We start from the raw sequence: 144,179 nt of genomic DNA on the forward strand, positions 1-144,179 counted from the left end.
TAAAGAGACTTGCCGGTAACGAGATTGAACTAGGTATTGAGATACCGACGATTGAATCTCGGGCAAGTAACATACCGATGACAAAGGGAACAACGTATGTTGTTATGTGGTCTGACCGATAAAGGTCTTCGTAGAATATGTGGGAGCCAATATGAGCATCCAGGTTCCGCTATTGGTTATTGACCGGAGACGTGTCTCGGTCATGTCTACATTGTTCTCGAACCCGTAGGGTTCGCACGCTTAAGGTTTTGATGACAGTTATATTATGAGTTTATGCATTTTGATGTACCGAAGTTTGTTCGGAGTCCCGGATGTGATCACGGACATGACGAGGAGTCTCGAAATGGTCGAGACATAAAGATTGATATATTGGAAGCCTATATTTGGATATCGGAAGTGTTCCGGGTGAAATCGGGATTTTACCGGAGTACCGGGAGGTTACCGGAACCCCCCGGGAGGTATATGGGCCTTAGTGGGCTTTAGTGGAAGAGAGGAGAGGTGGCCAGGGCTGGGCCGCGTGCCCCTCCCCCCTAGTCCGAATAGGACAAGGAGAAGGGGGCGGCGCCCCCCTTCCTTCTCTCTCTCCTCTTTCACCCTCCCGAATCCTATTCCAACTAGGAAAGGGGGGGAATCCTACTCCCGGTGGGAGTAGGACTCCTCCTGGCCGGCCGCACCTTCCCCTGCTCCTTTATATACGGGGGCAGGGGGCACCCCTAGACACACAAGTTGATCCACGTGATCATATTATTAGCCGTGTGCGGTGCCCCCTTCCACCATAATCCTCGATAATATTGTAGCGGTGCTTAGGCGAAGCCCTACGACGGTAGTACATCAAGATCGTCACCACGCCGTCGAGCTGACGGAACTCTTCCCCGACACTTTGCTGGACCGGAGTCCGGGGATCGTCATCGAGCTGAACGTGTGCTAGAACTCGGAGGTGCCGTAGTTTCGGTGCTTGATCGGTCGGGCCGTGAAGACGTACGACTACATCAACCGTGTTGTGCTAACGCTTCCGCTGTCGGTCTACAAGGGTACGTAGATCACACTCTCCCCTCTCGTTGCTATGCATCACCATGATCTTGCGTGTGCTTAGGAATTTTTTTTGAAATTACTACGTTCCCCAACAGTTACCGAGCTGAATGTGTGCAGATCGCGGAGGTACCGTACGTTCGGTACTAGGATCGGTGGATCCTGAAGACATACGACTACATCAACCACGTTGTCATAACGCTTCCTCTTATGGTCTACGAGGGTACGTAGACGATACTCTCCCCTCTCGTTGCTATGCATCACCATGATCTTGCGTGTGCATAGGAAAATTTTGAAATTACTGCGTTCCCCAACAGTGGCATCCGAGCCAGGTTTATGCGTAGATGTTATATGCACGAGTGATGTCTACTACACAACCTTCTTATTGTAGACGTTGTCGGGTCTCCAAGTGCAGAGGTTTGTAGGATAGTAGCAAATTTCCCTCAAGTGGATGACCTAAGGTTTATCAATCCATGGGAGGCGTAGGATGAAGACGGTGTGTCTCAAACAACCCTGCAACCAAATAACAAAGAGTCTCTTTGTCCCCAACACACCCAATACAATGTCAAATTGTATAGGTGCACTAGTTCGGCGAAGAATGGTGATAGAAGTGCAATATGGATGGTAGATATGGGTATTTGTAATCTGAAAATATAAAAACAGCAAGGTAACTAATGATAAAAGTGAGCGTAAATGGTATTGCAATGCTAGGAAACAAGGCCTAGGGTTCGTACTTTCACTAGTGCAAGTTCTCTCAACAATAATAACATAATTGGATCATATAACTATCCCTCAACATGCAACAAAGAGTCATTCCAAAGTCACTAATAGCAGAGAACAAACAAAGAGATTATTGTAGGGTACGAAACCACCTCAAAGTTATCCTTTCTGATCTATCTATTCAAGAGTCCGTAGTAAAATAACACGAAGGTATTCTTTCCGTTCAATCTATCATAGAGTTCGTACTAGAATAACACCTTAAGACACAAATCAACCAAAACCCTAATGTCACCTAGATACTCCAATGTCACCTCAAGTATCCGTGGGTATGATTATACGATATGTATCACACAATCTCACATTCATCTATTCAACCAACACAAAGAACTTCAAAGAGTGTCCCAAAGTTTCTACCAGAGAGTCAAGAAGAAAACGTGTGCCAACCCCTATGCATAAGTTCACGAGGTCACGGAACTCACAAGTTGATCACCAAAACATACATCAAGTGGATCACGTGATATCCCATTGTCACCACATATAAGCACATGCAAGACATACATCAAGTGTTCTCAAATCCTTAAAGACTCAATCTGATAAGATAACTTCAAAGGAAAAATTCAATTCATCACAAGAGAGTAGAGGGGGGAGAAACATCATAAGATCCAAAATAATAGCAAAGCTCGCGATAAATCAAGATCGTGCCGACTCAAGAACACGAGAGAGAGAGAGAAAGATCAAACACATAGCTACTGGTACATACCCTCAGCCCCGAGGGAGAACTACCCCCTCCTCATCATGGAGAGCGCCGGGATGATGAAGATGGCCACCGGAGAGGGATTCCCCCCTCCGGCAGGGTGCCGAAACGGGTCTAGATTGGTTTTCGATGGTTCTGGCGGCGGAACTCCCGATCTAGGTTTCTTTCTGGAATTTTTGGGTTATATAAGAGGTGTTGGAGTCGGGAACAAGGCAGGGGGGTCTCCGGGCTGTCCACGAGGCAGGGGGGCGCACCCCCACCCTCGTGGGCAGCTCGAGACTCTTCTGGCCCAGTTCTTTTTCTTCCTGGCCTTCTTATGGTCCAAAAATAAGCTCCGTCAAGTTTCAGGTCAATTGGACTCCGTTTGGTTTTCCTTTTCTGCGATAATCAAAAACAACGAAAAAACAGAAACTGGCACTGGGCTCTAGGTTAATAGGTTAGTCCCAAAAATAATATAAAAGTGTATAATAAAGCCCATTAAACATCCAAAATAGAATATATAATAGCATGGAACAATCAAAAATTATAGATACGGTGGAGACGTATCAAGCATCCCCAAGCTTAATTCCTCTCGTCCTCAAGTAGGTAAATGATAAAAACAGAATTTTTGATGTGGAATGTTTTCTAGCATGTTATTAAATGTATTTTTCTCTATTATGGCATGAATGTTCAGATCCGAAAGATTCAAGATAAAAGTTTATTGTTGACATAAAAATAGTAATACTCCAAGTATGATAACCAAGCAATTGTGTCTTATCAAAATAACATAGCCAAAGAGAACTTATCCCTACAAAATCATATAGTTTGGCCATGCTTCATTTTCGTCACACAAAATGATCTCATCATGCACAACCCCGATGACAAGCCAAGCAATTGTTTCATACTTAGCATTTTCAAAGTCTTTCAACTTTTACGCAATATATGAGCGCGAGCCATGGACATAGCACTATGGGTGGAATATAATATGATGATTGAGGTTGTGTGAGAAGACAAAAAGGGAGAAAGTCTCACATTGACGCGGCCAATAAATGGGTTGTGGAGATGCCCACCGATTGATGTCAATGCAAGGAGTAGGGATTGCCATGCAACAGATGCACTAGAGCTATAAATATATGAAAGCTCGTCAAAGAAACTAAGTGGGTGTGCATCCAACTTGCTTGCTCACGAAGACCTAGGGCATTTGAGGAAGCCCATCATTGGAATATACAAGCCAAGTTCTATAATGAAAAATTCCCACTAGTATATGAAAGTGACAAAATAAGAGACTCTCTATCATGAAGATCATGGTGCTACTTTGAAGCACAAGTGTGGAAAAAGGATAGTAACATTGTCCCTTCTCTCTTTTTCTCTCTCTTTTTTTTGTTTGGGCCTTTTTTTTATGGCCTCCTTTTTTATATTTCGCCTGGAGTCTCATCCCGACTTGTGGGGGAATCATAGTCTCCATCATCCTTTCCTCACATGGGACAATGCTCTAATGATGATCATCACACTTTTATTTACTTACAACTCAAAAATTACAACTCGATACTTAGAACAAAATATGACTCTATGTGAATGCCTCCGGCGGTGTACCGGGATTGCGATGAATCAAGAGTGACAAGTATGAAAAATTAAGCATGGTGGCTTTGCCACAAATACGATGTCATCTACATGATCATGCAAAGCAATATGACAATGATGATGCGTGTCATAATAAATGGAACGGTGGAAAGTTGGATGGCAATATATCTCGGAATGGCTATGGAAATGCCATAATAGGTAGGTATGGTGGTTGTTTTGAGGAACATATAAGGAGGCTTATGTGTGATAGAGCATATCATATCACGGGGTTTGGATGCACCGGCGAAGTTTGCACCAACTCTCAAGGTGAGAAAGGGCAATGCACGGTACCAAAGAGGCTAGCAATGATGGAAGGGTGAGAATGCGTATAATCCATGGACTCAACATTAGTCATAAAGAACTCACATACTTATTGCAAAAATCTACAAGTCATCAAAACCAAGCACTACGCACATGCTCCTAGGGGGATAGATTGGTAGGAAAACACCATCGCTCGTCCCCGACCGCCACTCATAAGGAAAGCAATCAAAGAACACCCCATGCTTTAAATTTGTCACACAACGTTTACCATACGTGCATGCTACAGGACTTGCCAACTTTAACACAAGTATTCATCAATTTCACAATTACTCAACTAGCACACCTCTAATATTACCACCTTTATATCTCAAAACAACTATCAAGCATCCAACTTCTCTTAGCATTTAAAATTTATAACGAAAGTAAATTACCATGCTATTCTAAAGGACTCTCAAAATGATATAAGTGAAGCATGAGAGATCAATTATTTCTATAAAATAGAACCACCGCCGTGCTCTAAAAGATTAAGCGAAGCACTAGAGAAAATGGTAAACTACTCTGAAAGATATAAGTGAGGATCAATGAGTAGTCGAATAATTATGCAACTATGTGAAGACTCTCTAATATTTAAGAAATTCAGATCTTGGTATTTTATTCAAACAGCAAGAAAAACAAAATAAAATAAAATGACGCTCCAAGCAAAACACATATCATGTGGTGAATAAAAATATAGCTCCAAGTAAAGTTACCGATGAACGAAGACAAAAGAGGGGATGCCTTCCAGGGCATCCCCAAGCTTAGGCTCTTAGTTGTTCTTGAATATTACCTTGGGGTGCCTTGGGCATCCCCAAGCTTAGGCTCTTGCCACTCCTTATTCCATAGTCCATCGAATCTTTACCCAAAACTTGAAAACTTCACAACACAAAACTTAACAGAAGACTCGTAAGCTCCGTTAGTATAAGAAAATAAATCACCACTTAGGTACTGTTGTGAACTCATTATAAATTAATATAGGTGTAATATCTACCGTATTCCAACTCATCTATGGTTCATACCCTCCGATACTACTCATAGATTCATCAAAATAAGTAAACAACACATAGAAAACAGAATCTGTGAAAAACAGAACAGTATGTAGTAATCTGGATCAAACGTATACTTCTGGAACCCCAAAAATTCTAAAATAAATTTCTGTACATGAGGAATTTATCTATTAATCATGTGCAAAAAGAATCAACTAAGTAGCACTCCTAGTAAAACATATTAGCAAATCTCGTGAGCGCTAAAGTTTCTATTTTTTTACAGCAAGATCGCAAAAACTTTCCCCAAGTCTTCCCAAAGGTTCTACTTGGCACAAACACTAATTAAAACATAAAACTCAATCATAATAGAGGATAGATAAATTATTTATTACTAAACAGGAACAAAAATCAAGGAACAAAAATAAAAATTGGGTTGCCTCACAACAAGCGCTATCGTTTAACGCCCCTAGCTAGGCATGATGATTTCAATGACACTCACATATAAGGTAAGAATTGCAACATAAAGAGAGCATCATGAAGAATATGACTAGCACATTTAAGCCTAACCCACTTCCTATGCATATGGATTTTGTGAGCAAACAACTTATGGGAACAATAATCAACTAGCATAGGAAGGCAAAACAAGCATAACTTCAAAACTTTAAGCACATAGAGAGGAAACTTGATATTATTGCAATTCCTACAAGCATATGTTCCTCCCTCATAATAATTTTCAGTAGCATCATGAATGAATTCAACAATATAACCATCACAATAAAGCATTCTTTTCATGATCTACAAGCATAGAAAATTTACTACTCTCCACATAAGCAAAGTTCTTCTCATGAATAATAGTGGGAGCAAGCTCAACAAAATAATTATCATGTGAGGTATAATCCAATTGAAAACTAAAATCATGATGACAAGTTTCATGGTTATCATTATTATTAATAGCATACAAGTCATCACAATAATCATCATAGATCGCAACTTTGTTCTCATAATCAATTGGAACCTCTTCCAAAATAGTGGATTCATCACTAAATAAAGTCATGACCTCTCCAAATCCACTTTCATAATTATCACAATAATATTCATCATCCTCCAAAATAGTGGGATCATTACTTCCTAAAATTTACACTCTTCCAAACCCACTTTCATCAATATAATCATCATAAATAGGAGGCATGCTTTTATCATAATAAATTTGCTCATCAAAACTTGGGGGACAAAAAATATCATCTTTGTCAAACATAGCATCCCCAAGCTTGTGGCTTTGCATATCATTAGCATCATGGATATTCAAGGAATTCGTACTAACAACATTGCAATCATGGTCATCATTCAAAGATTTAGTGCCAAACATTCTAATGCATTCTTCCTCTAGCAACTGAGCACAATTATCGGAATCCTTATTTTCACGGAAGACATTAAAAAGATGAAGCATCTAAGGCACCCTTAATTCCATTTTTTGTAGTTTTCTTTTATAGACTAAACTAGTGATAAAACAAGAAACACAAAGATTTGATTGCAAGATCTAAAGATATACCTTCAAGCGCTAGCCTCCTCGGCAACGACGCCAGAAAAGAGCTTGATGTCTACTACACAACCTTATTCTTATAGACGTTGTTGGGCCTCCAAGTGCAGAGGTTTGTAGGATAGTAGCAAATTTCCCTCAAGTGGATGACCTAAGGTTTATTAATTGGTGGGAGGCATCGGATGAAGATGGCCTCTCTCAAACAACCCTGCAACCAAATAACAAAGAGTCTCTTGTGTCCCCAACACATCCAATACAATGGCAAATTTTATAGGTGCACTAGTTCGGGGAAGAGATGGTGATACAAGTGCAATATGGATGGTAGATATGGGTATTTGTAATCTGAAAATATAAAAATAGCAAGGTAACTAATGATAAAAGTGAGCGTAAATGGTATTGCAATGCTAGGAATGTCGGAGTAATCGACCACGGGTACCCCGAGGACGGCAAGACGATATTTCAAGACATCGGGGCTAGCAAAGTCCCTCAGTCCGACTGTCCGGCCGCTCCTGCGGGCTCCCCGTCCGACTGCTCTGCCTGGCCGGCTGCCGACTACCGGCTACCGACTACGCCAACCAGCCGGCTGCCGACTGCACCAACCAGCCGGCTGCCGACTGCAGACCGAAGCGACATCGACAAGACACCGACGAGACGGCCATACCTTGGACGAGACAACCGTACAGCAACGATATCATCTACAGTGTATCTGTCCCTGGGCGCTGTTTTATAAAGTGCACCAGGGACAAAGAGACATGCACATCATGTACATGGGCATGGTGCCCCATGCCCACTTGCCCCCCACGCCACTACCTAGCTTAGGTAGTAAGCTACCACCATGCCTATATAAGGCACGCATCCATCAATCCATCCAGGGACACACACACAAACTCACGGCCACAAGCCATGGCCATACATGGCCGGCCACTAGCATGCCTCGAATAGGCATATACCAGATCAGATGCACTGGTCACTGATCCCAGATACAGCTCCAGGAGCACTTTGTACTGCCCGATGTACACCCCAGATAGATACACTCAGACATGCAGCAGTAGGAGTATTATCTCTACGGAGAGCTCCGAAGCTGGGTAAACCACCGCGTGCTACTCGCATACCCGCTCCCAGGCCTATCAGCAGCAGTCTTACCCACACACTAAGCCCTTGTGGCATCTGTTGACTCGCAAGCCCCCGTGAGAAATACCACGACAAGGAAACAAGGCCTAGGGTTCATACTTTCACTAGTGCAAGTTCTCTCAACAATAATAACATAATTGGATCATATAACTATCCCTCAACATGCAACAAAGAGTCACTCCAAAGTCACTAATTGCGGAGAACAAATGAAGAGATTATTGTAGGGTACGAAACCACCTCAAAGTTATCCTTTCTGATCTATCTATTCAAGAGTCCGTAGTAAAATAACATGAAGCTATTCTTTCCGTTCAATCAATCATAGAGTTCGTACTAGAATAACACCTTAAGACACAAATCAACCAAAACCCTAATGTCACCTAGATACTCCAATGTCACCTCAAGTGTCCGTGGGTATGATTATACGATATGTATCACACAATCTCACATTCATCTATTCAACCAACACAAAGAACTTCAAAGAGTGCCCCAAAGTTTCTACCGGAGAGTCAAGACGAAAACGTGTGCCAACCCCTATGCATAAGTTCACGAGGTCACGAAACTCGCAAGTTGATCACCAAAACATACATCAAGTGGATCACGTGATATCCCATTGTCTCCACAGATAAGCACATGCAAGACATAAATCAAGTGTTCTCAAATCCTTAAAGACTCAATCCGATAAGATAACTTCAAAGGGAAAACTCAATTCATCACAAGAGAGTAGAGGGGGAGAAACATCATCAGATCCAAATATAATAGCAAAGCTCACGATACATCAAGATCGTTCCAACTCAAGAACACGAGAGAGAGAGAGAGAGATCAAACACATAGCTACTGGTACATACCCTTGATACCTCTTGAGCACTGCATTGGATTTCCCCAAAGAGGAAGGGATGATGCAGCAAAGTAGCGTAAGTATTTCCCTTAGTTTTTGAGAACCAAGGTATCAATCCAGCAGGAGGTTGCGCGTGTGTCCCTAGTACCTGCACAAAACAAATAACTCCTCGCAACCAACGCGATAAGGGGTTGTCAATCCCTTCACGGTCACTTACGAGAGTGAGATCTGATAGATATGATAAGATAATATTTTTGGTATTTTTGTGGTAAAGATGCAAAGTAAAATAAAGGCAAAGTAAAAGCAAAGGAAATAACTAAGTATTGGAAGATTAATATGATGAAGATAGACCCGGGGGCCATAGGTTTCACTAGTGGCTTCTCTCAAGAGCATAAGTATTCTACGGTGGGTGAACAAATTACTGTTGAGCAGTTGACAGAATTGAGCATAGTTATGAGAATATCTAGGTATGATCATGTATATAGGCATCACGTCCGAGACAAGTAGACCGACTCATGCCTGCATCTACTACTATTACTCCACTCATCGACCGCTATCTAACATGCATCTAGAGTATTAAGTTCATGAAAAAGAGTAACGCCTTAAGCAAGATGACATGATGTAGAGGGATAAATTCATGCAATATGATAAAAAAACCATCTTGTTATCCTCGATGGCAACAATACAATATGTGCCTTGCTGCCCCTACTGTCACTGGGAAAGGACACCGCAAGATTAAACCCAAAGCTAAGCACTTCTCCCATTGCAAGAAAGATCAATCTAGTAGGCAAAACCAAACTAATAATTCGAAGAGACTTGCAAAGATAACCAATCATACCTAAAAGAATTCAGAGAAGATTCAAATATTGGTCATAGATAATTTTGATCATAAACCCACAATTCATCAGTCTCAACAAACACACCGCAAAAAGAAGATTACATCGAATAGATCTCCACAAGAGAGGGGGAGAACATTGTATTGAGATCCAAAAAGAGAGAAGAAGCCATCTAGCTAATAAATATGGACCCGAAGGTCTGAGGTAAACTACTCACACTTCATCGGAGAGGCTATGGTGTTGATGTAGAAGCCCTCCGTGATGGATGCCCCCTCCGGCGGAGCTCCGGAACAGGCCCCAAGATGAGATCTCGTGGATACAGGAAGTTACGGCGGTGGAATTAGGGTTTTGGCTCTGTATCTGATCGTTTGGGGGTACGTAGGTATATATAGGAGGAAGGAGTACGTCGGTGGAGCAACAGGGGGCCCACGAGGGTGGAGGGCGCACCTGGGGGGAGGGTAGGCGCGCCCCCTACCTCGTGGCCTCCTCCTTTGTTTCTTGATGTAGGGTCCAAGTCTCGTGGATCATGTTCGGCGAAAAAATCACGTTCCCGAAGGTTTCATTCCGTTTGGACTCCGTTTGATATTCCTTTTCTTCGAAACCCTAAAATAGGCAAAAAAACATCAATTCTGGGCTGGTCCTCTAGTTAATAGGTTAGTCCCAAAAATAATATAGAAGTGGATAATAAAGCCCAATAATGTCCAAAACAGTAGATAATATAGCATGGAGCAATCAAAAATTATAGATACGTTGGAGATGTATCAAGCATCCCCAAGCTTAATTCCTACTCGTCCTTGAGTTGGTAAATGATAAAAACAGAATTTTTGATATGGAATGCTACTAGGCATAATTTCATTGTAATTCTTCTTAATTGTGGCATGAATATTCAGATCCGAAAGATTCGAGATAAAAGTTCATATTGACATAAAAATAATAATACTTCAAGCATACTAACTAAGCAATTATGTCTTCTCAAAATAACATGGCCAAAGAAAGTTCATCCCTACAAAATCATATAGTTTAGTCATGCTCCATTTTCGTCACACAAGAATGCTCTCATCATGCACAACCTCGATGACAAGCCAAGCAATTGTTTCATACTTTAGTAATCTCAAACCTATAAACTTTCACGCAATATATGAGCGCGAGCCATGGACATAGCACTATGGGTGGAATAGAATATGATGATGGGGGTTATGTGGAGAAGACAAAAAAGGAGAAAGTCTCACATCAACGAGGCTAATCAATGGGCTATGGAGATGCCCATCGATTGATGTTAATGCAAGGAGTAGGGATTGCCATGCAACGGATGCACTAGAGCTATAAATATATGAAAGCTCGTCAAAGAAACTAAGTGGGTGTGCATCCAACTTGCTTGCTCACGAAGACCTAGGGCACTTGAGGAGGCCCATTGTTTGAATATACAAGCCAAGTTCTATAATGAAAATTCCCACTAGTATATGAAAGTGACAAAACAAAAGACTCTATCATGAAGATTATGGTGCTACTTTGAAGCACAAGTGTGGGAAAGGATAGTAGCATTGCCCCTTCTCTCTTTTTCTCTCATTTTTTGGGCCTTCTCTTTTTTATGGCCTTTCTATTTTTTATATTCCTCAATTGGGACAATGCTCTAGAAAATGATGATCATCACACTTCTATTTATTTACAACTCAATGATTACAACTCGATACTAGAACAAAAGATGACTATATGAATGCCTCCGGCGGTGTACCGGGATATGCAATGAATCAAGAGTGACATCTATGAAAATTATGAACGGTGGCTTTGCCACAAATACTATGTCAACTACATGATCACGCTAAGCAATATGACAATGATGAATGTGTCATGATAAAAGGAATGGTGGAAAGTTGCATGGCAATATATCTCGGAATGGCTATGGAAATGCCATAATAGGTAGGTATGGTGGCTGTTTTGAGAAAGATATAAGGAGGTTTATGTGTGAAAGAGCGTATCATATCACGGGGTTTGGATGCACCGGTGAAGTTTGCACCAAGTCTCAATGTGAGAAAGGGCAATGCACGTCACCGAAGAGGCTAGCAATGATGGAAGGGTGAGAGTGTGTATAATCCATGGACTCAACATTAGTCATAAAGAACTCACAGACTTATTGCAAAAATCTACAAGTCATCAAAAACCAAGCACTACACGCATGCTCCTAGGGGGATAGATTGGTAGGAAAAGACCATCGCTCGTCCCCGACCGCCACTCATAAGGAGGACAATCAAAAAAACACCTCATGTTTCAAATTTGTTACATAACGTTTACCATACGTGCATGCTACGGGACTTGCAAACTTCAACACAAGCACTTCTAAAATTCACAACTACTCAACTAGCACGACTTGGATATTATTACCTCCATATCTCAAAACAATCATCAAGCATCAAACTTCTCTTAGTGTTCAAAACATTCATAGGAATTTTTTTACTAATCTTGAATACCTAGCATATTAGGATTATTTAAGCAAATTACCATGCTATTTAAGACTCTCAAAATAATCTAAGTGAAGCATGAGAGATCAATAGTTTCTATAAAACAAATCCACCACCGTGCTCTAAAAGATATAAGTGAAGTACTAGAGCAAAACTATATAACTCAAAAGATATAAGCGAAGCACATAGAGTATTCTAACAAATTCCAAATCATCTATGGCTATCTCAAAAGGTGTGTACAGTAAGGATTATTGTGGTAAACTAAAAAGCAAAGACTCAAATCATACAAGACGCTCCAAGCAAAACACATATCATGTGGTGAATAAAAATATAGCTCCAAGTAAAGTTACCGATAGAAGTAGACGAAAGAGGGGATGCCTTCCGGGGAATCCCAAAGCTTTGGCTTTTAGGTGTCCTTATATTATCTTGGGGGTGCCATGGGCATCCCCGAGCTTAGGCTCTTGCAACTCCTTGTTCCATAATCCATCAAATCTTTACCCAAAACTTGAAAACTTCACAACACAAAAATTAAAGTAGAAAATCTCGTGAGCTTCGTTAGCGAAAGAAAACAAAATACCACTTCAAGGTACTGTAATGAACTCATTATTTATTTATAGTGGTGTTAAACCTACTGTATTCCAACTTCTCTATGATTTATAAACTATTTTACTAGCCTAGGTTTATAAACCAAAGAGAAGTTGAAATACATTAGGTTTAACACCAGTATAAATAAATAATGAGTTCATTACAGTACCTTGAAGTGGCCTTTTGTTTTCTTTCACTAACGGACCTCACGAGTCTACTTTGAGTTTTGTGTTGTGAAGTTTTCAAGTTTTGGGTAAAGATTTGATGGATTATGGAACAAGGAGTTGCAAGAGCCTAAGCTTGGGGATGCCCATGGAACCCCCAATATAATCTAAGGACACCTAAAATCCAAAGCTTGGGGATGCCCCGGAAGGCATCCCCTCTTTCGTCTACTTCTATCGGTAACTTTACTTGGAGCTATATTTTTATTCACCACATGATATGTGTTTTGCTTGGAGCGTCTTGTATGATTTGAGTCTTTGCTTTTTAGTTTACCACAATAATCCTTACTGTACACACCTTTTGAGATAGCCATAGATGATTTGGAATTTGTTAGAATACTCTATGTGCTTCGCTTATATCTTTTGAGTTATATAGTTTTGCTCTAGTACTTCACTTATATCTTTTAGAGCACGGTGGTGGATTTGTTTTATAGAAACTATTGATCTCTCATGCTTCACTTAGATTATTTTGAGAGTCTTAAATAGCATGGTAATTTGCTTAAATAATCCTAATATGCTAGGTATTCAAGATTAGTAAAAAAATTCCTATGAATGTTTTGAACACTAAGAGAAGTTTGATGCTTGATGATTGTTTTGAGATATGGAGGTAATAATATCCAAGTCGTGCTAGTTGAGTAGTTGTGAATTTTAGAAGTGCTTGTGTTGAAGTTTGCAAGTCCCGTAGCATGCACGTATGGTAAACGTTATGTAACAAATTTGAAACATGAGGTGTTTTTTTGATTGTCCTCCTTATGAGTGGCGGTCGGGGACGAGCGATGGTCTTTTCCTACCAATCTATCCCCCTAGGAGCATGCGTGTAGTGCTTGGTTTTTGATGACTTGTAGATTTTTGCAATAAGTCTGTGAGTTCTTTATGACTAATGTTGAGTCCATGGATTATACACACTCTCACCCTTCCATCATTGCTAGCCTCTTCGGTGACGTGCATTGCCCTTTCTCACATTGAGACTTGGTGCAAACTTCGCCGGTGCATCCAAACCCCGTGATATGATACGCTCTTTCACACATAAACCTCCTTATATCTTTCTCAAAACAGCCACCATACCTACCTATTATGGCATTTCCATAGCCATTCCGAGATATATTGCCATGCAACTTTCCACCATTCCTTTTATCATGACACATTCATCATTGTCATATTGCTTAGCGTGATCATGTAGTTGACATAGTATTTGTGGCAAAGCCACCGTTCATAATTTTCATAGATGTCACTCTTGATTCATTGCATATCCCGGTACACCGCCGGAGGCATTCATATAGTCATCTTTTGTTCTAGTATCGAGTTGTAATCATTGAGTTGTAAATAAATAGAAGTGTGATGATCATCATTTTCTAGAGCATTGTCCCAATTGAGGAATATAAAAAATAGAAAGGCCATAAAAAAGAGAAGGCCCAAAAAATGAGAGAAAAAGAGAGAAGGGGCAATGCTACTATCCTTTCCCACACTTGTGCTTCAAAGTAGCACCATAATCTTCATGATAGAGAGTCTTTTGTTTTGTCACTTTCATATACTAGTGGGAATTTTCATTATAGAACTTGGCTTGTATATTCCAACAATGGGCCTCCTCAAGTGCCCTAGGTCTTCGTGAGCAAGCAAGTTGGATGCACACCCACTTAGTTTCTTTTGTTGAGCTTTCATACATTTATAGCTCTAGTGCATCCGTTCCATGGCAATCCCTACTCCTTGCATTAACATCAATCGATGGGCATCTCCATAGCCCATTGATTAGCCTCATTGATGTGAGACTTTCTCCCTTTTTGTCTTCTCCACATAACCCCCATCATCATATTCTATTCCACCCATAGTGCTATATCCATGGCTCGCGCTCATATATTGCGTGAAAGTTTATAGGTTTGATATTGCTAAAGTATGAAACAATTGCTTGGCTTGTCATCGGGGTTGTGCATGATGAGAGCATTCTTGTGTGACTGAAATGGAGCATAACTAAACTATATGATTTTGTAGGGATGAACTTTCTTTGGCCATGTTATTTTGAGAAGACATAATTGCTTTGTTAGTATGCTTGAAGTATTATTATTTTTATGTCAATATGAACTTTTATCTTGAATCTTTCGGATCTGAATATTCCTGCCACAATTAAGAAGAATTACATTGAAATTATGCCTAGTAGCATTCCACATCAAAAATTATGTTTTTATCATTTACCTACTCGAGGACGAGCAGGAATTAAGCTTGGGGATGCTTGATACGTCTCTAACGTATCTATAATTTTTGATTGCTCCATGCTATATTATCTACTGTTTTGGACATTATTGGGCTTTATTATCCACTTTTATATTATTTTTGGGACTAACCTATTAACCGGAGGCCCAGCCTAGAATTGTTGTTTTTTTTTGCCTATTTTAGGGTTTCGAAGAAAAGGAATATCAAACGGAGTCCAAACAAAATGAAACCTTCGGGAACGTGATTTTCTCGCCGAACATGATCCAGGAGACTTGGACCCTATGTCAAGAAACAAAGGAGGAGGCCACGAGGTAGGGGGCACGCCAACCCCCCCCCCCCCAAGCACGCCCTCCACCCTCGTGGGCCCCCTGTTGCTCCACCAACGTACTCCTTCCTCCTATATATACCTACGTACCCCCAAATGATCAGATACGGAGCCAAAACCCTAATTCCACCACTGGAACTTCCTGTATCCACGAGATCCCATCTTGGGGCCTGTTCCGGAGCTCCGCCGAAGGGGGTATCCATCACGGAGGGCTTCTACATCAACACCATAGCCTCTGCGATGAAGTGTGAGTAGTTTACCTCAAACCTTCGGGACCATAGTTATTAGCTAGATGACTTCTTCTCTATTTTTGGATCTCAATACAATGTTCTCCCCCTCTCTTGTGGAGATCTATTCGATGTAATCTTCTTTTTGCGGTGTGTTTGTTGAGATCGATGAATTGTGGGTTTATGATCAAGATTATCTATGAGCAATATTTGAATCTTCTCTGAATTCTTTTATGTATGATTGGTTATCTTTGCAAGTCTCTTTGAATTATCAGTTTGGTTTGGCCTACTAGATTGATCTTTCTTGCAATGGGAGAAGTTCTTAGCTTTGGGTTCAATCTTGCGGTGTCCTTTCCAAGTGACAGTAGGGGCAGCAAGGCACATATTGTATTGTCGCCATCGAGGATAACAAGATGGTTTTTTTAGCATATTGCATGAATTTATCCCTCTACATCATGTCATCTTGCTTAAGGCGTTACTCTGTTTTCATGAACTTAATACTCTAGATGCATGCTGGATAGCGGTCGATGAGTGGAGTAATAGTAGTAGATGCAGGCAGGAGTCGGTCTACTTGTCTCGGACGTGATGCCTATATACATGATCATACCTAGATATTCTCATAACTATGCTCAATTCTGTCAATTGCTCAATAGTAATTTGTTCACCCACCGTAAAATACTTATGCTCTTGAGATAAGCCACTAGTGAAACCTATGGCCCTCGGGTCTATCCTCATCATATTAACCTTCCAATACTTAGTTATTTCCTTTTCTTTTCACTTTGCCTTTATTTTACTTTGCATCTTTATCACAAAAATACCAAAAATATTATCTTATCATATCTATCAGATCTCACTCTCGTAAGTGACCGTGAAGGGATTGACAACCCCTTATTGTGTTGGTTTCGAGGAGTTATTTGTTTTGTGCGGGTACTAGGGACGTGCGCGCAACCTCCTACTGGATTGATACCTTGGTTCTCAAAAACTGAGGGAAATACTTACGCTACTTTGCTGCATTATCCTTTCCTCTTCGGGGAAATCCAACGCAGTGCTCAAGAGGTAGTAATGATTTGAGCAGATATAGGTATATCTACTTAATGAAACATAAGTCTGAAACATTTGAAAAGTTCAAAGAATTTCAGAGTGAAGTGGAAAATCATCGTAACAAGAAAATCAAGTTTCTAGGATCTGATCGTGGAGGCGAATATTTGAGTTATGAGTTTGGACTTCATTTGAAACAATGCGGAATAGTTTCGCAACTCGTGCCACCTGGAACACCACAGTGTAATGGTGTGTCCGAACATCGTAATCGTACTTTACTAGATATGGTGTGATCTATGATGTCTCTCACTGATTTACCGCTATCATTTTGGGGTTACGCTTTAGAGACAGTTGCATTCACGTTAAATAGGGCACCATCTAAATCCGTTGAGACGACACCTTATGAACTATGGTTTGGCAAGAAACCCAAGTTGTCATTTCTTAAAGTTTGGGGCTGCGATGCTTATGTGAAAAAACTTCAACCTGATAAGCTCGAACCCAAATCGGAGAAATGTGTCTTCATAGGATACACAAAGGAGACTGTTGGGTACACCTTCTATCACAGATCCGAAGGCAAGATATTCGTTGCTAAGAATGGATCCTTTCTAGAGAAAGAGTTTCTCTCGAAAGAAGTGAGTGGGAGGAAAGTAGAACTTGACGAGGTAATTGTACCTTCTCCCGAATTGGAAAGTAGTTCATCAATGAAATCAGTTCCAGTGATTCCTACACCAGTAAGTGAGGAAGCTAATGACAATGATCATGAAACTTCTGATCAAGTTATTACCGAACCTCTTAGCTCAACCAGAGTAAGATCCTCACCAGAGTGGTACGGTAATCTTGTTCTGGAAGTTATGTTACTTGACCATGACGAACCTACGAACTATGAGGAAGCGATGATGAGCCCAGATTCCGCAAAATGGCTTGAAGCCATGAAATCTGAGATGAGATCCATGTATGAGAACAAAGCATGGACTTTGGTTGACTTGCCCGATGATCGGCAGGCCATACAGAATAAATGGATCTTTAAGAAGAAGACTGATGCTGACGGTAATGTTACTGTCTACAAAGCTCGACTTGTTGCGAAAGGTTTTCAACAAGTTCAAGGAGTTGACTACGATGAGACCTTCTCACCCGTAGCGATGCTTAAGTCCGTCTGAATCATGTTAGCAATTGCCGCAATTTATGATTATGAAATCTGGAAAATGGATGTCAGAACTGCATTCCTTAATGGATATCTTAAAGAAGAGTTGTATATGATGCAACCAGAAGGTTTTGTCGATCCAAAAGGTGCTAACAAACTGTGCAAGCTCCAGCGATCCATTTATGCACTGATGCAAGCCTCTCGGAGTTGGAATATACGCTTTGATAGGGTGATCAAAGCATATGGTTTTATGCAGACTTTTGGAGAAGCCTATATTTACAAGAAAGTGAGTGTGAGCTCCGTAGCATTTCTGATATTATATGTAGATGGCATATTGTTAATGGGAAATGATACTGAAATTCTGAATATCATAAAAGGATACTTGAATAAGAATTTTTCAATGAAAGACCTCGGTGAAGCTGCTTATATATTGGGCATCAAGATCTATAGAGATAGATCAAGACGCTTAATTGGACTTTTACAAAGCACATACCTTGATAAAGTTTTGAAGAAGTTCAAAATGGATCAAGCAAAGAAAGGGTTCTTGCCTGTATTACAAGGTGTAAAGTTGAGTCAGACTCAATACCTGACCACTACAGAAGATAGAGAGAAAATGAAAGGTGTTCCCTTTGCTTCAGCCATAGGCTCTATCATGTATGCAATGTTGTGTACCAGACCTGATGTGTGCCTTGCTATAAGTTTAGCGGGGAGGTACCAAAGTAATCCAGGAGTGGATCACTGGACAGCGGTCAAGAACATCCTGAAATACCTAAAAAGGAATAAGGATATGTTTCTCGTATATGGAGGTGACAAAGAGCTCGTCGTAAACGGTTACGTCGATGCAAACTTTGACACTAATCCGGATGACTCTAAGTCACAGACCGGATACGTGTTTTTACTAAATGGAGGAGCTGTCAATTGGTGCAGTTCCAAGCAGAGCGTCGTGGCGGGATCTACGTGTGAAGCGGAATACATAGCTGCTTCGAAAGCAGCAAATGAAGGAGTCTGGATGAAGGAGTTCATATCCGATCTAGGTGTCATACCTAGTGCATCGAGTCCAATGAAAATCTTTTGTGACAATATTGGAGCAATTGCCTTGGCAAAGGAATCCAGATTTCACAAGAGAACTAAGCACATCAAGAGACACTTCAATTCCATCCGCGATCGAGTCAAGGAGGGAGACATAGAGATTTGCAAGATACATACGGATCTGAATGTTGTAGACCCGTTGACTAAGCCTCTCTCACGAGAAAAACATGGTCAGCACCAAGACTCCATGGGTGTTAGAATCATTACAATGTAATCTAGATTATTGACTCTAGTGCAAGTGGGAGACTGAAGGAAATATGCCCTAGAGGCAATAATAAAATTGTTATTTATATTTCCTTATATCATGATGAATGTTTATTATTCATGCTAGAATTATATTACCGAAAACTTAGTACATGTGTGAATACATAGACAAACAGAGTGTCACTAGTTTGCCTCTACTTGACTAGCTCGTTGAATAAATGATGGTTATGTTTCCTAACCATAGACATGAGTTTTCATTTGATTAACGGGGTCACATCATTAGAGAATGATGTGATTGACTTGACTCATCCATTAGCTTAGCTCGATGATCGTTTAGTTTGTTGCTATTGCTTTCTCCATAACTATACATGTTCCTATGACTATGAGATCATGCAACTCCCGAATACCGAAGGAACACTTTGTGTGCTACCAAACGTCACAACGTAACTGGGTGATTATAAAGGTGCTCTACAGGTGTCTCCAATGGTGTTTGTTGAGTTGGCATGGATCAAGATTAGGATTTGTCACTCCGATTGTCGGAGAGGTATCTCTGGGCCCTCTCGGTAATGTACATCACAATAAGCCTTGCAAGCAATGTAGCTAATGAGTTAGTTACAGGATGTAGCATTACGGAACGAGTAAAGAGACTTGCCGGTAACGAGATTGAACTAGGTATTGAGATACCGATGATCGAATCTCGGGCAAGTAACATACCAATTACAAAGGGAACAACATATACAGTTATGCGGTTTGACTGATAAAGATCTTCGTAGAATATGTACGAGCCAATATGAGCATCTAGGTTCCGCTATTGGTTATTGACCGGAGATGAGTCTTGGTCATGTCTACAAAGTTCTCGAACCCGTAGGGTCCGCACGCTTAACGTTCGGTGACAATTGATACGTCCTTTTTGCGTCATGCTTTTATATCGATATTTATTGCATGATGGGCTGTTATTACACATTATATCACAATACTTATGCCTATTCTCTCTTATTTTACAAGGTTTACATAAAGAGGGAGAATGCCGGCAGCTGGGATTCTGGGCTGGAAAAGGAGCAAATATTAGAGACCTATTCTGCACAGCTCCAAAAGTCCTGAAACTCCACGGAAGACGTTTCCAAATATATAAAAAATACTGAGAGCAAGAACTTCACCAGGGGGGCCACACCCTGCCCACGAGGGTGGGGGCGCGCCCTACCCCCCTAGGCACGCCCCTACCTCATGGGCCCCCTTGTGGCCCTCCAGTGACCATCTTCTGCTATATGAAGTCTTTCGATGGAAAAAAAATGAGAAGCCATCTTCTCGGACGAAACTCCGCCGCCACGAGGCGGAACCTTGGTGAAACCAATCTAGGGCTCTGGCGGAGCTGTTCTGCCGGGGAAACTTCCCTTCGGGAGGGGGAAATCATCGCCATCGTCATCACCAACGCTCATCTCATCGGGAGAGGGCAATCTCCATCAACATCTCCATCAGCACCATCTCCTCTCAAAACCCTTGTTCATCTCTTGTATCCAATTCTTGTCTCCTAGTCCGGGATTGGTGCTAGTAGGTTGCTAGTAGTGTTAATTACTCCTTGTAGTTGATGCTAGTTGGTTTAATTGGTGGAAGATCATATGTTCAGATCCTATATGCATATTAATACCCCTCTGATTATGAACATGTTTATGCTTTGTGAGTAGTTACGTTTGTTCCCGAGGACATGGGAGAAGTCTTGCTATGAGTAGTCATGTGAATTTGGTATTCGTTTGATATTTTGATGAGATGTATGTTGTCTCTCCTCTAGTGGTGTTATGTGAACGTCAACTACATGACACTTCACCATTGTTTGGGCCTAGAGGAAGGCATTGGGGAGTAATAAGTAGATGATGGGTTGCTAGAGTGACAGAAGCTTAAACCCTAGTTTATGCGTTGCTTCGTAAGGGGCTGATTTGGATCCATATGTTTCATGCTATGGTTAGGTTTACCTTAATACTTTTGTTGTAGTTGCGGATGCTTGCAATAGAGGTTAATCATAAGTGGGATGCTTGTCCAAGTAAGGGCAGTACCCAAGCACCGGTCCACCCACATACCAAATTATCAAAGTACCGAACGCGAATCATATGAGCGTGATGAAAACTAGCTTGACGATATTCCTATGTGTCCTCGGGAGCGCTTTTCTCTATATAAGAGTTTGTCCAGGCTTGTCCTTTGCTACAAAAAGGATTGGGCCACCTTGCTGCACTTTATTTACTTTTGTTACTTGTTGCTCGGTACAAATTATCCTATCACAAAACTATCTGTTACCACATATTTCAGTACTTGCAGAGAATACCTTGCTAGAAACCGCTTATCATTTCCTTTTGCTCCTTGTTGGGTTCGACACTCTTACTTATCGAAAGGACTACGATAGATCCCCTATACTTGTGGGTCATCAACGATCGGTAATATGAGTTTATGTGTTTTGATGCACCGAAGGTAGTTCTGAGTCCCGGATATGATCACGGACATGACGAGGAGTCTCGAAATGGTCGAGACATAAAGATCGATATATTGGATGACTATGTTTGGACTTTGGAAGGGTTCGGCGCAAGTTCGGATGAATACCGGAGTACCGGGGGGTTAGCGGAACCCCCCGAGGAGTGTAATGGGCCTCATGGGCCTTAGTGGAGAAGAGGAGGGGCGGACAGGGCAGGCCACGCGCCCCTCCCCCTCTACTCCGAATTGGACAAGGAAGGGGGGCGGCGCCCCCCTTTTTCCTTCCCCTTCTCTCCTCCTTCCTTCCCTCCCACTCCTACTCTTGGAAGGGTTGGAGTTCTACTCCTGGTGGGAGTAGGACTCCCCTTGGGGCGTGCCTAGGCGGCCGGCCTCCTCCCCCTCCTCCACTCCTTTATATACGGAGGAGGGGGCACCCCATAGACACACAAGTTGATCATGATCTTTTAGCCGTGTGCGGTGCCCCCCTCCACCATAATCCACCTCGGTCATATCATAGCGGTGCTTAGGTGAAGCCCTGCGTCGGTAGCTTCATCAACACCGTCATCACGCCGTCGTGCTGACGGAACTCTTCCTCGAAGCTCTACTGGATCGTGAGTTCGTGGGACGTTACCGATCTGAACGTGTGCAGATCGCGGAGGTGTCGTACGTTCGGTACTAGGATCAGTCGATCGTGAAGACGTACGACTACATCAACTGCGTTGTCATAACGCTTCCGCTTACGGCCTACGAGGGTACGTAGACGATACTCTCCCCTCTCGTTGCTATGCATCACCATGATCTTGCGTATGTGTAGGAAAATTTTGAAATTACTGCGTTCCCCTACATAGACATGCCCGAGACACGTCTCCGGTCAATAACCCATAGCGGAACATGGATGTTCATATTGGCTCCCACATATTCTATGAAGATCTTTATTGGTCAAACCGCATAACGATATACGTTGTTCCCTTTGTCCTCGGTATGTTACTTGCCCGAGATTCGATCATCGGTATCTCAAATACCTAGTTCAATCTCGTTACCGGCAAGTCTCTTTACTCGTTCCGTAATGCTACATCCCGTAACTAACTCATTAGCTACATTGCTTGCAAGGCTTATATTGATGTGCATTACCGAGAGGGCCCAGAGATACCTCTCCGATAGACGGAGTGACAAATCCTAATCTCGATCTATGCCAACTCAACAAACACCATTGGAGACACCTGTAGAGCATCTTTATAATCACCCAGTTACGTTGTGATGTTTGATAGCACACAAGGTGTTCCTCCGGTATTCGGGAGTTGCATAATCTCATAGTCAGAGGAACATGTATAAGTCATGATGAAAGCAATAGCAATAAAACTAAATGATCATTTATGCTAAGCTAACGGATGGGTCTTGTCCATCACATCATTCTCTAATGATGTGATCCCGTTCATCAAATTACAATACATGTCTATGGACAGGAAACTTAACCATCTTTGATTAACGAGCTAGTCAAGTAGAGGCATACTAGGGACACTCTGTTTTGTCTATGTATTCACACATGTACTAAGTTTCCGGTTAATACAATTCTTGCATGAATAATAAACATTTATCATGATATAAGAAAATATAAATAACAACTTTATTATTGCCACTAGGGCATATTTCCTTCACCCCGATCACCGACCCTTAGTGCTAAGTCCGCCCCATTCCAGCAACACTCGGGGACCCCGTTTTCCATATAGTTGACAACGTGGATCCTGTGGCTGCCAAGTGGTGTGGGGTGTCCGGTGCTACTAGCTAGCGATGCCAACGATGGAGGGTGAAGGTGGTCCCTATGTAGCGGTGAAACACCATTGCACCCGGAAGGTGCCTCGCAGGCCATACGAGTGCGGTGTATCTCTTGCGATGCAACTTATGCAACAACGATGGTGGTAGCAATAGGAGCAGGGCCGCGGCATGTCTTCGCCGTCGCCTATTCGGCATGCCCCTGAGCGTGATGACGCAGCGACAACGATGCCATGTGATGGGAAGTTTGGGCTATGTTGGTGCAAGACATGCTTCTTTCTCTTGTTGTCTAGTCCTTGACGCGTTTGGACAACTATTCAACATAGTATGACATGGTTCCTGTGCATCGTTTGTTCGAAGTGGTATGTGTGAAGTTAAAGCCGCTTGGCCAGAAAGAAGTGATGACGATAACATTGTCAACAACCTCAATGACATCCTCTCCTTGATGATGTGTGTGGATCTTGTGAGTAGCCAGATCAGCTGGTGTGCCATTTTTATGAGCGTGTTATGACGGTTTTTGTCTGGGTTTTTGTAAAACTATGTAAAAAATTAAAATATACCATCAGGTGGCTGATGTAGCACAACAATGACATTAGTAGTGGATGCCGACGTCGTTTACACCTCGGCTCGCCGGGGCTGCGACAGGCCGATAGATGGCGCTCCATTGTTCGGCAAAGAAGTGGCGGTTTAATCAGCACTTCTTCCGTAAGGAAATATAAGAGCAACAAATGAATGGATATTGATTCTGAGATAGCTTGATTGACCGACGGCTGGGTCTGCTGCTTCCTTTTCTTGCCCTTAAAAAGGGAAGCTTCGACTTTGTGCATCTATATTGTCACAAAGGGTGTAAAACAAAAAAAAAAGGGTGTCAAACAAAAAGGGTGGGTCGAACACGCGAGTGAAGGGTGTCAAAATCAAAACGATGACAAGTGAAGGAAAGAAAAAGTTGAATTTGCGATGAGCATGGATCGAACACGCGACCTTCAAATCTTTAGTCTGATGCTCTCCCAACTGAGCTATCCACCACCCGGAGGGATGTTTTCCCCGGTAGAACAGCTCCGCCGGAGTCCTAAATTGGTTCTGCCCAGGTTCCGTCTCGAGATGGCAGCGCTTCGTCCCGAAAGCTTCCTTCTGATTTTTTTTCCAGGTCAAAAACACACTATATAGCTAAAGATGGGCACCAGAGGCCTGCCAGGGGGCCCACAAGAATGGGGGCGTGCCTAAGGGGGTAGTGCGCGCCCTCCACCCTTGTGGCTGGCTGGTGGCCCCCCTCTGGTACTTTCTTCGCCCAGTATTTTTTATATATTTCAAAAATATGCTCCGTGAAGTTTCAGGACTTTTGGAGTTGTGCAGAATAGGTGTCTAATATTTGCTCTTTTTCTAGTCCAGAATTCTAGCTGCCGGAATTCTCCCTGTTCGTGTAATATAAAATAAGAGAGAAAAGGCATAAATATTGTGATATAATGTGTAAGAACAGTCAATAATACAATAAATATCAATATAAAAGCATGCTGCAAAATGATGTATCAGTGCATCACCCCAGCGTCGAGGATACACGTGACGTGTTCGTGTGCGAACAGCAGGTACAACTAGCGGCTGGTGCATCGGTTTGAGGGATTTCTATATGGGTGGCGCTTTCTTCCGCCAGCGGCTTGGTTTTTTTTCTTATTTCCCATACCAGCTTGGGGACAATGATGGGTAGGAGCTCTGTGGGATTCAATATCGGCATGGTGTTTGGTGAAGTAAATAGAAAAAAAAAACTATCTCAATTCACGTTAAGATTCTAAAAAATTACCACTTAAAATGATCGCTGATACATATCGTTTTAAAAAAAATATTAAACACTGATGACCGATTAGATAATTTTTTTTTTGATATGGTACCCACTTAAAAAAATCGCTGATACATTCCGGTTTTTTCTGATTTTGTTTAAAAAAAACTACACTGATGACCGACCAAAAAAAGGGTAGGATTGCGGTGAGCGTGGATCGAACACGCGACCTTCAGATCTTCAGTCTGACGCTCTCCCAACTGAGCTATCCCCGCTTTATGTTTTAAAACTGATTATTAGACTAAAAGGTATAACTACGGATCAGCGTAGGCGTTGTCTTGCTCGGAACGTTTGCGCTCAAATTCTGTTAAACGTCCTTTGTCTTCAATGGTTTGGGCTCACATGGATGTCCTCATCGTATAAGAGGCCCATGATCATACCACTACTTTGCCTTTCAGTCCACCGAGTGTCCGTCACTCTTCTCAAGTCTCAAAAAAGGGGTTAGGAGAACTCCAACACGGATCACCTAAAGCTAGCCATAGTGGAGTAACTTAAGTAGTAACTTAAAACATCCTAAGACAATTTTATTTATGTGACAAGTATTTAATGAGGAAAGAGGTGTTTGTGGTAACATAATATGTTACTGTAACATAGTGCTTCCCGAGGCAAAATGAATCTATGAGCTAATAAATGAAATCATCTATGACACTACTACTTAGTTACTTTGCACTATGAAGATAGTAATTTAGACTAGTGTCATATGCATGACACTAGTATAAGTTACTCCCCACTATGACCAGCCTAATGGACGTCCATCCAATAGAAGTCATTATATATAAACGGACATCAATTTTTCGTTAATTTTTGGATTACTTACTACTCCCTCCGTTCTAAAACAAATGACTCCCAACTTTGTATTAACTTTAGTAAGAAGTTAGTATAAAGTTGGGTCATCTATTTTGAAATGGAGGAAGTACATAGCAACGGATCAATTCCTAAAACAACTGCTCTAATCTACTAATCCCCTTTCGAGGTGAGGTCGAGGAACCCCGTCCTAGACGGTTCGGCCTCGTCGTCTTTGGCAGTCGGCACGATCAAGGTAGAGCTGACGACGGATGCCTCTCCGGCATAATCTCCATGCTGCTTCGGCGCATCGTCGTCTTCCGCCTCTAGCTCCTAAAAGAGGCGGTCACACTTTGCCTCGTTGACGCGGAGGTGCCACCTCTCACGGCGGACCATGCATGCACTGTGCTAGGACGCGAATACCGCTTTGTTTATGTCCATGATGCCCGGGTTCGCCGCAACCATTGTCACGATGGTAGCGTCGGACGAGCGTTGCGCCACTAGCTAATCCTCCTCCAACCGATGCTCTTCCAGGAGTGCCAGGTTCTATTGTTGCTCCGCCCGCAACAGTCTGAACCCTAGGTATCAACGTGGCGCCACCGCCACTTACGTAGGCGCCTCCTTGTATTCAACCTTCGTCATCGCCGTGGGGTCGCCCACCTCCTAGCTACGAGCTCGGAGATTGGCGCACCTTAGTGCGGCGTGGCGTCAGATGTTGTTAACTGGAGCTCAACCCCGATTTTGGCGCAGTGCGCCTGCAACAACTGCCTCCACCACGAACAAATAGTGCCAACCATTGCGACAGCGGACGACTCACGATGATGCAAACTACGTACGGCAGCTCAAACCGTGGGAGAAAGAGCTCGGAGGGGTAGGGTTTTGGGGGCGTGCTCGGTCTACTTTAAATAGCTGGGCTAGGCAGAGCCGCGATGGTTAACAAGGCAGCCAGAGCTATGTGAGTAGATGGAAAAGATTACGCCTAGGCCCGCCTTATATAGGTGACCAGGGCTAGGGTTTACATGACCCTATCCAATCCCACACCTCCATCATCTTGCCTTGCGCGCCAAGATGGTCCGAGCCCTCGGGCTGCCTCCTGATGCCGGACTTCCACCAGGCCTCGTGGGTCCCTAGGCCGGCCCACTACCATACTTCCTAGCCGATGGGCCGCCCTTGATGTAGTGCATCGTCGGTAGTCTCCGAGCATGTCTGGAGTGTGTGATGGATGTGCATTGATTTGTATGCAATTGAGAATCTAAATTTGAGATATGTGATTGCCGTGCAGGACATACGAGGGACAGTCCAGCTGCGTCCGCGGCTATGCTCGGGCATGTCCGCAAATGTATAGGCCTCAGATTTGCCAAGTCGGGTTGTAGATACTCTTAGCTACCCACTCCACGCCAACACAGGGGGGTACAGTAACATGCCCAGATGCTCCAACTCGTTCTTCACGTTTAAGCACCTCCCCCTCCTGGCCGGTACATTTTCCTTTTTCTTCTCCGTTCAATCACTACTATGATTGACTGAATGCATTGGTGGGTGGGGCGCCGGTGGCCAGAACAACTCGAGAACCACTGATTAACTGAAGGCGTGCAGTTGCAGTGCAGCACCGATCATGAGAACTGAAGGCAGGTGATATGCTGTCCTTTTTTCCGCGATTCCGCAAGGAAATTGCTGGTAGAAAAGAAAGAAGGAACCGAGGACTATAGTGTGTACTCCTATATTACGACTTAGTAGAATAGAAAGGGACGGTAGCCGGTAGGGAACCTATCCAGGAATTAATATTGTTATGATGGAACCAAGACGCGCATGTATTCCCGGCCGGCAACTGGACGCAATTAACTACTGGTAGGATCGACGAGGGCGAGGGAGGACCATCAGCATCAGTTCGCCGATCTAGCTAGCACAGCAGTAGTGCAGTGGACGCCGACGTTTTACACCTCGGCTCGCCGGGACTGCGACCGGCCAGTACTCCATTATTCGGCGAAGAACATGCGTTTTAATCAATACTGTGGTACGTACGCGTACGGCTCACAGGACAGAAGGACAAACATGAGTGAGTGGACGCGTATTATTGTCTCTGATGAGTTTGCTTGACCGACTGCTGCTGGGTCTACCCCTTCCGTTTCCCCCCTTCAAAACCAAGGCTTCGACTCTTCACTGTCACCGTTTTATGGCAGAGTGATCAGCAGTATCGCAAGTCAAATACTGAGATGGTACGTAGACAAACAAAAAATTGATGGATTCAAATACTGAGATGCTACGTAGACAAACAAAAAATTGATGGATGTGCGGTGAGCGTGGATCGAACACGCGACCTTCAGATCTTCAGTCTGACGCTCTCCCAACTGAGCTATCCCCGCTTCATGTTTCAAATTAGATTATTTCTTTAATAACTTATAATCACAGATCAGCATGAGCGTTGTCTTTCTTTTTTTGAGTAAAAGCATGGGCGTAGCGAGCAGTACAGTTCGCGTCGCCTGCCCAACATGGGCCTCGCCCAGCCAGCGCAAGCAGAGCTAGGAAGAGAGGGCACGACTTTTTTTCATTTCTTTTTAAAGTTTTAATTTGAGAAAAAAAAATCATGAATACACAAAAATATATGTGAATTCAAAAAACGTTCAAACAATGTTATTGAATTAGCAATATGTTCGTGAGTTAAAAGAATGTTCTTAAATTCAAAATTTTACATGAATTCTAAAATTGTTTGGGAATTCTATTTTTTGCAAATTCAAAATATATTCATGAATCTGAAAACGTACATGATTTTTTTAAAAAATCATGAATTCAGAAATTTTGCAAATTTTAAAAAATGTTACGAATTAAAATATTTGCAAAATTGTAAAAGTTCGTGAATTTGAAAAAAAAATAAAGAGGAAAATGAAATAAAATATTGAAAGAAACCCGGAACTAGAAAATAGAAAACAGAAATGAGATTAAAACCGGACGTAAGGTTCGAGAACCTTCCCAAAAATAGATGGAAGGTTCATGAACAAATGTCTTAGTGTGTATGCATTTTCATTGTAGATAAGTGACACCCAATCCCACCTTCACATTGGCACTGTTACTTCATAAAGAGGGGGGAAAATGCAACTGTCAGCAACTTTACGGATTGGCACCATAATGTGACGGTTTGTTCTGAAAAGTGCTAAAAAGAATATTTTCTTGAGAAAACTCTCGGTGGTCCTCCACCGGATAACTCCGCTCAGGATGATATAAAATGCATAATATCAGACAAGGAGTGATGATTCTTTAGTAGTACAACGTATCATGCTTGCATCTATGGAGCCAGAACTTCAAAAACGTTCTAAATTTTATGGTGTTCGTGAGATAATCGCGGAGATGACAACTTTGTGTTCAACTACAAGCAAGAGCTGGAAAATATGAGATGAAAGATGGAACTTCAGTGAGCCAACACTTACTCAAGTTAGTTGGGTATTGGCTGGAGGCTTTAGGCCTAAATTTCCACCTGAGTTGGGCACTGATCTTGTCCTCGCATCTCTCCCTCAGAGCTACGATGGCTTTACCATGAATTATTACATGAATGGGATGAACAAGAGTCTGAATGAATATTTCAACATGCTCAAGACCGCAAAAGTTGAAACACAGAAGGACGTTAATCATGTGATGATGGTGACTTGGTGAGCAAAACAACCAACTTCAAGAAGAGGGTAAGGCCAAGAAGGGTGTCCGTAAGAACAACACAAATGGAAGGCTTAAAGGTGGTGCGTCCTCTGATGCAGCTGAGGGTCGACCTCCCAATCCAAATACCATGCAGTCACGCACCCACGACCACAGATAGATGGAGGGGGAGGAAGGCCCCCCCCCCCCCCCCCCCCCCCCCCGCGCACCTGAGGCGGGGAGGGAGGGGAGGGCCAACGATGAGGGTGGGAAGGACGGGTAGGAGGGGGGTGGCCGACGGCATCTGAGCGGCCGACGCCGATGGAAGCCGGTGGACTATCACAAGAGCAATCGGGCATGACTACTTTTTTTCATGTCAGCTCGAGGATCCACTAGTATGAGATCCCACCGTAATTTTAGCTTGTACTAATAACAAATATCAAGTCAATACCATGTCAACCCACTAATATCAACTATTGTCAAAAACACTCTTATATTATAGGACGAAGGGAGTGCCTATCTATGTGGGCAAGTGTTTGTCTTCGGTATTTTTATAATCATACTTGCTACCATTGATGGATATCTTGAAATTTCAAGGTGCAACAATCAACAGGTTTCTCAGGCGTCAGATTTTTTTTAAAAAAAACTTTTATTTTTTTATTTTACTGTTCTAACGGGTGCACTTGAAACCATGTTCCAAAAATTCCTGTACAGCAACAAATAAACAAATTTACTACGTATATGTTATGCAGCAACAACAAAACAACCAATACAGCAGAGAATAAATACCCGACCTCTCACCCCCAAAAAGTTTATATTGAAATCTCAAATAAGAAGTTTATATTGACTTGTGTAAAAGCAAACAAGATCAGCTGCTATGAAATTTAGCAAGATAGATGACTATATACTTGCAAGGAAATCCATTTTGTGGGGCGACTATAACAAGCCATACATTACATATTGGGTGTAAGACGCGACACACATAAATCCCATTTGATCAGCATCTTCACTAAAATAGCATTGTGAACTCCAACCAGGTAACCAAACTAATCTAACGAGAACCAGTGCTAGAACTTGATGAGCGGAAAGGCCATAGGAACGAGAACGGATTCCTTCTCCTCTGACGCCCACTGGTTCTTCCACTGCTACTTGAGCTGCTTGAACTGTCATTTTGGTTGGTTGATCTTGAGCGTGAGCAGCTAGCACCACTAGAGCTCTGTGTTGGCAGCTCATATCGGCACACAGGGCAGGAATTGTGTTGTTCTAGCCAAGGAAGTATGCAATCAGAGTGGTATAAATGCTTGCATGGCATCTCTCTTGCTTCTGATCCCAGTTCAAACTTGTCCTTGCAGACAGGGCAATGCGAGTCTCCAGTGAGATGCCTGGCAGTGATCCTAACACTAGGCATGGCATCAATAGATGACTGAGAGGCAGGTGGTGGCCCTCGACGATCATTATGAGTCAACTGCTCAATCAGATCTTCTAATCCAGGCCCAACAAAGTAATCTGCAACATCTGCCCTCCGCATGCCAACACCACGGCGTCCATTGACGAAAACGTCGAAACCATTATTGGCCTCTGAGAGATGACCGGGGAGCTGGCCACGGAAGAGCAACCATGGCCCCGAACCAAATTCCATTTCCAGTTCAGATAATATGCTTGGCCTTCCTCTTACATCAGCCTCTCGATTCATGCTCCCCATTCCATGTCGCATCACGGTAGACATTGCCTCCATGATCCCGAACCTTGGGTCACGATGAAAATCACTATACATCCCAACAAATTGGCTCATGAGAGCATCGACATCATCCATTTCAGCCACAAAGCCAGCATCACAGTAAGGGCACTCCATCTCCCGTCCACGCGGCCTAACCCGCTGTCTACACTGGAAGCACCAATATGTCTGCCGACCTCCTGACATTTCTTCAGGTGTACTGCTTCACAAATAGACCAAAAGGAAGCGGATCTCCTCAGATCTGCAAAATAGACATAATAGCCAAGAGCTCAGCAACAAATTTCAAACGTGACTTGCACAATCACACTAGACTGCATACACAACCTTCCACACGATTATCCCAACATGGATAAGTGAAAAGATGAAAACAGTAGGGGCATGTACATGGTCCAAGATCAGTCCAAACAAGCGAACTGCGTACTCGAGGACTTCTTAACATTGTGCAGCAGTTTATAATACTACACTATGTCTAGATCATTTTACCTTGCTTAAAAAGTTGTTCCAACAAAGATAAGACAAAACTCGGAAGACAAAAACCATAGGGACCTTCACAGTCGAAGATCAGTCCAACCAACTGAAAGGGATACATAGGATCCAAAAAAAATCATCAGCACACAATACTACACTAAGGCCCTGCTTGGACACCATGTAAATATATGCAGCTGTATTAAAGATACAGGGGTATTTTACTGGCCACAGATGAAACCATTTCCCGTGTAAAGAAAAAGAAAAACTTTCGGGACTTGTTTGGATAGCACACAAGTATATTCCACAAACACGCATCTGCAACTACGTACATGCAGCAGCAACTCCAGAATCAATTCTTACAACTTGTAAACAGTCACACCACAGATGTAAATTACACACAAGCCCACATGTCTTGCACATAAACATCAATTTGGGACGCATAAACTAGAAATCATTTGATCAAAATACCAATTTTGACATGGAAGAAACAAAGTTTCCAGTGTGCCAGATCAACTACAAGACGAAGCTGAGACCCAGCTGATGCAAGAAGGGTTTGTTTGTGGGCGCTCACGCCAAGCACCTTTGCCACATACTACAAGAATTAAACAGGACACGGAGATCCACGGACAATACGATTGGACTTTTACCTTGGGGCCTTGGGTGTCCTGATCGGCGGCGGCAAGGCTGAAACCTAGGTGGCCCGTGGGAGAGGAGAGGACACGGGGTGCGCAGCGCCGGGGAGATCCCGCGAGTTCGGCCGCCGCACTCGTCGCGCTCCTGTCACTCCTGGAGCTGGATCTGAGAAGGATGGGGGGAGGAGGATCCCCGCGAAAAAGAAAGAAAGAAAGAAAGAAAGAAAAACAGGGGAGGAGGAGGGAGAAAGGCGGGCGTGGTAGATGCAGAGGTTCTCAATCTGTGCCGTTCGGGTGTGGATAGTGGTCGATACTCAAGGGCCAGGGCATCGATCCTGGGTTCGCCGGGAGTACAATGATGGCCGGCATGTGTGGGTCCGTGGCTTGGGTGTCAGGGTGGAGGAATGGCATCTTGCGCTTTTTTAATCGTGGGTTGGGAGGGTGCGGATGCTGCGTGTCGGGACGCTGGGTTGATAGGGCATCTCGCCCCCCAACGTTTAGATCGAGGTGTTTGAACTTTTTTTTCCATCCAACACGGTGTTGTACACGTCTGTGAACGCGCCCGTGCATTTGAATTCTCGCAAACCGGCCATAATCTGGAGGAGGCACGCGGGCGTCTGGATCTTCGTCACGTAAAACTCCGACACTCTGACCCGTTTAAATCTCTTTTTTTATATCATTCTTTTTTTGGCTCCGTCCCTCTCTTTTTGTTCTATATATCGCACCCTTCTAATCCGATGCCGCCACTTATCACTCCGGTCAGCCCACCAACGCATCTGGCCGTCTTGGACTATGTCGTTGCCCCCCCCCCCCCCCCCCTCCCCCAATCAACCCCGAATTTGTCTGCAGCCAGGTATTGTTCATATTTGTGACAAGCCGTCTTAATAGGGATGATATATACACTACTTATATCGATAAGGAATTTCTTTTTTTTTTCCGAGAGCTCATTCGGAAAGAACTTCAAAGTTAAGCATGCTTAGCTTTAAGCAATTTCAGGACGGGTGACCGACTGGAAAGTTGATCTCAGATGCGCACAACTGAGGATAAAGTGTATATGAAAGACTAGTGTTGATCTGTGGGGCTAGTCTACATCCCACCAGGAGTTACGGCCAGTAACCGACGGCTGTGTCCGGAGCGTTACAATACCCCTCCCCCGTTCGACGTTGTCCATGCCGGACGTCATGCCTAACAAGTGTCCGACAAATGTCATTGAGCTTTTTACGTTCTCATTGTTTCTTTGGAGCAAGCACAATGATGAGGGATTCGGTGACGGAAGACGCACTGCTAGGAAAAACCTTATACACAGAATCTTAGCAACAGCGCGAGTCAGGAAGAGGCGCTACTGCTAATTAGCAGTAGCGCGGGCCTCAAACAGGCGTCCGCGCTACTGCTACCAACTTAGCAGTAGCGCGGCTCAGTAGAACCACGCTGCTATTAAAATTGCCCGTGACGATCAGATCTGCACATGCCGCCCCGTAAAAAGTCAGAGGAGATAGAGACGGAGACAGAGGCGCGGGAGAAGAAGGGCAAAAAAGTAAAGGAAGATGATTATTGTCCCCCTTCTTGCTTCGCCTTAAGTCCGGATGAGATCGATCAATTCTTCAAGTGCCTTACCGGAATCAAAGTTAGTTCCGGTTACTGTGGCAAGATAAGCAGATATCTAGACACGAAGAAGAAAAGGTTTAGCGGGATGAAGTCCCATGACTGTCATGTGATGATGACGCATATACTACCTGTTGCCCTTAGAGGGATAATGGACAAGCACGTCCGTGACACGCTTATTGGTCTCTGCAACTTTTTCGACGTCATCTCTAGAAAGTCGATCAGTGTGAAGAAGCTCCGAAGGCTACAGGAAGAGATCGTTGTGATACTAAATGAGCTTGAGATGTACTTTCCGCCCGCGTTCTTTGATGTCATGGTGCATCTATGTGTTCATATTGTGGACGACATAATAGACCTGGGGCCGTCATTCCTGCACAACATGATGACGTTCGAGAGGATGAATGGGATCATCAAAGGATTCATTCGTAACATGTCCCGTCTGGATGGAAGCATCGTCCAGGGCTATCTTACACAAGAGTGCATCTCTTTCTGCGAGAATTTTCTCTATGGCGCAGACCGGCCGCCTGGTGTTGGATTGCCTGTTAACAAGCATGTTGGGAGGCTCGAAGGAGAAGGTCACTTCAACGGTCGCAGGGAACTGCATGTGGCCTACTCAGATCGACGCAACGACTTTGACAGAGCAAACTTGATAGTACTACAACACCTACACCAGGTAGATCCTTTCGCGACACTGCACAAAGAAATATTGCAAAGAAGTATCGTGACCGAGGGCTATGCATGACGGACACCAAAGTTACTAGAGAACACAACTCCACTTTCCTGCATTGGTTCAAAGAGCATATTATTGCTAATCCCCCGGAAGAGGGCTCTAAGGACAGATTGCTCATATATGCCTTAACACATGGCCCCTCGCCCAACCTCATCACCTATTAGGCATACGATATCAACGGATACACGTTCTACACAGAGGCCAAAGATATGGACAATGATGATCAAAACTTAGGGGTGAGATGGAATGCATGACCGGCAGCGACAACGGCGCAACTGAGAGATTTTACGGAAGGGTCGAGGAGATCTGGGAGCTTGACTACTTTGGACTGCACAACGCAACGATGTTCCATGTGAGATGGGCTAAGAATGTCGAAAGAAAAAACCGGTATTTCACTACCATGACTATACCCGACGCCAAGAGCGCTACCGTAAATGCTATTGCAAAAAACAAGCCATGGGTACACGCTAAGCACGTGACACAATGTTTCTTCATAACCGACCCGTACAATCCCAGCCGTGTTGTCGTGAGGAGAGGCAAAAGGAACACCATTGGAATGGATGGAGTCGCCAACGAGGAAGACTACGACCAGTACGACAACCCAGTGAGAGAAGATGACGATGACGATGAAGTATACGCCAAAAGAAGAATCAATACTACATTACCTAAGAAATATCGTACTCCATGGAAAAGGAAAAGTCACAATGAGGGGCTCAATTATTCTTCAACGAACAAGAAGGGAAAGAAGCTCACTCAGAAACAAAAACGTCGACGCTGAGAAACCGTTAACGGTCAAATGGTGTAATATATATGTTCCTATTTTGTATACATACTTAACTGTCAAATGATGCAATATATATCTCCTAAGTTATATACATTGTATCACCTTCCTATTTTGTATACATACTTAACCGTCAAAAGAAAACGAAGAAAAGAAAAGGAAGAGAAAATAAAGGAAAAGAAAATCGAAGAAACAAACAGGAAACTGCTATAGGTACTAGTTATAGCAGTAGCGCTTTTCTAAAAAAGAGCTATAGCTAGTCAACATAGCAGTAGCTCCCTTCGGAAAAACACGCTATAGTTACTGGTTATAGCATTAGCGCTTCTTGTCGAAACGCGCTATAGCTAAATTAGCTATAACACGTTTTTCGGAAACATGCTACTGCTATGTTGACTTAACCCCCCAGCGGGCTTCCCACCCCTGCTTCTTCCCCCAAATCCCCACTCTCTCTTCTCCCCTTCGTCGCCGCCGGAGCCCGTTCCCTCGCCCCCGACCCCACGACCCCGGCGACCTCGCCCTTGCCCCCGATCCCGGCGCGCCACGCCTCCCTCCTCTGCTTCCTACCCACCCATCATCGGCTGTCGTCAGGCCTGCCTCCTCGCCCCTACACCCTCTGTAAGCCCCCACCGCTCCTCCTCTCTCTGCTAGTTAGGGTTCTTCGGTTAATTTACTTAGGTTTTAGTTAGGGCAGTAGATTAATTAGGTTATCTATTTAGTTATGAATTTAGCTAGGTATCAAACTAGTAGGTTAATTTGGCTATATTATGAACCCTAGGTGCAATTTGAACCCTAGTTAGTATGAACCTTAGTTAGGATTAACCCTAGTTAGTATGAACCCTAGGTTTCAAATTAGGACAGAAATTTAGGGTTAGGTGTTTTAGGTGTAGTTAAAAGAAAAAACAGAATTGATTATATAGGTTTCTTGCATTTTTTAGTTTAAGCAATTGTTGCTATTTAATTTTTTTAGTTTCAAATTTAGGTAGGCTGAATTTAGTTTCAAATATTGTGAAGAAAATGACTTCTTGCATTTTTCTTCAAGTTCTATATTTTTATTCCTTTTATATGCAAATTTGAAGTGGACATGTGATATGTGGACATGTGATGTTTTGGACATGTCATATTTGAAAAATGATGATTATGTGCAGGGTAAATGGTCCGAGTGGCCTATGTTTCGCCGGAATGTTGATTCATTTTCGTTCTGGTGAATTTCAGGCGCTCGATATGTCCACTTTTTAGAAAAGGTCATGCCGAAATTTCCCGTGAATTTTGGCATGAGTTGTGCTAGAAAGTAGGCATATCGAGTGCCAGGATTTGTTGGGAAACGGCGTTCCGGAAAACACAGATCTTTTTTATGTCAATTTTCATTTTATTATAGTTTTAGAATTAAACGAGGAGACTTAATCATAGGAAACATGTCGAACAACGAAGAAACCGGGCCTTCTGACCAAGATGCAGACGAGATGGATTATGAGGGTGAACAACAGTACCTTGACTTTTTGTATGCTAAGTAGAGTCAAGGTTTGTAGGTCGGCCTCGATGATGGTACTGACACCGACATCGACACCGACGGCGCCGACACCGATGGCGGCGCCGAGACCGGCGGGGAAGGTACCGGCACCGAAGCCACTACCAAAAAGAAGAAGAAGAAGCAGAAGAAGTAGAGGATACGAAAACCTAACAAACTCGGCATCGGACGACCAGTGATCACAACGATGGCCCCTGGCAAGTTTGAGCCATTAGAGCCGGAAGAACCTCGCAAGTGCTATGGGAACCAAGTAGGATGCATCCTACGGGAATGCGCGAGCATCAACGACGATGACTTAAGGAGTAAAGAACATTTGAGGTAGGTTCTCCTGACGAAGTTACACAAGAGATTCAAGTTCCCCGACAGGGATGATAGCATAGAACAACCATGGGATGATCTGAAGATGAAAAAGATTAACAACCACGCCATGGGCATGTTCAGCAATGATTTGGCCTCTTGGAAAGGGAGGGTGAAATGAGCTATTGAGGCTGAGGAACCCCTGTCCAAGATTCTGGAGGAAAATCCGGCACTTACGGAAGAGGAGTTCGAAAATTTCAAGGACACTTGCGCTACCGAGGCACCAAGGCTAAGGCTGCGAAATTCAAGAGCCCTCAGCAAAGGAACATGGGGAAGCATTGCCTCGGAAGCCGTGGCTACCTTATGTAGGAGATATGCCCTAGAGGCAATAATAAATGTTATTGATTATCTTCCTGTTCATAATTAGGTTTATGTTCCATGCTATAACTGCTATGGTTCCCGAGTCTGCAAATAAAATGAGGCTCGGAGGAAGGCTCATATGCACGTGTGGAATAATAAACGATAAAATGTATTCTTAGTCTGGCCTCTAAGACTAGCTCAAGTGTTGCATGATGGTTCTGTTTTCCTGATCATGGGCATGCCTATGCCAACAATTTTGAGGGCACAATGTTAGCAGAACATTTGTGTTGAATCGACCCGATTGATGTTATGTTATGAGATACATTCGTCAGAAGTTAATGGTAAATAACACAGAGATGGTTAACGTTTGCATGATTCCTTAGACCATGAGAGTATCGAGTTTCTTCATGCTTGCTTCATGAACTTTGGGGTTTGTTAAACGTCATCCGTAAATGGGTGGCTATTACAGCGGCTTACGGGTTCATGGAAAAGTATGTCAAGTAACTTAATAGCTCAAGATTGGGATTTGCTCCTCCGACGATGGAGAGATATCTCTGGGCCCTCTCGGTGTTACGGTATCCATCATCGTCTGGCCAGACACTTTGTGATTTGATCACAGGGATGCCGGAACATAGAAACGAGAAAAGAGAACAATACCGGTAACGAGGTAACTAGCATAGTGGACAAGTTGTTGATCCACGGGAATGCCAACATGTCTCACCTCGGGTATTTGTAACATATCGCGAAGCAACAAGAATAGCACACGGCAGCTGGAGGTTCACTCGAATATTCATTCGTGTGGGTATAGGGGTCAATATGGGTGTCCACGGCTCCGATGTTGATCATTGATTGGAAAGGGTTCCGGTCATGTCTATACTTCACCGAACCTATAGGGTCACACGCTTAAGGGTCATCTATCTATTGAATACTAGACAAGGAGTCTGAGAGAAAATCACCGAAAAAGTTTCGGACACCGGAAAAGTTTCGGACAGCGGAATCGTACCGTAGAGAGAGGTCATCGGATAAGTTTCGATGATACCGAAAAGTTGTTTCGGGATATACCATTAAGTCAAATTGGTTTCGGCACATGCCTGATAATTCTTGGAGGATGCCAGAATCATTCTGGAAGCTTTTTGGAATTTTTTGGGATAAAAACCGGAAATGTTCCGAAGCTGCCAGTACCATTTTGGTTGTTTTTCGCAGATGAAATTTACTTATCTGAAATTGTTTCGGAACGAATCCAAAATCATTTTAGTGGGTACTGGAATTATTCTAAGACCCATAGAAATATTTTCGGATTTAATGGACGCGAAAAATTGTCTTCATGAATAGTGAAAACGCATTCTTGTTTTCTTTTCGCGGATGAAAATCACTAAACTGAAATTGTTTCAGAACGCATTGAAAATAGTTTTAGTGGGTACTGGAAATGTTCTGAGCCCACATAAATATTTTCAGTTCGAACGGACGCTGAAAAATGTCGTCATGAATAGTGAAAGTGCTTTTTGCTTGGCTTCTTGGAGAAGCCACCTTTAGGGCCTTTTTGGTATTTCCCCCTTGGCTTCTTGGAGAAGCCACCCTTGGGCTTGGCCTATAAATAGGGGTGGAGGGGGCTGCCTAAAGGATGATCCCTTGCTCTCATACACATGCCATGCATTATCTGGCTTCTTCTCTCCCTCCCACGAAAAGAGTTTCGTAGAGCCGTAAGGCTGTCTGGGTTCCGGCAGGAACTAGTTCTGGACGGCGAAGCCCTGCCGGATAGATGACACCGTATGTGTGCAACCCCGTAGAGAGGTCGTAGTTTCGATCCTTTTGCCCGAGGGGCTGTTTTGAGAGTGCATCCCGAAGGGCTGTCCAAGTGACGGTCCGAGTTTTGTGAATCCTCCCGAAGGGCTGTCCGAGTGACCGTCCTAGTTTTGAGGGTCCTCCCGAAGGGCTATCCGCGACACCGTCCGAGGGACTGTCCGACCGCCTCCCGGAGGGTTGTCCGTGGGGCGGATGAGGGTATACATCCTTGCGGTTGGGAGGTTGTAAATCCTAGCTGCGGGGATCTGCACCGCCGTTCGTCATCGACTCTACTTCCGCTGCGCTACGAGTCGGTAACGAAAAGGATCAAACCATGTATGCAGTCTCCATAGTGGTCCTGGGCTGGTGCATAGGTTGGAATATTTTTGTTTTCTGCTGCGTTACCATACAGTGGCATCAAGAGCCGTGCTATGCGTAGATGCAGGTTTCGATCTAGAATACATGGAGATGTATGGGTATTGCATAATATAATTAGGTAGTAGATGAGATCTATTGCTGTAAATTATTTATGCGGGTGATAGATGAAATCTGTTAACCGACGTTTTTGTTGCTTCCCTAGAATTTGCGTTTGCTCAATCTCGAGACAGCATGGTGGAATTTGACAAAGTTCTGGCAATCCGTGATCCTGATTGATCATGGAAGTGCTATCAGTTCTTTGGGTTCCGCCATAGTCAAAAGAGAGATGAAATTCGCAGATGAAAGGGCATTGCAGATATGATCTGCACGGGGGTCATGTGTATGACGAAGTTTAGTATGGGGCTCAAGATTTAACTATCTCGTGTTTCATACACCCTGAGATGTTAATCTAGCAACCTGAATAATCATACTTGATGATAAAACGTTGGTAGCTGCGGTTTAAGTCAAAACCTTAGAAGCCACGAAAATAAAATTTTGCATAAACCGATTAGAGGCGTCTAACTTGGTTTTGCAGGATGTGCATGTGATGTGGTATAGCAGTGCTCATAATAATTTGATTATGTATGACATGGCTATATGATGTAAATTGATTAACATGACCTGCGTGTCATGATTCGGCATGATGGCTGGAGCCATATGATTGCACTTTAAATGACATGCGTGTCAACCTTGTTGTAATGCATTATTTTATTAGCTATAGAGATAGCAATATTATGTGGTGCATCGACAAGGTGGTGGCAATCTTCGCGAAGGTGAACACCGACGCGAGTGCCGAAGACGAAGAAATGAAAGACTTCTCCGTCAGAAAGGGCTATACCATATCATGCTAATTATGAATTGCCTGAGATGTTTATCCCTTTGATGCACCCTTCTTGATTGCGCCGTCGTCACTTTTTTATTAGGGTGATCTCTCACAAAAATATCAAGTAGTTAGTGTTCTCCCAAGTGTAGCACCGTCACGGCACCTATCTTTTCGGGGTGCGCCGTGTCACACGGGTACGAACGATTAGAGAAGTGTGAGGCGGGTGAGTTGAGACCTCACAGCGAGATCACTTGGTTGTCTTGACGTTCACGCATGACCGTCATGAGCTTGGAACACACACATCGAAAGATGAACAAGAGTCACATAGAGATGTGATTGGCAAGTTGGCCTACCGGTTGAGATTTTCGTCATCAGTGGTGTTACACCAATGGCGTTGAATTAAAATGCGGATCTTGAATCGCTCACGATCAATTATGAGAGATATTGATTTGAGTGGGAGCGCATTGTTGAATTAACTTGTTTAATTCTTAGTGCAATTAATTGTGAACATTGTCTAAAGTGTTATTTTCCTAATAGTTATAGAATAATGGCTCACGTTTCCACCCTCCCTATTAAAATTGAATAGCTGTTAAATATCTGGTTAAAACTTTATGGTTGGTAACGTAATGTGAGGATTGTCCTCAAGAGTGCCGAGAAGGACTTTGTCATATCGCATGCTTTCCGTATCCTCCCGCTAATGCTATGGATCATGTGTAACACCCTCGATGCGACTATATCTCCCACGTGTCGAGGCACGACTTAGAGGCATAATCGCATTGAAGGCATATGTCGCAAGTGAGGTAATCTTCACACAACCCATGTAATATAATAAGGGAAAGAGATTACATAGTTGGCTTACAATCGCCACTTCACCCAATTACATGAATAAAGCATTACATCATCCAAAAACACTCAAGGTCCGACTACGGAACCAAAATAAAAGAAGAACCCCAAATGCGACAAAAAGGCCCCCGATCGACCCCAACTGGGCTCCACTACTGATCAACTAGAACGAAACAACACAAAGAACAAGATCTTCATCGAGCTCCTCCTGAGCTTGGTTGCGTCATCTGCACGGACTCATCTGCACCTGCAAACTGGTTTTGGAAGTATCTGTGAGTCACGGGGACTCAGCAATCTCGCACCCTCGCGATCAAGACTATTTAAGCTTATGGGAAAGGTAAAAGTATGAGGTGGAGCTGCAGCAAGCGACTAGCATATATGGTGGCTAACATACGCAAATGAGAGCGAGAAGAGAAGGCAAAGCACGGTCGATAAAAGTATGATCAAGAAGTGATCCTAAAACAACCTACGTCAAGCATAACTCCAACAACCGTGTTCACTTCCCGGACCCCACCGAAAAGGGACCATCACGGTTACACACGCGGTTGATTCATTTTAATTAAGGTCAAGTTCAGGTTTTCTACAACCGGACGTTAACAAATTCCCATCTGCCCATAACCGCGGGCACGTCTTTCGAAAGTTCAAATCCCTGCAAGGGTGTCCCAACTTAGCCCATGACAAGCTCTCACGGTCAACGAAGGAATAGACCTCCTCCCGAGACATTCCGATCAGACTCGGTATCCTGGTACAACAAGACATTTCGACAGGGTAAAACTAAACCAGCAACACCGCCCGATGCGCCGACATCCTGATGGGAGCTGCACATATCTCGTTCTCAGGGCAACACCGGATGAGACATCCTACGAGTAAAACCAGCCCTCAAGTTTCCCCGAGGTGGCCCCATAGTCTACTCAGTTCGGACCAACACTTAGACAAGCACTGGCCCGGGGGGGGGGGTTAAAATAAGATGACCCTTGGGCTGGCCTAACCCAAGGGAAAAAGAGGCTAGGTGGCGAATGGTAAAACCAATGTTGGGCATTGCTGGAAGAGCTTTACTTAAGGCGAACTGTCAAGGGGTTCCCATTATAGCCCAACCGCGTAAGGGACGCAAAATCCGGGAACATAACACTGATATGACGGAAACTAGGGCGGCAAGAGTGGAACAAAACACCAGGCATAAGGCCGAGCCTTCCACCCTTAACCAAGTATATAGATGCATTAAGATAGCAAGATAATATAATGATATCCCAACAAGTAAATAAATGTTCCAACAAGGAACGGCCTCCAATCTTCACCTGCAACTAGCAACGCTATAAGAGGGGCTGAGCAAAGCGGTAACATAGCCAATCAACGGTTTGCTAGGACAATGGTGGGTTAGAGGTTTGACATGGCAATTTGGGAGGCTTGCAAGCAAGTGGTAGGCATCGTAGCAATGGCATAGCAAAAGAGCGAGCAAACTAGCATAGCAAAGATAGTAGTGATTTCGAGGGTATGATCATCTTGCCTGAAATCCCGCAAGGAAGAAGAACGAGTCCATGAAGAAGACAAACGGACGTAGTCAAACGGGTCCTCACACACACGACGTTACCGGAACCAACCCAAAGAAACAATACCGGAAAAGAGCAAACAACATAGTAAACAAACCACACATGAACATGGTATGATGCACAATCAAGTATGATGCATGTCCGGTTTAATGAAGCATGGCATGGCAAAGTGCAACAAACATCGCTACAAATTAAGTGGAGCTCAATATGCAACGAGTTGCATATTGATGGAACACCACATGCCTTATTTAGTTCTCTTTCGTTTATGTACTCAACAAAATTAAATGTTTGTTAACATGGCAAGAGGTGAAGCAAATGAAAACTACCTATCTAATCAAGTTTAAATGAGGCCGGAAACAATGAACAACAATTCCGGTAAATCCCCACGTGCATATATTAGGTTTGGTCCTGTTCTGCCCTAAACCATATTTTATAGTTATTAAACATGCAAGATGATGCCATCCTGTTAAACTAGGCAAAATTCTACCCCATTATATATAAAGTTTGTTAGAAACCGAGCTACGGTTATTTAATTATGAAATAAACCATTTTAACAAGTTATTTGAGCAAATTTAAACAAACAACATTTTAAGCATTTTAAACATAGATGAAAGTGGCAAATTATTAAACTACACAAAATTCTAAGCAAGTTCCATATATAAATTGTTTTAATCCGATGCACGGTTGTGAAGTTATTAAATGAATGATCATGAAGGGGTTTTCTGCAAAACAACCGTCTCAGGAAAAATAGATAAATTCATCTCGAGGGAAAAAATGCTACATGGGCCGAATCCTGTTGGCCCAACAGGAAGAGGAGATTTGGAGGGCGGCTCACATCGGCCTTGAGGCCGAATCCGGCTGGCGCTGTGGAACTGGGCCGGGGCGAACTGGCCTTGGCGGTGGAGGCCCATGGCGAAGACGAGACAGGGGAGCGCTGGCACGGTCGTCGTCCTCCCCACGATGCAAGACGAGCCGGCGGTGTGGTTCTCCGACGAGGGCAGCATGGGATGAAGCGGAGGCCGGGGATCGGAGCGGGAGGCGGATCCGGGGCGGGGGACGCCAGATCCGGCGAATCCGGACGACGCCGGGAGCTGGGCGGCAGCGAGGAACTCCGAGCGGCGGCGCTGTGTATGACTAGAGAGAGAGCAAGCTATAAGGGAAGGAGGAATAGAAACGGAGGAAGGGAGGAGCTGGCGGCCGGGAACGCGACCTGGGCGACGTCGCGGAGTAGGGGTCGCCGGTGATGCGGTGGGCTCCAGTGGCCGGCGGGCCTTGCGGGAGCATCGAGCGGCGGCCTCCCTCCCGATCCAGATCAGATCGAGGAGGTGCAGCGGGAGCGAGCAGGCGCTGACTCGGGATCGGGCGCAGATGGGCTTCCAGGGCCCCGATCTGGGTCCTGGTGGGCCCGCGGGCTTCGCGGCGGCGCAGAGAGACCAGGGGCGACGTGGAGGCGCGGGAGAGGTCTTGAGCGGCAGCGCAGGTGGCGGCCGGTCCTGTTGAGCGGCGCCAAGTGGCGAGGAGGGGCTGGAGCGGCGCGGAAATTGATGGGGGAGGGGGCTAGAGGTAGGTGGAAGGCTAGGGATGCCCAAAAATGGCAAGGGGGGCTTCTTAAATAGGCAGGGGTCTAGGGTTAGGGGTTTTCATCCGTTTTCAGACCCTCGGATCGCGAGGAGGGGTAGGTTGGAGCTTGTGGGCTGTGCAGAAGGCCTCGGACTGAGACGAGAGAAGAGAGAGGGAGGCCTAGCGACTGTTTCCAGAGACCGAAAACGTCCGGCGTTAGACCGGCTATACTGCCGCTATAGTTAATCGTTTGGGCGTCAAACGAACTCTGAATGCGATGAAACTTGACAGGCGGTCTATCTACACTATAATAAGACCACACGTCAACTCTCATCCCATTCCGAGAACATTTTTCCAGCCACTTATAAAATACTATTTCGGACATGCCGCGGGCGCGTGCAAGTGTGGTTGGACTCAGAACGGACAACGGAGAGAACTCGGAGAACCCGGACGAATGAAAGTTTTAAGACATGATGATGCAATGCACATGATGACATGATAAGATGCAACACGCAAGCAAATGACAAGGCAACAACATCGAATAACTGACGGACACCTGGCACATCGGTCTCGGGGCGTCACATCATGTGACTCTCATCCTTCGGTCCAAAAGCTAGAATTCTGTTACGGTCAAGTGAAATATGTTTGCTTCCATGAAACCCAAACTTCGAAAGTTGGGATAGTTATATGATATTCATGGAACTGAAAATTATTTTCAGATACAAACAAAGTAATGTTTGTTTGCAAGTATTAGTAAAAGTGTTTAGTATGCATTTGACTGTTGGGAAAGGGATCCAGAAGAACGCCTGTCATATAATGAAAGGTGAATAAAACAACAACTTACAGAGAAAGGAAGTGTCCAAAGGGTGTTAGTATGACTTACACGCCTAGGAAGTCCGGGGCTAACGCCGCTCTTAAGTTGGGTGCTTCTTTTGCGAGTAGGAGAAATACTAAAAGTTAAACTGTTAGAAGTATAAAGGCAAATAGAAAGAAGACTGAAATATCCAGCTCATGTATGAATGTCATACAAGTTTTTGATGTATAGAAGGCTGGCCAAAGATATAGTCCTTGGGAATTATGATTAAATTGTTGATCACTGATTCTTGGGTATTGTGAGTTAAATCACAAAGATACCCGCTCGATTGCATTCTGTTGCAACTCGATGTAAGAACTACTATGGCCTAAAAGACTAGCCAGAAATGAGGTTTAGGTATACACAGGGAACATAGTAAATGTTACTATACCTTCCATCGGTGTATTACCGTCTGTATTTATTTTCATAATTCATTTAGAGTTTTACACACTCTAGCTCATTGCATAAGGTATCTTGCAAGAAGGTTGTTCATAAGAGAACTTTTAATGTTCGATGTTATGAATAACGTAAGGGTCATACTTTCATTATGAATGAGATGTATGTTATGAATATTGATAATAATACATTACCTCTGGGTTTACTTTCTTGTTTCATTTTAGAGTTTCATACACTCTAGCCCATTGCACAATGTTTGTTGCAAAAGAGTTGTTCACAAAAGGAACAATTGTTGTTCAGTATTATGAATAACATGAAGGGCCATACTTCCATCCAAGATGGGATGTATGTTATGAATATTGATGGTAATATGATACATCCATAACACTGACGCTAAATGTCGCAAGACTAAAAGAATACCACACAAGTGTGGCACTGCATTTGGTCACATTGGAGAAACCCGCATGGAAAATTCCATTATGATGGATTTTGAACTCATTTGATTTTGAATCGCCTGACACTTGCAACTTTCCTCCGATGAAGTGACTGAAATACCGTTCACAGGCCATAAGGAACGAGTAACAAACTTATTGGTGCTCATACATTTGATGTGTGTAGTCCGATATAGGTTGTTAGTAGTGGATTTATCTATCTTCAGAAATGACTCAAGTAGATATATGGATATTTACTTGATGAGACGTAAGTCTGGATCTTTTGAAATCATTTGAAAGGTTTTCAAAAATGAAGTAGAAGTTATTGTAACAAGAAAATTATATTTCTACAATTCAATTGCAGAAAGGAATATTTGAGTTACAAGTTTAGCGAATGTCTGATGAGTTGTGAAAGGGGTTTCATAACTTGCACTTCCCGGAACACCACTGCAAAGTGGAAAGTCTGTGAAGATGTAATCAAACCATTTATGACATGGTAAGATCAAAGATGACATAAATAAATTTGCCATTATCCCTTTTAAAAGAGTGATGCTTTAGAGACTGCAGCTTTTACACTGAAAAGAGCTCCATCGGGTCTGTTGAAATGACACCATGGTATGGTACGCCCAACCATGTTATATCTTTTCTTAACATTTGGAATGTGGGGTTTGTGTAAAGGTTACAAACCTATTCCAAATCAGACAAGTGCTACTTTGTAGGTTATCCCAAGCAATTGGGTATTCCTCCCTCACTATACCGAGGCAAATAGTTTTGCCACGAAACGGTATGCTTTTAAAGAGAATGGTTCTTTCAAAAAGGGTGAGTGGGAGGACAGTGCAAAATCGACAAGATAATAGTATCTTCGTCATCAGGTCAAAGGAAAGGAACCTTGGAAGTAATTCCAGAGTTTCCTGCTGCGACTGATACGAAAGTCTCTACAATAAAATGTATGGACTTCGGTCGAACTTGCAGCTGAACCACGTAGGCAAAACTCGTGCAAACCTCTCAGGTGCGCAAACGAGATATTGTTGTTAGACAACAATATACCTACGATACACAAGGAAGCGTTGATGGGCCCAGACTCCAGAATTGGCTAAATGCAAATACAACCCGAGTTAGTTTCCATATAAGTGATTCAAGATTAAAACCTTGATACACCTTTCAGAAGACTTAGAGTCTATCGAATATTTATGGAACTTAAAACTGGTAACGGATAAAAATGTTTAATCCATAAAGCTCGACTTGTTGCAATAACAAGTTCAAGGAGTTGACTACAATGAGATTGTCTCACTGTAGAGATGCTTAAAGTCGGTTCGGGTTGAACTAGCAATTAATACATATTTCAATCTTGAGATATGATACATGGATAACAAAAGGATTTCCATCTAATGGAAATGAAACCTAGGACTTGTATGTGATACAGTCCAAAGTAATTTGTCGATCCAAAGGATGCTAGTAGGTATGCAAACTTCAGAGTTCCAGCGATGGACAGAAGAGAGCAAAATGGAGGTGGAATCTTCGTGTTTTGATGAAATGGTCAAAAGGGGGTTTTGACTTCATCAATGGGTAATGAAGATTCTTGTAATTCAAGAAAGTAAGTGGGAGCGCAATAATATTTCTAAAAACCTTGTGTGCTTGACACATTGGTAATTGGAAATAAATTCCTTGACACAAATTAGGACTTCATTTGAAAATAGTTTTTCGATGAAGTTCTTAGGCTAAATAGCCTCAATATTAGGCATGATGATCTATGGAGATAGATTTACCTAATGGGGCTAAGCAATGAATACATATTGACAAGATGCTAAAACCTTTTAGCATTTAAAACGCCAAGGAGTGATTCTTGCCGAAGTCACATGGAAAGAGTTTTTACAAGACTCGGTGTCCCAAAACACTGATGAGTAAAATACATGATGGAGATTCCACACACCTTCGTGTTTTGGATTAATCATGTATTCCATGGTATGTAAAACAACCAGATATGTCCGATACTCCAAAGGTGTTGTGAGTATAGATACCAAAGTGGTCAAAAGTACTGATCATAGGACAACAGTGAAAGATGTCATTTAGTACCAGAGTAGTACTGATGACATGTTTTCTCGCAAGCAGAGATTATGAAAGTGCTTGTTGTAAGTAATTACATCGATACAGTCTTCATCAATGCTCCATGCGATTTTCGATTTAAATTAAGGGGTTTTTTGTGTGATACACAATATGGCGGCACGGTAGTTTGAAATTGTTCCAAACAATATACTATGGCAATTTCTATAACAAGGCTAAGTATGTTGACGCTTTAGAAGCGACAAACAAGATGTTGAATCATATAGTTCATTCATAAACTTAGTATGGTTCCAAGATGGCTTTTGTCAATGGGACACTACTGCAGGTAGTTGCTCCATAACTCAGTCTGAGGAATCCAGGTTCGACCTGTGACTCACATAAATACAAAGCCAAGTCCACACAAAATATGAATTTTGTGAAAGCGTGAAAATGCTAGGATATGCAAAGATAAACACGGAGTTGAAGTCGTCAGATCCGTTGGACATCAGGCTATACCACAAGCGAAGCAAATTTACACCAGTGTGCCACAGGTGTAAAGTGCATTAGCATTAACTAGATTATTGACTCTAGTGCAAGTGGGAGTCTGTAGGAGATATGCCCTAGAGGCAATAATAAATGTTATTGATTATCTCCCTGTTCATAATTAGGTTTATGTTTCATGCTATAACTGCTATGGTTCCCGAGTCTGCAAATAAAACGAGGCTCGGAGGAAGGCTCGTATGCACGTGTGGAAGACTAGCACAAGTGTTGCATGATGGTTCTGTTTTCCTGATCATGGGCATGTCTATGCCAACAATTTTGAGGGCACAATGTTAGCAGAACATTTGTGTTGAATCGACCCGATTGATGTTATGCTATGAGATACATTCGTCAGAAGTTAATGGTAAATAACACAGAGATGGTTAATGTTTGCATGATTCCTTAGACCATGAGAGTATCGAGTTTCTTCATGCTTGCTTCATGAACTTTGGGGTTTGTTAAACGTCATCCGTAAATGGGTGGCTATTACGGCGGCTTACGGGTTCATGGAAAAGTATGTCAAGTAACTTAATAGCTCAAGATTGGGATTTTCTCCTCCGACGATGGAGAGATATCTCTGGGCCCTCTCGGTGTTACGGTATCCATCATCGTCTGGCCAGACACTTTGTGATTTGATCACAGGGATGCCGGAACACAGAAACGAGAAAAGAGAACAATACCGGTAACGAGGTAACTAGCATAGTGGACAAGTTGTTGATCCACGGGAATGCCAACATGTCTCACCTCGGGTATTTGTAACATATCGCGAAGCAACAAGAATAGCACACGGCAGCTGGAGGTTCACTCGAATATTCATTCGTGTGGGTATAGGGGTCAATATGGGTGTCCACGGCTCCGATGTTGATCATTGATTGGAAAGGGTTCCGGTCATGTCTATACTTCACCGAACCTATAGGGTCACACGCTTAAGGGTCATCTATCTATTGAATACTAGACAAGGAGTCTGAGAGAAAATCACCGAAAAAGTTTCGGACAGCGGAATCGTACCGCAGAGAGAGGTCATCAGATACGTTTCGATGATACCGAAAAGTTGTTTCGGGATATACCATTAAGTCAAATTGGTTTCAGCACATGCCTGATAATTCTTGGAGGATGCCAGAATCATTCTGGAAGCTTTTTGGAATTTTTTGGGATAAAAACCGGAAATGTTCCAGAGCTGCCAGTACCATTTTGGTTGTTTTTCGCAGATGAAATTTACTTATCTGAAATTGTTTCGGAACGAATCCAAAATCATTTTAGTGGGTACTGGAATTATTCTAAGACCCACAGAAATATTTTTGGATTTAATGGACGCGAAAAATTGTCTTCATGAATAGTGAAAACGCATTCTTGTTTGCTTTTCGCAGATGAAAATCACTAAACTGAAATTGTTTCAGAACGCATTGAAAATAGTTTTAGTGGGTACTGGAAATGTTCTGAGCCCACATAAATATTTTCAGTTCGAACGGACACTGAAAAATGTCGTCATGAATAGTGAAAGTGATTTTTGCTTGGCTTCTTGGAGAAGCCACCTTTAGGGCCTTTTTGGTATTTCCCCCCTTGGCTTCTTGGAGAAGCCACCCTTGGGCTTGGCCTATAAATAGGGGTGGAGGGGGCTGCCTAAAGGATGATCCCTTGCTCTCATACACATGCCATGCATTATCTGGCTTCTTCTCTCCCTCCCACGAAAAGAGTTTCGTAGAGCCGTAAGGCTGTCTGGGTTCCGGCAGGAACTAGTTCTGGACGGCGAAGCCCTGCCGGATAGATGACACCGTATGTGTGCAACCCCGTAGAGAGGTCGTAGTTTCGATCCTTTTGCCCGAGGGGCTGATTTGAGAGTGCCTCCCGAAGGGCTGTCCAAGTGACAGTCCGAGTTCTGTGAATCCTCCCGAAGGGCTGTCCAAGTGACAGTCCGAGTTCTGTGAATCCTCCCGAAGGGCTGTCCGAGTGACCGTCCTAGTTTTGAGGGTCCTCCCGAAGGGCTGTCCGCGACACCGTCCGAGGGACTGTCCGACCGCCTTCCGGAGGGCTGTCCGTGGGGCGGATGAGGGCATACATCCTCGCGGTTGGGAGGTTGTAAATCCTAGCTGCGGGGATCTGCACCGCCGTTCGTCATCGACTCTACTTCCGCTGCGCTACGAGTCGGTAACGAAAAGGATCAAACCATGTATGCAGTCTCCATAGTGGTCCTGGGCTGGTGCGTAGGTTGGAATATTTTTGTTTTCTGCTGCGTTACCCTACACCTTGGCAAAAGGCCCATATGTGATAAGGAGGACGCGGAACGTGAAGCCGCGGGTCTCCCAGACCCCTTCGTGAAGTTAACCAACCCCTTGGAGCATGACTTCATCAGGGCCCACTGTCGGTGTCAAAACGGGCGGATCTCAGGTAGGGGGTCCCGAACTGTGCGTCTAAGGTTGATGGTAACAGGAGACAGGGGACACGATGTTTACCCAGGTTCGGGCCCTCTCTATGGAGGTAATACCCTACTTCCTGCTTGATTGATGTTGATGAATATGAGTATTACAAGAGTTGATCTACCACGAGATTGTAATGGCTAAACCCTAGAAGTCTAGCCTGTATGACTACAGTATTAAGTATATCCTTTCCGGATTACACCCTCCGGTTTATATAGACACCGGGGGGGATCTAGGGTTACATAGAGTCGGTTACATAAGATGGAATCTTCAGAGTTGTTCGCCAAGCTCGCTTTCCACGCCGAGGAGAGTCTTATCCGGACACGGGTACAGTCTTCGGTCTTCATATCTTTGCATCCCATCAGTCCGGCCCATAGATAACAGGCCGGACGCCCGAGGACCCCTTAGTCCAGGGCTCCCTCAATAGCCCTTGAACCTGGCTTCAATGACAAGGTATCCGGCGCGTAGTGCTGTCTTCGGCATTGCAAGGCGGGTTCCTCCTTCCGAACTCCCAAATAGTCTCCAGACGAATTGATCGTGTCCAGACCTGTAACACACACCGCACACAACCACAGAGAGAATATAAGAACACACGACTCCAATCTGCTGACAACTTTAGTAATGTGACGTCACGCCTGTCCGGTCATAATTTTGAACCATTTTTTGCTCCACGTTTCGAGACGCGGTTGTCATTGGCACGTCTTGTCAAAGCAGAGATTGTGTCCCCTTATTACGGGACTCTCATCAACACGAGCGTGGGCAACCCAACAGTGCCATTTACACAGCCCTTGGGAGCAGGCGAATTTTAAGGCGAATGGGGGGGGGGCGTTCGATATTCACCGCCCTTATAAGGAGATAAGATTCCCCTTTCTTTTCCCACGCTTTCTTCCTGCCTCTCCGTTCTTGAGCTCCAACACCCAAGTCCTCATTCGTTCCCATTCAAACAAACACCCAACCATGTCCGGATCTGGAGGTCAAGGCAAATGGATGGCCTCCTCTGTTAAGGAGGAGGACATCGCCGAGCTTCGGGCAGACGGGTACCTGGCGAAGGAAATCACCCACCGTCTTCCAGCCCGGGGACAGATCATCCCCACACCGAAGCCCAACGAGAGGGTAGTGTTCATCCCTCATTTCCTCCGCGGGCTAGGGTTTCCACTCCACCCCTTCGTCCGCGGGATAATGTTCTACTATGGGATAGACTTCCACGATCTATCCCCGAACTCCTTCCTCAATATCTCGGCGTTCATCGTCGTGTGCGAGGCCTTCCTCCGCATCCACCCCCACTTCGGGCTGTGGCTCAAAACCTTCAACATGAAGCCCAAGGTGGTGGACGGACAACACGCAGAGTGCGGGGGCGCCATGGTGAGCAAGCTCACCAATGTCTCTTGGCCGAAAGGCACATTCGTGGAATCTATCAAGGAATGGCAGAAGCTATGGTTCTACATCATCGAACCCCGCGACCCACCTGGGCCGCGACTACCGAATTCAACTCCGACGCCCCCGTGCGGCTCACCTCCTGGGTTGAGAAGAGCCGAAACTAGTGTTCGTCGGACGAGCTAATTGCGCTGCAAACGTGTATCCAAAGTATGATCGATAGGGACATCAAGCTTGTCGACATAATCCAAGTGATGTTGGTGCGCCAAATCCTTCCCTGCCAGAGCCGAAGCCGTCCTCTATGGGATTTCAACCCAAAGAAACACCATACCCTAGTGAGGCTTTTCGAAACGACTCATGAAGATGCCTGGAAGTTGCTTTTCAAGGGCAACGAGATACCGCCGACCACTGACTCGGACCGGGGTCATGACATAAATCACCTCCCCAATGAGGTATGTTGTTTCCAACACATCCCTTACTTGCTTGTTTCAAGGATGATATCTAAGCTTTCATTACCATTGCTTTTTTAGTTCGGGTTGAAGAAGGCGAAGCAGATCCGGTGTCCGGCTCCCTTGCCCGAGGAGCCAGTCATCCCGCGCTTAGCAAAGATGCTGGAGCCGGCACCTTATAAGGCACCAGAGAAGAAGGCCATAGGAAAGGCCAAGGGGGTCTGGAGCAGCCCCCGCCGCAAGGGTACCTCGGACGCGACGCCCGAAGACAAGGCCCATTCCCCCGCCGCCGAAGACGACGTGGATCATGATGAGGAGGACGAGAGCGACTCTCCCCCTGATGGGGGGAGGAATAAGAGGGCGGCCTCCGCAACTCTGGAGGCGGAGGCGCCCCAAAGGGGGAAGGGCTCCCTCATGGATAACTCCGCATGGGACGTCGATGACAGTCCGGAGAGACGCCCCCGCGCTAAGCCTCGGGCCGCATCATAAGTACTAATACCTTATCCGCCCATGAAGTTTCCCCTCCTCATTGTATTGAGACGATTGGTTATGTTATTGTAGTCCAGCCCACAATAACCCTCCGTGATCCTCGTCAGGAGGCTCGCTGGATTCCAAGGCGATGGCCAGCGACTCCCCGCCAGCCGCACACTCCCCCGAGACCAGGGATGATGCGGAGGTGCTGTCACGAAGGACTGTTCCCGGTGGGGGAGAGGCTTAGGAGGCACCCGAAGGAGAAACCCCCGTCGCCGGACACCAAGGGGAATCAACCCCCCGGAGACTGACGGGGAGGGCCGTATACAATTCGTCCCTCAACCGGACTCAATTCTGGAGACCGAGGCGGCTCCGAAATCCAGCACGCACCCTCCTTCAAAAGAAGGGGGGATGCTTGTTCCGCCGGTGGCCCCTGTCCAACCAGGGGCACCGGATGATCTGCTGGAAGCGCTTCCATTATGGATGAGCACCGTGTCCTTATGGGCACGGTGATTGAAAGGGTTCAGTCCGCCAAGAGCGGACTAACCGAGGCCCGCGGCAACCTGCTGACAGGTTTTGAGGTAAGTGACGCCAAAAGGAGAGAATCCCACTGTAGACAGCAGCCCCTGAGACACTGTCCGGTGTTCGGAAAGAAAAAACCGGACAGAGGATCAATCTCCTATGACAGGAAACTAACTAAATTTTTCTTAAATACAATCGTCGCTGCTGGCCGCGGCCTCGCATACTGCCGAAGTCTCCGGACTGAAGCAAAAACTGGCGGAAGCCGAGGGAGAGCTGAGCCAAGTGAAGAGGCAGCTCAAGGAGAAACAAGGTAAGCAATAACCTGTTATATATTTGAAAAGAAGAAAATGATATGCGATGACCAAAATGCCATGATTTGTACAGAAGCAACCACCGAGGTCGAGGCCTTGAGAAAGGCCTTGGCCGAAGCCGAGGGGAAGGCTGTTCAACAGCAAGCCGCCCGTTAGAAGCTCAAGGCCCGGGTCGGCGAGGTCCAGCAGGAGCTCCAGGACGTGGTGAAGAAGTGTGAAGCTTTGGAGCGCGAGGCGTCGACTCGAGAGGCCGAACTTATCAAGGCTCGTCAAAGCGCAGAGGCCGCACGGAATGAGGCCCGGAATGCTCTCCAGGAGATCCAGGAGGCGAAGAAGATCACAGCAGGTAAGGCGTTTAACATGCAAAGCAAGTATGCGGAGAGGAAGTACCTTTTACTAACCTAGATTTAGAGTTGCCCAGGGGCTTTTGTGGATCTGCCGCGCAGTGTATCCGATGCTGCGGAGTTCTTCCGAGCCAGGGAAGGGGATTCTCCGGAGAAGCTGGTCTGGTCGCAATATGCTGTGCCAGAGCATCCGGTGGCCTTTGCCAATCAACTAAAACAGTTGGTCGAGCTGCACAGGATGGCCGAACTGGCCATGAAGGATTTAATAATCCGACTATGGCCAGCTGAAGCTATACCTAGCAGTTATTTTGGCTTCGGGAAGCGGGTGGTGGAGGCTTGTTTGCGGCTAGACATCGTCAAGCGATCAGTCTGCATCGAGGGTGCCCGCATGACCTTCGCTCGTTGCAAGATGTGGTGGGCGAAGATGGATGCCATCGAGGTGGCCTAGGGGACGCCGGAGGGCAAGGAGCACCGCACACCCGAGCGATATTTTGCGGATGTCCTGGAGGGACTCGACTTGTAGCAACACAGTGCGGGAAGGACGTTATTCTCGAATGAATAGATTCATATTTTGCCTTGTATGATGAAAACAAATCCGCTTTGTAATATAATTTTTTATTATGTTTTAATTGTATCCTCCTGTGCGGCTGTGTTGTATGATATCTGAGGGTTGTCTAGTCGTCAGCTTCTGCCCTCACGTAGGTAGTACGGAGGTGTTCACGGTGGTATCTAAACTATCTTGATCCAATTATATGGTCCTCGAAGGAGTTGTTTAGCGCAACGAACCAGGCAACCAGACTATACGGCTTGAACGCCCTCACTTAACCATAGGAGTTTTATAATAAAATATAGGCGCAGCCCCTGGTATACGAACCAGGGTGCTGTGAGCGTCTGATCAGGAAGTACTGATCCTTCACGTAATGCGGAAAAATCTCCAATGATTTGAGACTTCCGAACAGCTGACCGGCTCTCGCCGCATCATGACAGTTAGTTTTCGGCTTTCTCTACTGAGGTGCTCATTCGGTTTTGCAGTATTTCTCCCTTTACTACCCTAGCCGATGTAGCGGAACGTAGGGTACCAAGCACAGGAGCCGGGCAACCCAACTATTGACCAAAGACATGATTCAGAGCCAATGCATATAATGCTAAATTCGGGGTGACGAACTATACATATAAGAAGTGTTCGAACTTTTGTTGCCGTAATGTGGGGTGCTATAAAGCCCCTGGCAAACATCAAAACATACCAAAGTGTACGGGTGCTACCTGATGGGGTTATCCACAGGGAAATTGGAAAAAAGAGAAAAAGAAAACAGAAAAGATGTAAAGGTAAAAAGCTGGGGTCCTACAGCTCCAGCTACAAACTGTTTTCATTGTAATGTAATTAGTACATCAAGGCGCATTGATACAAGTAGTGCAATACGCAACAGGCTATTTAACATGCCGAAACCTGGGGAGAGCTGCATGTGGATCCTGGAAGATAGGTAGAGTTATCGTTAACAGAATCACCTAAAAAGTCCCCGTATGTCTACGCTCCTCGCCATCTTGGTGTATTTATCCTTCAAGAGGACCGATAACCAGACCACCCGATGGCGCCTGTAGGATTAAAACCTGCAAGAAAACAAGCAGAAGTGAAAGTATGTGTGTATCCGATGTCGGTTGAGCCGTGCCGTGGATCACAAGATAGCTATGCCTCCGTCGATGCCCATGGAATTTTGAGTGCGTAGTTATGTATGCGCGGCGCGCATGCCACCGCTTGATCGGGACTGAGACGGAGGCCGGATTGCTAGTCAAGCTCCTGACGAGCCGAGCTTTCCTGCTGCAGAGTAGTTCGGACCCTCTTAAGGGTGTCCAAGGGCTTGGTAGCCGAATGAAGGTTCTGCTTGAGAAGGCTGCTTTGTACTTCTGCTGCTAGGGCAGCTGTGTGCTCTTCTGTACGGAGAGAGCGTTCCGTATTGCCATTGACTGTTATTACGCCGCGTGGGCTGGGCATCTCGAGCTTGAGATAAGCATAGTGTGGCACTGCGTTGAATCGAGCAAACGCAGTTCGTCCGAGCAGTGCATGATAGCCGCTATGGAATGGGACGATATCGAAGACTAACTCCTCGCTTCGGAAGTTGTCCGGAGATCCGAAGACAACCTCTAATGTGATTGAGCCTGTACAACGGGCCTCTACGCCTAGAATGACTCCTTTAAAGGTGGTCTTTGTAGGCTTGATCCTTGATGGGTTAATGCCCATTTTTTGCACCGTATCATGATAGAGTAGATTGAGGCTGCTATCGCCGTCCATAAGGACACGAGTCAGATGGAACCCATCAATTATTGGGTCTAAGACCAGTGCGGCTGAGCCTCTGTGACGGATACTGGTCGGGTGATCCCGGCGATCAAAAGTGATCGGGTATGACGACCATGGATTGAATTTTGGGGCGACTGGCTCTATCACGTAGACGTCCCTGAGCGCACGCTTGCGCTCCCTCTTGGGGATGTGGGTAGCATATATCATGTTCACCATTTTGACCTGAGGGGGAAACTTCTTCTGTCCCCCTGTGTTCAGTTGTCGTGGCTCTTAGTCATCATCCTCGCTTTGCGATCCCTTTTCCCTGTTCTCGGCGTTTAATTTGCCAGCCTGTTTGAAAACCCAGCACTCTCTATTTGTATGATTAGGAGGCTTGTCGGGGGTGCCGTGAATCTGGCATGGACGATCAAGTATGCGGTCCAAGCTGGATGGGCCCGAATTGTTCTTTTGGAACGGCTTCTTCCACTGACCGGACTTAGAGCCACTGAATCCGGCGTTGACCGTCGTATCCTCGGTGTTGTCACTGTTGTTTCGGCGCTTGTATCTATTGCGTCGGGACTTGTCTTTGTTGCTTTTAACTTCAGGGGTGCCGGCCTCGCTTGCATTGTTTTTGCTACGGGCCAACCAACTCACTGTTGTTTTGGCTTTTCTTGGCCGAGGTGGCAAGCGAGCCATTCGCCGCGGATGCTATGCTTGAAAGCTGCTAGAGCTTCGGCGTCCGGACAGTCGACAATTTGGTTCTTTTTTGTTAAGAACCTTGTCCAGAATTTCCTGGCGGACTCTCCAGGCTGTTGAACTATATGGCTGAAGTCATCAGCGTCCGGAGGTCGAACATATGTACCTTGGAAGTTGTCGAGGAAATCCTCTTCCAAGTCCTCCCAGCTGCCAATGGAATTTTCAGGCAGACTGTTTAGCCAATGCCGAGCTGGCCCTTTGAGTTTTAGAGGGAGGTATTTTATGGCATGGAGGTCATCTCCTCGGGCCATATGGATGTGGAGAATGAAGTCCTCGATCCACACTGCGGGGTCCATCATTCCATCATATGATTCTATGTTCACGAGCTTGAATCCATCTAGGAATTTGTGATACAGGACCTCATCAATGAAGCAATGAGGGTGTGCGGGGCCTCTATATCGGGCCATATCATGACGCAGTTCTGATAGAGTCCGTCTGCGGTGTTCAGCCTACGCATGAGTGGGTTTGTGACGTCCGAATAGGTGGCCGTTGTCGCGTGTCGAGGCGGGTCCTTGCGATCCGTAGATTGATCTGGTATGCCCTGCTTTATTGTTCAGGTTCTGCCGGAGGTCATATGTATGGTCGTGGGCTAATTTACCTCTACATGAGTGATGAGGCGGGGCAGGCTGGTGTTCGCCATGAGTTGTCGTTTTGTCCCGACCACGTGGTGGTCGGTTGGCCGTATTGTGCGATGGTGGTATGTACTCCGGCGCCTCCTCGTCGAACTGAGGTAGCAATTTGCGCTTTGGGTAGCTTTTGGTTGGGTGCTTGATGCCGTATTCCTCGGCTGCTAGGACATCAGTCCATTTATCATTGAGCAGATCTTGGTCAGCTTGAAGCTGCTGCTGCTTCTTTTTCAGGCTCCTTGCCTTGGCTATTAGCTGGCGCTTGAAGCACTCCTACTCAAGAGGTTCCTTGGGCATGATGAAGTCTTCGGTGTTGAGGCTCACCTCATCTTCGGAGAGCGGAAGGTAATTATCATCCTCCGAATCTTCATGCGTGGCCTGTTTAACAGGGCTAACCTGCTCATCTTCCCGTTCATTTTGTTTGTTTGCTTTATCGACGGGGTCTTCGTTGTCTTCGGCACCTTCCGGAGTGTCATCTTCTCCCGTGCTGGTGTTGCTGTCTTTACTGCGGCATGACTTAGAGCGGCGCCGCTGATGTCGGCGCTTGGACTTTATTTCGGAAGGTTTATCCTCAACTGGGTCTTCCTTATCGTCGCCGCTGTGCTCCTTTGGTGCATCCACCATGTATACGTCATACGAGGAAGTGGCCGTCCAGCGTCCGGTGAACGGCGGGTTCTGGGCCTCTTCTTCTCCGGCATCGTCGTCCATACCATCGACGTCCTCAGAGTCATAATCAAGTTCGTCGGTCAAATCCTCGATCGTGGCTATAAAGTGGGCAGCGGGTGGGAAGTAAAATTCTCCATCGTCAGCCCCTAGTTCGAGCCGGATATAGTTCGGCTGAGAGTCCTCCGCCAAGGACAGGTTTTTAATGAGTTTAGCACATCGCCCAAAGGCGAGTGCTGGAAGATGTCTACGGCGCTGAATTTGAAGATCGATAAACGATCAAGCTCGGCGTCCGTGGGATCGCACGGTTCGGAACCTATGGCCGGAGACGAGTCCGGCGTTCCGGTGGCATAGGCATCGTGTGAGACTGGTCCATGTACGGCTCCCACGCCGTGGAATCTGCGGCCTCCGAGGTGGGGTTAATCCTCCCGTCTTTGGATGGCGCAGCCTGCTTCGGCTCTAGGGCCAGAGCGGTTACAGGAGCGATCTCCTGGATGCGGCCTGATGACAGATTTAGGTTATGATCATCGGGGTGACTGGGAGTGGCCGCTGCGGTATCGAATCCGGTGAAGATCAAGTCTCCACGGATGTCCGCGACATAGTTCAAGGTCCCGAAGCTGACCTGATTGCCAGGGGCGTAGCTTTCGATCTGCTCCAGATGGCCAAACGAGTTGGCCCGTAGTGCGAAGCCGCCGAACATGAAGATCTGTCTAGGATGGAAAGTTTCTTTGTAGACAGCGTCATTATTGACGATTGAAGGGGCAATCGAACCTTTCAGCGATAGCACAGAGGAACTCTCAATGAAAGCACTAATGTCGGTGTCAAAACCGGCGGATCTCGGGTAGGGAGTCCCAAACTATGCGTCTAAGGTTGATGGTAACCGGAGACAGGGGACACGATGTTTACCCAGGTTCGGGCCCTCTCTATGGAGGTAATACCCTAATTCCTGCTTGATTGATCTTGATGAATATAAGTGTTACAAGAGTTGATCTACCACAAGATCATAATGGCTAAAACCTAGAAGTCTAGCCTGTATGACTACGGTATTGAGTATATCCTTTCCGGACTACACCCTCCGGTTTATATAGACACCGGGGGGATCTAGGGTTACATAGAGTCGGTTACATAAGATGGAATCTTCATAGTTGTTCACCAATCTTGCCTTCCATGCCAAGGAGAGTCTTATCCGGACATGGGTACATTCTTCGGTTTTCATATCTTCACAGCCCATCAGTCCGGCCCATAGATAACAGGCCGGACGCCCGAGGACCCCTTAGTCCAGGACTCCCTCACCCACTACAAGTGGGACAAGGAAAAGAAGGTTTTTTACATGGACCATATCACGAGGAAATTGATTAGAATACTGGTAATTATTCTTTTACCACCTTAAATTTATCTTTTGATCAAGTCGACTACACATTCATAAACGGTTCACATTCCTTCTGTAGGAGAAGCAACACTAGCTTGCGGCCAAAAGCCCTGCTTCACCGATGAGGCCCAAGTGGGACACCCCTCTCAACCGGGCCTTGAACAAACTTAAGGGACTCCCTCTTTGGACCAGTGGCCGCAATATGGATGTGTGCACGGCGCCGGAGATGGCGCCACGTGGAAGGTCTTTTACAATGAGGGCCCGGAGGCCAAGAATCAAAAAAAGTTTACTCAGACGGACATCGACGAGAAGGTGAAGCTTGCGTTCGAGAAAAAGCAGCCAAGGACATGAAAAAGCAGCCGGCGAGAAAAATGAGTTGCTATAGGAGGCAGACGATGCAGCTGTACATGCGTGCAGAAATGATTTCGCTACTAACTTGATCCCGGCTATCATCAATTGGACGAAGGAAAATCCAGACAAGATGGTAGATGATTTCCCCATGCCCATTTTCATCGGGAGCAACTCGGTGAACAACACCACCGCACCATCACCTGCTCATGCAACCGGGCTTGCTCCCGCACCCGCTCACAATAGCCCATCCTTAGTCTCTGGTGCGCTAGGCGAGCCTTCGTCTTTGGCTGAACTCGACGCCCTCGCGGTAATTACATGTCGCACCAACATATTGAAGGAAATATACCCTAGAGGCAATAATAAAGTTGTTATTTCATATTTGATTATATCATGATAAATGTTTATTATTCATGCTAGAGTTGTATTAACCAGAAACTTGATACGTGTGTTGATACATAGACAAAACACTGTATCCCTAGTAAGCCTCTACTAGACTTGCTCGTTGATCAAAGATGGTTAAGTTTCCTAACCATAGACATGTGTTGTCATTTGATAAACGGGATCACATCATTAGGAGAATCATGTGATGGACAAGATCCATCCGTTATCTTAGCATAATGATCGTTCAGTTTTATTGCTATTGCTTTCTTCATGTCAAATACATATTCCTTCGACTATGAGATTATGCAACTCCCGGATACCGGAGGAATGCTTTGTGTGCTATCAAATGTCACAACGTAACTGGGTGATTATAAATATGCTCTACATGCATCTCCGAAGGTGTTTGTTGGGTTGGCATAGATCGAGATTAGGATTTGTCACTCCGAGTATTGGAGAGGTATCTCTGGGCCCTCTCGGTAATGCACATCATAAGAACCCTTGCAAGCAAAGTGACTAATGAGTTAGTTACAAGATGATGTATTACCAAACGAGTAAACAGACTTGCCGGTAATGAGATTGAACTAGGTATGAAGATACTGACGATTGAATCTCGGGCAAGTAACATACCGATGGACAAAGGGAATAACGTATGTTGTCATTACGGTACGACCGATGAAGATCTTTGATACGCCCATTTTGCATCATGCTTTTATATCGATATTTATTGCATTATGGGCTGTTATTACACATTATGTCACAAAACTTATGCATTTTCTCTCTTATTTTACAAGGTTTACATGAAGAGGGAGAATGCCGACAGCTGGAATTCTGGGCTGGAAAAGGAGCAAATATTAGAGACCTATTCTGCATAACTCCAAAAGTCCTGAAACTCCACGAAAGTCAGTTTTGGAATATATAAAAAATATTGGGCGACGAAAGCACCAGAGGGCGCCACCCACCATCCACGGGGGTGGGGGGCGTGCCCTACCACCCTGGGCGCGCCCCTGCCTCGTGGGCCCCCTAGCAGGCCTCCGGTGCCCATCTTTTGCTATATGAAGTCTTCTGCCCTGGAAAAAAGAATGAGGATGCTTTCGGGATGAGGCGCCGCCGTCTCGAGGTGGAACCTTGGTGGAACCAATCTAGGGATCTAGCGGAGCTGTTCTACTGGGGAAACATCCCTCCGGGAGGGGGAAATCATCACCATCGACATCACCATCGATCCTCTCATCAGGAGGTGGTCAATCTCCATCAACATCTTCACCAGCACCATCTCATCTCAAACCCTAGTTCATCTCTTGTATCTGATCTTTGTCTCAAAACCTCAGATTGGTACCTGTGGGTTGCTAGTAGTGTTGATTACTCCTTGTAGTTGATGCTAGTTTGTTTATCCAGTGGAAGATCATATGTTCAGATCCTTCATGCATATTAATACCCCTCTGATTATGAACATGAATATGATTTGTGAGTAGTTACGTTTGTTCCTGAGGACATGGGAGAGGTCTTGCTATAAGTAGTCATGTGAATTTGGTATTCGTTCGATATTTTGATGAGATGTATGTTGTCTCTCCTCTAGTGGTGTCATGTGAACGTCGACTACATGAAACTTCACCATTGTTTGGTCCTAGGGGAAGGCATTGGGAAGTAATAAGTAGATGATGGGTTGCTAGAGTGACAGAAGCTTAAACCCTAGTTTATGCGTTGCTTCGTAAGGGGCTGATTTGGATCCACATGTTTCATGCTATGGTTAGGTTTACCTTAATACTTCTTTTGTAGTTGCGGATGCTTGCAAGAGGGGTTAATCATAAGTGGGATGCTTGTCCAAGGAAGGGCAGTACCCAAGCACCAGTCCACCCACATATCAAATTATCAAAGTAACGAACGCGACTCATATGAGCATGATGAAAACTAGCTTGACGATAATTACCATGTGTCCTCGGGAGCGCTTTCCTTTATATAAGAGTTTGTCCAGGCTTGTCCTTTGCTACAAAAAGTATTGGGCCACCTTTCTGCACCTTGTTTACTTTTGTTACTTGTTACCCATTACGAATTACCTTATCACAAAACTATCTGTTACCGATAATTTCAGTGCTTGCAGAGAATACCTTACAGAAAACCGCTTGTCATTTCCTTCTGCTCCTCGTTGGGTTCGACACTCTTACTTATTGAAAGGACTATGATAGATCCCCTGTACTTGTGGCTCATCAAGACTCTTTTCTGGTGCTGTTGCCGGGGCGTGAAGCGCCTTTGGTAAGTGGAATTTGGTAAGGAAAATTTATATAGTGTGCTGAAATTTACTGTCACTTGTTACTATGGAAAACAATCCTTTGAGGGGCTTGTTCGGGGTATCTTCGCCCCGACTAGTAGAGAAAATATTTGCTCCTCAACCTACTGAACCTACTGAAAATGTTTACTTTGAAATTCTTTCAGATATGATAGAGAAATTGCTAGCTAATCCTTTTACAGGAGATGGAACATTACATCCCGATTTGCACCTAATCTATATGGATGAAGTTTGTGGATTATTTAAGCTTGCAGGTATGCCCGAGGATGTTAGCAAGAAGAAGGTCTTCCCTTTATCTTTGAAGATAAAGGCATTGACATGGTTTAGGCTATGCGATGATATTGGATCATGGAACTACAACCGATTGAAATTGGAATTTCATCAGAAGTTTTATCCTATGCATCTAGTTCATCGTGATCGTAATTATATATATAATTTTTGGCCTTGCGAAGGAGAAAGTATCGCTCAAGCTTGGGGAGACTTAAGTCAATGTTATATTCATGCCCCAATCATGAGCTCTCAAGATAAATTATTATTCAAAAAATTTATGCTCGACTTTCTCTCAATAATCGCGCCATGCTCGATACTTCTTGTACTAGTTCTTTTATGATGAAGACTATTGAATTTAGATGGGATTTATTGGAAAGAATTAAATGCAACTTTGAAGATTGGGAACTCGATGAAGAGCAGGAAGAAGAGAGATTGTTGAAAACTCTGAAGAAGCACTGTGCTGCTATTGGATATACTCTTGATGATCTTAAGGGCATTAGTCCCACTCTATGCCAGCACAAAATAAAATTGGAGAAAGACGCTAAACCGGTTGTTGATCACCAATGACGGTTAAATCCTAAGATGAAAGAAGTGGTAAAAATGAAATATTAAAGCTTCTGGAGGCAGGTATAATTTATCCCGTTGCTGACAGTCAGTGGGTAAGTCCTTTCCATTGTGTCCCTAAGAAGGGAGGTATTACTGTCGTTCCTAATGATAAAGATAAATTGATCCCACAGAGAATTGTTACGGGTTATAGAATGGTAATTGATTTCCGCAAATTGAATAAATCTACTAGAAAAGAACATTACCCTTTACCTTTTATTGATCAAATGCTAGAAACATTATCCAGACATACACATTTTTGCTTTCTAGATGGTTATTCTGGTTTCTCTCAAATACCTGTGTCAAAAGAGGATCGGGAAAAGACCACTTTTACTTGCCCTTTCGGTACCTTTGCTTATAGACGTATGCCTTTTGGTTTATGTAATGCACCTGCTACCTTTCAAAGATGTATGACTGCTATATTCTCTGACTTTGTGAGAAGATTGTTGAGGTTTTCATGTATGTTTTTTTTCGTATATGGAACTTCTTTTGATGATTTCTTAAGCAACCTTGATCGAGTTTTGCAGAGATGTGAAGAAACTAATCTTGTCTGGAATTGGGAGAAGTGCCACTTTATAGTTAATGAAAGTATTGTCTTGGGGCATAAAGTTTCTGAAAGAGGTATTGAAGTTGATAAAGCTAAATTTGATGCTATTGAAAATATGTCGTGTCCTAAGGATATTAAAGGTATAAGAAGTTTCTTTGGTCATGCAGGTTTTTATAGGAGGTTCATTAAAGACTTCGCAAAAATTTCTAGGCCTCTGACTAATCTTTTACAAAAAGATGTTCCTTTTGTCTTTGATGATGATTGTGTAGAATCATTTGAAATACTTAAGAAAGCCTTGATTTGACCTATTATTCAGCCTCCTGATTGGAATTTACCCTTTGAAATTATGTGTGATGCTAGTGATTATGCTGTAGGTGCTGTTCTAGGACAGAGAGTTGATAAGAAATTAAATGTTATCCAATATGCTAGTAAAACTCTAGACAATGCCCAGAGAAATTATGCTACTACTGAAAAGGAATTTTCGGGAGTTGTATTTGCTTGTGATAAGTTCAAACCTTATATTGTTGATTCTAAAGTAACTGTTCACACTGATCATGCTGCTATTAAATATATTATGGAAAAGAAAGATGCTAAACCTAGACTTATTAGATGGGTTCTCCTACTACAAGAATTTGATTTGCATATTATTTATAGAAAGGGAGCTGAGAACCCCGTTGCAGACAACTTATCTAGGTTAGAGAATGTTCTTGATGACCCACTACCTACTGATGATAGCTTTCCTCATGAACAATTAGTTGTCATAAATGCTTCTCATACTTCTCCATGGTATGCTGATTATGCTAACATTGTTGCTAAATTTATACCACCAGCAAAAGAAAAAAAATTCTATCACTTAAGACATTACTTCTAGGATGACCCACACCTTTATATAGAAGGAGTAGATGGTGTTATTAGATGTTGTGTACCTAAACATGAACAGGAACAGATCCTATGCAAGTGTCACTCCGAGGCTTATGGAGGACACCATGCTCGAGATAGAACTGCACATAAGGTATTGCAATCCGGTTTTTATTGGCCTACTCTTTTCAAGCATGCCCGTAAGTTTGTCTTGTCTTGTGATGAATGTCAAAGAATTGGTAATATTAGTAGACATCAAGAAATGCCTATGAACTATTCACTTGTTATTGAACCATTTGATGTTTGGGGCTTTGATTATATGGGACCGCTTCCTTCCTCTAATGGGTATACACATTTTTTAGTTGCTGTTGATTACGTTACTAAGTGGGTAGAAGCTATTCCAACTAGTAGTGCTGATCATAACACCTCTATTAAGATGCTTAAAGAAGTTATTTTTCTAAGGTTTGGAGTCCCTAGATACTTAATGACTGATGGCGGTTCACATTTTATTCATGGTGCTTTTCGTAAGATGCTTGCTAAGTATGATGTTAATCATAGAATTGCGTCTCATATCACCCGCAGCCTAGTGGTCAAGTAGAACTGAGTAATAGAGAGCTTAAATTAATTTTGCAAAAGACTGTTAATAGATCTAGAAAGAATTGGTCCAAGAAACTTGATGATGCATTATGGGCCTATAGAACTGCATATAAAAATCCTATGGGTATGTCTCTGTATAAAATGGTTTATGGAAAAGCATGTCACTTACCTCTCGAACTAGAACATAAGGCATATTGGGCCATTAAAGAGCTCAACTATGATTTCAAACTTGGCGGTGAGAAGAGACTATTTGACATTAGCTCACTTGATGAGTGGAGAACCCAGGCCTATGAAAATGCCAAACTGTTTAAAGAAAAGGTTAAAAGATGGCATGATAAAAGGATACAAAATGTGAGTTTAATGTAGGTGATTATGTTCTGTTATACAACTCTTGTTTAAGATTTTTTACAGGAAAACTCCTCTCTAAATGGGAAGGTCCTTACGTTATCGAGGAGGTCTATCGTTCGGTGCCATAAAAACCAACAACTTCGAAGGCACAAATCCGAGGGTGGTGAACGGTCAAAGAATCAAACATTATATCTCAGGCAATCCCATAAATGTTGAAACTAATGTTATTGACACCGTAACCCCGGAGGAGTATATAAGGGACACTTTCCAGAACGTTTCAGACTCTGAAAAGGAATAGGTATGTGGTACGGTAAGTAAACCGACTCCAAAACAGTTCTAATAGCAACTTTTCTCCATTTTGGAATATTTAAGAAAATAGGAAAATAAGAAGCAGTCCGGGAAGGACACGAGGCGTCCATGAGGGTGGAGGGCGCGCCCCCTTGCCTCGTGGGCACCTCGTGTGCCCTCTGAACTCCGTTTTCTTGCACGGAACCTCTTTTGGTCGGTAAACATTCATTATATAATCTCCCGAAGGTTTTGACCACCGTACCACGCAAATATCTTCTGCTTTTGTTTTGAGCTATTTTTCTAACAGATCTAGATCACCATGACGTCTTCAAGCGCCCCCAAGGACAAGTTTTTCGAGAGGGTCATCAACCCCTACCTCAAGGAGGTGCTGCAACACCCTCAAACCATCGAGTTGCGTGAGGGGGTGCTGCACATCCGCGATGTTGAGGGACCAAGGAGGACCGGAAGCATGGAGACAAGACTCGAAGCAATTAATGGAGCAACAAGTTTTCAAGTGCCAGGGGATGGTGGAACGTGGACTTGACACGAACCACATGATGATCGTGGAGTTCACCAACAACCACAAGCTAAATGCCAAGAACATTGGGGAGACCATCTTCAAGCTTCACGAGAAAATCGAGCACCTCCAAGCCTAGATTTATGACCTGCAAAACCAAAACTATGAGTATGAATATAGATTCAAGAGGATGAGTTTGGCTGCAGATTTAAGGATCCCGGAGACTCGATCATCCTTCTATGATGGTGAGCCTATGCCTTGGAAGATGGATGACAAGCCTACATCATCAACAACTCCATCATCACTACCACCAAAGGAGAACTGAGTATCGGGTATGGGCACTCCCCTTGGCAATTGCCAAGCTTGGGGGAGTGCCCCGGTATCGTATCACCATCACACTTCTATCTTTACCGTTTTTCTTAGTTCGATCCTTTTGGTAATATCTTGATCTAGTAGAATAAAGTTTTGTATGATCTAGTTTTGAGTTTTGCTTTATGATCCTTCTATGTAATCGAGTCCGTGAGCTATATATATAATAAAGATCATTCTTGAGTCCAGGGTTTTGCTATCTTGCTATGATCTTAAGGGAATAAAAGAGAGAATAAAAAGAAATAAAGAGATCATATCTATACCTACTATTAAAGGGAATATGTATTCTTGGTTTGGTTCTGTTTTGTTTCGTCATGTTTTCTGATGATTTTTACGTATGCTATTTTGTCGTTTGGTTCGGTTTGAGGAACGTATGATGTACGTGCATAGAAACAAAAGGCTGTGGACGTACGTGCAAAGGAAATCGGGACGGCCGGCCCATGTGCAAAGGAAACAAAAAACTAAACGCTGAGGACGTACGTGAAAGGAAACCGGGATGGACGGCCCATATATATATTTTAGTTGCCAGCCCATATTGGACCGAGGACGATTCGTAGCTTGGTCGAGGAGATAACGCACGACGTACGACGTGCTTACGGCACCGCCGCCGCTGCCTTCTCTCCAGCGCCATGTCCATTTTGGATCAGATCCACGTAGGAGAACTACTCCAATGCAGAGCCATGAATGCCCCGATCCAGATTTCACAAAGAATTCCCGCAATAAAAAAAGGCTCGACTAGAAATCGAGCTAAATTGCATTGCAATTCCCAAGCCTGCAATAAAAAGAGGCTCAACTAGAAAACATCCGGTTCACAAGTCTGGTCCGGATCACCTCTTGGTTCTTCTCCAACAGTGGCTAGGTCTTCGGGCGGATTGTTGACCCGAGCTTTCTTGCTGGGTCTGGCTTTGGCTCTGTAGACCAAATTAAAAGGAGGGTTAACATTTTATTCCAGATTTACAACACATTGAGATGAAAGATTACAAAGCTTACCCAGCCACAGTTTTCAGAGGGGGGAGTTGAGTTGTTGTCGATTCACCAGAGGATGAGGGAGGTGTCACCTGATAATTTGAATCGGACGGGTTAAGAGGTTGTCTGAAATAACCTGCTTTGGGGTAAGAATTGTCAGGAGTAGGAGAGACCTCAGACCGGCGTTTCCGAACCGGGGTGTCAGGTAAACCAGTTGAAGTAACCTGTTGGCCACTGTGTCGGGTTGTCCGGCAAGCTTCATGCTGCTGAGTCTTCAAAATAAATGTTGGATCCAAATGAGCAAGAGGATGAGAAAAGCTTACTTTTCGGACTGCTTGACGGGTTTTTTGTGTTGGCTTAGAGTCTGAACTGGAGGAAAGGGTAATGACCTCTACATCATCAGCTTGGCTGCCTTCTGCGTCCTCCTGAGGAAGATCATTGTTAATGAGATGCATGAAAAGGGAGCCAAGTGAGTTAAGTTCTACCTCAACTTTCGGATCATCAGTATCATCATCAAGTTCCATGGTGATCCGGTCAGCTGTTTTCCGTTTTGACGTTCGTTTGATGGCTTTAGTTTTGCGGCGAGATGGTTTAACCGCTTTATCCCCGGTTGGCATTACTGCTTTTTCTACGGTTTTCCGTTTCCAAAGGGGATCATCACCATGTACATACATACACAGAAGAAGGATTACAAGTTGCACAAATTAAAGATGTCAAGGTTGAAAAGGAGGTATAGTGCTTACAGCAGGCGGTTTGATCTTGGTATAGAAGGGATTCAAGCCGGTTTGACTACAGACTAGTTCCGATTCATTCAAAATCTTCTTTACACCTTCAGTGACTTCTTCATCAGTCACTTGAATGTTGCAATGGCGTTGAGGGTCTTCAACCTCACCGGTGTACTCACACATTAAACCGTGACCCCGGCTTAGCGGCAATATGCTCCAAGATATCCAACAGCGTACGAAATCAACACCTGTTAAACCGTTGGCCATAAAAGCCCGGAGTTTGGCGAGTTGAGGGGCATATTTCGCCCTTTCTGTGTAACTTAAGCGTTGCGGCATCGGATGGGTGTTGGAAAGCTGGTGATCATGAAAGCCTGGGAGGGGATTTTCATCTTCAGGAGAAGTGTCTCTGCAGTAAAACCAAGTCTGGTTCCATTCTTTTGGGTGGCTGTGCAGTTTGGCATGAGGGAATTCAACTTCTTTCCGCTTCTGAATTGAGACACCACCAAGTTCAGTGTTGGGGCCATTTACAAATTCTGTGCGCTGGTTTAAGTGGAGAAAGTCCCGGAACAGCTCCGCAGTTGGTTCTTCCTGTAGGTACACTTCACGGAAGACCTGGAAGCTGCATAGATTGGATACTGAGTTGGGCCCGATGTCTTGAGGATGTAGTTGGAAATTGGAAAGCACATCTTGGTAAAACTTTGACCCTGGCGGTTTGAAGCCACGGCTTATGTGGTCAACAAAGACCACCACCTCACCTTGCCTTGGGGTAGGAGGATTTTCTGCTCCTAGAACTCGCCATTTAATTTTAGTTTTCTTAGGCAAGGAGCCGATGCTGACCATATCATTCAATTGTTCCTCGGTGACCCGGGAACGAGCCCAGTTGCAAGCAGTAAATTGTTTGGCCATTGCGAAACAAACAAGCTGGAAACGAAAAGCCGGTTTATAAATCATTCATGATGATATACAAGATGCAATGGAGTAAAAGATATACTAATATGTGAAATTGCATAAACCGGAGGCCAATGCAATAATGGGTAAAAAGGCAATACCAGAACAGGGGTACCCAGACACTGTTAAACCGAAGTATAACTATGGAGGTAAAAGGCTCCTCCGGTTTATCAGAGGGCTAATGGTATAGATTGCCTATACAAATTTAAACCGCCTATATTGGTGTGAGGAGTACAGATCCAAAAATACCAAAGTAAGGGGAAACAGATTTCACAGAGTTATATGAAAGTTTCGGATCTAAGGTATGACAGAAACTGGAATATATTCAGGTTCAAGCTTCAGATATTTAGACAGTTCAGCAGATTCAGATAAGTTGTTCTTCGTATAAAGAGAGAGTCTAATGAGGAGAATATGATTATGGCTACGATCGCGCAAGGATAACAGATCCAACCTAGCCTGGGATGCTACAGAGAAGAAAAGAGAATAACAACACTGAGTTTTTCGATGAACTCCAACGAGCAGTGAAACCCTAAAAACAAGATCTAGGGTGGAAGGAAAATGGGTTACCAGTATCACAGGAACGGCGGAGAGATGCCGCAGTTTTCTGGTTCGATCAGGGTGATGCAGCAGCCGACGACGAGGCAGAGGCGAGGCTTGTCGACGGCGGCGGCACTCAGGAGCAGAGACCTCGCGAGGAAGAAGCAGAAGGGACGAAGGGGTAGCAGGAAAGAAAATAAAAAGGGTCCCCTGCCCCTATTTATAAGGCGAAACGATACAACGACAAGTGCGGGAATTGAGGAGCTCAAAAAATGGACAAGTAATAATGGTGTCGCTTCGATGACTGGATATGCGTTAATGAAGGCAATCCTCAGCTTTAATGAACAGATGACGTCAGGGCGGTTTGTTAAAGACCTGGAGCATGACGTCACGGCGGTTTACAAGATCAAGGTGAAAATGTAAAAGAGGATTTTTTTCTAAGTGATGGAGATTGACATGAACCGGTTCAAATCAATCTGGGGCCTAATGTTGGGGATATTACTACTGGGCGTAAACCGGCCTGGAGTAGCCGGATTAACTTTATGAAGATTAGAAGCCCATGAAGATGTGAAGATGATGGCGCTTTACGAAGGCCCAAGGCCCAGAAGTGAGTTAAGGCCTGTAGATGTAAACCGGCTTAATCATGTAACTTGCTTTGTAAGATAGGAAGTGTAGAGACCGAACCGGAAATGTTTATGATCCGGCTTTGGGACTCTGTAAACCGACGGGTGCCACCCATGTATATAAGGGGACGACCCGGCGGCGGTTCAAGGGACAGATAACAACCCGAGAGCCAGACAAAGCGGATTCGCTCCCTGGCCTTCGAAACCCAAGCAATACCAATGACAACTAGACATAGGCTTTTACCTTCATCGAAGGGGCCGAACTAGTATAAACTCTCTGTGTCCCCTTGTCCTGTTTAACCCCTTTAAGTTAACCCGTTGCGATGGCTCCACGACTAAGTCCTTTCACAAGGACATCTGCCGTGACAAACACACGACAATAACCATCTTACTCCTACTAAAATAGAAGCTTTCAAGATGATTTAAATAGTTTGGGTGCAAAACAAGTATCTCACTCATGAAAATATATTGTTGGAAGAATACATCACCACACTCAAGGGCATTATTCGCAAATTTGAGAATATCCTACGCTCGATGTGTGACACGACTTCATCAACAACTTCATCATCACCACCACCAAAGAAGAACTGAGTATCGGGTATGGGCACTCCTCTTGGCAACTGCCAAGCTGCCCCGGTATCGTATCACCATCACACTTCTATCTTTACCCTTTTTCTTAGTTCGATCCTTTTGGTTATATCTTGATCTAGTAGAATAAAGTTTAGTATGATCTAGCTTTGAGTTTTGTGTTGATCCTTATCTATGTAAGTGACTCCGTGAGCTATATATAATAAAGATTAGTTTTGAGTCAAGGGCTTGGTTATCTTGCTAAGATCAAGAGTTTGGAGATCCACGGTATGCCCCTCTGGATCGGCTGTGGAGTTCGGAGGATGTATATATGGATTTGGCGGCGAGCGCTGCCGATGCGGCCAAGTATTTCCAGGGTCAGACGGACCGTGAAGTAGACCAGCTGTTTTGGGGACAATTCCATTCTCCCGAGCGTCCACTTTCATTGACTGACCAATTAGCCGAATGGGACGAACTAAATAGCTTGTCCGGACTCTCCATGAGGTCTGTTGTGGATCAGCTATGGCCGGAAAGGTCAAAACCGAACAGCTATTTCAGCTTGGTGCAGCAGTTCCTTGACATGGTGCCGCACATTAATGCGATGAAGAGGTTGGCGTGCATAGAGGGCGCACGGATGGCCTTTGCCCGTGTTAAAGCATACTGGGCGGAGATGGATGCTACCACTGTTGCAGCGCGGGATTCGGCCATAGGTCGAAAGGCTGCTGAGCACTACTTTGAAGAAGTTCTTGAGGGTGCTCGTTTGATAGAGACCCAGTGCTCAAAAAATATTATGTTTGAGTGATATGTAATCTCATTGTAAGCCGGAGGATCTCGGGTAGGGGGTCCCGAACTGTGCGTCTAGGCCGGATGGTAACAGGAGGCAAGGGACATGAAGTTTACCCAGGTTTGGGCCCTCTCGATGGAGGTAAAACCCTACGTCCTGCTTGATTAATATTGATGATATGGGTAGTACAAGAGTAGATCTACCACGAGATCGAAGAGGCTAAACCCTAGAAGCTAGCCTATGGTATGATTGTTGTTCCGTATGTTGTCCTACGGACTAAAACTCTCCGGTTTATATAGACACCGGAGAGGGTTAGGGTTACACAAAGTCGGTTACAATGGTAGGAGATCTACATATCCGTATCGCCAAGCTTGCCTTCCACGCCAAGGAAAGTCCCTTCCGGACACGGGACGAAGTCTTCAATCATGTATCTTCATAGTCCAGGAGTCCGGCTGAAGGTATAGTCCGGCCATCTAGACACCCCCTAATCCAGGACTCCCTCAGTAGCCCCTGAACCAGGCTTCAATGACGATGAGTCCGGCACGCAGATTGTCTTCGGCATTGCAAGGCGGGTTCCTCCTCCAAGTACTTCATAGAAGATTTTGAACACAACGATAGTGTCCGGCTCTGCAAAATAAGTTTCCACATATTGCCATAGAGATAATAATATTTACACAAATCTAATCTGCTGACGTATTCCGTAGTGTGACACACCACGGCCAAGCCTTTATCCGAGTCGTTTCATTATCCCACCTCAGCGCGTCATGCGAGGCGGTTTCCTTGGCACGTCTTGTTAAAGCAGAGATCGTGTCCCCTTATTCCGGATTCTCATCAATACGGGCGTGGGTAACCCAACCGCTTCTAGGACTCCTAGATTATAGGCAAGTCCAAACGGACACGGAGAGGACGCTTGATATTCACCCTCTTTATAAAGGGACAAGGCTTTTATTTTTCCCTCCCGTGCTCAATCGAATCCTTCCCCCACCTCAAGCTCAAGCGCCCAAAGTTCAGGTCAGGTGCTCCGAACCTTCAGTCATGTTCGGATCTAGCCTTCAAGGCCGATGGGTGCCTTCCCCCGTCACGGAAGAAGACATCAAAAAGTTGAGGGAGGCCAGATATCTGACCGCCGAGATTTTGCATTGGCTGCCTCCCCGAGGGCAGGCCGTCCCCACCCTCGAACCCAACAAGAATGTCGTGTTCGTCTCCCACTTCCTCCGAGGTCTAGGCCTTGCTCTGGATCATTTTGTCAGGGGTTTGATGTTTTACTACGGGCTAGACTTCCATGATCTAGCTCCGGACTCCTTTCTTTATATCACGACATTTATTGTCGTGTGCGAGGCCTTCCTCCGGGTTACCCCTCACTTTGGCATATGTCTCAAGACCTTTGAAGTGAAGCCAAAGATGATCAAGGGGCAACATGCAGCGTGTGGAGGTGCCTCAATACGCAAGATGACGGGAGCTCCGTGCCCCAAAGGTTCCATCCCAGAGGTGTCTGAATTGTGGCAACAGGAGTGGTTCTACATCACGGCTCCTCGAAGTGCCAAGTGGGCGGCCGCCCCTGTTTTCCGCTCGGGCCCTCCACCACAACTGATGTCATGGATCAGCAGAGGTCTGAGCTGGGGTCCAGCCAAGGATGTGCCTATACTGCAAAGCCGCATTCGAGATCTCTTCAATGGAGATTTCAGTTTGGTTGCGGTAATACAAGTTATGTTGGTTCGTCAAGTCCAGCCTTGCAAACGCCGGCCTCTTCGCCTATGGGAGTTCAATCCCGAGGGACCGCGTGTCATTCAAAATTTTCTCGGCCTGACGCACGAGGAGATGTACAAGTCATTCTTCGGACCTCAGGTGGAGTTTCCGGAAATCACCGAGGACGTGGGCCTGAGTAGTAACCGCGCCGCCGAACAGGTAAGGCATCTTCCGGCCGAACATACTATCTCTCCTTTGTTACGAAGTTATTTCTGAGAGTTCGCTTTTTGACCAGGACTGGCTAACAAAGGCGAAGTTGATTCGGTGTTCGGCCCCCCTCCCTGAGGGCTTGGAAAATCCGGTATTGGAAAAGATGCTCCAGACCGCACCTTGCCCGGAGCCCTTGAAGGAAGATACTGTGGAGGATAATGCGGGCGGACGCGGCCCCCAACGCTGCCCATTCTAGCCGAGGGAGCGAGCGTCTCCCTGAAGGAAGACGACCAGAAGAGGAAAAAGACTGCGCCCGGGGATTCGGAAGCCGAAGCTTCCAAACGGGAGAAGAAGTCTCCCACAGAGGGTCCTACCTTGGGGGGCGCCGTTGCCGCACAAAGTCCGCGGGGGGATCAATTCTCCCGCGAGTTGTAAGTGACCCGAAATACTTTAATAGTACAGATATGCCATCTTTTTCTTCTGAGAAGATAACCACCGCATATATTTTTGCAGTTCGGGCCTTAGCCCCTCTCAAATGAGCTCGTCTTTGGGGGATCTTCTTCCAGAGATGATGGAGAGCGAAACGCCTCCTCCGGACTCCTCCGCTCCAGAAGCGGGCGACCCTGAAGTGTCGTCGCGGAGGGCCTCTCCGAGTCCAGTGAGGCTAGAAGATAATCCCATTGAACCCCGAAGCTCCCAGTGTCCGGCTCCCGAAGAGAGCAGACAAAAGAGTCCGGCACCGTCTAGTGTGCGATCGGATGTTCTGAGGGAGTTGGTGGGGCGAGCGGCCATCTCAGATGAACACCGTGTGCTGATGAATACGGTGATGGAGAGAATATCGTCCGCCGAAAGCGGATTGCATGAAGCTTTTATGAGTCTACTGACAGGCTTTGAGGTACGTAAAAGAATGTATGATAGTCCTACACATGCTAGGTGTGCCCTGTGTAGACAGTAGCCCCTGAGACTCTGGTTTTCGTCGAAAACGACGATGAACAGAGGATCATATTCCCAGGTAATAACCATACTGCCTCTATGTGCAGGTGATGGAAGCTCCGGTGGCTAGCCGGACTAGCGAATTTGCCCATTTAGAATGGCAGTTGGATGCGGCAGACGCGGACATCGAGCTTGTTAACAAAAGGCTTGACGAGGCACAGGGTAAGTGTCATTATCTGGTAAAGGCCACATAGGAAGAGCAGCATGATGCCAGTATCTTTAATATGTTGTGACTGCAGATGGAGCTGCCACTGTTGAAGCCTTGCGGGCAGAACTTGCCCGAGCCAAGGAACAAGCGAGTTTGGGTAATGCGGCTGCTTTGAAGGCGGCCGAAGAGTTGCAAGCCGAGAAGGCCGCGCATGGTGAGAACCGAGACAAGATGGCCAAGATGGCCATAGAATTAAAAGCCGCCGCCGACTGTTGCCGGGTTCTTGAAAATTAAAACCAAGAGAAGGCATCGGACCTTGAGAAGGCTGCTGCGACGAGAAAGGACCTCCGCTCTGCTATGAGGGCAAAGAAGGAGGAGCTACGGGAAGCCGGGGATATTGTAGCTGGGAAATCCTTTATGTTGCGGAGGAAGTTTGGAGATCCACCGTATGCCCCTCTGGATCGGCTGTGGAGTTCGGAGGATGTGTATATGGATTTGGCGGCGAGCGCTGCCGATGCGGCCAAGTATTTCCAGGGTCAGACGGACCGTGAAGTAGACCAGCTGTTTTGGGGAAAATTCCATTCTCCCGAGTGTCCACTTTCATTGACTGACCAATTAGCCGAATGGGACAAACTAAATAGGTTGTCTGGACTCTCCATGAGGCCTGTTGTGGATCAGCTATGGCCGGAAAGGTCAAAACCGAACAGCTATTTCAGCTTGGTGCAGCAGTTCCTTGACGTGGTGTCGCGCATTAATGCGATGAAGAGGTCGGCGTGCATAGAGGGCGCACGGATGGCCTTTGCCCGTGTTAAAGCATACTTGGCGGAGATGGATGCTACCACTGTTGCAGCGCGGGATTCGGCCATAGGTCGAAAGGCTGCTGAGCACTACTTTGAAGAAGTTCTTGAGGGTGCTCGTTTGATAGAGACCCAGTGCTCAAAAAATATTATGTTTGAGTGATATGTAATCTCATTGTAAGCCGGAGGATCTCGGGTAGGGGGTCCCGAACTGTGCGTCTAGGCCGGATGGTAACAGGAGGCAAGGGACACGAAGTTTACCCAGGTTCGGGCCCTCTCGATGGAGGTAAAACCCTACGTCCTGCTTGATTAATATTGATGATATGGGTAGTACAAGAGTAGATCTACCACTAGATCGAAGAGGCTAAACCCTAGAAGCTAGCCAATGGTATGATTGTTGTTCTGTATGTTGTCCTACGGACTAAAACCCTCCGGTTTTGTATAGACACCGGAGAGGGGGAGGGTTACACAAAGTCGGTAACAATGGTAGGAGATCTACATATCCGTATCGCCAAGCTTTCCTTCCATGCCAAGGAAAGTCCCTTCCGGACACGGGACGAAGTCTTCAATCTTGTATCTTCATAGTCCAGGAGTCCGGCTGAAGGTATAGTCCAGCCATCCGGACACCCCCTAATCCAGGACTCCCTCAAGCACCATCTCCTGTCAAACCCTAGTTCATCTCTTGTATCCGATCTTTGTCTCAAAACCTCAAATTGGTAACTGTGGGTTGCTAGTAGTGTTGATTACTCCTTGTAGTTGATGCTAGTTGGTTTATTCTGTGGAAGATTATATGTTCAGATCCTTTATGCATATTAATACCCCTCTGATTATGAACATGAATATGATTTGTGAGTAGTTACGTTTGTTCCTGAGGACATGGGAGAAGCCTTGCTATAAGTAGTCATGTCAATTTGGTATGCGTTTGATATTTTGATGAGATGTATGTTGTCTTTCCTCTAGTGGTGTTATGTGAACGTCGACTACATGACACTTCACCATTGTTTGGGCCTAGGGGAAGGCATTGGGAAGTAATAATTAGATGATGGGTTGCTAGAGTGACAGAAGCTTAAACCCTAGTTTATGCGTTGCTTCGTAAGGGGCTGATTTGGATCCATATGTTGCATGCTATGGTTAGGTTTACCTTAATTCTTCTTTCATAGTTGCGGATGCTTGTGAGAGGGGTTAATGATAAGTGGGATGCTTTTCCAAGGAAGGGCAGTACCCAAGCACCAGTCCACCCACATATCAAATTATCAAAGTACCGAATGTGAATCATATGAGCATGATGAAAACTAGCTTGACGATAATTCCCATGTGTCCTCGGGAGCGCTTTCCTTTATATAAGAGTTTGTCCAGGCTTGTCCTTTGCTACAAAAAGGATTGGGCCACCTTGCTGCACCTTGATGTCTACTACACAACCTTCTTCTTGTAGACATTGTTGGGCCTCCAAGTGCAGAGGTTTGTAGGACAGTAGCAAATTTCCCTCAAGTGGATGACCTAAGGTTTACCAATCCATGGGAGGCGTAGGATGAAGATGGTCTCTCTCAAGCAACCCTGCAACCAAATAGCAAAGAGTCTCTTGTGTCCCCAACACACCCAATACAATGGTAAATTGTATAGGTGCACTAGTTCGGCGAAGAGATGGTGATACAAGTGCAATATGGACGGTAGATATAGGTTTTTGTAATCTGAAAATATAAAAACAGCAAGGTAACTAATGATCAAAGTGAGCATAAATGGTATTGCAATGTGTTGAAACAAGGCCTAGGGTTCATACTTTCACTAGTGCAAGTTCTCTCAACAATAATAACATAATTGGATCATATAACTATCCCTCAACATGCAACAAAGAATCACTCCAAAGTCACTCATAGCGGAGAACAAACGAAGAGATTATTGTAGGGTACAAAACCACCTCAAAGTTATCCTTTCTGGTCGATCTATTCAAGAGTCCGTAGTAAAATAACATGAAGCTATTCTTTCCGTTCAATCTATCATAGAGTTTGTACTAGAATAACACCTTAAGACACAAATCAACCAAAACCCTAATGTCACCTAGATAGTCCAATGTCACCTCAAGTATCCCTGGGTATGATTATACGATATGCATCACACAATCTCAGATTCATCTTTTCAACCAACGCAAAGAACTTCAAAGAGTGCCCCAAAGTTTCTACCGGAGAGTCGAGACGAAAACGTGTGCCAACCCAAGTTCATGAGATCACGGAACTCGCAAGTTGATCACCAAAACATACATCAACTGGATCACGTGATATCCCATTGTCACCACAGATAAGCACATGCAAGACATACATCAAGTGTTCTCAAATCCTGAAAGACTCAATCCGATAAGATAACCTCAAAGGGAAACTCAATTCATCACAAGAGAGTAGAGGGGGAGAAACATCATAAGATCCAAATATAATAGCAAAGCTCGCGATACATCAAGATCGTGCCGACTCAAGAACACGAGAGAGAGAGAGAGAGAGAGATCAAACACATAGCTATTGGTACATACCCTCAGCCCCGAAGGAGAACTACTCCCTCCTCGTCATGGAGAGCGCCGGGATGATGAAGATGGCCACCGAAGAGGGATTCCCCCCTCCAGCAGGGTGCCGGAACGGGTCTAGATTGGTTTTCGGTGGCTACGGAGGCTTTTGGCGGTGGAACTCCCGATCTATTCTGCTCCTCGATGTTTTTAGGGTATATTGACATATATAGGTGAAAGAAGTCGGTCAGGGGAGCCACAAGGGGCCCATGAGGGTGGGGGGCGCCCAGGGGGTAGGGCGCGCCTGCCTGCCTCGTGGCTTCCTCGAAGCTTCCCTGACATCTACTCCAAGTCTCCTGGATTGCTTTCGTTCCAAAAATAACTCTCCCAAAGGTTTCATTCCGTTTGGACTCCGTTTGATATTCCTTTTCTTCGAAACACTGAAATAGGCAAGAAAACAGCAATTTGGGCTGGGCCTCCGGTTAATAGGTTAGTCCCAAAAATAATATAAAATTGTGTAATAAAGCCCGTAAACATCCAAAATGGGTAATATAATAGCATGGAACAACCAAAAATTATAGATATGTTGGAGACGTATCAGCATCCCCAAGCTTAATTCCTGCTCGTCCTCGAGTAGGTAAATGAGAAAAACAGAATTTTTGATGTGGAATGCTTTCTAGAATATTCTTCAATGTATTTTTTCTCTATTGTGGCATGAATGTTCAGATGCAAAATATTCAAGATAAAAGTTTATTGTTGACATAAAAATAGTAATACTCCAAGTATGCTAATCAAGCAATTATGTCTTATCAAAATACCATAGCCAAAGAAAACTTATCCCTACAAAGTCATATAGTTTGGCCATGCTTCATTTTCGTCACACAAAATGCTCTCATCATGCACAACCCCGATGACAAGCCAAGCAATTGTTTCATACTTAGCCTTTTCAAACTCTTTCAACTTTTACGCAATATATGAGCGCGAGCCATGGACATAGCACTATGGGTGGAATAGAATATGATGATTGAGGTTGTGTAAGTAGACAAAAAAAGGAGAAAGTCTCACATTGATGCGGATAATCAATGGGCTATGGAGATGCCCACCGATTGATGTCAATGCAAGGAGTAGGGATTGCCATGCAACGGATGCACTAGAGCTATAAATATATGAAAGCTCATCAAAGAAACTAAGTGGATGTGCATCCAACTTGCTTGCTCACGAAGACCTTGGGCATTTGAGGAAGTCCTTCTGCTCCTCGTTGGGTTCGACACTCTTACTTACCGAAAGGACTACGATAGATCCCCTATACTTTTGGGTCATCACTACCCACCGCGAGCATCAACACTCATCGGACCGCATACATCAGTATGTATTATTTCCAATAAGTCAGTTGCTCGCTCCATTGTTCCGGAGAACGGAGTCTTAGTCATCTTGCCCATGAGGCATGGTTCGCAAGCATCAAGTGATTCATAATCAAGTGATTCCAAAGCCCCATCAGCATGGAGTTTCTTCATGCGCTTTATACCAATATGACCTAAATGGCAGTGCCACAAATAATTTGCACTATCATTATTAAACTTATATCTTTTGGCTTCAATACTATGAATATATGTATCACTACTATCGAGATTCAATAAAAATAGACCACTCATCAAGGATGCATGACCATAAAAGATATTACTCATATAAAGAGAACAACCATTATTCTCTGATTTAAATGAATAACCATCTCGCATCAAACAAGATCCAGATATAATGTTCATGCTTAATGCTGGCACCAAATAACAATTATTCAGGTCTAAAACTAATATCGAAGGTAGATGTAGAGGTAGCGTGCCGACCGCGATCACATCGATTTGGAACCATTTACCACGCGCATCGTCACCTTGTCCTTAGCCAATCTTCTCTTAATTCGTAGCCCCTATTTCAAGTTGCAAATATGAGCAACATAACCAATATCAAATACCAGGTGCTACTACGAGCATTAGTAAGGTACACATCAATAACATGGATATCAAATATACCTTTCACTTTGCCATCCTTCTAATCCGCCAAATACTTGGGGCAGTTCCGCTTCTAGTGACCAGTCCCTTTGCAGTAGAAGCACTCATTCTCAGGCTTAGGTCCAGACTTGGGCTTCTTCACTTGAGCAGCAACTTGCTTGTTGTTCTTCTTGAAGTTCCCCTTCTTCCCTTTGCCCTTCTTCTTGAAACTAGTGGTCTAGTTGACCATGAACACTTGATTCTCCTTCTTGATTTCTACCTCCGCAGCCTTTAGCATTGCGAAGAGCTCGAGAATTGTCTTATCCATCCCTTGCATATTATAGTTCATCATGAAGCTTTTGTAGCTTGGGGGCAGTGATTGAAGAACTCTGTCAGTGACACTATCATCAGGAAGATTAACTCCCAGTTGAGTCAAGTGGTTGTGGTGCCCAGACATTCTGAGTATATGTTCACTGACAAAACTATTCTCCTCCGTCTTGTAGCTATAAAACTTATTGGAGACTTCATATCTCTCAATTCGTGCATTTGCTTGAAATATTAACTTCAACTCCTGGAACATCTCATATGCTCCATGATGTTCAAAACGTCATTGAAGTCACGATTCTAAGCCGTAAAGCATGGCACACTAAACTATCGAGTAGTCATCAGCTTTGCTCTGCCAGACGTTCATAACATCTGGTGTTGCTCCTACAGCGGGCTTTGCACCTAGCGGTGCTTCCAGGACGTAATTCTTCTGTGCAGCAATGAGGATAATCCTCGAGTTACGGATCCAGTCCGTGTAGTTGCTACCATCATCTTTCAACTTAGCTTTCTCTAGGAACGCATTAAAATTCAAAGGAACAGTAGCACGGACCATTTATCTACAACAACATAGACATGCAAAATACTATTAGGTACTAAATTCATGATCAATTAAAGTTCAATCAATCATATTACTTAAGAACTCCCACTTAGATAGACATCTCTCTAGTCATCTAAATAATCACGTGATCCATATCAACTAAACCATGTCCGATCATCACGTGAGGTGGAGAAGTTTTGAATGGTGAACATCACTATGTTGATCATATCTACTGTATGATTCATGCTCGAACTTTTGGTCTCAGTGTTCCGAGGCCATATCTGCATATGCTAGGCTCATCAAGTTTAACCCGAGTATTCTACGTGTGCAAAACTGGCTTGCACCCGTTGTATGTGAACGTAGAGCTTATCACACCCGATCATCACGTGGTGTCTCGGCACGACGAACTATAGCAACGGTACATACTCAGGGAGAACACTTATACCTTGAAATTTAGTGAGAGATCATCTTATAATGCTACCGCCGTACTAAGCAAAATAAGATGCATAAAGGATAAACATCACATGCAATCAAAATAAGTGACATGATATGGCCATCATCATCTTGTGCCTTTGATCTCCATCTCCAAAGCACCGTCATGATCACCAGCATAACCGACTTGACACCTTGATCTCCATCGTAGCATCGTTGTTGTCTCGCCAACTATTGCTTCTACGACTATCGCTACCGCTTAGTGATAAAGTAAAGCAATTACATGGCTATTGCATTTCATACAATAAAGCGACAACCATATGGCTCCTGCCAGTTGCCGATAACTATTACAAAACATGATCATCTCATACAACAATTTATATATCATCACGTCTTGACCATATTACATCACAGCAAGCCCTGCAAAAACAAGTTAGACGTCCTCTACTTTATTGTTGCAAGTTTTACGTGGCTGCTACGGGCTTCTAGATAGAACCGTTCTTACCTACGCATCATAACCACAATGATTTTTTGTCAATTGTGTTGTTTTAACCTTCAACAAGGACCGGGCGTAGTCAAACTCGATTCAACTAAATTTGGAGAAACAGACACCCACAAGCCACCTGTGTGCGAAGCATGTCGGTAGAACCAGTCTCATGGACGCGGTCATGTAATGTCGGTCTAGGCCGCTTCATCCAACAATACCGCCAAATCAAAGCAAAACATGTTGGTAAGCAGTATGACTATTATCGCCCACAACTCATTGTGTTCTACTCGTGCATATAGCATCTACGCATAGACCTGGCTCGGATGCCACTATTGGGGAATGCAGTATTTCAAAAAAATTACCTACTACCATGCAAGATCTATCTAGGATATGCATAGCAACGAGAGGGTAGAGTTTGTCTACGTACCCTCGTAGACCGAAAGCGGAAGCATTTAGTAACGCAGTTGATGTAGTCGAACGTCTTCGCGATCCAACTAATCCAAGTACCAAACGCACGGCACCTCCGTGATCAGCACACGTTCAGCTCGATGATGTCCCTCGAACTCTTGATCCAGTTGAGGCCGAGGGAGAGTTCCATCAGCACAACGGAGTGGTGACGGTGATGATGAAGTTACCGACACAGGGCTTCGCCTAAGCACTACAATGATATGACCGAGGTGTGTAACTGTGGAGGGGGGCACCGCACACAGCTAAAAGATCAACTTGTGTGTCTTTGGGGTGCCCCCTCCCCACGTATATAAAGTGGGAGGAGAGGAGGACGGCCCTAGGAGGGGGCACGCCATGGGGGGTCCTACTTGGACTCCTAGTCCAAGTAGGATTCGGTCCCCCCTTTCCTAGTCCAAGTAGGAAGGAGGAGGGCGCCACTCCCTCCCCTTGTCCAATTCGGACTGGGCAAGGGGGGCGCCAGCTCTGGCTGGCCGTCTCTTCTCCACTAAGGCCCATTGTGGCCCATTAATCCCCCGGGGGTTCCCGTAACCCCCCGGTACTCCAGAAAATGCCCGAACCTATCCGAAACCATTTCGGTGTCCAAACTGAAGGGTTTCGTAGTAATTTCAAAAAAAATTCCTACGCACACGCAAGATCATGTGATGCATAGCAACGAGAGGGGAGAGTGTTGTCTACGTACCCAACGCAGACCGACTTCGGAAGCGATGACACAACGTAGAGGAAGTAGTCGTACGTCTTCACGATCCAACCGATCAAGCACCGAAACTACGGCACCTCCGAGTTCGAGCACACGTTCAGCTCGATGACGATCCCCAGACTCCGATCCAGCAAAGTGTCGGGGAAGAGTTCCGTCAGCACGACGGCGTGGTGACGATCTTGATGCACTATAGCAGCAGGGCTTCGCCTAAACTCTGCTACAGTATTATCGAGGAATATGGTGGCAGGGGGCACCGCACACGGCTAAGGAATAGATCACGTGGATCAACTTGTGTGTTTCTGGGGTGCCTCTGCCTCAGTATATAAAGGAGCCAAGGGGGAGGGGGGCGCCGGCTAGGAGGAGGGCGCAGGAGGAGTCCTACTCCTTCCGGGAGTAGGACTCCCCCCCCCCAATCCTAGTTGGACTAGGATTCCCCGAGGGGGAAAGAGGGAGAGGGGGGCCGGCCACCTTCTCCTAGTCCTAATAGGACTAGGGGAGGGGGGAGGTGCGCAGCCACCTTGGGCTGCCCCATTCTCCTTTCCACTAAAGCCCATTATGGCCCATATGGCTCCCGGGGGGTTCCGGTAACCTCCCGGTACTCCGGTAAAATCCCGATTTCACCCGGAACACTTCCGATATCCAAACATAGGCTTCCAATATATCAATCTTTATGTCTCGACCATTTCGAGACTCCTCGTCATGTCCGTGATCACATCCGGGACTCCAAACAACCTTCGGTACATCAAAATGCATAAACTCATAATATAACTATCATCGTAACCTTAAGCGTGCGGACCCTATGGGTTCGAGAACAATGTAGACATGACCGAGACACGTCTCCGGTCAATAACCAATAGCAGGACCTGGATGCCCATATTGGCTCCTACATATTCTACGAAGATCTTTATCGGTCAGACCGCATAACAACATACGTTGTTCCCTTTGTCATCGGTATGTTACTTGCCTGAGATTCGATCGTCGGTATCCAATGCCTAGTTCAATCTCGTTACCAGCAAGTCTCTTTACTCATTCTGTAATACATCATCCCACAACTAACTCATTTAGTTGTAATGCTTGCAAGGCTTAAGTGATGTGCATTATCGAGAGGGCCCAGAGATACCTCTCCGACAATCAGAGTGACAAAACCTAATCTCGAAATATGCCAACCCAACATCTACCTTTGGAGACACCTGTAATGCTCCTTTATAATCACCCAGTTACGTTGTGACGTTTGGTAGCACCCAAAGTGTTCCTCCGGCAAACGGGAGTTGCATAATCTCATAGTTATAGGAACATGTATAAGTCATGAAGAAAGCAATAGCAACATACTAAACGATCGGGTGCTAAGCTAATGGAATGGGTCATGTCAATCAGATCATTCAACTAATGATGTGACCTCGTTAATCAAATAACAACTCATTGTTCATGGTTAGGAAACATAACCATCTTTGATTAACGAGCTAGTCAAGTAGAGGCATACTAGTGACACTTTGTTTGTCTATGTATTCACACATGTATTATGTTTCCGGTTAATACAATTCTAGCATGAATAATAAACATTTATCATGATTATAAAGAAATAAATAATAACTTTATTATTGCCTCTAGGGCATATTTCCTTCAGTCTCCCACTTGCACTAGAGTCAATAATCTAGATTACACTGTAATGATTCTAACACCCATGGAGCCTTGGTGCTGATCATGTTTTGCTCGTGGAAGAGGCTTAGTCAATGGGTCTGCAACATTCAGATCCGTATGTATCTTGCAAATCTCTATGTCTCCCACCTGGACTAGATCCCGGATGGAATTGAAGTGTCTCTTGATGTGCTTGGTTCTCTTGTGAAATCTGGATTCCTTTGCCAAGGCAATTGCACCAGTATTGTCACAAAAGATTTTCATTGGACCCGATGCACTAAGTATGACACCTAGATCGGATATGAACTCCTTCATCCAGACTCCTTCGTTTGCTGCTTCCAAAGCAGCTATGTACTCCGCTTCACATGTAGATCCCGCTACGATGCTTTGTTTAGAACTGCACCAACTGACAGCTCCACCGTTTAATGTAAACACGTATCCGGTTTGCGATTTAGAATCGTCCGGATCAGTGTCAAAGCTTGCATCAACGTAACCTTTTACGACGAGCTCTTTGTCACCTCCATATACGAGAAGCATATCCTTAGTCCTTTTCAGGTATTTCAGGATGTTCTTGACCGCTGTCCAGTGATCCATTCCTGGATTACTTTGGTACCTCCCTGCTAGACTTATAGCAAGGCACACATCAGGTCTGGTACACAGCATTGCATACATGATAGATCCTATCGCTGATGCATAGGGAACATCTTTCATATTCTCTCTATCTTCTGCAGTGGTCGGGCATTGAGTCTTACTCAATTTCACACCTTGTAACACAGGCAAGAATCCTTTCTTTGCTTGATCCATTTTGAACTTCTTCAAAATTTTGTCAAGGTATGTTGTTTGTGAAAGTCCAATTAAGCGTTTTGATCTATCTCTATAGATCTTTATGCCTAATATGTAAGCAGCTTCACCGAGGTCTTTCATTGAAAAACTCTTATTCAAGTATCCCTTTATGCTATCCAGAAATTCTATATCATTTCCAATTAACAATATGTCATCCACATATAATATCAGAAATGCTATAGAGCTCCCACTCACTTTCTTGTAAATACAGGCTTCTCCAAAAGTCTGTATAAAATCAAATGCTTTGATCACACTATCAAAACGTTTATTCCAACTCCGAGAGGCTTGCACCAGTCCATAAATGGATCGCTGGAGCTTGCACACTTTGTTAGCTCCCTTTGGATCGACAAAACCTTCTGGTTGCATCATATACAACTCTTCTTCCAGAAATCCATTCAGGAATGCAGTTTTGACATCCATCTGCCAAATTTCATAATCATAAAATGCGGCAATTGCTAACATGATTCGGACAGACTTAAGCATCGCTACGGGTGAGAAGGTCTCATCGTAGTCAACCCCTTGAACTTGTCGAAAACCTTTTGCAACAAGTCGAGCTTTGTAGACAGTAACATTACCGTCAGCGTCAGTCTTCTTCTTGAAGATCCATTTATTCTCAATTGCTTGCCGATCATCGGGCAAGTCAACCAAAGTCCATACTTTTTCTCATACATGGATCCCATCTCAGATTTCATGGCTTCAAGCCATTTTGCGGAATCTGGGCTCACCATCGCTTCTTCATAGTTCGTAGGTTCATCATGATCTAGTAGCATGACTTCCAGAACAGGATTACCGTACCACTCTGGTGCGGATCTCACTCTGGTTGATCTACGAGGTTCAGTAGTATCTTGATCTGAAGTTTCATGATCATTATCATTAGCTTCCTCCCTAACTAGTGTAGGTGTCACTGAAACAGTTTTCTGTGATGTACTACTTTCCAATAAGGGAGCAGGTACAGTTACCTCGTCAAGTTCTACTTTCCTCCCACTCACTTCTTTCAAGAGAAACCCCTTCTCCAGAAAGTTTCCGAATTTAGCAACAAAAGTCTTGCCTTCGGATCTGTGATAGAAGGTGTATCCAATAGTTTCCTTTGGATATCCTATGAAGACACATTTCTCTGATTTGGGTTTGAGCTTATCAGGTTGAAGCTTTTTCACATAAGCATCGCAGCCCCAAACTTTCAGAAACGACAACTTTGGTTTCTTGCCAAACCACAGTTCATAAGGCGTCCTCTCAACGGATTTTGATGGTGCCCTATTTAACGTGAATGCGGCCGTCTCTAGAGCGTATCCCCAAAACGATAGCGGTAAATCAGTAAGAGACATCATAGATCGCACCATATCTAGTAAAGTACGATTACGACATTCGGACACACCATTACGCTGTGGTGTTCCGGGTGGCGTGAGTTGCGAAACTATTCCACAATTTTTCAAATGTAGACCGAACTCGTAACTCAAATATTCTCCTCCACGATCAGATCATAGAAACTTTATTTTCTTGTTACGATGATTTTCAACTTCACTCTGAAATTCCTTGAACTTTTCAAATGTTTCAGACTTATGTTTCATTAAGTAGATATACCCATATCTACTTAAATCATCTGTGAAGGTGAGAAAATAACGATATCCGCCACGAGCCTCAATATTCATCAGACCACATACATCTGTATGTATGATTTCCAACAAATCTGTTGCTCTCTCCATAGTACCGGAGAACGGTGTTTTGGTCATCTTCCCCATGAGGCACGGTTCGCAAGTACCAAGTGATTCATAATCAAGTGGTTCCAAAAGCCCATCAGAATGGAGTTTCTTCATGCGCTTTACACCGATATGACCTAAACGACAGTGCCACAAATAAGTTGCACTCTCATTATCAACTTTGCATCTTTTGGCTTCAACATTATGAATATGTGTGTTACTACTATCGAGATTCAACAAGAATAGACCACTCTTCAAGGGTGCATGACCATAAAAGATATTACTCATATAAATAGAACAACCATTATTCTCTGATTTAAATGAATAACCATCTCACATCAAACAAGATCCAGATATAATGTTCATGCTTAACGCTGGCACCAAATAACAATTATTTAGGTCTAATACTAATCCCGAAGGTAGATGTAGAGGTAGCGTGCCGACTGCGATCACATTGACTTTGGAACCGTTTCCCACGCGCATCGTCACCTCGTCCTTAACCAATCTTCGCTTAATCCGTAGTCCCTGTTTCGAGTTGCAAATATTAGCAACAGAACCAGTATCAAATACCCAGGTGCTACTGCGAGCATTAGTAAGGTACACATCAATAACATGTATATCACATATACCTTTGTTCACCTTGCCATCCTTCTTATCCGCCAAATACTTGGGGCAGTTCCGCTTCCAGTGACCAGCCTGCTTGCAATAGAAGCACTCAGTTTCAGGCTTAGGTCCAGGTTTGGGTTTCTTCTCTTGAGTAGCAACTTGCTTGCTGTTCTTTTTGAAGTTCCCCTTCTTCTTCCCTTTGCCCTTTTTCTTGAAACCAGTGGTCTTGTTGACCATCAACACTTGATGCTCCTTCTTGATTTCTACCTCCGCAGCTTTCAGCATTGCGAAGATCTCGGGAATAGTCTTGTTCATCCCTTGCATATTATAGTTCATCACGAAGCTCTTGTAGCTTGGTGGCAGTGATTGAAGAATTCTGTCAATGACGCAATCATCTGGAAGATTAACTCCCAATTGAATCAAGTGATTATTATACCCAGACATTTTGAGTATATGCTCACTGACAGAACTGTTCTCCTCCATCTTGCAGCTATAGAACTTATTGGAGACTTCATATCTCTCAATCCGGGCATTTGCTTGAAATATTAACTTCAACTCCTGAAACATCTCATATGTTCCATGACGTTCAAAACGTCGTTGAAGTCCCGATTCTAAGCCATAAAGCATGGCACACTGAACTATCGAGTAGTCATCAGCTTTGCTCTGCCAGACGTTCATAACATCCGGTGTTGCTCCTGCAGCAGGCCTGGAACCCAGCGGTGCTTCCAGGACGTAATTCTTCTGTGCAGCAATGAGGATAATCCTCAAGTTACGGACCTAGTCCGTGTAATTGCTACCATCATCTTTCAACTTTTCTTGCTCAAGGAACGCATTAAAATTCAACGGAACAACAGCACGAGCCATCTATCTACAATCAAACATAAATAAGCAAGATACTAATCAGGTACTAAGTTTCATGATAAATTTAAGTTCAGTTAATCAAGTTAAAGAACTCCCACTTAGATAGACATCCCTCTAATCCTCTAAGTGATTACGTGATCCAAATCAACTAAACCATAACCGATCATCACGTGAGATGGAGTAGTTTTCAATGGTGAACATCGTTATGTTGATCATATCTACTATATGATTCACGCTCGACCTTTCGGTCTCCGTGTTCCGAGGCCATATCTGTATATGCTTGGCTAGTCATGTATAACCTGAGTATTCCGCTTGTGCAACTGTTTTGCACCCGTTGTATTTGAACGTAGAACCTATCACACCCGATCATCACGTGGTGTCTCAGCACGAAGAACTTTCGCAACGGTGCATACTCAGGGAGAACACTTCTTGATAATTTAGTGAGAGATCATCTTATAATGCTACCGTCAATCAAAGCAAGATAAGATGCATAAAAGGATAAACATCACATGCAATCAATATAAGTGATATGATATGGCCATCATCATCTTGTGCTTGTGATCTCCATCTCCGAAGCACCGTCGTGATCACCATCGTCATCGGCATGACACCTTGATCTCCATTGTAGCATCGTTGTCGTCTCGCCAAGCTTATGCTTCCACGACTATCACTACCGCTTAGTAATAAAGTAAGGCATTACATCGCGATTTCATTGCATACAATAAAGCGACAACCATATGGCTCCTGCCAGTTGCCGATAACTCGGTTACAAAACATGATCATCTCATACAATAAAATTCAGCATCATGTCTTGACCATATCACATCACAACATGCCCTGCAAAAACAAGTTAGACGTCCTCTACTTTGTTGTTGCAAGTTTTACGTGGCTGCTACGGGCTTAAGCAAGAACCAATCTCACCTATGCATTAAAACCACAACGATAGTTTGTCAAATAGACTCCGTTTTAACCTTCGCAAGGACCGGGCGTAGCCATACTCGGTTCAACTAAAGTTGGAGAGACAGTCGCCCGCAAGCCACCTATGTGCAAAGCACGTCGGGGGAACCGGTCTCGCGTAAGCGTACGCGTAAGGTTGGTCCGGGTCGTCTCGTCCAACAATGCCGCCGAACCAAAGTATGACATGCTGGTAGGCAGTATGACTTATATCGCCCACAACTCACTTGTGTTCTACTCGTGCATATAAGATCAACATAAATAACCTAGGCTCGGATGCCACTGAAGGGTTTCGTAGTAATTTCAAAAAAAATTCCTACGCACACGCAAGATCATGTGATGCATAGCAACGAGAGGGGAGAGTGTTGTCTACGTACCCAACGCAGACCGACTGCGGAAGCGATGACACAACGTAGAGGAAGTAGTCGTACGTCTTCACGATCCAACCGATCAAGCACCGAAACTACGACACCTCCGAGTTCGAGCACACGTTCAGCTCGATGACGATCCCCGGACTCCGGCCAGGAGGAGGGCGCAGGAGGAGTCCTACTCCTTCCGGGAGTAGGACTCCCCCCCAATCCTAGTTGGACTAGGATTCCCCGAGGGGGAAAGAGGGAGAGGGGGGCCGGCCACCTTCTCCTAGTCCTAATAGGACTAGGGGAGGGGGGAGGTGCGCAGCCACCTTGGGCTGCCCCTTTCTCCTTTCCACTAAAGCCCATTAAGGCCCATATGGCTCCCGGGGGGTTCCGGTAACCTCCCGGTACTCCGGTAAAATCCCGATTTCACCCGGAACACTTCCGATATCCAAACATAGGCTTCCAATATATCAATCTTTATGTCTCGACCATTTCGAGACTCCTCGTCATGTCCGTGATCACATCCGGGACTCCGAAAAACCTTTGGTACATCAAAATGCATAAACTCATAATATAACTGTCATCGTAACCTTAAGCGTGCGGACCCTACGGGTTCGAGAACAATGTAGACATGACCGAGACACGTCTCCGGTCAATAACCAATAGCGGGACCTGGATGCCCATATTGGCTCCTACATATTCTACGAAGATCTTTATCGGTCAGACCGCATAACAACATACGTTGTTCCCTTTGTCATCGGTATGTTACTTGCCTGAGATTCGATCGTCGGTATCCAATACCTAGTTCAATCTCGTTACCGGCAAGTCTCTTTACTCGTTCTGTAATACATCATCCCGCAACTAACTCATTTAGTTGTAATGCTTGCAAGGCTTAAGTGATGTGCATTACCGAGAGGGCCCAGAGATACCTCTCCGACAATCAGAGTGACAAAACCTAATCTCGAAATACGCCAACCCAACATCTACCTTTGGAGACACCTGTAATGTCCTTTATAATCACCCAGTTACATTGTGACGTTTGGTAGCACCCAAAGTGTTCCTCCGGCAAACGGGAGTTGCATAATCTCATAGTTATAGGAACATGTATAAGTCATGAAGAAAGCAATAGCAACATACTAAACGATCGGGTGCTAAGCTAATGGAATGGGTCATGTCAATCAGATCATTCAACTAATGATGTGACCTCGTTAATCAAATAACAACTCATTGTTCATGGTTAGGAAACATAACCATCTTTGATTAACGAGCTAGTCAAGTAGAGGCATACTAGTGACACTTTGTTTGTCTATGTATTCACACATGTATTATGTTTCCGGTTAATACAATTCTAGCATGAATAATAAACATTTATCATGATTATAAGGAAATAAATAATAACTTTATTATTGCCTATAGGGCATATTTCCTTCACAAACATAACCTTCCAATATATCAGTCTTTATGTCTCGACCATTTTGTGACTCCTCGTCATGTCCGTGATCTCATCCAGGACTCTGAACAAACTTTGGTTCATCAAAACACGAAACTCATAATACAAATCGTCATCGAACGTTAACCGTGCGGACCCTACGGGTTCGAGAACTATGTAGACATGATCGAGACACATCTCCGATCAATAACCAATAGCGGAACCTGGATGCTCATATTGGCTCCTACATATTCTACGAAGATCTTTATCGGTCAAACCACACAACAACATACGTTGTTCCCTTTGTCATCGATATGTTACTTGTCCGAGATTCGATCGTCAGTATCATCATACCTAGTTGAATCTCGTCACCGGCAAGTCTCTTTACTTGTTCCATAATGCATCATCCCGTGGATAACTCATTAGACACATTACTTGCAAGGCTCATAGTGATGTGCATTACTGAGAGGGACCAGAGATACCTTTTTGATACACAGAGTGACAAATCCTAATCTTGATCTATGCCAACTCAACAAACACCATCGGAGACACCTGTAGAGCATCTTTATAATCATCCAGTTATGTTGTGATGTTTGATAGCACACAAGGTGTTCCTCCGGTATTCGGGAGTTGCATAATCTCATAGTCTGAGGAACATGTATAAGTCATGAAAAAAGCAATATCAAAAAAACTAAACGATCATTATGCTAAGCTGACGGATCGGTCTTGTCCATCACATCATTCTCCAATGATGTGATCCCGTTCATCAAATGACAACACATGTCTATGGCTAGGAAACTTAACCATCTTTGATTAACGAGCTAGTCAAGTAGAGGCATACTAGGGACACTCTGTTTGTCCATTTATTCACACATGTACTAAGTTTCCGGTCAATACAATTATAGCATGAATAATAAACATTTATCATGATATAAGGAAATATAAATAAGAACTTTATTATTGCCTCTAGAGCATATTTCCCTCATCTCAAACCCTAGCTCATCTCTTGTGTTCAATCTTGTTACCGGAACTATAGGTTGGTGCTTGTGGGTGACTAGTAGTGTTGATTACATCTTCTAGTTGATTACTATATGGTTTATTTGGTGGAATATTATATGTTCAGATCCAATATGCTATTTAATACTCCTCTGATCATGAGCATGTTTATCATTTGTGAGTAGTTACTTTTGTTCTTGAGGTCACGGGAGAAATCATGTTGCAAGTAATCGTGTGAATTTGATATGTGTTTGATATTTTGATAGTATGTATGTTGTGATTCCCTTAGTGGTGTCATGTGAACATCGACTACATGGCACTTCACCATATTTGGGCCTAAGGGAATGCATTGTGGAGTAGCAACTAGATGATGGGTTGTGAGAGTGACAGAAGGTTAAATCCCAGTTTATGCGCTATTTCGTAAGGGACAAATTGTTGGGGAACGTAGTATTTCAAAAAAATCCTACGATCCCGCAAGATCTATCTAGGAGAAGCATAGCAATGAGCGGGGAGAGTGTGCCCACGTACCCTCATAGACCGAAAGCGGAAGCGTTTAGTAACGCGGTTGATGTACTTGAACGTCTTCACGATCCAACCGATCCAAGTACCGAGCGTACGGCACCTCCGTGTTCAGCACATGTTCAACACGATGACGTCCCTCGAGCTCTTGATCCGGTTGAGGACGAGGGAGAGTTCCGTTAGCACGATGGCGTGGCGACGGTGACGATGAAGTTACCGGTGCGGGGCTTCGCCTAAGCACTACGATGATATGACCGAGGTGTTAACTATGGAGGGGGGCGCCGCACACGGCTAGGAACAATTGATGTGTGTTCTAGGGGTGCCCTCCCTGTCGGTGTCAAAACTGGTGGATCTCGGGTAAGGGGTCCCGAACTGTGCGTCTTAGGTCGATGGTAACAGGAGACAGGGGACACGATGTTTACCCAGGTTCGGGCCCTCTCTATGGTGGTAATACCCTACGTCCTGCTTGATTGATATTGATGAATATGAGTATTACACGAGTTGATCTACCACGAGATCGTAATGGCTAAACCCTAGAAGTCTAGCCTGTATGACTATGGTAATGAATATCTCTCATATCCGGACTAAGTCCTCCGGTTTATATAGACACCGGGATGATCTAGGGTTACACAAGGTTGGTTACAGAGAAAGGAATCTACATATTTGGTCGCCAAGCTTGCCCTCCACGCCAAGGAGAGTCCCATCCGGACACGGGTGCAGTCTTCGGTCTCTTCACAGCCCATCAGCCCGGCCCATGGCTAGCAGGCCGGACGCCCGAGGACCCCTTAGTCCAGGACTCCCTTAGTAGCCCCTGAACCAGGCTTCAATGACAAAGTATCCGGCACGTAGATCTTGTCTTCGGCATTGCAAGGCGGGTTCCTTCTTCCGAACTTCAAGATAGTCTTTGGACGAAACAAACGTGTCCGGATCTGCAACACACAGCCGTAGAGAGTATAGTATTTCACGAATCCGATCTGCTGACAACTTTAGTAATGTGACGTCACGCTTTCCCGATCATTATTTTGAACCGTTTCCCGTCCCGCCGTTCCATGTTTCGGGCGTGGTTTTTATCGGCACGTCTTCTCGAAGCAGAGATCGTGTCCCCTTATTGCGGGATTTTCATCAATACGAGCATGGGTAATCCAACCATCGTACGGGAAAGATTCCTTAGGAATAGGCAGGTTCTTAGGCTTAGGAGGAGGCATTCAATACCCGCTGTCTTTATAAAGGAACCAAGGGCCGTCTTTTTTATGCCAAACTTCTCCTCAGCCTTCCCAACCTCGAGTTCTAGCACCCAAGGTTTGACTTCATTGCTTCAAGCCTCCCCATTATGTCCGGACCCAGCCCTCAAGGCCGATGGGTAGCTTCCTCCGTTACAAAGGAGGATATTCCAAAGCTTCAGGAGGCCAGATACTTGACCGCGGAGATACACCACAGGCTTCCTGCTCAAGGACAGGTTATTCCGACCCCCAGATCTGGCGAGAGGGTTTTATTCATCTCCCACTTCCTATGAGGGCTAGGGTTCGCTCTTCACCCCTTCGTCCGGGGGCTAATGTTTTATTATGAAGTAGATTTTCACGATCTAGCTCCGGACTCCTTCCTCCACGTCTCGGCGTTTATCATCACATGCGAGGCCTCCCTCCGAATCCCCCACACTTCGGCTTATGGCTCAAGACCTTTAGTGTGAAGCCGAAGGTAATTGACGGGGAACAGGCAGAGTGCGGTGGTGTGATACGTCTCCAACGTATCTATAATTTCTGATTGCTCCATGCTATATTATCTTCTGTTTTGGACATTATTGGGCTTTATTGTCCACTCTTATATTATTTTTGGGACTAACCTATTAACTAGAGGCCCAGCCCAGAATTGCTATTTTTTTGCCTATTTTAGGGTTTCCAAGAAAAGGAATATCAAACGGAGTCCAAACGGAATGAAACCTTCGGGAACGTGATTTTCGGAACGAACAAGATCCAGGAGACTTGGACCCTACATCAAGCAACCAACAGGGAAGCCACGAGGTAGGGGGCGCGCCTACCCCCCCGCCCAGGCGCGCCCTCCACCCTCGTGGCCCCCTGTTGATCCACCGACATACTCCCCCAAATGATCAAATACGGAGCCAAAACCCTAATTCCACCGCTGTAACTTTCTGTATCCACGAGATCCCATCTTGGGGCATGTTCCGGAGCTCCACCGGAGGGGGCATCGATCACGGAGGGCTTCTACATCAACACCATAGCCTCTCCAATGAAGTGTGAGTAGTTTACCACAAACCTTCGGGTCCATAATTATTAGCTAGATGGCTTCTTCTCTCTTTTTGGATCTCAATACAAAGTTCTCCCCCTCTCTTGTGGAGATCTATTCGATGTAATCTTCTTTTTGCAATGTGTTTGTTGAGACTGATGAATTGTGGTTTATGATCAAGTTTATCTATGACCAATATTTGAATCTTCTCTGAATTCTTTTATGTATGATTGGTTATCTTTGCAAGTCTCTTCGAATTATTAGTTTGGTTTGGCCTTCTAGATTGATCTTTCTTGCAATGGGAGAAGTGCTTAGCTTTGGGTTCAATCTTGCGGTGTCCTTTCCCAGTGACAGTAGGGGCAGCAAGGCACGTATTGTATTGTTGCCATCGAGGATAACAAGATAGGGTTTTTATCATATTGCATGAATTTATCCCTCTACATAATGTCATCTTTCTTAAAGTGTTACTCTGTTCTCTTGAACTTAATACTCTAGATGCATGTTGGATAGCGGTTGATGTGTGGAGTAATAGTAGTAGATGCATGCAGGAGTCGGTCTACTTGTCTCGGACGTGATGCCTATATACATGATCATACCTAGATATTCTCATAATTATGCTCAATTCTGTCAATTGCTCAACAGTAATTTGTTCACCCACCGTAAAATACTTATGCTCTTGAGGGAAGCCACTAGGTAAACCTATGGCCCCCGGGTCTATCTTCATCATATTAATCTTCCAAAACTTAGTTATTTCCTTGCTTTTTACTTTGCTTTTATTTTACTTTGCATCTTTATCATAAAAATACCAAAAATATTATCTTATCATATCTATCAGATCTCACTCTCGTAAGTGACCGTGTAGGGATTGACAACCCCTTATCGTGTTGGTTGCGAGGATTTATTTGTTTTGTGTAGGTGCGAGGGACTCGCGTGTAGCCTCCTACTGGATTGATACCTTGGTTCTCAAAAACTGAGGGAAATACTTACGCTACTTTGCTGCATCACCCTTTCCTCTTCAAGGGAAAACCAATGCAAGTGCTCAAGAGGTAGCAAGAATGATTTCTAGCACCGTTGCCGGGGGGTCTACGCAAAAGTCAACATACCAAGTACCCATCACAAACCCTTATATCCCACATTACATTATTTGCCATTTGCCTCTCGTTTTCTTCTCCCCCACTTCACCCTTGCCGTTTTATTCGCCCTCTCTCTCTCTCTATCCTCCCTCTCTTTCTTTATTTGCTTCTTTTTGCCCGTTTCTTGTTTGCTTGTGTGTTGGATTGCTTGCTTGTCACGATGGCTCAAGATAACACTAAATTGTGTGACTTTACCAATACCAACAACAATGATTTTATTAGCACTCTAATTGCTCCTCTTACCGATGCTGAATCTTGTGAAATTAATGCTGCCTTGCTGAATCTTGTCATGAAAGATCCGTTTTCCGGCCTTCCTAGCGAAGGTGCCGCTACCTATCTAAATAGCTTCGTTGATTTGTGTGATATGCAAAATAAGAAAGATGTGGACAATGATATTGTTAAATTGAAGCTATTTCCTTTTTCGCTTAGAGATCGTGCTAAAGCTTGGTTTTCGTCTTTGCCTAAAAATAAAATTGATTCTTGGAATAAGTGCAAGGATGCTTTTATCTCTAAGTATTTTCCTCCCGCTAAGATCATCTCTCTTAGAAACGATATTATGAATTTTAAGCAACTTGATCATGAACATGTTGCACAAGCTTGGGAGAGGATGAAATTAATGATACGTAATTTCCCAACACATGGTTTGAATTTGTGGATGATTATACAAAATTTTTATGCCGGATTGAATTTTGCTTCTAGAAATCTTTTAGATTCGGCCGCGGGAGGCACTTTTATGGAAATCACTTTAGGAGAAGCTACTAAACTCCTAGATAATATTATGGTTAATTATTCTCAATGGCACACTGAAAGATCTACTAATAAGAAAGTGCATGCGATAGAAGAAATTAATGTTTTGAGTGGATAGATGGATGAACTTATGAAATTATTTGCTAATAAAAGTGTTTCTTCTGATCCTAATGATATGCCTTTGTCTACTTTGATTGAGAATAATAATGAATCTATGGAAATTATAATAAGATGCCCTCTGATTTTGAATCTAATATTAAAGAATTTATTACTTCGCAAAAGAATTTCAACGCTTTGATTGAAGAAAAATTGCTTAAGATTGACGAGTTGGCTAGGAACGTTGATAGAATTTCTCTTGATGTTGATTCTTTGAAACTTAGATATATTCCACCTAAGCATGATATCAATGAGTCTCTCAAAGCCATGAGAATTTCCATTGATGAATGCAAAGAAAGAACCGCTAGGATGCGTGCTAAGAAAGATTCCTTTATAAGAGTGTGTTCTTCTAGTTTCCATGATAATAAAGATGAAGATCTAAAAGTTATTGATGTGTGACCTATTAAATCTTTGTTTTGCAATATGAATCTTGATAATTATGGGACTGATTATGATCCACCTTTACCTAGAAGGCGTTCTAAAAATTCGGAGTTTTTAGATCTTGATGCTAAATTTGATAAAGGTGGGATTGAAGAGATCAAAACTCTAGATGTTAATGAACCTACTATTTTGGATTTCAAGGAATTTAATTATGATAGCTACTCTTTGATAGATTGTATTTCCTTGTTGCAATCCATGCTAAATTCACCCCATGCTTATAGTCAAAATAAAGCTTTTACCAAACATATCGTTGATGCTTTGATGCAATCTTATGAAGAAAAACTTGAGTTGGAAGTTTCTATCCCTAGAAAACTTTATGATGAGTGGGAACCAACTATTAAAATTAAAATTAAAGATCATGAATGCTATGATTTGTGTGATTTGGGTGCTAGTGTTTCCACGATTCCAAATACTTTATGTGATTTGCTAGGTTTTCGTGATTTTGATGATTGCTCTCTAAACTTGCACCTTGCGAATTCCACTATTAAGAAACCTATGGGAAGAATTAATGATGTTCTTATTGTTGCAAATAGGAATTATGTGCCCGTAGATTTTATTGTTCTTGACATAGATTGCAATCCTTCATGTCCTATTATTCTTGGTAGACCTTTCCTTAGAACGATTGGTGCAATTATTGATATGAAGGAAGGAAATATTAGATTCCAATTTCCGTTAAGTAAAGGCATGGAACAATTTCCTAGAAAGAAAATTAAATTACCTTATGAATCTATTATGAGAGCCACTTATGGATTGCCTACCAAAGATGGCAATACCTAGATCTATTCTTGCTTTTTATGCCTAGCTAGGGGCGTTAAACGATAGCGCTTGTTGGGAGGCAACCCATTTTTATTTTTATTCCTTCATTTTTGCTCCTGTTTAGTAATAAATAATTTATCTAGCCTCTGTTTTGGTTGTGTTTTTGTGTTTAATTAGTGTTTGTGCCAAGTAGAACCGTTGGGAAGACTTGGGGAAAGTCTTGTTAATCTTGCTGTAAAAAAACAGAAACTTTAGCGCTCACGAGAACTTCTTCCATTTTTATTTGGAAAGTGATATTTAGTTAATTATTTTTGAAGATGATTAATAGATAAATTCCTCACGTCCAGAAATTCATTTTAGAATTTTTGGGGTTCCAGATCTTGCGCTAGCTACAGATTACTACAGACTGTTCTGTTTTTCGTGTGTTGTTTGCTTATTTTGATGAATCTATGGCTAGTAAAATAGTTTATAAACCATAGAGAAGTTGGAATACAGTAAGTTTAACACCAATATAAATAAAGAATGAGTTCATTACAGTACCTTGAAGTGGTGTTTTGTTTTTTTCGCTAACGGAGCTCACAAGATTTTCTACTTTAAGTTTTGTGTTGTGAAGTTTTCAAGTTTTGGGTAAAGATTTGATGGATTATGGAACAAGGAGTGGAAAGAGCCTAAGCTTGGGGATTCCCATGGCACCCCAAGATAATCTAAGGACACCTAAAAGCCAAAGCTTTGGGATGCCCCGGAAGGCAAACCCTCTTTCGTCTACTTCTACCGGTAACTTTACTTGGAGCTATATTTTTATTCACCACATGATATGTGTTTTGCTTGGAGCGTCTTGTATGATTTGAGTCTTTATTTGTTAGTTTTCCACAATCATCTTTGCTGTACACACCTTTTGAGAGAGACACACAGGATTTGGAAATTATCAGAATACTCTATGTGCTTCACTTATCTTTTGAGTTATATAGTTTTGCTCTAGTACTTCACTTATATCTTTTAGAGCATGTCGGTGGATTTGTTTTATAGAAACTATTGATCTCTCATGCTTCACTTGGATTATTTTGAGAGTCTTAAATAGCATGGTAATTTGCTTAAATAATCCTAATATGCTAGGTATACAAGATTAGTAAAACTTTCTTATGAGTGTGTTGAATACTATGAGAAGTTTGAAACTTGATAATTGTTTTGAGATATGGAGATGGTGATATTAGAGTTGTGCTAGTTGAGTAGTTGTGAATTTTAGAAATGCTTGTGTTGAAGTTTGTGATTCCCGTAGCATGCACGTATGGTGAACCGTTATGTGATGAAGTCGGAGCATGATTTATTTATTGATTGTCTTCCTTATGAGTGGCGGTCGGGGACGAGCGATGGTATTTTCCTACCAATCTATCCCCCTAGGAGCATGCATGTAATACTTTGCTTTGATAACTTGTAGATTTTTGCAATAAGTATATGAGTTCTTTATGACTAATGTTGAGTCCATGGATTGTACGCACTTTTCTTCCTTACACCATTGCTAGCCTCTCTAATACCGCGCACCTTTCGCCGGTATCATACACCCACCATATACCTTACTCAAAATAGCCACCATACCTACCTATCATGGCATTTCCATAGCCATTCCGAGATATATTGCCATGCAACTTACCACCGTTCCGATTATTATGACACGCTCCATCATTTTCATATTGCTTTGCATGATCATGTAGTTGACATCGTATTTGTGGCAAAGCCACCGTTCAAAATTCTTTCATACATGTCACTCTTGATTCATTGCATATCCCGGTACACCGCCGGAGGCATTCACATAGAGTCATATTTTGTTCTAAGTATCGAGTTGTAATTGTTGAGTTGTAAGTAAATAAAAGTGTGATGATCATCATTTTTAGAGCATTGTCCCAAGTGAGGAAAGGATGATGGAGACTATGATACCCCCACAAGTCGAGATGTGACTCCGGACGAAAATAAAATAAAATAAAAAGAGGCCAAAGAAGCCCAAATAAATAAATAAAATATATGAGAGAAAAATAGAGAAGGGACAATGCTACTATCCTTTTACCACACTTGTGCTTCAAAGTAGCACCATGATCTTCATGATAGAGAGTCTCCTATGATATCACTTTCATATACTAGTGGGAATTTTTCATTATAGAACTTGGCTTATATATTCCAATGACAGGCTTCCTCAAAGTGCCCTAGGTCTTCGTAAGCAAGCAAGTTGGATGCACACCCACTTAGTTTCTTTTTGAGCTTTCATACACTTATAGCTCTAGTGCATCCGTTGCATGGCAATCCCTACTCACTCACATTGATATCTATTGACGGGCATCTCCATAGCCCGTTGATACGCCTAATTGATGTGAGACTATCTTCTCCCTTTTTGTCTTCTCCACAACCACCTTTCTATTCCACATATAGTGTTATGTCCATGGCTCACGCTCATGTATTGCGGGAAGATTGAAAAAGTTTGAGAATGTCAAAAGTATGAAACAATTTCTTGGCTTGTCATCGGGGTTGTGCATGATTTAAATACTTTGTGTGGTGAAGATAGAGCATAGCCAAACTATATGATTTTGTAAGAATAACTTTCTTTGGCCATGTTATTTTCAGAAGACATAATTGCTTAGTTAGTATGCTTGAAGTATTATTATTTCTATGTCAATATTAAACTTTTGTCTTGAATCTTTCAGATCTGAATATTCATACCACAATTAAGAAGAATTACATTGAAATTATGCCAAGTAGCATTCCACATCAAAATTTTTGTTTTTATCATTTACCTACTCGAGGACGAGCAGGAATTAAGCTTGGGGATGCTTGATACGTCTCCAACGTATCTATAATTTTTGATTGCTCCATGCTATATTATCTTCTATTTTGGACATTATTGGGATTTATTATCCACTTTTATATTATTTTTGGGACTAACCTATTGACCGGAGGCCCAGCCCAGAATTGTTGTTTTTTTTGCCTATTTTAGGGTTTCGAAGAAAAGAAATATCAAACGGAGTCCAAACGGAATGAAACCTTCGAGAACGTGATTTTCGGAACGAACAAGATCCAGGAGACTTGGACCCTACATCAAGCAACCAACATGGAGGCCACGAGGTAGGGGGCGCGCCTACCCCCTAGGTGCGCCCTCCACCCTCGTGGGCCCCCTGTTGCTCCACCGACGTACTCCTTCCTCCTATATACCTACGTACCACCAAACGATCAAATACGGAGCCAAAACCCTAATTCCACCACCGTAACTTTCTGTATCCACGAGATCCCATCTTGGGGCCTGTTCCGGAGCTTTGCCGGAGGGGGCATCGATCACGGAGGGCTTCTACATCAACACCATAGCCTCTCCGATGAAGTGTGAGTAGTTTACCTCAGACCTTCGGGTCCATAGTTATTAGCTAGATGGCTTCTTCTCTCTTTTTGGATCTCAATACAAAGTTCTCCCCCTCTCTTGCGGAGATCTATTCGATGTAATCTTCTTTTTGCGGTGTGTTTGTTGAGACCGATGAATTGTGGGTTTATGATCAAGTTTATCTATGAAAAATATTTAAATCTTCTCTGAATTCTTTTATGTATGATTGGTTATCTTTGCAAGTCTCTTCAAATTATCAGTTTGGTTTGGCCTACTAGATTGATCTTTCTTGCAATGGGAGAAGTGCTTAGCTTTGGGTTCAATCTTGCGGTGTCCTTTCCCAGTGACAGTAGGGGCAGCAAGGCACGTATTGTATTGTTGCCATTGAGGATAACAAGATGGGGCTTTTATAATATTGCATGAATTTATCCCTCTGCAGCATGTCATCTTGCTTAAAGTGTTACTTTGTTCTCTTGAACTTAATACTCTAGATGCATGCTGGATAGCGGTCGATGTGTGGAGTAATAGTAGTAGATGCAGGCAGGAGTCGGTCTACTTGTCTCGGACGTGATGCCTATATACATGATCATACCTAGATATTCTCATAACTATGCTCAATTCTGACAATTGCTCAACAGTAATTTGTTCACCCACCATAAAATACTTATGCTCTTGAGGGAAGCCACTAGTGAAACCTATGGCCCCTGGTGTAGGAGATATGCCCTAGAGGCAATAATAAATGATATTATTTATCTTCGAGTTCATAATTATGTTTATGTTCCATGCTATAACTGCAATGATTCTCGAGTCTGCAATATCCATGAGGCTCGGAGGAAGACTCATATGCACGTGTGGAATAATAAATGGTAAGAAGTATTCCTAGTCTGCCTCTAAGACTAGCTCAAGTGTTGCATGATGGTTCTGTTTTCCTGATCATGGGCATGTCTATGCCAGCAATTTGAAGGCACAATGTTAAGAGAACATTTGTGTTGAATCGATCCGGATTGATGTTATGCTAAGAGATTCATTCGTCACAAGTTAATGGTGCATATCACAGAGATGGTTAACATTTGCATGATTCCTTGGACCATGAGAGTATCGAGTTTCTTCATGCTTGCTTCATGAACTTTGGGGTTTGTTAAATGTCATCCGTAAATGGGTGGCTATTACGGCGGCTTACGGGTTCATGGACAAGTGTGTCAAGTAACTTGATAGCTCAAGATTGGGATTTGCTCCTCCGACGATGGAGAGATATTCTCAGGCCCTCTCGGTATTACGGTATCCATCATCGTCTGGCCAGACACAGTGTGATTTGATCACTAGGATGCCGGAACACGGAAACGAGAAAAGAGAACAAAACAGGTAACGAGGTAACTTGCATGGTGGACAAATGGTTCGTCCCATGGGATGCAACAAATCTCACCTCAGGTGTTTGTGGCATATCGCGAAGCAACAGGAATAGCTCACTGCAACTGGAGGTTCACTCGAATATTTATTCGTGTGGGTATAGGGGTCAATATGGGTGTCCACGGCTCCGATGTTGATCATTGATCGGAAGGGGTTCCGGGTCATGTCTATACTTCACCGAACCTATAGGGTCACACGCTTAAGGGTCATCTATCTTCTGAATACTAGACAAGGAGTCTGAGAGAAAATCACCGAAAAAGTTTCGGACACCGGAAAAATTTTCGGACAGCGGAAAAGGTTCCGCAGAGAGAGGTCATCGGATGAGTTTCGATGAAACTGAAAAGTTGTTTTAGGGGATACCATTAAGTCAAATTGGTTTCGGCACATGCCTGATAATTCTTGGAGGGTGCCAGAATCATTCTGGAAGCTTTCTGGAATTTTTCGGGATAATAACCGGATATGCTCCGGAGCTGCCGGAACCACTTCAGATGCTTTTCGCAGATGAAAATCACTAAACCGGAATTGTTTCGGAACGCATTGAAAATCATTTTGGTGGGTACTGGAAATGTTCTAAGACCACATAAATATTTTCAGTTCAAACGGACGCTGAAAAATGTTGTCGTGAATAGTGAAAATCAGCTTTATGGAAAGCCACCTTTTGGGGCTTTGCTCCAAAAGATCTTGGGGATGACATGGATGGATAGGAGCCATTTTTGGGCCCCTCATGGGGGTGTGGCCGGCCACATGGGGTATCCCCCCTTGGGGACCCTCTTGTTCCTTGGTTTCACTCCTAGGTCCTTGTGGAAGGACTTCATTCATGTGCATTTTGGGTTTTTGTGTGAAACTACCCTACCCCTTGGGATTTCCTATAAATAGAGGTGGAGGGGCAGCCCTCCACACTCACTCTTTCTCACATACAAGTGCCATGCATGATCTGGCTTCTCTCTCCCTCCCAGCGAAACAGTTTCATAGAGCCGAAAGGCTGTCTGGGTTCCGGCAGGAACTAGTTCTGAACGGCGAAGCCCTGCCGGATAGATGACACCGTATGTGTGCAACTCTGTAGAGAGGTCGTAGTTTCGATCTTAGTGCCCGAGGGGCTGTTCAAGAATGCCTCCCGAAGGGCTGTCCAAGTGACCGTCCGAGTTTCGAAGGTCCTCCCGAAGGGCTGTCCGCAACACCGTCTGGGGGACTATTCGACCGCCTCCCGGAGGGCTGTCTGAGGAGCAGATGAGGGTATACATCCTCGCGGTTGGGAGGTTGTAAATCCTAGCTGCGGGGATCTGCACCGCCGATCATCATCGACTCTACTTCCCGCTGCGCTACGAGTCGGTAACGAAATAGATCAAACCTTGTATGCAGTCTCCATAGTGGTCCTGGGCTGGTGCGTAGGTCAGAAAATTTTTGTTTTCTGCTGCGTTACCCTACACCTGGGTCTATCCTCATCATATTAATCTTCTAACACTTAGTTATTTCCTTGCTTTTTACTTTGCTTTTATTTTACTTTGCATCTTTATCATAAAAATACCAAAAATATTATCTTATCATATCTATCAGATCTGACTCTTGTAAGTGACCGTGTAGGGATTGACAACCCCTTATCGCGTTGGTTGCGAGAATTTATTTGTTTGGTGTGGGTGCGAGGGACTCGCGCGTAGCCTCCTACTGGATTGATACCTTGGTTCTCAAAAACTGAGGGAAATACTTACGCTACTTTGCTGCATCACCCTTTCCTCTTCAAGGGAAAACCAACGCAAGTGCTCAAGAGGTAGCATGGTGCTATAGTGAGCAAACTTACCAACACTCCCTGGACAAAAGGCTCTTTCACCGAAACCTCCAACCAATGGCAGCGAGAGTGGTTTTATGTCATGGAACTTGTAAGGACATATTTATCCCTAAGTGTTTTGGTGATTGATGACAACGCATTTGCGGACTAATCGTGAGACATGAGTATTCCAGACACTTCTTTGCTAGGCACAAGACGATTGGGTGCCCCTCGAAGACTGACGAAGACGGCGTCTTTTCTACGTTTCTTTTTGGTGGATTTGAGTCGTAGGAAAGCCGTACTATTAAGAGGGGGTCCGCGTTGGAAAGGTTTGGGTGGAATCATCACGTACACGTCTCCTTTTATCCGCTCCTTCTTCCTTGGAGCTTCCTCCGTTTTCCTGCCTCCTATGACTGGCTGCTGTTGTGGTTGCGGTAGTACTGCTCCTGGATCAACGGTAGTACCGTAGGCATCCACGGTAGTACCGCGCGGTGGCGTGGTAGTACCGCTGGTGCCCACGGTAGTACCGCTCCCCTGGAGCCGCACTACCGCTGCCCACCAGGCTAGTGCCGCCCCTTTGCGGTAGTAGGAGCGGATGTAATTTTTTACATCCGCACCTGCCGCGGTAGTACCGCGCTATGCGGTCAGGCAGTAGTACCGCCCCTCGGCAGTACTACCGTGTCGGGTTTTTGCTACTTCCGTTTTTTGCGGAAGTAGGCACGGAAGTTTCCCTTCCCCCTGACTGGGACTTTTGCCTTGCGGTAGTACCGCATGGGGGCGTGGTAGTACCGCGCGTGCAGAAGTACCGCCCCGGCTTCTGTGCGTCTGGTTCTGTGCTGGGGTCGCGGCAGTACCGTGGGTCGGTACGGTAGTACCGCACAGCCGTGCGGTAGTACCGCTTGGTTGCAAGCAGTAGTACCGCGCGGCCTTGCGTTAGTACCGCTGGCCAGGCGCGGTAGTACCGCTGGCCGTGGGCTGGTTTGTGGGTAACGGTTGGATCTTTTCCACACACTATATAAGGGGTCTCCTTCTTCCCCGTTGACTTACCTCTTCCACCATTAAAGCTCCATTATTGCTCCAAGCTCCATTTTCGCCCGATCTCACTCCCTAGCCAACCAAACTTGTTGATTTGCTCGGGAGTGGTTGAGAAGGCCCCGATCTACACTTCCACCAAGAGATATTTGATTCCCCCTACTAATCCCTTGCGGATCTTGTTACTCTTGGGTGTTTGAGCATCCTAGACGGTTGAGGTCACCGCGAAGCCATAGTCCATTGTGGTGAAGCTTCGTGGTGTCGTTGGGAGCCTCCAATTGAGTTGTGGAGATTGCCCCAACCTCGTTTGTAAAGGTTCGGTCGCCGCCTCCAAGGGCACCAATAGTGGAATCACGGCATCTCGCATTGTGTGAGGGCGTGAGGAGATTACGGTGGCCCTAGTGGCTTCTTGGGGAGCATTGTGCCTCCACACCGCTCCAACGGAGACGTACTTCCTCTCAAAGGGAAGGAACTTCGGCAACACATCCTCGTCTCCACCGTCTCCACTCTTGGTTATCTCGTGCATTTACTTGTGTAGCTTATTTGTTTCATATATCTTGCTTGCTTGTGTTCCTATTCGTGTTGCATCATATAGGTTGCTCATCTAGTTGCATATCTAGAAAACCTACTTTGATGCAAAGTTTAAATTGCTAAAGAAAAGCTAAAAATTGTTAGTTGCCTATTCACCCCCCCCCCTCTAGTCAACCATATTGATCCTTTCAATTGGTATCAGAGCCTCGTCTCTTTATTAAGGACTTTACCATCCAAAGAGTATGGTTGATACCGTAGACGGTGCGGAGGAACACTCCGATGTGAATCCTATCTCGTCTACGGGCGATGGGGGAACCTCGGTCTCTCGTGAGGAGTTCAATGTGGCCTTGGAGACATTGAAAACCTCCATGACGACCGAAGTTGAGAGCATGTTTACTAAATTTCTTGAGGGGCTTAAACTATCCACCGCACCGTTGAAAGTGGGTGATCCCGCCAACAAGGTGACGGATGCTATCCCCGACAAGGGGGAAGCTAGTAGTGAAAAGGCTCCTTCTTCTAGTGGTAAGAATGGCACCGGCATCTTTGCCCATGTGGAACCACCACTTGTTTATGGTGGACCGATTCCTTCCACTCATTTGAATCATGCCGGTCCTCCTCCTAAGATTGTGAAAAATGAGGACTTTGATTCTTGGGTTTACCGCTTTAAACGTCATTTAAATCATGTGAACACTAACCTTTGGAGAATCATTGAAGAAGGTTTTTATCCGCATGATCCAAGCAACTTCACTCCTCGAGAAGCCGCGGATAATCAATTCAATGAGAATGCTCTCTTCATCATTCAAGATGCAATTCCACCCGAAGATCTACCTCATCTTCGTCCCTTTGCCTTGGCCAAAGATGCATGGCGTTGTGTTGTCTCTCTCTACCGGGGAAGCGCGAGCATTCAACGCTCCAATTATGAAGTGGTACAAGATGAGGCCGATGAGTTTGCAATGAAAGAAGATGAAGAACCTCGTGAGCTTTATCGGAGAGTAACCAAACTCGCGGTCTCACTACGAGATCACGGGATCAAGGACACGGATGACAATTGGATCAAGCGCAAATTCCTCAAGGCAATGATGCCCTATCACAAGGCCATGTCCTCCGTCATTCGTCAAAGACTGGACTTCCACACTTTGACCTCAAGCGAAGTGTTGGATGAGTTTGTGGCCATGAACATTTTGGACAAGACCACCGACAATGCGGTGCTCCATTCTCAATGGGCAAAGAAGCCTAACCTAGCATTGAAGGCCAAGATCACCGTGGAAGAAGAAGAGGAAGAAGAGGAGAGCAACCCCGGAGATATGAAGTATGCATATCATGAACACATGGCACTTGCTTCAAGGCAATTTTGGAGCAAGAAAAACTCGAGGCCAAACTTTAGCAAAAGCAACTCGAGTGGCACAAGGGGCAAGCAACGTGTAAGGACTTGCTACAATTGCGGCAACATGAGTCATTTCGTTGCGGAATGCCCGTATGAGAAGAGGGAAGACAATGGTGGCAAGCTCATCCGAAAGGACAAGGCCAAGTCGTTCCCCAACAAGAACAACTTCACCAAGAAGACTCCTCCCAAGGCTTTGGTTGTGCAAGAAGAGTACAATGAGGATGATGACGATGATGAAGATGGTGAGTCGGTTGCCATGGCCTCCGTTGCCATTGCAACAACGTCGCGGGTGTCTCTGTTCGACTCACCCAATGAGAGCATCACCGCCAAGTGCCTCATGGCTAAGCCCACCAACAAGGTTACCTCCAACATCAAAACTACCATCATTAATCATCCTTCCCTGATGGATAGCATTAATGAACTTGAGGGAACTAATGTGAAGGCTAACGAGTTTGAGGCCTTTATGGGAAAACTCAAGGGAAAATCCAAGAAGCACTTTGTTGCTCTCTTGGAACAACTTGGTGAAGCCAATGACATGATCGAGGCTCACGAAGACACCATCTCTAAGATGGAAGGGCATAGTCGTGACTATGCCGATGAGATTTTGGATCTTTCCAATGCTCTTGAGGAAGAGCGTGGTCTTCGTTTGGCTCTTGAGGAGTCACACAAAGTTGATCATGCTAAGTTAAAGAAAGATTATGATCATGTCCTCATTGTTTCTCGTGTGCTAAATTCCGAGAAGGCCAAACTCGGGGTTGATCTTGCTAGACTCAAAGAGGAGTTTGATATACTTGACAAGGCCCACAAGGCCTTGAAGGGTATTCACGCTAGTCTGAAGGAGTCTCATGATCAACTCCAAGTGAAGCTAACTAAGGAGAAAGCAACTTTTCCTCATATGGTTTTAATTGATAATGCAAATGCTACTAACCCGTGTTGTGAGCATATACATCTTGTTGAGGAAAATACGAAGTTGAAGGAGCAACTTGAGAGAGGTCTTGCGACTTGCATACAAGGCAAGAAGAACCTCAACGATCTCTTGATCAACCAAAAGAGAGGTGTGGCCAAGGAAGGGGTTGGGTACGTGCCCGACTCCAAGAATAAGAAGAAGAATGACAAGACCGAACGACCTCCTCCCCTCATGCAAACCTTTGTGAGGGAGGGAGAGAGTGCCCCCGAGGAGAAGAAGAAGAACAATGTCAAGAAGGGCAATGCCACCTCTCTCAACAAAGCCAGCGATTTTAACCCTTCTTATGTGTTATGCTGTGCTAGTGATGAGCATGTTTATGCCAAATTTGTTGGTTCTCTTCATGAATACATTGAATGGTCTATTTGGGTTCCAAAAACCCTTGTTACTAACATCAAAGGACCCATTACAAAATGGGTACCTAAAACCAAGCATTGATCTCTTGTAGGTGTTTGCTTCCGGTGGGGGATCATGGTTGCTCGATAGCGGAGCTACAAATCATATGACCGGAAGCAAGGACTTGGTGGTGGACGTGCACAAGGTTCCATCTATGCCCACCAATGTCGAGTGGGGTGACGCCTCATCTTCTAAGATATTGGGACTTGGCAAGGTGGTCATCTCTCATGATCTCACGATCGAGAAGGTCATGCTTGTTGAGTCCCTTGCATACGATTTACTTTCCGTTCGTCAACTTGCTATCATGGGCTTTGCCACTTTCTTTGATATCGATACCGTGGCCCTCTTGTGGAGCAAGACTCTTAAAGTAGCTTTTGTTGGGCATGTCGAGAACGGTCTATATGTGATTAACTTTTCGAAGCGACCCACTAAGACCGCGACATGCCTAATGGCTAAAGTTGATGTGGGATGGCTTTGGCGTCACCGCTTAGCCCATGTCAATATAAGATCTTTGCAAAGTCTCCTCAAGGGGGACCATGTCCGGGGACTAACGAATGTTAGTTTTGCTAAAGATCGTGCTTGCAGTGCCTGTATCGAAGGAAAGCTACATGAGAAGGCTCACCCTCCCACGACTATCATTTATTCAAAGAGGCCTTTGGAGCTCCTTCACATGGATCTCTTTGGGCCTCCATCCTTCGATAGTCTTGGAGGTAGGAAGTATTGCTTGGTGATTGTGGATGACTACTCAAGGTACACGTGGGTGTATTTCTTCAAGAGGAAGAGCGAGACCCAACAAACCGTCATTGACTTTGCAAATGAAGCACAACGTCAACACAATGCAAAGATCTTGACAATAAGAAGTGACAACGGCACCGAGTTCAAGAACTACACCTTGGATGAGTTTCTTAGTGACGAGGGAATCAAGCATCAATATTCCGCACCCTACACCCCTCAACAAAACGGTGTTGCGGAGAGGAAGAACCGGACGTTGATGGATGCGGCAAGGACCATGATGGCGGAGTTCAAGTCTCCATACAACTTTTGGGCCGAAGCCATCAACACCGCGTGTCATGCATCAAATCGGCTCTACCTCCGCAAGGGATTGAACAAGACTCCATATGAGATACTCACCGGTAACAAGCCCAACCTCAAGTACTTCCGAGTATTCGGGTGTAAGTGTTTCATTCTCAAGAAAGGTGTCCGGTTGTCTAAATTTGAGGCTAGAGCTTATGAGAGCATATTTGTTAGTTATGCTACAAACTCTCGTGCTTACCGTGTCCTCAATAAATCCACGGGACTTATTGAGGAGACGTGTAACGTGGAGTTTGATGAGAATAACGGCTCCCAAGTGGAGCAAAGTGGCACTTGTGATGTAGGTGATGAAATTCCTCCTGAAGCCATAAGAAGAATGTGTGTTGGTTTTATCCTACCCATTTAGGAACCCCTTGTGGCCGAAGGAGAAGGACAATGCTCCACTCAAGTGGAGCCATCACCAACCCAAGGCCCACACGCTTCCGAAGAACAAAGTGAAGGCCCTCAACCTCATGAACAAGACCAAGGGCATGATCATACTCAAGACGGTGTGGACACACCAAGTGATGCCCAAGGTCAAGTTCTCTCCCCCGAGCAAGTTCAAGATCAAGAACAAGTTCATGACGGCGCTCGAGATGATCAAGTAACCGCTCCTCAACTCACCACCGAGGAGGAATTAGAGCATCGTGCCACCAAGGTTGCTTCCAAGCTCTCCACCAAGGATCATCTCATGATGAATGTGCTTGGAAGCTTAAGAAAGGGGGTAAGCACTCGTAGACAATTAGCAAATTATTGTGAGCATCACGCGTTTGTCTCTTGTGTGGAACCCCACAAGGTCTATGAGGCGCTACAAGATCCGGATTGGCTCAATGCCATGCATGAAGAACTCAACAACTTCGAGCGCAACAAAGTGTGGAGATTGGTGCCAAGACCGACCAGAAATCACAATGTCATAGGAACCAAGTGGATATTTAATAACAAGCAAGATGCCCATGGGATCATCATTCACAACAAGGCTCGTTTGGTAGCACAAGGCTACTCCCAAGTCGAGGGTATCGACTATGGTGAAACCTTTGCTCCCGTTGCTCGTCTTGAATCCATTCGCATGTTGATTGCATATGCTTCTCATCATAACTTTAAGTTACAACAAATGGATGTGAAGAGTGCCTTTCTTAATGGTCCCATTAATGAATTGGTTTACGTCAAGCAACCCCCCGGGATCGAGGATCCCTACTTTCCCGATCATGTGTATCAACTCGATAAGGCACTCTATGGCCTTAAACAAGCCCCACGTGCATGGTATGACCACCTTGCCGAGTTGTTACAAGACCGTGGTTTTGAAGTTGGGCTAATCGACCCCACTCTTTTTACTAAGAAGGTCAAAGGGGAGTTGTTTGTGTGCCAATTATATGTTGATGATATTATCTTTGGTTCTCCTAACAAAGCTTTCGATGAGGAATTTGCCGCTCTCATGACCTCAAAGTTTGAGATGTCCTCCATGGGAGAGTTGAAGTTCTTTCTAGGGTTCAAAGTGAAGCAAAGAAGAGAAGGAACCTTCATCAATCAATCCAAATACACTCAAGACATGCTCAAGAGATTCAAGCTAAGTGACGTCAAGCCGGCTTCCACTCCAATGCCCACCAAGTGCCAACTTGACTTAGATCCCAATGGTAAAGTGGTGGATCAAAAGGTATATCGTTCCATGATTGGATCCTTGCTTTACCTTTGTGCATCTAGACCGGACATCATGTTGAGTGTGGGAATTTGTGTACGGTTTCAAGACGCACCTAAGGAAAGTCACTATGTGGCGGTCAAACGAATCTTTCGATATTTGGCTCATACCCCAAACTTTGGCTTATGGTACCCAAGAGGATCAAACTTCAAGCTTGTAGGGTACTCGGATTCTGATTGGGCAGGAGACAAAGTGGATAGGAATTCCACTTCCGGAGGGTGCCAATTCCTTGGTTGCTCTTTGGTAAGTTGGTCTTCCAAAAAGCAAAGTTGTGTATCTCTCTCGTCCACCGAAGCGGAGTATGTGGCAGCCGGTAGTTGTTGTGCACAACTCTTATGGATGAGGCAAACTTTAAAGGATTACGGTGTCACTTGTGACAAAGTGCCTCTTTAGTGTGACAATGAAAGTGCCATCAAGATCTCTCTCAACCCGGTGCAACACTTCAAGACGAAGCATATTGAGATCCAGTATCACTTCATCCGGGATCACATTAGGCGAGGAGAGATCGAGCTCAACTACGTCAACACTCATGACAACCTTGCAGATATCTTCACGAAGCCCTTGGATGAAGCAAGATTTCGCGAGTTAAGGCATGAGCTAAATATCATCGATTCGAGCAATGTTGCTTGAACCCTTGCACACCCCATCATACTCAACGTGTTGTCCTATTTAGATGTAGGCATGGACATAGGGGGAGTGATGTTCTCTCAATGAACTCTCCCTCCCCCCATTATTCATAAATCAATCAAGTCTTTCACATTAGCCATGTTTGATGGTACTTGTGCTTCAAAGACGAGTTTTGGTCATGGACCCAAGGATAATTCTTCGCGGTGCCATACCAATTGACTCAAACATAGGTGGCTACAGCCACCGCCCTCTCTTTTGGAGAGGTGGTGTCTTTCTGGTTTTGTGTGTTGCGTGGTCTTGTGGTGTCGTGTTGGCTCGAAGTGGTTTGTGCAAAGATCCAGTTTTTCGCGCGCTCGAAACGTGCATCTTCTTGAGCCCACGGTACTACCGCGTCTGGGCGCGTGGGGGTTATGACTCGGGCAGGGGAGTTCCAACTCCCCATACCCATTCATTGTCTCTCTCTCCATGTCTCTCCCTCTCAAGAACGGCGCCGGAGGCCCTCGCCGGATCTCCGTCTCCGGCCACTCTCCTCGGATTCCGACCGGTGGGATCGTTCCCCACCACTTCCTCTTGCCATGGACCAAGGTTTTTCCCCAAATCCCTCTTTTTCTTGGTTGTTCTCTTGCTTCTAGGTTTTTGGGGAGAAACTTGTCGTTCTTGAGATTTTAGGCCAAATCTATGCAAGAGTAGGATGTAGGAGAGTCGTGATGCGTAGGAAACATACTTGATATGCTGTCTTGTGGTAGCTTTGTCCAATCGTAGTGTCGTTGTGGTTTCACTGGCTTTTTTAGATTTGAACCTGTTCAGATCTGACGCGGTGCGGTACTACCGTGCCCAATGTGCGGTACTTGTTGGAAATATGCCCTAGAGGCAATAATAAAAGCATTATTATTATATTTCCTTGTTCATGATAATTGTCTTTGTTCATGCTATAATTGTGTTATCCGGAAATCGTAATACATGTGTGAATAACAGACACCAACATGTCCCTAGTAAGCCTCTAGTTGACTAGCTCGTTGATCAACAGATAGCCATGGTTTCCTGACTATGGACATTGGATGTCATTGATAACGAGATCACATCATTAGGAGAATGATGTGATGGACAAGACCCAATCCTAAACAAAGCACAAGATCGTATAGTTCGTTTGCTAGAGTTTTCCAATGTCAAAGTATCTTTTCCTTAGACCATGAGATCGTGTAACTCCCGGATACCGTAGGAGTGCTTTGGGTATACCAAACGTCACAACGTAACTGGGTGGCTATAAAGGTAGACTACGGGTATCTCCGAAAGTGTCTGTTGGGTTGACATGGATCAAGACTGGGATTTGTCACTCCGTATGACGGAGAGGTATCACTGGGCCCACTCGGTAATGCATCATCATAATGAGCTCAAAGTGACCAAGTGTCTGGTCACGGGATCATGCATTACGGTACGAGTAAAGTGACTTGCCGGTAACGAGATTGAACGAGGTATTGGGATACCGACGATCGAATCTCGGGCAAGTAACATATCGATTGACAAAGGGAATTGCATACGGGGTTGATTGAATCCTCGACATCGTGGTTCATCCGATGAGATCATCGTGGAGCATGTGGGAGCCAACATGGGTATCCAGATCCCGCTGTTGGTTATTGACCGGAGAGTCGTCTCGGTCATGTCTGCTTGTCTCCCGAACCCGTAGGGTCTACACACTTAAGGTTCGGTGACGCTAGGGTTGTGAAGATATGTATGTGCAGTAACCCGAATGTTGTTCGGAGTCCCGGATGAGATCCCGGACGTCACGAGGAGTTCCGGAATGGTCCGGAGGTAAAGAATTATATATAGGAAGTGCTGTTTTGGCCATCGGGACAAGTTCCGGGGTCACCGGTATTGTACCGGGACCACCGGAAGGGTCCCGGGGGTCCACCGGGTGGGGCCACCTATCCCGGGGGGCCCCATGGGCTGAAGTGGGAGGGAACCCAGCCCATAGTGGGCTGGGGCGCCACCCCCCAAGGGCCCATGCGGCTAGGGTTGGAGGGGAAACCCTAGAGGGGGCGCCCCCTTGCTTGGGGGGCAAGCCCCCCACCCTAGGCCGCCGCCCCCCCTAGTAGATCCATCTACTAGGGCCGGCGCCCCCCCCCCCTTGGCACCCCTATATATAGTGGGGGAGAGGAGGGACTTCATACCCCAGCCCCTGGCGCCTCCCTCTCTCCCCGTTACGTCTCTCTCTCGCAGTATAGGCGAAGCCCTGCTACTGTGACGCCCTGCATCCACCACCACGCCGTCGTGCTGCTGGATCTTCATCAACCTCTCCTCTTCCCTTGCTGGATCAAGAAGGAGGAGACGTCTCCCGTCCCGTACGTGTGTTGAACGCGGAGGTGCCGTTCGTTCGGCGCTTGGTCATCGGTGATTTGGATCACGTCGTGTACGACTACATCATCACCGTTCTTTTGAACGCTTCCGCACGCGATCTACAAAGTTATGTAGATGCATCCGATGGCTCGTTGCTAGATGAACTCCTAGATGATCTTGGTGAAACGAGTAGGAAAATTTTTGTTTTCTGCAACGTTCCCCAACAGTACTACCGCTCGTCAGGTGCGGTACAACCGTACCATGCGGTACTACCGCTCTGCAGACGCGGTACTACTGCGCCAGCCGTGGCGCTAAGGTCGTACTACCGCTCCTACACCCAGTACTACTGTGATCTTGCACGGTACTACCGCGTCTAAGGGTCGTACTACTATCTTAGCTCCGCATCACTTGGCAGTACTACCGTAGGGATCAAATCTCTCTCTAGGCATTTATCATGTGTGCTTTCTACTTGTTTGACTTGCGTTGTTGTGGTCTTTGCATTAACCTCTCTTGGCTGTTATGGGTGTTTTTGCGTTCTGTGTCTCAGGTGGTGGCTCTCGCCGTTCCAATCCCAGTCGTGACACTGGCTCCAAGCGTCTGCACAACCCCCAAGATGAAGCCCCAGAGGGCTCCAATGCGCCCAAGCGCAATGTCAAGACCATTGCCAGCAAGCAAAAGGAACCGGCTAAGGGCATGGACGAGATTTCAACCACTGAGTATGTCGAGCGCCGGAAGATCAATCCCTATGTGAATCCTCGGGCTATCCTCAGAGGCACCAAGTTGTTCTGGACCAAGCAACAAGCTCTCATCTATCTGGATGTGATCAAGAACAAGCAGAATACCTTCGTGGATGTCAAGTGGATAGACATGCATCACCTGCGGAAGGACAAGTTTCGTGACTATTTTGGAGAGGCTCTGCACTTGGTGGAGCAGTTTGCTATTGAGCCGGTGATCTCCTTTCACCATGACTATGACCCTGAGCTCATCTGTCAGTTCTTTGCCTCAGTGTACTTTCATCCCGGGGAGGAGCGGATGATGACCTGGATGACCAATGGCCGTCAGTTGTCTGCTACCTGGAAAGAGTTCATGGATCTGCTGCACATTTCTGATGACGGGCTTCACACCCCCGTTGGCGTTCGCCCCCATGCCAACTCCGAGTCTGCCAACAAGAACCAGCTTCAGCCCTTCCTTGTTGAGAAGGTACTCCCCAATGGCAAGTCATCTTGTGTGTTAAACTCCTTTCTGGATATCATGCATCACATCTTCCGCAACACTCTGTTCCCACGCATTGGCGATAAGGACAAGGTATATGCATATCTAGTGGACATGTTGCTCTTGTGTGCAGAGGCACGTTCTTCTCAGACTCAGCCACTTGATGTCTCACACATCATGTGGTGTGAGCTTTGGTTTGCGGTGTTCACTCGCAAGGTACCTATCTATGGACCGTACCTGTTTCTGCTGCTCTCCACCACTTGGGAGAAGACGTATCCAGGTGATGAGTTCCTTGCTCCAGACTGGATTCGCCATGAGTCCATCTGCCTCTGCGTCAAGCCCAACTGGGCCAACACCACTACCAGTGCTGAGGCATCTTCTGCTAGGAGTGCTGCTGGTGAGGGGGAGGCTGCTGCTGCTGAGACTGTTGCTGAGGACCGTGCTGCTAGGTCCACCACTTCTTCCTCTGAGCGGTCATGGGCCAAAAAGCTGAAGGACAAGATGAAGACTCTCTTCTGCATGCAGGCGAAGGGACAGTACAGGGCTCACGTGGCTGACAAGGAGAGTCGCCGCCGTGACAAGAAGGTGATGAGGCTCTTTGGAGAGGATGTGTCTGGCGGGTCTGAGGACGTCATCACACCTAAGGCTGCCTGGATGTCAAAGCAGGGCTACAAGTGGACCAGTTCAGAGGATGACCTCGAGGAGACTATCCCCGCCGCTGAGTCTGACGAGGAGCACGAGGAGCAATGGGACGACTTCTCTGCCTGAGCCACCCCGTGTGTGTAGGTGTCCTCTCTGCCTTTTTGGCGTCTCGATGCTAAAGGGGGAGAGAGTGTAGGGATTTGCGTTGTGTCGTGCTTGGTGTACTTGTTTGCTTTGTCGTTTGGACCTCGTTTGCCTCGTTTGCTTTTGTTTGGTTTGTGCCTTCGAGACCTATCCTCCATATGGTGTAAGACATATGCACTCTATCTATCTTAGTTATCTTATGTTTGTACTACCTTGTCTAGTGATAGATATGCCTTGTCTCTATAATATAGGGGGATCTCTGTTCCTAGTATTCGTGCTCATCTAGGTGGCACACATTTAGGGGGAGCCTGTCTATATTATAGAGAGGAGGGGTTTGCATTTACTTAATACTATTTTCTTTGTGCAAATCCCGTTTTGTCATCAATCCACCAAAAAGGGGGAGATTGTAAGGACATATTTATCCCTAAGTGTTTTGGTGATTGATGACAACGCATTTGCGGACTAATCGTGTGCCATGAGTATTCCAGACACTTCTTTGCTAGGCACAAGACGATTGGGTGCCCCTTGAAGACTGACGAAGACGGTGTCTTTTCTATGTTTCTTTTTGGTGGATTTGAGTCGTAGGAAAGCCATACTATTAAGAGGGGGTCCGCGTTGGAAAGGTTTGGGTGGAATCATCACGTACACGTCTCCTTTTATCCGCTCCTTCTTCCTTGGAGCTTCCTCCGTTTTCCTGCCTCCTGTGACTGGCTGCTGTTGTGGTTGCGGTAGTACTGCTCCTGGATCAACGGTAGTACCGTAGGCATCCACGGTAGTACCGCGCGGTGGCGCGGTAGTACCGCTGGTGCCCACGGTAGTTCTGCTCCCCTGGAGCCGCACTATCGCTGCCCACCAGGCTAGTGCTGCCCCTTTGCGGTAGTAGGAGCGGATGTAATTTTTTACAACCGCACCTGCCGCGGTAGTACCGCTTTCGCCGTGTGGTAGTACCGCGCTATGCGGTCAGGCAGTAGTACCGCCCCTCGGCAGTATTACTGTGCCGGGTTTTTGCTACTTCTGTTTTTTTGCGGAAGTAGGCACAGAAGTTTCCCTTCCCCCTGACTGGGACTTTTGCCTTGCGGTAGTACCGCATGGGGGGCGCGGTAGTACCGCGCGTGCGGAAGTACCGCCCCCAGCTTCTGTGCGTCTGGTTCTGTGCTGGGGTCATGGCAGTACTGTGGGTCGGTACGGTAGTACCGCACAGCCGTGCGGTAGTACCGCTTGGTTGCAAGCAGTAGTACCGCGCGGCCTTGCGTTAGTACCGCTGGCTAGGCGCGGTAGTACCGCTGGCCGCGGGCTGGTTGGTGGGTAACGGTTGGATCTTTTCCACACACTATATAAGGGGTCTCCTTCTTCCCCGTTGACTTACCTCTTCCACCATTAAAGCTCCATTATTGCTCCAAGCTCCATTTTCGCCCGATTTCACTCCCTAGCCAACCAAACTTGTTGATTTGCTCGGGAGTGGTTGAGAAGGCCCCGATCTACACTTCCACCAAGAGATATTTGATTCCCCCTACTAATCCCTTGCGGATCTTGTTACTCTTGGGTGTTTGAGCATCCTAGACGGTTGAGGTCACCGCGAAGCCATAGTCCATTGTGGTGAAGCTTCGTGGTGTCGTTGGGAGCCTCCAATTGAGTTGTGGAGATTGCCCCAACCTCGTTTGTAAAGGTTCGGTCGCCGCCTCCAAGGGCACCAATAGTGGAATCACGGCATCTCGCATTGTGTGAGGGTGTGAGGAGATTACGGTGGCCCTAGTGGCTTCTTGGGGAGCATTGTGCCTCCACACCGCTCCAACGGAGACGTACTTCCTCTCAAAGGGAAGGAACTTCGGCAACACATCCTCGTCTCCACCGTCTCCACTCTTGGTTATCTCGTGCCTTTACTTGTGTAGCTTATTTGTTTCATATATCTTGCTTGCTTGTGTTCCTATTCGTGTTGCATCATATAGGTTGCTCATCTAGTTGCATATCTAGACAACCTACTTTGATGCAAAGTTTAAATTGCTAAAGAAAAGCTAAAAATTGTTAGTTGCCTATTCACCCCCCCTCTAGTCAACCATATCGATCCTTTCAAAACTCCATAGTACCAAGTGGGCAGCTATACCTGTGTTCTATTCCAGCCCTCCACCACAACTTGCATCATGGATAAACAAGGGGCTAGACTGGGGATCAGTTGATGAAGTGCAGACTCTACAGAGCCGCATCCGAACCCTCCTTGAGAGAGACATCGATCTTGTCAACGTGATTCAAGTGATGCTAGTTCGCCGAATCCTGCCATGCCAGCACAGGTCTCACCGTATGTGGGAGCTTAATGTAGAAGGATCACGAACCCTCCAACACTTCTTCGGCACTACGCACGAAGGGATGTGGAAGTTGTTTTTCAGGAAGCGAAAACATTGGTCGGACACTACTGAGGACGATGGCCTTAACTGCAACCGTCCGGATACCCCAGTAAGCACTTGTCTCCCAAACACTTTGTAATTACGCATACCGTAATATGGTACTGAGCAAGCTATCTTCTTCCAGGGCTGGATAAAGAAGGCGGAACTAATTATGTGTTCGGCCCCTCTTCCTGAAGGCCCCGTGAATCCTGTTCTAACAAGGATGCTGGCCCTGGCACCATACAGATGCCTATGAAGGAGGGCGAGACGGAGAGTGGGAGAACCAAAGATGGCCCCTATTCCAAGGGTACATCAGACATTGTGTCTGGAGGAATCAAAATCCCCTCATCCGAAGACAAAAGTGAAGGGGGGCACTATCTCCTCCCCTCATGGGAAGAAAAGGGCTGCCTCCGAAGATTTGGAGAAACAGGCTCCTAAGCGAGGCAAGATGCCTTTGTTGGGTGGCTCGGGCTTGGAGGACGTCGAAGCACAGTCTCATGATGAGGACAAGCCTCAGGCCAAATCGTAAGTGAACAAGGATGTTTTAAACATATCCCGTTCTTTTCTTGTAATGCCTGGAATATATGTTTTTTGCAGCTCGGCACGTAGTCTTCTACAACAATCCTCTTCTTCGGGGGACCTTCTCCCCGAGATGATGGAAAGCGAGACGCCTCCACCGGCTTCTCCGCCCAATAGGGCGGACGACTTCGAGGTGTCGTTGCTGAGGGTCTCCCCCGACCAACAGGTGGTGCAAGGGATGATGAAGACATTACCCGAAGGTGATGCTTCGGTGGCCCAGGACCCGGGGACCAATAATGAAGGCCCCAAACAATCAGGTATAGAGCCGGATATGAATAAACGGTTCCCTTCAAAGGGTGGCCGTACTCCTACGGCAGCCTCCGGAGACCTGGAGGCGCCAGATATCTTGACGAACATGCTGCGGCAGGCGTCCATCTTAGAGGAACATCATACCTTGATGTGCACGGTGGTTAAAAAGGTCCTGTCCATGAAGATCGGATTGAATGAGGCCTTTGCGAGCCTACTAAGAGGCTTCAAGGTTTGTACTGTAATATGTGCAATTGTGTTTTATTCACAAAATACACATGTGTATAGATAGTAGCCCCTGAGACTCTGATTGGCTTCCCGAGGGAGGCGATCATAGGATCAAAAGAAATGCCCAAGGACTGACCTGATTAATTGGAACATAGGCGGTGACTTATCCGATGACTGCCCGAACTATTGAAGTTGTAGATTTGCAACATAAGATTAATGAAGCGGATAATGATATCGCGCTTATCAACAGGCGACTTGACGAGGCGCAAGGTATGATTTTGGGGCAGTTATACTATGCATATGTTTAAAATATAAGCAATATGCGAAGAATTGTGTAATAAGGTGTACATATCTACAGATGGTGCTGTCGCAGTCGAGATCCTTCGAGCTGAGCTAGCCTGGGCCAAGGAGCAGGCCCGGATTAGTAATGCGGCTGCCGAAAAGGCATCAGCTGAGTTAAAAGCCGAACAAGCTGTTCGGCACCATGACGAGGAGAAGATATCCAGGATGGCGCTCGAACTAAAAAATGCTGCTAGCCGCTATGAACTTCTTGAGAAGCAGAATGAAGCCAAAACGGCTGAACTTGACAAGGCCTTACGAGAGGCGAGAGAAGCGCGGTCTGAATCCAGAGCAGCCCGTGAGGAGATCCGGCAAGCTAGGGAGATTGCGGCTGGTAAGCCTTTTTTTCTACAGACTAAGTTCGACGATCCGAACTATGCTCAACTTAACCAAGTGTGGAGTTCTCCGGACGAGTTTTTAGACTTGCCGAAGAGTTCTTCCGATGCGGCACAGTTTTACCAGGCGCGAGAGGGGTATGCAACGGAGAAGCTTTTCTAGTCACAATTTGGCGCGTCGAAGCGCACTCTTTTGCTGAATGAACAGATATCCCAATGGGCCGAGCTTCATAGGATATCTGGTGCTGCCATGAAGAATGTCATAATCCGGTTGTGTCCAACTGAGCCTGTTCCGAATAGCTACTTCAGCTTGGTGCAACGGCTTGTTGATGTGGTGCCACGTATCGACGCTGTGAAGTGGTCGGTGTGCATTGAGGGTGCACGGATGGCCTTTGCCCGAGTCAAGACATTCTGGGGGAAGATGAAGGCCATCGATGTTGCAGCGAAGAGTTCACCCAAGGGCAAGGACCGTTACGAACCAGAGCATTATTTTGAGGACATCCTAGAGGCCGCCCGCTTGATAGAGGGTCAATGCTCGAAATACATAATGTTTGAGTGAGGTGTATGATAATTGTAAAAGACAATTTTATTTAATCTATTTTATATTTTGCTCGAAAGCTTGTGTTCCTCCTGTGCGGCCGTTTTAATATAATCTGAAAGTTTTCTAGTCGTCGGCTTCAGCCCCCTCGTAGGAAGTACAAGGGTGTTCGGAAAAGCATTTGATCACTCTTGACCCAATGTCTTGGTCCATGAAGGAGTTGATAATGTGGCGAACCAGGCAATCAGGCTATAGGGCGTTAACACTTTCACTTAGCCATAGGAGTTTTATAGGGGGGCTATGATATAGCCCCTAGTATGCGTACGGCTTATTCCAATATGGTGTGTTACATATATGACCTAAAAAAAGGGGTCCTTCGTGTAATACGGAAGGAATCGCGACAGATTCCGATAAGTCATCGAGTGGTTAACCAACTCTCACAGCATCATGACAGTCGGTTTTCGGCTTTCTCTACTGAGGTGCTTGACCAGATGAACTAGAAGCACAATCGCAGTAGTTCTCCCTTTACTACCCTAGCCGATAGAGCGGAACGTAGGGTGGCAAACACGGGAGCCGGGCAACCCAACCATTGACCCAAGACATGATTCGAAGCTGATGCATATAAGGCCAAACTTGCGACGCCGAAGTACACTATAAAAGCTGTCCGGACTTTGTTGGCAGCTCATTTGTTCCTGTACCGAGCCTCTGGCAGGTTAAGCCGGGGTATATCTGTGGAACAACCATAAGAGGCGTATTCATTTGCGGAAAGACGCGGATGATTAATTCGGATAATGTTTACTGGGACCTGAGCGATATGCCAATGATTACTTGATATATATCACATCACAACATGTTTACGCAGATGATTAATTCAGATAATGTTTACTGGGACCATATCACATCACAACATGCCCTGCAAAAAAAGTTAGATGTCCTCTACTTTGTTGTTGCAAGTTTTACGTGGCTGCTACGGGCTTCTAGCAACAATCGTTCTTACCTACGCATCAAAACCACAACGATTTTTCATCAAGTGTGTTGTTTTAACCTTCAACAAGGACCGAGCGTAGTCAAACTCGATTCGACTAAAGTTGGAGAAACAGACACCCGCCAGCCACCTGTGTGCAAAGCATGTCGGTAGAACCAGTCTCATGAATGTGGCCATGTAATGTCGGTTCGGGCCTCTTCATCCAACAATACTACCGAATCAAAGTAAAACGTTACTGGTAAGCAGTATGACTATTATCGCCCACAACTCTTTGTGTTCTACTTGTGCATATAACATCTACGCATAGACCTGGCTCAGATGCCGCTGTTGGGGAACGTAGTATTTCAAAAAAATTCCTACGATCACGCAAGATCTATCTAGGAGAAGCATAGCAACGAGCGGGGAGAGTGTGTCCATGTACCCTCGTAGACCGAAAGCGGAAGCGTTTAGTAACACGGTTGATGTAGTCGAACGTCTTCACGATCCAACCGATCCAAGTACCAAACGTACGGCACCTTCGTGTTCAGCACATGTTCAGCACGATGACGTCCCTCGAGATCTTGATCCAGTTGAGGACGAGGGAGAGTTCCTTCAGCACGACGGCGTGGCAACGGTGATGATGAAGTTACCGACGCAGGGCTTCGCCCAAGCACTACGACGATATGACCGAGGTGTTAACTATGGAGGTGGGCACCGCACACGGCTAGGAACAATTGATGTGTGTTCTAGGGGTTCCCTCCCCACGTATATAAAGGAGGGAGAGGGAGGGAGGCAGCCTAGGGCGCGCCCAAGTAGGAGGAATCCTACTTGGGCCCCTAGTCCAATTTGCCCCCCTACCATATTGGGACAAGGGGGAAAGGAAGGAGGTGGGATGGGAAGGAAGTAGGAGTCCTACTTCATACTTTCCTTTTCCTCCTCTCCTTTCCCTTTATCCCCATGTGACTGGCCCTATAGGGGCGCACCAGCCCCTTGTGGGCTGGCGTGTTCCCTTACTTGGCCCATTAAGCCCATATCTTTGCCGGGGGTTGCCCGGAACCCCTTCCGGTGACCCGGTATCACCCGGAACACTTCCGTTGTCCAAATACCATCGTCCTATATATGAATCTTTACCTCTCGACCATTTTGAGACTCCTCGTCATGTTTGTGATCTCATCCGGGGCTCCGAACAAACATCGATTATCAAATAACATAACTCATAATACAAATCGTCATCAAACGTTAAGCATGCGGACCCTACGGGTTCGAGAACTATGTATACATGACTGATAAACATCTCCGGTCAATAACCAATAGCGGAACCTGGATGCTCATATTGGCTCCTACATATTCTACGAAGATCTTTTTCGGTCAAACTGCATAACAACATACGTTGTTCCTTTTGTCATCTGTATGTTACTTGTCCGAGATTCGATCGTCGGTATCATCATACCCAGTTCAATCTCTTTACTCGTTCCGTAATACATCATCCCGTGACTAACTCATTAGTCACATTGCTTGCAAGGCTTATAGTGATGTGCATTACCGAGAGGGCCCAAAGATACCTCTCCGATACACGGAGTGACAAATCCTAATGTCGATCTATGCCAACCCAACAAACACCTTCAGAGAGATCTGTAGAGCATCTTTATAATCACCCAGTTACGTTGTGACGTTTGATAGCACACAAGGTGTTCCTCCGGTATTCGGGAGTTGCATAATCTCATAGTCAGAGGAACAGGTATAAGTCGTGATGAAAGCAATAGCAATAAAACTAAACGATCATTGTGCTAAGCTAACGGATGGGTCTTGTCCATCACATCATTCTCTAATGATGTGATCCCGTTCATCAAATGAGAACACATATCTATTGTCAGGAAACATAACCATCTTTGATTAACGAGCTAGTCAAGTAGAGGCATACTAGGGACACTCTGTTTTGTCTATGTATTCACACATGTACTAAGTTTCCTGTTAATACAATTCTAGCATGAATAATAAACATTTGTCATGATATAAGGAAATATAAATAATAACTTTATTATTGCCTCTAGGGCATATTTCCTTCACCGATTGGATCCAAAAGTTTAATGCTATGGTTAGAATTTATTCTTAATACTTTTCTCGTAGTTGCGGATGCTTGCGGGAGGCTTAATCATAAGTAGGAGGTTTGTTAAAGTAAGAACAACACCTAAGCACCAGGCCACCCACATATCAAATTATCAAAGTATCGAACACGAATTAAACCAACATGATGAAAGTGACTAGATGAAATTCCCGTGTACCCTCAAGAACGCTTTGCTTATCATAAGAGACCGTTTTGGCCTGTCGTTTGCCTCAAAAGGATTGGGCTACCTTGCTGCACTTTTGTTACTACTATTGTTACTTGCTTGTTACAAATTATCTTGCTATCAAACTACTCCGCTACTTACAATTTCAGCACTTGCAGACACTACCTTACTGAAAACTACTTGTCATTTCCTTCTGCTCCTCGTTGGGTTTGACACTCTTACTTATCGAAAAGAGCTACAATTGATACCCTATACTTGTGGGTCATCATGCCTTATCATCCAAAGTAAGTCAGTGCCGGACAACCCTTTCGTACATTTCAATCATTCCTTCTCGCTCATATGGAGAATAATTTGAGGTGTTTTTCCCCGTAGCAACGGGCACACCGTCCTTATCGTTATTTACCCACTAGTCTCCCATGCCGTGTATTTCGACCCTACCAGAAACTACGAGAAGAAGGACTACACCCACATAATGAATATTCTAGATGATGCTCTCCAAGGCTTCAGCTTGAAGGGTGGCTTCCTGCAGATTAGGAAACAAAGGAACAAGAAGACGAGTTTCTCGCATAAAACTAACTTCTGCTGCATCCATGTCCCAAAACCAAGCAAGAACGATGGATTCTACCTCCTCCATCTCATGATGGAGTTCAGAACGGATCACCAAAGCTTCGCATGACAAGCAGAAACAATGATCATATCCACAAGTGGGTAGAATCTCATGGAGAAGCGGATTATAAACTTGGAGATGACTTCTTTCGCATCCATATGGACATTGCGATGATCATCATGAAAGAAGTCGTCGATGAGAAGGGGATGTTCCACCACGGCCCTATATCGTGAGATGACGTTCGAACTTGCATAGGCATGCAACGTCAGGACCTCACACCATTCAAGAAGCTAGGGTCCACCCTCGATGATATGGAAGGATGGAACTTCTAGTGATTTACGATGCTGATGATATGTCTTGGTTGAACTTGTATAGTTTTTGTAGCGATGAAACTTTGTGATGTCCACGGTCCCTGCCGAACTTGCGTAACGCTACTTTGTTAGTTTGGGTACGATGACCTGCGTACCTCTAGTTAATTAGTTTGCGTATGATGAAACTGCGTTGATTATTTTTATGTTTACTATATGTTGCATCTAGTTGCTAACCCTTTCTTTTTCGTGTTGCTCAAGTATATTTTGTTGCATATATGATTGTACATTCTTTTGATGAAGATGCATCTCTAACAGGTACCTAGATTCTTGATGGCGAAGAAGCAGTGCTATGTTGTGTACAAAGGGAAGGTTCCGGGAATGTATGATGAGTGGCCCGAGTGTCAGGCGCAAGTGGAGGGGGTCTTGGGCGCCAGCCATGAAGGCTTCAAAAGCAGACAAGAAGCAGAAGCTAGTTACTTAAGGTTCACGCTAGCGCGAGAGAGGACTCATAACCGCCGCCTCATTTACTGCATAGTTCCTCTCTCACTCATAGTGATAGCTCTTCTCGCGTATATCATTATTTAGATGAATGACGATGTAGTTGCAAGTATTCGAGACTTGTATCGTTATTTTTGAGATGATGACGAGAGACCACTTTGTGTTCGATGATGATTATGATGATGACATAATTTGATGAGACTATTTGTATGTATATGCTATGATTACATTTGTATGTGTATGATATGCTAGAGATTATTGTATAAAGCCCTAAACAAAATTCAGCAGCATAAAATATGGAGTAGATTTTTTTTCAGAAACTAATAACAATAGCGTAGGGTATGGCTTTAGCAGCAGCGAGGTCTTAGCAGTAGCGCTCTTTGTACCAGGGCGCTACAGCTATTAGCAGCAGCGCGTATTGGAGACAAACGCTACTACTATCCCTAGATAGCAGTAGCGTGGGTCAAACCGCGCTACTACTAAGCGTTAGCTATAGCGTCGTATGAGTAGCGCGGCTACCCACACTCTGCTAAGCATTTAACCCGCGCTACTGCTAGGCTTTTCCCTAGTAGTGACGAGTTGTTACACGATATGTGCTTGGACAAAATGACGTTGTAGGCATGAAGTAGGGGGGCATAGTGTATTGGCAAAATGTGTGTTCTTGGTTTTAATGAGCAAAATCACTTCGCACCCTACCACTTGCATGTGATACATGATTGCAATGTGAAGTTGCTAGCCCATGCATGGTATACCATCTCAAACTCCGTCATGAAGTTTTGCGGTACGCGTGTGGAAGTGCTAGTATCAACTAGGAGGGGGTGAATAATCGATTTTATGGAAGTCTTCGAAGACAGATAAGAAAATAACACCTAAATAGTATGCAGCGGAAGATAAAGTACACTAGCCATGCCATAGTCAAAGAGACAGTCCAGAGTAAGCATGAAGACGAATAGCAGCTAGGTAGAACATATCGGAATGGGAAGACGGTATGAAGCCAAATATGCAATCAGAGCGAATGTCTTCACACAAAGAATTCAATCAGAGCAGGTAAGCAATGACTTCATGAAGCTAAATTGTAAGTAAAGGGGTGAAGTGATAGAACCAATAGCTTGACGAAGACAAGGAATTGGTAGACCAGTTCCAGCTGTTGTGACAACTATACGTCTGGTTAGGGAGGCTGAGATTGAACTCAGAAGACCACGTCTTCACCTTATTCCCCTTGAGCTAAGGTCACTTAGTCCTCACCCAATCACTCAGGTAAGTCTTCAAGGTAGACTTTCAAACCTTCACAGACTTTGTTCAACGGCAATCCACAATGACTCTTGCAGCCTCAGAACGCGACACCTAACCGACTGAAGATCATAGTCTTCAAATGTAATAAGTCTTCTAATCACGCGGACAGAAATACTTCAGTGATGCCAAATACTCTTTGGGCTCTGGGTGTTTTGGGTTTTGTCCTTGCAAGAATTCTCTCTCAAAGGCTTCGGAGGTGGGTTGCTCTCAAACGATAAAAGACGTGCACTAACTCTGAGCAGCCACCAATTTATGGTGGAAGGGGGTGGCCATTTATAGCTAGGGGCAACCCGACATGATTTGTCTGAAATGACCCTTGGTCATTGGGGAACCGACATGTGTCCAACGGTCAGATTTCAAACACACGCGGCAACTTGACTTGGGCTCAGCTGACTTATCCAACTCAGGATAAGATTTTCTCTCATTGTCTTCACTCGAAGGCATATGATTTGGGTTGAGCATCGCGTCAATTTTCTGACTTTGTTCACTTGAACCCCACTTGACAGTTTGGTGGTTCCTATGACTGAAGAAAGAAGAAAATAAAACTACAAAAGAAATTATGTCTTCGCACTCCATTGTCTTCAAGCGAATGTCTTCACACGTCATTATCTTCGTCGTGAATATCTTCGCCAACCACCAATGTCTTGAATGTCTTCATATATTTTTAGGGGTCATCTTCGATGGGTAAACCGAATCAATAGGGACTTCTACATGTGTTCTCCTGTGAATCTCGCAAACACATTAGTCCCTCAACCATGTTTGTCGTCAATACTCCAAAACCAACTAGGGGTGGTACTAGATGCACTTACAGCGCGCAAAGAAGTTGGTCACTAGGCACGTCAATCATGAAGATCGTAAGTTTTGCTTCTTGTTGCTTTACATGTTGGTCAGTTTATTGATTCTGTCAAGGTTGCAACTTGATGATCATCATGTTGTATAGCCTAGACACGCTACCGCATAGTACCAATCAATGGAGAGCAGGCCAATCATGTTGATGCATATGGATGAAGCTCAAGGTGCACACCGTCTGGATGGCGAACATTTGCAGATACAGATGCATATGAACTCGATTAACATTGCATTTGGATCGATAAATTTGAAAAACTTGTTGAACATCCATTTTATTTTAGATGTAGTATTTATATTTGAGCTATTGTTGTATTAGGATAATTGCATATTATTGAAGGATGAATAGTGCTAGTGCTATTACTTATTTTCAATGCTCCGGGCATAGGGAAAAAATAGAGGTGGGCGTTTGATGGACATGGTTGGAAGACGGCTCTTGTATCCGTTGTGAACACGTTCAGACACATCGGAGACGAATAATGTCATCCAACTTATGGGACGCCGTTGAAGATGCCCTTAGTTATTATGATAAGACTTTTTTAGCGTTGTAAATGCTATGACCATGTTATTACCAGTTCAATGAAACTACGTGATCGGTTGGCATAGCTTCATCAATCAATTGGCTAGCGTTTATGCTCCTTGACCCTAATGTTTCTGTTGCAACCTTAGTTTGAAGCCGTCACAATCAAATTTCGGATTCTAGCATCGATTTTGACTGAGTTCTCATCCTGGTAGGTCCCTATATATGATCAATGCATGGGATTTTTGAGACCTTTATGGATGTGTGTGTCGCCTTTGCGGAGTTGCTCGGCTGGGGAGAGGGTGGACGTTAGGCAGTCGGCGACAGGGGTAGGGTGTGTGATGCGCTTCCTTGTTGTTACTGGTGCGACTAGAAGTTGGTGCATCGGTGTGAGGGTTTTCTATATGGGCGGCACTTCACCGGTGGCTTGGTTTGTTTTTCTTGTTTCCCATACAAGCTTGGCGATAGTGATGGGTAGGAGTTTTGTGGGATTCAACATCAGCATGGTGTTTGGTCGAATAAATAGCAAAAAAACTACCACGGTCGGTGTTAAGGTTTCAAAAAATTACAGTACCACTTAAAAAAATGCTGATACATACCAGTTTTTTCTTAAAAAAGTTTAAACACTGATGCCAGATTATACAAAAAAAAATTGATATGCTACCTACTTAAAAAATCACTGATACATATACCGTTTTTTCCCTTCTAACTTTGTCTTAGGGAAAACACTGTTGACCCATTATTTAGACGAAAAAAGGATGGATGTGCATGTCGCCTTTGCGGAGTTGCTCGGCTGGGGAGAGGGTGGACGTTAGGCAGTCGGCGACAGGGGTAGGGTGTGTGATGCGCTTCCTTGTTGTTACTGGTGCGACTAGAGGTTGGTGCATCGGTGTGAGGGTTTTCTATATGGGCGGCACTTCACCGGTGGCTTGGTTTGTTTTTTCTTGTTTCCCATACAAGCTTGGGGATAGTGATGGGTAGGAGTTTTGTGGGATTCAACATCAGCATGGTGTTTGGTCGAATAAATAGCAAAAAAAACTACCACGGTCGGTGCTAAGGTTTCAAAAAATTACAGTACCACTTAAAAAATTGCTGATACATACCAGTTTTTTCTTAAAAAAGTTTAAACACTAATGCCAGATTATACAAAAAAATTGATATGCTACCTACTTAAAAAATCACTGATACATACCGTTTTTCCCTTCTAACTTTGTCTTAGGGAAAACACTGTTGACCGATTATTTAGACGAAAAAAGGATGGATGTGCATGTCGCCTTTGCGGAGTTGCTCGGCTGGGGAGAGGGTGGACGTTAGGCAGTCGGTGACAGGGGTAGGGTGTGTGATGCGCTTCCTTGTTGTTACTGGAGCAACTAGAGGTTGGTGCATCGGTGTGAGGGTTTTCTATATGGGCGGCACTTCACCGGTGGCTTGGTTTGTTTTTTCTTGTTTCCCATACAAGCTTGGGGATAGTGATGGGTAGGAGTTTTGTGGGATTCAACATCAGCATGGTGTTTGGTCGAATAAATAGCAAAAAAACTACCACGGTCGGTGTTAAGGTTTCAAAAAATTACAGTACCACTTAAAAAATTTCTGATACATACCAGTTTTTTCTTAAAAAAGTTTAAACACTGATGCCAGATTATACAAAAAAATTGATATGCTACCTACTTAAAAAATCACTGATACATACCGTTTTTTCCCTTCTAACTTTGTCTTAGGGAAAACACTGTTGACCGATTATTTAGACGAAAAAAGGATGGATGTGCATGTCGCCTTTGCGGAGTTGCTCGGCTGGGGAGAGGGTGGACGTTAGGCAGTCGGCGACAGGGGTAGGGTGTGTGATGCGCTTCCTTGTTGTTACTGGTGCGACTAGAGGTTGGTGCATCGGTGTGAGGGTTTTCTATATGGGCGGCACTTCACCGGTGGCTTGGTTTGTTTTTTCTTGTTTCCCATACAAGCTTGGGGATAGTGATGGGTAGGAGTTTTGTGGGATTCAACATCAGCATGGTGTTTGGTCGAATAAATAGCAAAAAAAATTACCACGGTCGGTGTTAAGGTTTCAAAAAATTACAGTACCACTTAAAAAATTGCTGATACATACCAGTTTTTTCTTAAAAAAGTTTAAACACTGATGCCAGATTATACAAAAAAAATTGATATGCTACCTACTTAAAAAATCACTGATACATACCCTTTTTTCCCTTCTAACTTTGTCTTAGGGAAAACACTGTTGACCGATTATTTAGACGAAAAAAGGATGGATGTGCATGTCGCCTTTGCGGAGTTGCTCGGCTTGGGAGAGGGTGGACGTTAGGCAGTCGGCGACAGGGGTAGGGTGTGTGATGCGCTTCCTTGTTGTTACTGGTGCAACTAGAGGTTGGTGGATCGGTGTGAGGGTTTTCTATATGGGCGGCACTTCACCGGTGGCTTGGTTTGTTTTTTCTTGTTTCCCATACAAGCTTGGGGATAGTGATGGGTAGGAGTTTTGTGGGATTCAACATCAGCATGGTGTTTGGTCGAATAAATAGCAAAAAAAACTACCACGATCGGTGTTAAGGTTTCAAAAAATTACAGTACCACTTAAAAAATTGCTGATACATACCAGCTTTTTCTTAAAAAAGTTTAAACACCGATGCCAGATTATATAAAAAAATTGATATGCTACCTACTTAAAAAATCATTGATACATACCGTTTTTTCCCTTTTAACTTTGTCTTAGGGAAAACACTGTTGACCCATTATTTAGACGAAAAAAAGGATGGATGTGCGGTGAGCGTGGATCGAACACGCGACCTTCAGATCTTCAGTCTGACGCTCTCCCAACTGAGCTATCCCCGCTTTGTGTTTTAAAATCGATTGTTTCTCTAAAAACTTATAATCACCGATCAGCATGGGCGTTGTCTTGCTCGTAACTGAGGTTTGGGCTCAAATTCTGTTAACCGTCCTTTGTCTTGAATGGTTTGGGCTCACACGGACGCTTCTCGTTGTGGCCCAACCCGGCACTAGTGTACAGGAGCAAAGCGAAGGGCAGGCATATCCTCGACTCTGAAGCCGGATTGAACAAATCTGTAGGTGCTCCAGTCTTTTATACGCTTGCCCATGTTCACAGGGATGCAAACATTGCAGCTGATAATGCTTTACTGCTAAGCATGCATCGATGGAACGTCCAGCCTGCTGCAGCAGCTGGAGCCGTCAGGTGCCTGCGTTCCTTGCAAGTTGCATTCAGCATCACTCTAATCTACCTTCATCATCAATGTAAGCCAAGCACATTGATGCTCTAAATAAAAGCCCTGTGGTGTCACATAAAAGATCAAGGTATCAACCAAAGACCAGACAGATACTGTGCTGCCTTCAGACAATACAAACGGCAGGCATGCTCAGCGACAAGCATATCTCTCTGCCTCTGTACACTGGATACAGACTGGTCTGTTGTTAACCTTACTTAATTATTCCCGCCATTACAGATCGGCGTCTATGTAGCAGTATAATACAAAGGTCATGCAATATATATAACACTATGATCCATGATCACCTACAACAGCAGCAGTTCTAAGCACTAGGGCAACAAAAAACAAGGGAACCATGCCATGCCACAACATGGAAGGTAGGCAGGCACATCATCACAACAAAAAGAAGCAAGGTGGTATTAGACAGGAAGGAGCTTTACATTTGATGACAGTAATGGCTTGGCTTGGCTTGGCTTACTCATCAGTCCTCTCATTTCATTCTGACTGAACATCGTCAGCTCATGGTGCCAATGCCGCCGCTGCTACCTACCATGGCTTCAGGTCGCCCTTGGGGCCCTGGGTCCAGTTCAGCGCCTTCTGCCCCGGGGTCAGGTACACGCTCTTGCTGTGCGGGAGCTTCCGCGCCAGGCCGTTCAGGATCTGGTGGAAGGCGTCCCCGGGCTGGGCCGGCTGCGGGAAAAGCATGGCCTGCTTCATCGACGGGTTCGCCAGCAGCCTCTGCTTCCGTAGGATCACCTCCATCGGGATGGAGGTCAGGATGGTGTCAAGCTTGGGGACATCGTCCTCCGCCACGAACACGCCGATCTCGTCCCACGGGATGGCGTCCGCGAAGGGCAGGACAATGTCGTCCGCGATGATCACCGGGATGCACCCGAACACCACGGCCTCAACGAGACGGGGGCTCCACGGGGCCCAGCCCAGCGGGCACAGGCAGAAGATGGCACGCTGCATGTCCTCATAGTAGGTGGGTGGGTGGTCCGTCGAGATGTCGAACAGAGGGTTGTTCTTGAAGTTCTCCCACACCGACGCACGGGCGCCTCTGCATTGCGTACATAGAAGGTACGTCAAGACTTTTGTGCCCCAATAATTCATTAAGAATGATGATTATGACTTATGAGGAGTACCACATGTTTCAGATGTGCATACCTTGCATAGTAACCACCCTCGGGATCATTTGCCGTATCGTAGAACAAACCACGGAAATAGACAAAGATGGAGCGCGGGGTCTCCGGGGGTACAAGGTGAGTTTTCATTTTCTGGGGAGGAGCATATGGTGGGATGTTGATTGAGCCCTCCTTTAGGCAGACATGATCCTTCTGCCCAAATGTCTGGACAAGTGTAGCGCGGCGAAGCAATGGAAGGATCCCCCTTTCGATCGCCTTCTCTTCCTGAACCATGGCAATGCAAAATGCATGTCAGAGAAAGATTCTACTAGAACAGAGCATGCAGTTTGTTTCCAAATATCTAAGATAAATAGGTTACATAAGTGAATGAACAGTCATCAAAGTCCGTGGTAGTACAAGTGTGCAAAGCATGTGTATAAGTGTGCAAAGTACATCCATTCCATGTTTCAGTGGTACTCCCTCCGTAAACTAATATAAGAGCGTTTAGATCACTATTTTAGTTATCTATAAACACTCTTATATTAGTTTACACAGGGAGTAATATGTAAGTTGGAAGATTCAGGTTTCCCATCTGTGCTCTATGACTCACCTGATAATGGAAGCATGCCCCAAAGTCATGTGGCACGACGAAGAAATGATCAGCACCGGCCGTCCGGTTCCAATAGGGCCAGTGCGAGGAGATGAACTGAACCGCACTCCTCATGATCCGCGGGGATTTGAAGGGCAACGGATGACCCCATGGAGTAAGGTCACAGGTCGTGTACACCGGGGTGTAGAACCAGTCGGCCTCCTCCGGGTTCATCGTCCGGATCGCGCTCGACAGCAGGAACCGGTGCATGAATATCTCGGCGGCAAACATGTGGCTGAGGCACCTGGAGTCCTTGGCCACCATCTTCTTGTTGTACTTGGTGGGCAGCTCGTAGACGTACACCTTCAGCCTCCCGACGGGATCATCCTCCAGAACATCACCAGCACTCCCTGAATTTCCATGATAAACATGATGAGAATCAAGTAATGCCGCAGCACAATCATCATAGCTAAAATTACAGAGCTATGGAACAGCTTGAGTGGGCTGTTGGTAGAGTACATGGCAACGCAACAGACAATTTAGACTCCCAGTCCAGAATCACAGGGAGGTTTAATAATACAGTAATGTCTAAAGTTCGGTGATTGAGGTAGGCGCCCATGCTTATCTACAAAGTCAGACATGCTCTCCCTGGCCTGTCGGTGACCAAAAGTCGGAACATGCCGCGCGGAATAAAATCCTATCGCGGCGAGATCTCGGGACGAACAGCTGATGTGCTGGCCATCACGTCCCGAATTGGTCCAGCGGCCGCAGATCTCATGCCGCCGGCCTTCTTCCCCGGCCTCAACCGGCAGGATTCGGTCCAAAAGCAGCGCCCCCCAAATCAGATCCCAGGCACCGCGGGAACGCACACGGGACCGCGGATTTCTGGGGATCAATCGAGCTCGGTGGCACAAGCATTGCGGCACGGCAGCAGGAAGAAGAACAGTAAAGACTAACTACCAGAGCATCAAAGGCTGGAAAGGAAAAGGGAGCATTTTTATGCTCTCTCCAGCTGAATCGCGCATAGGAGAAAGAAAGGCACACACCTTCGATCCTCTCGGTGTCCTGGCCCCTGACGACGACGCCGGAGCAGGAGAGGAGCAGCGCGAGCGCGGCCGCGAGGGCCACCATCGCCCGCGGCTTCCCCATCGCCGCCGCCCGCCCACAGCTCCCCGTGCGCTCCCCTACTCAGCAGCAAAAATACACAGGCAGAGGGTGGGGAGGAGGAGGGAGGCGGGCGAATCTGCTGCCGCGCGTTGGCGAGCAGGGGAGGGAGGGGGCCGGGGGGGAGTCGGAGAGGAGAGGGGAGGGGCGTCGGGTGATAATAATGCGGAGGAGCGAGCGGGGCGGAGGTGGAGGCGGAGGGTGGTGGTGGTGGGAGCCGGCTCGGCCCTCGGTGTCAATGATGAGCTAGCTGTCGGCGGAGCAGGTTGGTGGGACGCTCACCTCAAGTCCTCTCAGGACACACGCGCGCGCGCGCAGTAAATCCAGCACCGTATCTGTAAATGCTACACGTACCAGGGATGATGAGGATTTATTAGCCAAGCCCAGCACGTTACTAGTGGCGTGCACGTAGTGATTCGACAGGTAAAATGGTACTACTACTATTTTCATTTTAGAAAACGCCCGACTCTAATGATCAAACCAACAGTACATATATATATACTCTTATAACAAAACTAGCAGTACATGTAGATATATAGACCTAAAAAGGAGAGGTCGATAATGATCAAGGCCACGTTTATGCCGGACCAACGCCCTGAAGAATAATTTGTTGAAGTTGTGGCCGCCGAAAGTTTTTTTTTTGGCGAAAACGCCGAAAGATTCATACATCCAATATCCCAATAACCTCTAAAAGAAGCTCCGCTGAAGGTGACACCAATGTAACGAAGTGGGATACTGCAAAGGAAAGTCACCACTATCACCATACTAACAAAAACCTAACTGTATCGTCAAGAGGTCAGCGTGAATCTACACCAACGAGTCATCGATGCCGCCGTGGCTGACATCATCATAAGTCATATTTTGTTCTCAAACCAGTGCTTCCTGAGATCTCGCCGACCCATCTCTCTCGGCACACGCCGAGGATAGGAGAAGCAATATCTCCGCTCATTCGCCGTTACGCCGGAGCGGTGATAAGGATTCCGAGGAGTGTAACTGCGGCGGTGCCCCTTTGACAAGCAAACGCCATCGAGACTACAACGAGCCAAACACTGCAACCACCGTTCACCTACATCAATCGATCAATGTAAACGAGGGAACGTGGTGTTTTTGCTTGCTGCAAAATTAGTTTCGCATCACTGGTTCACTACAAACTGTGGCGCTTATTTAAATCTCAAGAGTAACATATCTCCTTTCTTTTTATATTCCTACAGTAGGCAATGCGAGAGTCGTGTGAACGGCCGCTCAGTTAGTTGATTAAGCGCGCAGAGGAGGCGAAAGTTAGGCTTTTGCTGGCAGACGGAGACGATGGATGAATCAATCATGCCCGGGAGACGCGGCCGGAGATTACTCCGGTACATGAAATCCAACCGGACGCCGCCGACTGGAGCGACGTACATCTGGCTTTTTTGGCGGGGTCCAGCCAGCCAAACCGCGTACTATTTAAGAGAGAAGAAGCCTGTCCACCTTTCCATCCGTCGGTGGCCATGCATACTTGCCGCACAATCAATCCAACGCCGTGCCGCCTGTCCTCCTCCTTTGACTTCACCTGTCGTCTCCTTCCCGAGCCTGCTGCTCGCTCGTCGCCGTCGTCGGCTGGTGTTGCTCGTGTTCGGCAGGGGTACCTGGTTAGGTAGCAGTACATATACGTAGTAGACTACACGCAGGGGAGTAGGTCGTCGTCGGTGGTAAGAAGACACGTCTTCTTCCCTCTGCGTGTGTTCACAGACTGACAGTTGACGATTTAAACTGGACATGTTTGGTCCCTGGCCTGATAGGTTGGGTCGCCCGCCGTCGGTCAAGATTTCAAACAAATTTACACAACACACAAAATCTTCAAAAACTGGCAAGGAATTCATATTAAGAAATAGGAAACCACGGAAACATGATCTGAATTACGGAAATATGTTTAAAATCCAAAAACACTGAACATTCATTTAGACAAAAAAGAGACCAAATTCTTGTCTCTTGTCAAGAGTAACTATCATGATTAAACACCATTCTTATTCGTTCCCATCTAGAATGCTTATCATGATTTAACAAGCATTCTTATTCCTCTTCCCTCTCCTATTATCTGCTTCTTCCACAAATATCCTGGTTGGTGACACTACGTGTGCAAAACCACTGCCACATCATGTCATCATCCACCAAACATTTCCAAGCCAGCAAAGAGACCAAAGCTGTGTGGTTTATCAAGTTGACAAGTCATGTCCTATAGGAAGTATAGTATTAAAGTTGGGTCATCAAAAGTATCGTTGGACAAAAAAGGCCTAAGAGAAGAAATACACGAGAATACAGTATATACACACACAACAGAGCAATTTTTACAAAACTAGTTTCGCTAGAAAAATATATATATGGGAGAACCTCTTTTTCCCTTTATAAAGGAAGGCCTAACAAAAGTGAGCCATGGCAGAAAAGTCATGACATCGACTCCCATTTTTCATAGGAGCCAACAAACATCTGTTGGCCAATTCGGTCACATGTCCGAGCTATTCTTTTTTGCTTGATGGATCAGCAACACTTGGACAGAGACTGCAACTAGCTAGATGCCTAATTATACATTACTCCAAGTGTCAAATCACTTTTCCTAAGACAGGCTACCAGATGAAATCACCTTTAATAAGCAGGGCTACAGGTGGAGGGAGCTCTTTTACGGTACAGTACCCAGCACCTGTGTTAGTTGGCATCTACTGCTCCCAATTGCGATTATATGTCAAGATCAGGCCTAAGATTTTTTTTCTTCTTCAAAAAGATGTAATCTATTCCCATCTGTTCTGGTCTCGGGAAGTGACAAAATTAAGCTAATGGGAGGCCCAGTCGCCACTCAGGGTGATATTTGCACCGGCTGTCAAAGTTGGTGGACTAAAGTGGCCGGCTATCTCGAAAAGCGACCAGTTTATAGCAAGGCTCAGAGTAATCAGGATTTTCATACAAGTAGAGGTGTAACTTGAACATTTCCCCTTTTTATAAGGAAGGTCCAACACAAAGGCCTGACGTGGAATCCAATTCTCAGAAGAGCCAACAAACATCGGTTGGCTAATCCAGTAACATGTCTGAACATTATTCCTTGAGAAATCAGCAACAGTATTTATACAAAGACTGCAGCTACATGCTTGGATTGTTACTTCAAATCTCCAATCAAATTACCAGACAGGCTCCCAGATGAGATGGGCGATGGCGTTACTTATAACAGCAGTTCACCTCTTCTCTACTGTTTCTGGGGAACACAAAAGGGGGCAATAGAAACATCAGTCAGGTCATGCACCACAGGCCCAGAACATAACTGACAGGGTATAAGCAGGTTTGACAATCAGGAAACGCGAGCCTGTCTAGAGACAACAATGGACAAACAATCCACAGGATTAAAATCTTGTAATTTCCATTATGACATCCACATACAACGGACAAAGCGCACAATGGCTGTCATTTCATCCTCTAATGAAGAACAAGAAAAGAGATTAAGTTATGAGGTATAATAAGCGCACAAAGTACACTAAGTTGTATTATTATTTTTAAAAGGACAGCTCTAAGGTTCGAGAGAAGCTACCAAGGCTTTAGTTCACCCACCGGGCCAGCAGTCCAGTTCAGGAGGGTCTGCCCGGGCTTCGGGGTAGTCGGGGAGGATTTGGGCAGCCTACATGGCGATTTGAATTTTGAACTGAGATTGGTAGGATAGTTTATTTCATTCCAACCTTAACAATGAAGGTAATGGAAAAGAACACAACAACCAAATGGACAGACAATTAAATGAAATGAGGCAGCAAATTCTGGAGAAATAGACTAAATTTGATCTGTTAGTCTGTAACACAAATTCCGAGTATCTCATGGTCCAACAGCTATGAATAGAGCCACCACCCATGAGACCTTTTTGGCCTATGTTTTCTTCCATTTAAACATCCCTCCGGTCCCTTTAACTCCGCGTATAAGATTTGTGTCAAGTCAAACTTTGTAAAGTTTGACCAAATTTATATTAGAAAATATCAACATCTACAATATCAAATACATATAATATGAAACTACATTCCATAATGAATCTAATAATATTGATTTCGTATTATGAATTGTTGATATTTATCTCTCTATAAGTTTGGTCAAATTAGAGATACTGTGACTTCAGGCAAAACTTATATGCAGACTAAAAAGGACCGGAGGGACAAATTAAGGCTTCCTTGGAATTCTATTACTATACGATTCTCAAGAGCACGTAAATATAGCATGCCTAGGGGACGACAACATTTTCCAACAAATAGCATAGAAGTATAGAACATGCTCCTGTCACGAGAAGCACAGAAACATATATGTATGAAATATTTCTCTGACAAAGCATTTTGCAAGACAGTAAAAGACTGAAGACGAAGAATTTTCACAGCATAGGTACATTACCAAATGATGGCACATGTGTCATATGCGACCAACATAAAGAAGAAAAACATCTGCATAATCACCATGTTCAGCAGTGTACCAGGTCACACAGCCAGCAACAAACATTTAATCATCTCGTTTCGTATCCCAATCCTTCATCTTCTTACTTCCCTTTGGTTTAGCAATAGGTGCATTCATGCCCGCCATTTTTGCATTATATTTTGTTCGCAGCGGCCCGTTTGTAGCCCATCTGCAATTCAACAAGAAATAAGTAAGGGCCAGACTTCCTTGTTATAAGATTGGAATGACTGCCCTTTACCAAAAACAAACTAATTGATAAATATCATCCACAAGGCTAGAATAACAAAGAGGGGGACAAATCAGGCATGCCAATAGAAGAACTAGAGAGAGGGGCTATTAGTATTCTGCTGAAAAGCATACAGAGAGTGCCTTCTATGTAGGCTAGTATATTGTCTGGACCAAGTAGTGGATAGATAGCACATGTTCTACTAATAATAAGCAATAGGACGATAACTAAAAAACCAACTGAACATTTTTCAGGTATAAAGCAGTAATGCCATAAGAATGAGTACATACGGTGCATCCCAGTCGGTAGTGTCCTCATTAACAAGATGTGTCCACTTTGTTCTGCCACTCCGCCCGAAATGCTTGACTTGCATGACCTTAGGCAAGATGCTCTTGTCCATCTTATCTTCACCGGTGGGCGCAGAGAAATCACGGGTGTATATAGCATCTCTACCAGCTGACTGGCTCACGTCATCACCGCCCTCCTGGAAGAAGGCACCCTTGTGGTAGTACTTCTGCATAAAGTTCCACTTCTGTTTGGACTTCTGGAGAGAAGGTTTGGGGTTCTTCTTCTCCCATTCCCGGCGCTCCTCCTCAGTCATATTCCTCACCTTGTCAATCTCTTCCTTCTCCTTCAACCGTGCATACCTTTCCTCCCTGTCCCTCTTAATCCGCGCCATCTCACGATTCTTCCATGACTCATACTCCTCAGCTTCGTTCTGCTCATCATCCGTGTCGACATCCTCGACGCTAGCATCCTCGTTGAGCGCCTTCTGAATGTGCTCATCCTTCCTAATCTCCTCCACCACAATCTGCCTGGTCTCGATCTTCCTAGCCTCGAGCCTCTTCCTGATGGTCTCCTCCACCTGCCGCTCCTCCTCCTCCAGCCGCTCGCGCTCGGCGATGGTGTCCCGCTGCGCCTTGGGGATGAAGACGGGCTTCACCATGGCCATGCCCATCTGCTCATCCTCCGAGTCGGTCTCGTACTCGGACTCCTCCGACTCCTGCACGTCATCCTCGAGCGGCTCGTCCTCCTGCGGGAGCAGCTCCTCCTCCTCCTGCGCCCTGAGGCGCTGCCGCTCCTTGATCCTCCGCCGCCGCTCCTCCTGCGCGTCCTCGTCGTCCTCCTCCTCCACCTGGGCCTCTTGCCTGTCCCGCTCCTCCTCAGCGGTGGACACGATCTCAGCCTGCCGGATGCGGCGGTGGTCGGCCCGGAGCTCCTCCTTGTTCTCCGCGCGCGTCTCCGCGAGCCGCCGGAGCCGCCGGTCGTCCTTGGGGGGCCGGTCCCGGTCCCGGTCCCCTTCCTCGGCCTTGGGGAAGGCCTCGTCGAGGGAGACCCTGGCCGCCCGGAGGTCGATGTCGTCCTCGGCCTCATCGGCCCACTCGGGCTTCTTCCCGGGCCAGTAGCGCTTCACCTTGGTCTGGCCGATCTTGCCCCGGAGCTTGTCGCGCACCGCGATGGCCGCATCGCTGACCCCCGCCGCCACGGACATGGCGCTCGCGCTCCGCCGCTGGACGTGGACGGGCGACGGACGCTTGTGGCGGTGATGGGGAGGGGGGAGCACCGGAGCAGGAGGTGCCTAACCCTAATAAAGCGAAGACAAATCCGAGTAGGCTAGGGTTTGATTGCCCATGAAAGGAAAGAAGCGCGTCTGATATGGATCCGGTGGAGGGGAGGGGAGGGGAAGGAAGGGCGGTGCTTTGGTGGGGGGTGGGAGGGGGCAGAGGCGGTGGAGGTTCCGGCGGCGCCGCCAGAGGAGGTCGAGCCTTCCGGAACGGGGATGAGATCAGGGAAGCCGGGGGCGCCTGCGCCTGAGGCCTGAGGTGAGGAGCTTGGAGGGCCGCCTGAGGATAGAAAAGGGCCCTGAGCCCGGGTACACCGCCTACAGCCAGACGAAGCGGGCCACCTTCCCGTGGCCCACCGCTGGGCCTTCTCTCGGCCTAGCTACTTTACAATCGAAAATCAAACACTTTTGAATTCCCTACAAAAACCAAGCAGCTTTAAAACGCCATCCAAACTACAAACGGAGAAAACCTATCTGACTGATGTTCACTGCATCAAGTTGCTGGAAAAAACGCCATCCACAAAGTATACCTAGTTTGAAATGTTTATTAAAAAAAATGACTCTAGCATTTCTTAAGGCCCAAAAGATGCTAGGTCACCCACCAGGCCAGTAGTCCAGCTCAGGAGGGTCTGCCCGGGCGTCAAAAGACAGTTTTGCGTCCAGAAAAAAAAACACATTTTTGCCATATGCGCGTCAAAAGATAGTTTTGCATCTCCAGCTTGAGCACAAAAGAGGAACACCATCGAAAATGATGTGCATACGATACTTTCCTGCATAATGCTGGCACGACACTAACATGAAACGTACAGATTGAAAACAAGAAAATCAACAACTCTTCATGTCATCTGTCATACAAGGATGGTTCAAATTTTATCGTATACGTGTACCATCAGTCGAACACCATAGCCTGCTTCATTACAAAGGGTTTGCGACAAGTCGTTTGCTTCCTCTGTAACATCTGTTTCAGGATACTGCCCAGCTTCAGGAGTCGGAGCATCCCCCTCTGAGACAAACACACCAAACGGCTTCAGGAGTCGGATCATCATCATCCGTATGTGATGATCACCAAGACGTAACAGAAAAACCACAGCCATGGGTGGGCAATCGGTTGAAATGTCAAACAGCAGGTCGTTCTTGAACTTCTCCCAACCAGATGCACAGGCACCTGTATGGGGCACATAGAAAGGTCAGTTCAGCAAAACAAGAAGAGGGGAATAAGAGTATTGTTCGCCGACAGGCGGCCATTTTACCTGGCATATTAATCCACCCTTGGGATCATTCGTGCCGTCGTAGAAGGAGATGGTGGAAGTATATGAAAGATGGTTTTGGCAATTTCTGTGGAGGCGCATATGGCGAAATTGCAATGGAGCCGCCCTTCAAGCAGATATGATCTTCTGTCCGAAGTTCTGAACAACTGCGTTCCTGAAATAATGGTGGAAGCAATTGTTACAGAAAGATAAAAATGGTGTTTAAAAACTTCAAGCAACCAACGCGAGGGATTTCGTTGTATGTCAGTCAGAAGGAAATGTTGTAT

General features: G+C 45.1%; 4 protein-coding genes and 4 non-coding genes across 17 annotated transcripts; 1 reads left to right on the forward strand and 7 right to left on the reverse strand.

Moving 5' to 3' along the window:
- Positions 1-24,395: 24,395 nt before the first annotated feature.
- On the reverse strand, positions 24,396-24,469 carry TRNAF-AAA (transfer RNA phenylalanine (anticodon AAA)). Its single transcript has one exon. It is a non-coding gene; the product is annotated as a tRNA-Phe (tRNA).
- A 946-nt stretch (positions 24,470-25,415) lies between these two features.
- Positions 25,416-25,488, reverse strand: TRNAF-GAA (transfer RNA phenylalanine (anticodon GAA)). The gene has a single exon. It is a non-coding gene; the product is annotated as a tRNA-Phe (tRNA).
- A 2,855-nt stretch (positions 25,489-28,343) lies between these two features.
- Positions 28,344-28,416, reverse strand: TRNAF-GAA (transfer RNA phenylalanine (anticodon GAA)). Its single transcript has one exon. It is a non-coding gene; the product is annotated as a tRNA-Phe (tRNA).
- Positions 28,417-30,456: 2,040 nt separating this feature from the next.
- LOC125545827 (putative E3 ubiquitin-protein ligase RHC1A) lies at positions 30,457-32,876 on the reverse strand. The gene is made up of 2 exons (XM_048709865.2): positions 32,525-32,876; positions 30,457-31,650 (listed from the first exon to the last, which is right to left on the reverse strand). Exon 2 carries the CDS (start codon positions 31,593-31,595, stop codon positions 30,726-30,728), a length of 870 nt encoding a protein of 289 aa, XP_048565822.1. The 5' UTR covers positions 31,596-31,650; positions 32,525-32,876; the 3' UTR covers positions 30,457-30,725.
- A 19,531-nt stretch (positions 32,877-52,407) lies between these two features.
- Positions 52,408-121,325, forward strand: LOC147981170 (uncharacterized). Its single transcript, XM_087515886.1, has 3 exons — positions 52,408-52,867; positions 74,663-74,862; positions 121,314-121,325. Exons 1-3 carry the CDS (start codon positions 52,408-52,410, stop codon positions 121,323-121,325), a joined length of 672 nt encoding a protein of 223 aa, XP_087372012.1.
- An 11,748-nt stretch (positions 121,326-133,073) lies between these two features.
- Positions 133,074-133,146, reverse strand: TRNAF-GAA (transfer RNA phenylalanine (anticodon GAA)). Its single transcript has one exon. It is a non-coding gene; the product is annotated as a tRNA-Phe (tRNA).
- A 589-nt stretch (positions 133,147-133,735) lies between these two features.
- Positions 133,736-136,611, reverse strand: LOC125530200 (putative glucuronosyltransferase Os01g0926600). The gene is made up of 4 exons (XM_048694600.2): positions 136,295-136,611; positions 135,270-135,658; positions 134,703-134,944; positions 133,736-134,595 (listed from the first exon to the last, which is right to left on the reverse strand). The coding sequence occupies exons 1-4, from the start codon at positions 136,395-136,397 to the stop codon at positions 134,082-134,084; spliced, it is 1,248 nt and encodes a 415-aa protein (XP_048550557.1). The 5' UTR covers positions 136,398-136,611; the 3' UTR covers positions 133,736-134,081.
- Positions 136,612-139,288: 2,677 nt separating this feature from the next.
- On the reverse strand, positions 139,289-142,894 carry LOC125530199 (uncharacterized). Of its 10 annotated transcripts, none has more exons than XR_015598886.1 (4): positions 141,372-142,894; positions 140,875-141,024; positions 139,980-140,046; positions 139,289-139,629 (listed from the first exon to the last, which is right to left on the reverse strand). XR_015598886.1 is itself a non-coding variant. In XM_087513865.1 (3 exons), the coding sequence occupies exons 1-2, from the start codon at positions 142,571-142,573 to the stop codon at positions 140,901-140,903; spliced, it is 1,326 nt and encodes a 441-aa protein (XP_087369991.1). In that variant the 5' UTR covers positions 142,574-142,894; the 3' UTR covers positions 139,289-139,629; positions 140,875-140,900. The 10 variants fall into 10 exon arrangements, 3 of the variants coding, with proteins under 3 accessions (XP_087369991.1, XP_087369989.1, XP_048550556.1); XR_015598887.1 differs by having other exon boundaries at positions 139,960-140,046; XR_015598884.1 differs by having other exon boundaries at positions 140,858-141,024.
- Positions 142,895-144,179: the final 1,285 nt, after the last annotated feature.

This window comes from Triticum urartu, chromosome 3A (genome assembly GCF_056163025.1).
Source record: "Triticum urartu cultivar PI428250 chromosome 3A, HENAU_Tu73, whole genome shotgun sequence".
NCBI classification, from domain to species: domain Eukaryota; kingdom Viridiplantae; phylum Streptophyta; class Magnoliopsida; order Poales; family Poaceae; genus Triticum; species Triticum urartu.

Excerpts from the sequence above, each read along its gene's own strand:
- LOC125545827 (XM_048709865.2), bottom strand. The coding sequence starts at position 31,595 with ATGTCAGGAGGTCGGCAGACATATTGGTGCTTCCAGTGTAGACAGCGG.
- LOC147981170 (XM_087515886.1), top strand. The coding sequence starts at position 52,408 with ATGTCCGGATCTGGAGGTCAAGGCAAATGGATGGCCTCCTCTGTTAAG. Across the intron at positions 52,868-74,662 it reads CACATTCGTGGAATCTATCA|AATTGTGGCAACAGGAGTGG; the intron begins AGGAATGGCAGA and ends CAGAGGTGTCTG.
- LOC125530200 (XM_048694600.2), bottom strand. The coding sequence starts at position 136,397 with ATGGGGAAGCCGCGGGCGATGGTGGCCCTCGCGGCCGCGCTCGCGCTG. Across the intron at positions 134,945-135,269 it reads GGGCATGCTTCCATTATCAG|GAAGAGAAGGCGATCGAAAG; the intron begins GTGAGTCATAGA and ends GCCATGGTTCAG. Across the intron at positions 134,596-134,702 it reads GAGGGTGGTTACTATGCAAG|AGGCGCCCGTGCGTCGGTGT; the intron begins GTATGCACATCT and ends TACGCAATGCAG.
- LOC125530199 (XM_087513865.1), bottom strand. The coding sequence starts at position 142,573 with ATGTCCGTGGCGGCGGGGGTCAGCGATGCGGCCATCGCGGTGCGCGAC. Across the intron at positions 141,025-141,371 it reads ACTACCGACTGGGATGCACC|ATGGGCTACAAACGGGCCGC; the intron begins GTATGTACTCAT and ends GTTGAATTGCAG.